At 36.1% G+C, this 144,179-nt stretch overlaps 5 protein-coding genes across 10 annotated transcripts; 3 read left to right on the top strand and 2 right to left on the bottom strand.

The window, feature by feature from the left end:
- Positions 1-1,317: 1,317 nt before the first annotated feature.
- Positions 1,318-1,928, bottom strand: LOC141391165 (uncharacterized). Its single transcript, XM_073964072.1, has 2 exons — positions 1,561-1,928; positions 1,318-1,495 (listed from the first exon to the last, which is right to left on the bottom strand). The coding sequence occupies exons 1-2, from the start codon at positions 1,766-1,768 to the stop codon at positions 1,431-1,433; spliced, it is 273 nt and encodes a 90-aa protein (XP_073820173.1). The 5' UTR covers positions 1,769-1,928; the 3' UTR covers positions 1,318-1,430.
- A 39,734-nt stretch (positions 1,929-41,662) lies between these two features.
- Positions 41,663-42,477, bottom strand: LOC141389310 (uncharacterized). The gene is made up of 3 exons (XM_073960659.1): positions 42,248-42,477; positions 41,969-42,189; positions 41,663-41,909 (listed from the first exon to the last, which is right to left on the bottom strand). The coding sequence occupies exons 2-3, from the start codon at positions 42,174-42,176 to the stop codon at positions 41,779-41,781; spliced, it is 339 nt and encodes a 112-aa protein (XP_073816760.1). The 5' UTR covers positions 42,177-42,189; positions 42,248-42,477; the 3' UTR covers positions 41,663-41,778.
- Positions 42,478-48,575: 6,098 nt separating this feature from the next.
- Positions 48,576-103,662, top strand: Sur-8 (leucine-rich repeat protein shoc-2). Of its 5 annotated transcripts, none has more exons than XM_073960651.1 (4): positions 48,576-49,051; positions 80,446-81,107; positions 81,170-83,318; positions 102,986-103,662. In XM_073960651.1, the coding sequence occupies exons 2-3, from the start codon at positions 80,651-80,653 to the stop codon at positions 82,612-82,614; spliced, it is 1,902 nt and encodes a 633-aa protein (XP_073816752.1). In that variant the 5' UTR covers positions 48,576-49,051; positions 80,446-80,650; the 3' UTR covers positions 82,615-83,318; positions 102,986-103,662. The 5 variants fall into 5 exon arrangements, with proteins under 5 accessions (XP_073816752.1, XP_073816751.1, XP_073816750.1 ...); XM_073960650.1 differs by lacking the exon at positions 48,576-49,051 and adding an exon at positions 64,604-68,996; XM_073960649.1 differs by lacking the exon at positions 48,576-49,051 and adding an exon at positions 64,604-68,867.
- Positions 86,056-90,415, top strand: LOC141389307 (uncharacterized). The gene has a single exon (XM_073960654.1). It carries the CDS (start codon positions 88,875-88,877, stop codon positions 90,399-90,401), a length of 1,527 nt encoding a protein of 508 aa, XP_073816755.1. The 5' UTR covers positions 86,056-88,874; the 3' UTR covers positions 90,402-90,415.
- Positions 103,663-131,946: 28,284 nt separating the features above from the next.
- CREG (Cellular Repressor of E1A-stimulated Genes) lies at positions 131,947-139,101 on the top strand. 2 transcript variants are annotated; one of them, XM_073960657.1, is made up of 5 exons: positions 131,947-132,133; positions 137,454-137,527; positions 138,141-138,672; positions 138,734-138,815; positions 138,877-139,101. In XM_073960657.1, exons 3-5 carry the CDS (start codon positions 138,184-138,186, stop codon positions 138,984-138,986), a joined length of 681 nt encoding a protein of 226 aa, XP_073816758.1. In that variant the 5' UTR covers positions 131,947-132,133; positions 137,454-137,527; positions 138,141-138,183; the 3' UTR covers positions 138,987-139,101. The 2 variants fall into 2 exon arrangements, with proteins under 2 accessions (XP_073816758.1, XP_073816759.1); XM_073960658.1 differs by lacking the exon at positions 137,454-137,527.
- The last annotated feature ends 5,078 nt before the right edge of the window (positions 139,102-144,179 follow it).

A 144,179-nucleotide genomic window follows, 5' to 3' on the forward strand; every position in this document is an offset into this window, starting at 1 on the left:
ATTTTTAAATCTTTCTTATTCATACTAATTTCCATCACTTGTTCCATATTTACAGTTTTGAGGGGGTACGAATAAGAACTTTGCATACTGTAAATATGTAGAATATGTTATTTGGATTTTCGAGCCTCGTTTAAGGACATTTTGTTTTGCTTATTACGTTTCTAAGAATTAAAATGTCAATATTTTTAACCCTAAATGCTTCGGGACACAGAAACAAGTCTTTTCGCAATATTCATTCATACACAGAAAACAAACACAAAGAAATTTGATAGTTTTACGCACGTGAATGTCAAGAAACACTTCAGTGGCGAACGGTGAAGTGTGTAATGTGTATCGAATACACGGTGAATCCCAGAACTTGCCCGATTATCTTGATAAAATTGGAATGTTGTCCACAGTCCCATTTTTTCAGCGCTGCTCTTAAAATTATCCTTTAGAATGTTGAAATATCACGTCTTATCCATAATTCCTTCGATAAAGACAAGATTCCCTTACCCGGAAGCAAAAAAAAATAAAATTTAATTAATATTATCAAGTTAGTAAAAACTGAAATATGTCTATAAAGTAAAAATTCGCACTATATTTTGTTTTGGGGTATTATTCAGAATGAATAGTGTCTATTTTATAACTTGAAACCACAATTTATTTGAATGTTCAAATTGTGCCAATAGATGACGCAAACAGCATTACATCAGTACTTTTGCATGTAAAGTTTATCAATAAAGAGTCCTCATTAAGGTCAGTAGTCACACGAGCAAAATTTACGGTAAAGAGAATTGAGTTTTTTGGAGAGAGCGGAGAGGAAAGAGCCCCTCTGTAATCGTTCGTCTCCGCTCTCACCAAAAAACTTAATTTTCTTTACCACAATCTTGCGCATGTGAATACTGACTTTGATGAGGACTCTTTATTGATAAATTTTACATGCAAAAGTATTGGTGTAATGCTGTTTGCGCCATCTATTGCCACAATTTAAACATATAAATAAATTGTGGTTGTGTCCACGCTTTTAAAATAAAATAATCATAGATGGCTACGAATTTACTTAGCTCAGTAGTCATACACTACGTTCACACGAAGATATCAATAATGAGATTCTGTAAATAGCTAACAACAGAATTGCTTATAATCGTCGGTATGTGAACATTTAAAAATGCCCATAACTTTTATTATTACCATATATTTCAGTACATAGGGACTAAAAAACTTCTTGGTAGGCTTATCGGTAACATTTATTTTTTTAGTTAGTAATTTTGCGTTTTAAGTTTTAATATTTTTTCGGTATGAAAAAATAGTAACATGTGTTAAAGTAGTAAAAAACAATATAAATAAAAAAAAAAAAACATTTTATTCCAAAGTAATGTTTATTTTCATTTCAACTCTATTGACTCTTCAAAGTCTAAACAACATTTTCATTTTCGAAATATACGTCATCAATTTCTTCCAATATTTCTACAATTCTGGGTTGTTCGGCAAGCTCCCGGTGTATATGTCCAGTCTGAAAACAAAATTTATTTCAAATATATATTTTGATTTCTAGAAAAAAAAGAAAACTGTACTCACTCTGGGAAGTTTTACATTTATGCACTTCATAGATGCACAGATTGGCAAATGTACATTGGGATACAAGGCCACCGCGAAAACTGCCAAGTCTACCACATACTGGTCTATATATACGAGGGCAGGGCCTCTCACAGCGCCGAGCTTCAGCATTAGCTAAGCCAATTAATAGGCCCAGCAATGTTACAACAACAAATGCTACAATTTTCATTATTTTAGTTGTTATGTTTTGATTAAGTTTTTAATTTTGACTGATTTCTTTATGAGAGTTGTGAAATATTTATACAATTTTAAACAAAAGATTGTCAGATCAATAAATGTGGTAGTGATTTTAATAAAACACTTGAGTAAATATTTTCTGTGTTTTCGAAAATTTTCCACAATGACCTAATTCCACCTTATGTCTCTCTCTCTCCTTGTGTACATACATATACAAAGACATACGGCAAAAATTGTGGTTCAGAATCGTTTTTTCCTGGTCAAAACTCTGTAAGTTTCGAATGGTTAGAGATATTTCCATAATTCGACAGATAACATTTTCAGCTTTCCGACACATTAAAAGCCACAAAATTCGGTCTAGCGGTTGCAGAGGAATTCAAGGTCAAAGTTAAAAAGTTGAGTTTTTTCATATGTTGCATCAAAATATGAGTGTTTTTCATATGTTCTTACTACAGTATAGTCTCGATAATCCGGACACTCGTTAATCCGGACAACGCGGTAATCCGGACACTAGAATTTTTTACATTGTAGACTCTGTAATCCGGACATCACAAATTTTTCTTACCTCGATAATCCGAACACCATTATTTGTTCCTATCTTGAACATTAGATTCTTATTTATTTCATTGACGTTTTCGTTCTTAGCAATAACAATTGGTGTATAAATAAGAAGATTTAAGTTTTTGTAAGTTTCGGTCCAAAACTCGACTTTCTAGATAGCCATTGTTAACTCAGTTATACAGTCAATATGTGATTAACTATCTGAATCTGACAAATGATTTTCCCATCGTCCAACCATTGATAATGTATATTATAAGCAAAAATATTTTTCAAAACTAGTGTTGGGTAGCCCTGTTCTCTGAATATTTGATGCTGCGTGTTCCTTTCTTGTAAAGGGATTGGTTCACTAGCCCTCAGATCAGTGAGAAAGTCTCTTGAGGGCATGTAATGTATCCCAATGGTATTTCACCTAGAAATATTTAAATCATTTAAAGCGTTGGGATTAACAGCTTAGTTTTTATTGGGATTTACAGCTAAACGAGGAAACCAGTAGAGACATAACATTGGAATTTCAATAAATTAAAAATGGACCCTTTTATTTTCTTTCTTAGACATTCAAAATCACCGGTAACTAAGTATTATTATATTGCATTCTCGTAATTATACAACCGATATATTTAAATTCCATTTTGTCTTATTCGTAAGCTATAACATTTGGGATGAAGTCATTAGTCGATGTTAATAGAAATGTCTAAATATTCAGCATAATGAGATGAGTGCAATTAAATTCTGAAGTTCTATCGCGAGTCATAAGAGGCTCATGCCCCATGTATAAGGGAAACCAATATACGTGCATGGGCTACGATGTTTATGTCGTTTAAAAAAATATGAATAAATATATACCAGTAGTAGAGAAGTTTTAGATGACAAAAATACTCAGCAAATGTCACCTAAATTACGCTGGAGGAATATACGAAATAAATTTGGTAGCCAGAACAGCTGCACCGGTCTTAAAGTGGTCGCAACTCGTTATATTTACTTATTATGAATTAGTTTTCTTTATATGTCAGGCTATTATCTAGTAAAAGTCCGTTATTAATGATTTAAACGTATAAAATTATATGCTTTTATTATTACTCGGTAATCCGGACAATTCGATAATCCGGGCACCGCCGAAACATGTGGTGTCCGGATTATCGAGATTATACTGTATTTAAAAAATGTCCAACACCAATAAACAAACCACAAAAATACAAAAAAATAAAAAAAATCAAAATATTCTTTCAAGAAATTTAAATTAGCAATAGATGTTTCTTTCTCCAAAAATTTGCAAAAATTACGTATTTTCCAAAATTGGGAAACATTTTTCGTCTTTAGGAACACGCCACGCCCACGCCTTCTAATATTCTGATCTAATTTTTTGCTTTCCTTAGTTTCAATAGCTTTGTTCCCATACTTTTTTAGTGGCAAATGTTGCAAAAGAGAGAACTCTCAAAAATTTCTATTATGTGCAACTTTTTCCATAATGTACGGGAACGGAAAAGTGGTAAAAATGTGAAAAAATGTCAAAATCAATAATGTCGTCACTTTGTGTCGAAATGGCACTAGGGGAACCTAGCTAAACGTGACTCCAACAAAAATTAAACATTTTTGGATTCCTCCAATAAATGATAAAACAACTCCTTCTGTATATCAATTTATTATGCTTTTTATCACAATTTTACATTTAACTTTTTATTTCCTTTCCGATTGTTTTTGTTTTAATATTTTTCTTTCCGACTTCTTGTTTGTTTTACAATTTAACTTTTTATTTTGTCCTTTCCGATTGTTTTTTTTTTCTTTTCCGACTTCTTGTTTGTTTTCCTTTTGTGTGTATTCATCATTGAATCTTTTTCCTACGTAGTTATCCCTGGCAATTAAATGTCAAATTTACAATTTGCTAGATTTGCAAGTTTCTACACAGCCAAATTTGTGTAGTAGAAAATTGCAGAAGAGAGCTCAATTCAGCGCCATATTTGTTCAAAGAGAAGTGCAAGTTTTGCTACTTTTTTGTGTACAGGAACGCATTTTTAGCACAAATGTTTACTATCGAATCCCATTTATAAATTAACAATTTGTCAAATCAAAAAATGGGGTTTTGGCCAGGAAAATCGATTTATGAACCACTGTGCGGCGGCCAAATATAAGGACACGATAAATATAAAAAGCAGTTGCACCCTAACATAGATCTACTTTCGCAACCACTGCACAAATACAAGGTGAGGTTGTCCTTAGGCACCATTGGATTTTTTTTTTTTTTTTTTTTTTTTGAAAGTTTGACAGTTTTTAGCCTTGACCTACTCGGGGCAGTTTGTCGTACGACTATTTTATGTGGTGTTTACAGTGACTTGGAAAAATCACTTTGCAAAAAAATGGAATTTTCACAACTTTCGACGTGGATAATCAGAGCAAGAGTGTATCGATCAAATTAAATCTTTGTATGTCGATAAAGGAGGTCGCCCAAAATCGGTCGTTGTGCCTGAAAAAATATGCCTTGCATGAACGGATAATGCGAGATCGCCATGTTAAATATCGTGAGACAGAGGAATCCTTGGACATTTCTTCCACCAAATAACATTTGATTTTGCATAAACACCTGACCGGAAAAAAGGCTTCTGTGAATTGGTTCAAGGACATTGCTCATAAAATCGATGCTTCAAATGACGTTTATAAGATCGTCACAGACGAATCTAGGATCTATGCTTAGGAGCCTTAAACCACAGCAGGAATCGGCCGTTTTGGGTCTTCGAAAGCGTGCCAAATCAAACGAAAGTTGTTCATGTAGAAGCACTTCGAAGCAAACGGTTGCCTGCTTCTTCAGAAAAACTGACCGTGTGGCGACTATTCGGCTTGAGAAATATAAGACGGTAAATTCTGAGTGGTACACTACAATTTGTTTGCCTGAAGTCTCCTAAGAAATTCGAAAAACGATAAAGAGAATATAAATCATTCTGCATCATGACAGTGTGGGCTCTCACACATCGATTCAAACCAGCGCCTGTTTGACCGGACAAAACGTGGAATTGATGGGTCATCCGCCATACAGTCTTGATTGGGGATCCAATGACTTCATTTGATTCCAGCACATCAAGAAAAAAGGCGTTCAATAAAAGCATTAAAAACCATGTTTTGGAGGTGTCTCATTCGGAGTGGAAAAAGTGCTTCGCCAATAAGTTTGAGCACACGAAAAAGTTTATAAATCATGCTAGAGACTTATTAATGTCATGTTCACACGAGCGTTTCAATTACGTTGTTCGCCTGTCGAACGACGTACACGAATTAACCCGTTTCCACGACACCATTCGTAATTAACAGAAACATAAACAAAATTTCCTTCATTTTTGTTTCCTTGTTTTCAAGAAAATTTGAACCGAAAACACATAAAATATACATTAAATGAATAGGAAAAGCAATAGACTTTCCTTCAGATGTGTTTTCTATATTTAACTACACATATGTCATAAATTTTTTCCATAAATTCTGAATAATTTTGTATTTTCAATATATCTTTATATATAAAACTCAATTGTAGTTTGTTGGTAATTGAATCAGTTGAAAACGGCTCGAGCGATTTGGATAATTTTTTGTGGAAATGTTAGTCATAGTCCAGTTTAGGTTTTTATGCAAAGAAAAATTGACCACGCCCACTTTTCCGCCCACTTTTATAAATATTTTATATCTACGAAACTACTCAACAGATTTTCCTGAAATTTTCAGGGAACGTAGAGTGAAATAGGCTACACATTTGGTTGAATTTCGGATGGGGCGGGGTACCTCCCCTATGCCCTATTTGTGTAAAAATGCAATATTTGCAAGAATTACAAATGTATCGCTTTGAAAATTAATTTCCGAGTCAACGGCGATTGTGTCTCCGACCTTACGTGCTTATTTGGGACATTAAGACTGGACAACGTCCACTTTTTTAAATATGTTATATCTACGAAACTACTGAATCGATTTTCCTGAAACTTTCAGCGAATGTACAGGGATGGTCCCCGATAAAAATAGGCTACATATTTTTGGACTTTCGGATCGGGCGGGTACTTCCCCAATGCCCTATTTTTGTAAAAATGCAATATTTGCAACAAATACGAATGTATCGGTTTCGGAATTTATTTGCGAGTCAATGGCGATTGTGTCTCCAACCTTACGTACTTATTTTGGGACTCAAGATCCGAACTCGCTCCCTTTCTTATTAGGTTATATCTACGAAACTACTGAAGGGGTTTTCAAGGAAATCGCGATTTGTCTAAACTTTTAAATCTTTAAAAATAAAAATAAAATGTCGTTCGTTGATCATGGCATCAACGGCTGGACCGATTTCGATATTTTTTATGCAAAGAAAATGTAGGCTCACTTTTTTCAATTTTCAATTTTTATCATTTCTACAAAAACTACTGAACCGATTTTCCTAAAATTGCCAGGGAATGTACAAGGATGGCCCCGCTTAAAATAGGCTACAAATTCAGTTGAATTTCGGAAAGGGGCGGGGTACTTCCCCTATACCCTACTTTTTTTAAAATGATATATGTACAATAATTACGAATGTATCTATTTCGGAAGACCTTACCCACTTTTTTAGGATCCAATGACTTAACCACACCCAATTTTTAAAATATGTTACATCTACAAAACAACTGAACCGATTTTCCTGAAAATGTCAGGGAATGTACGGGCATATTTTCTTGAATTTTGAAGGGGGCATATTTGAAAAAAACGCCTTACCTTTATAAATAAAAATCAAATGCTGTCATAACCCAACTTAGGAAAAGTTTACCACGCCCCTCGAAAACAGGTTACATATTTTATAGAATTCCAGAGGGTGCGGGATACCTCCCTTATGTAATACTTTTAAAAAACGTTATATTTGCAAAAATTATGCATGTATCGGATTAAAAATTTACGTACTTCTTTAGGGCTTATAGGCCCGACCACGCCTGTTTTTATAAATATGTCATAACTGCAATACTACTAAAGGGTTTTCCACAAAATTTGCGACAAAATCTCAATGTTTGCCGTTGTTATGTATATATTATGAATTTCGGAAGTGGTGGGGTACCTTCCCCATGCCTTTCTGTTAAACGCTATATATAAGCCAAATGTATGATTATATCGGTTTCAGCATACATTTTGGTAGGCAATGAAGTTGTGTGCACCCTAGGTACATATTTGGAGCCAAGATACCGGACCAGGCCTACTTTTTTAATATGTTATATCTTGAAAACTGATGACCACGCCCACTCTTTTCAAAACATTATTTTTCCAAAACTAATGAACCTTATATTCAGAAAATGTTCAGGAATGTCCCGTGGTCCAAAATGCTATATATTTGTAGACGAATTTAGGGGCCTATTATTTTATAATCGCTATATTTGCTAAACTTATGAGTGCATCGGCTTACAAATTAGTTTTCGAGACAACGGCGGTTGCGCCCCCGATCAAGAAAAACTATATATTTACAAATTTACTTGAGGTTCAACGGTCCATCAGCCATGAAAAACTAAAACATATAAGTCTCCATAAGCGGGAGAATTCGATTTAACCACTTTTAACCCTTTAAAATTAGATCGCTTTAGGATAATGACAGGGACATGGACGATAATAAATCCTAAAAAGCATAAATTAGGGAAAATATCCGACAAAGTCCGTAAGAGAATAGAAAAGTTACAGACAAAAAATCCTTCTCGGTTTGACAATAGACCGCAGAAGTGAGGTAGAAAATACCTATTTTTGAATTTTTAAGCATAAAGTCGATAAAAAGTTGTCATTAAAACTCATTACGACGGGCCAGCAACGCGGACCGGGGTCTGCTAGTTTTTATATGTTTCTATTTTCAAAATTAAAGAGAGAGAGAGACATGCCAAAATAATGTTTGTGTATACAGACTTTCAGTTATTTGTTTCCTTTTTGTTTCTGATTTTTTACGCGATTTTGAACTAATGGACAAGAAATGTGTGTGGAATTAAGAAGGAAACACAACCATTTTCCTTCTGCATTTATATAAAATGTTTAGTTCATTAATTTTCAATCATCTTTTTCCTTTTTTCTAAAAATTTTTGTGTTTTCAACAAATTTTTCAGTTTTTAATTTATGCCTTGTTCAGACTGACGGTGTTTCGCTCTCTATTCGTTGTTCGACCCCAAATTACGATGTAATTACTTCATTTCCCATACAAAATATTGAGAACGAACAACGATTTGTGTACATTGTTCAATTTAAAATACTCTCAGAACGACGATAAAATATGTCTCATCTCTAACAAATGAGAGAATTTATCGAAATAAATTAATTATGACAGGAAAAATACAAAATTTAAAAATTTATTAAAAACCCAAACATTTTTAGAAAAACTGCAAAATATGAATGAAAAGTAAACGGTTTAACGACTAGTATACACTCAAATTATAGCAAAATTTATCTTCTCTTTCATTGCATTTACATTTCTTGTCCATCGTTTCAAATTCGCGTACAAATTTAGAAACAAAAATCAAATGCCTGCCGGTAAGTCTGTATACCAAAAAGTTATCTTGGCAGGCGTCTCTCTCGTTAATTTTTAAAATAGAAAAATTTGAAAATATACTGAAAACACCAAAATTGTGAGAAAAAAATAGAAAACATGAATGAAACTAATATAATTTAATATTAAATAGATATCTGAAAGGACAAATATTTTTTCAGTTCATATCAATTAACTTTACTCGTCTTTTGGCTGAAACTTTCTTTAAAATCAGTAAACAAAAACTATGAAAATATGAATCATGTTGCTATGAATGATGTACCATGTCGTATGAACGGGTTAATTCGTGTACGTAATTATGAGAACGAACGACGTTATTCAAATGCTGGTATGAACATGGCATTAGACATGTCATAATTATTTTTTTTCGATAAATTCTCTCATTTGTTAGGGATGGGACATATCTATTCGTCGTTCAGAGAGTATTTCTAATCGAACAACGTAGAAAAATCGTCGTGTGGGCAAATAAGTAATTTATTCGTAGTTATGGGTCGAACAACGAATACAGAACGAACGACGTACCGTGGAAACGGGCTATAAGAAAACGTTTTCATTGTTAGGTCAGATAGTTAACATTCTGCCCTCGTACAGCGCGCATTGTGCAATGGAATCTGCAAATTCTTCGTGAAGCTTCAAGTGTTACACAACTCGGCATTTTATAAAATCGACGACTTAAACGGCAGTTGCATTAAAGCTTTTTTCCGGGTTACCTTTCTTTATGAGTATTTATTTGACGTTTGCACTATGGAATTGACATTTGAAACCCTTTGTGTTTGTTAAATCCGGTTAAGTGCAAATGGGGTATTAGGGATAAGCGAAATGATGTGGAGGAAAAGTGACGAACTTCCTGCAGAAAATTATGGCGGAATAGTAATAGGCTGTGAAAGTGAAGTTGGATTTAATAAATCCGCTCGGGTTTAAATGTCAATTACATTGCGTATATGTCAAAATTAATCCTTCTAAATAAGGTTAACCCGACAAAAAATCTAATGCAAAAGGTTTTTAACAACGATTGGTGGTGCAGAAACAGACGTAATCAATGACTAAACAAAGCGAGAGCAACATTTGGAAAACTGTCCAAAAGATATCCAGGAAAACTAAGCTTAAAATATCGACATAAAATTCAGTAATCTATTTTTAGACATCATGTGCACACTGGGATTATGACTTTATCGACATTTTTTGTCAAAAATTAGTATACGAATAAATAAACTTAAGCCTACTAATAACTAAAATAACGTTTATTCCATTCAAATATTGAAAAAAGTGATGCTCCCACAATTTTGAAAAAAATTTAATATTCTGTTATAGTCTTTTATTTACCTTGCTTTGGGGCCTGTTTAGTTCAAATCAAGTAACTCATTTTCCACACTGTTGCAGTTGACCAATCGAACTAAAACTTTGCACTATTTTCAGATTCGGATGACAATACATAAATATAAAACCAAAACCAAAATGGGTCCATTTTTTCTTATAACCCCCATATGGCGGTAACACCCGATTTCAGGTATTTTGAGGATTATGTCTTAATTTATAGGCCGAATTGGCTGTAACTTGGCGATTAGAGCTCCCAATAGTACAGAAACTTCCCCACCGAAAATTGTGCACATAAGTCCAGGTTTTGGTAAAGCTCTGTATAAAGCATAGTGCACACGGTCCAACAAAACTGACAGTCAACGTACTTTTACGGCAATTTTCTGGCAAATAAAAACCTTTTGTTGGCTAAAAATTATTGAAATACAACATTTAAGGTATAATTTAGTGATTAGGAAAGTAATTATTCAGCTAGACTTTGATATTAACGAAATAGACCTCGATGACTGTCAGTTTTGTTGGACCGTGTGTACTATGCTTAACGGTATCGCACGATTTGAAGCATTTTAAAGTTTTTGGGCTAAATTGGCTGTGATTTGTTTATGAGGTTCTCAGTGGTAAAAAAATTTGATGTTGCCTGGCTGGGGAATCGTTTTAACAAAAGGTGGCAAAGCGACCCATGCTGCAATCTATAGGTCTGCCTGGTTACTTTAAAATTTGTAACAATTTGTATCAATTGTTGCTGGAAGTCGTCTGTTAACACAAAAAACCAGCAAAAGAGAGTGATTCGAGAGAGACATTTTGACAGTTCTTTCACTGAGGGTTTGCAAATTCTTGCTGGACAAATTTCTTCTAGCAAACATTTGCAACTCTTCTTCTTCCTGAAAACAATCAATCATCTGTTTTTAATTTTTTGTTGATTTATGTTTGTGAAAACAAGTAAGAAAGTATCAGTCAGCTGAGCCGACAGATTTATAGCCTCAGCCTGTGCAAATTGAAACATTTTTTTCACAAAAAAACTTATGTATTTAGGGGGTTTCAAAATTTTGGTCGTATGAACCGAAAAAAATGTTATTTATTTATTTATTTATTTATTTATTTATTTATTTATTTATTTATTTATTTATTTATTTATTTATTTATTTATTTATTTATTTATTTATTTATTTATTTATTTATTTATTTATTTATTTATTTATTTATTTATTTATTTATTTATTTATTTATTTATTTATTTATTTATTTATTTATTTATTTATTTATTAGTAAATTAACTTATAACTAAAAAAATTACAAGCTAATTATAAGGAAAAAGGCTATGACAGCGAGGGTCTTAAGCCAAATGAAATATTAATGGAAGCTAAGAAATTCAGATTAATTTAAACCAGATGAAACATTAAGGGAAGTTAAGAAAATCAGATTAAATTAATTAGTTTTGTTAGTTTAAGATATTTGATCATATCTGACATATATTTATCTTGAAGGAAACTCAGTGTAGATGTTGGTATAATATCTCCAAAAACAGACTTTCTGATAGCATCAAAATAAGGACAAGTGTCTAAAATATGTTCAGCCGAAACGTTATCACAATTACAAAATGTACATGTTGGAGGAATCGTTTTATCTATATAATTGCCGTGAGTTAATCTGGTATGACCTAGTCTAATTCGTATTAACTTAGTAACATCACGTTTCTCCATGTTCCTAATAATATCATTGTTCAAGTAGTCGTTTATAGTAGTCTTATTATTATTAATTTTCCTATACCACGATGTGGTCATTGATAATTTGTTTAATAAATTGGTTTCAAGTTCAGTTTTAAAAAATTGTTTTATGTCTCTAAAATTATAGTTATTAACTACCTGTAGTGGAGCATTTATGGCATCCTTAGCCGATTGATCTGCGAATTCGTTTCCCTTAATACCACAATGTGCAGGTATCCACATCAACATTATTAAAGGCGAATAATTTAAAAGATTTGTTCTGATGTACTTCGGGTAGTAGTCATTGTTATTTATATTCTTTATTGCTTTTATGGATGACAAAGAATCTGTGCAAATTATATATTTTCGTTTCTTGTTTTTAGCATAATTGACTGCATTAAATATTGCAAGTATTTCTGCTGTAAATACTGTTGAATATTGTTCTGGTAACAACGCCTTGTGAATGATATTATTTTCTGTGGTAATACTGAAAGCAGCTAATTCATCTTTCTTTGATCCGTCGGTATAAATAAATCTATAGTTATTATATTTATTTTTAAGCTCTTGAAATAGCTGAATAAAAGTATCATTGGGAGTTGAAACTTTTTCCTTCAAGCTGAGATTGTCTATTATGCATTCATTTAAGTCTCTAATATATTGTTTGGGTGTTGGTAAATCTTTTACTCTCAAAGGTAGGTTATTGTTCCTACAATAATTTATAATTCTATGATTTGTAGATATTATTCTATTCTTCCTTTTTCCTTTAATATTCTTCTTTATTAGAGTAGAATTTGGATTTTCTCCACAAAAGAGTACATTTTTGTATAAACGCCTTGTAGCATTATCTCTTATTTCTTCTATTGTAGGCGATTTGGTTTCAAAAAACATATTGTTAATAGGAGTAGTACGAAATGCGTTCAATGCAATTCGTATTGCACTATTATATAAAGTTTTAATTTTATTTATGTTTTGTTTTGAAGAGTAACCATAGAGGAATATTCCATATTCTATTTTGCTTGTTAATATTGATCTTATTACAGGCATAATAGTATTTATATTTGTTTTAAATTTTGTGCAACTAAGACATTTTATGATGTCAAGTCGCTTTGGTAATGAATCTAATAGATAGTCTATATGACGAAAAAAAATGTTGATTAGGGTTAAAGTTCAAAAATTTTGAGGAAAAGGTACTTAAAGGAATGGACCGACATAGACCATGGGGGTGCCATAGGGAGTTTTTACACCCTACGGGCTGTTTTCTCAAGAAGTATGGACTTGCCCCTGAAACAACTTTTAAAATCGTGATTGAGGCAGCGAATGTAAGTTGCATCAACAAAAATCAAAGTGATTCAATAGCAGGACTTAAAGTGAACTTATCAAAAATCTTGTGTGGGAGGTACGGGATGGAGTGGACAAATATAGTCCATATTCGAACCTGATCTACATCTTATGAGAATGTGCAAAGTATGGACCAAATCGGTTACTCCCTTCAAGAGTTAACGTACGCACAAATTTTCCGAACATTTTCGAACTTTTGTGGGGGAGGTACCGGAAGGAGTGGACCGATATAATCCATCTTTCAACATGAACTAAGTTTGGACAAAATATTACGAAAGCCAAATTTTGGACCGAATCGGCAGATCCGTTCGAGAGTTATCTTGCGCTCCAACCACTACACACGGTGTCATAGGGTTTTTTTGTAACTTTCTGGCTATTTTCTCAGGAAGTATGTACTTGCCCCTAATGAAACTTACAGCGTAGTATAGAGGACACGAATACAACTTGCGCACAGTGGAAAAAAGTACCGATTTAGCACGCCAAAAGTACAAATCTATGTTTTATTGCATGTTTGCCCATAAATTCGATATGAACAACTATAAATTGACAATTTTACTTCATTTATTAATATATTTGGTAAATTTGTATTTTTACCGTAGAATGGTACCTATCGATTTTCGATATTTTAAAGATTTATACCGCATTATCCAACCGAAACGGCTAGGATTTGGTATTTAGTCTCCGTGGGGGTTATGCATACACTCCTATAAACATTTTCGGTATAGGTCCACGTTTTCATATAGGCCCCATAGACCGGTACCACCGATTTCGGTAATTTTTGAGGTTTTAGCCACATTATCCAACCGAAATAGCTGAAAGTTGACATTTAGTCTTCATTGGTGGTATAAAATATTCCGACGGAGAATTTTCGGCACAGGTACACGCATTGATATGGCCCCCATAGAAAGTTACCGCCCTAATTTCAGCGTCTTTACATAAAAAATACTATTAATAAAAATAGTAATAAAATAAAATGTTGCAGTTTGTTGCAGCTAAAATTTTACAAATTGGTTAAGAACTATGTGTACTAAAAATAAAATAAAAAATCTACGCGCCATCCCTCGACACTCCTTAGTAATAGCTTGAACAAAGGGCACAATTTGGAAAAAAAACGGATGTCACATGTTTTAACTGTAAAATCCGAGTTACAATAAATAACATCTTATATTCAACATTTTTTAAATCACCTGCTTCACGAAATGTTAAATTCAGTAAAGCTTTAAAATTACTTTGTAGGAAGAGTGCAAGCGACGATCATAAATTTACTACAAAACTATATTATGAAAGCTAGTTCAAAAAATGTCAACCAAAAATGGACCGTTATTCCGCGTAGACTGATGCAAAATAAATTATTTTAAATGCCGTTGCATTCTGTGGACATCTTAGATTAATACTGCAATAATAGTATTTAAATTTGCGTATGTGATTTTTTTGACTTTTGGCGCGCTAGATCGGTATTTTTTTCCACTGTGTTGCGTAAACAAAAATCGAAGCGATTCGAGACAAGGTCCTAAACTGAACTTTTCCGAAATTTTGTGTGGGAGGTACCCGAGGGAGTGGACCGATTGAGTCCATATTGTAACCTCATCTAAGTTTGGTAGAAATTACACGATGTGCAAAGTATGGACCAAATCGGTTATTCCCTGCAAGAGTTATAGTGCGCACAAGTTTTGCGACAATTTTTGAACATTTGTGGGGGAGGTACCTGAAGGAGTGGACCTATATGGCCCATCTTCGAACTTAAATCGAATATGGACAAAATATTCCGATACCCAAAATTTGAACGGAATCGATTGATCCGTTCGAGAGTTATCGTGCGCACCAGCCAGCCAGACCGACCGACAGACAGACAGACGGACGGACATTGCTAGATCTACTCAAAATTGTCTGAAACGGATATCGTACAAACATACTTGGGGTCTAAAACCATTATTTCGATGAGGCACATTTTTGGTCGTATCAAAGTGTAAATACCCTCTTTAGCCTAAAGGCTGAGGGTATAATGAACAAGTAAGAAAGTATCAGTCGGCTTTGCCGACAGAGATATACCCTCAGCCTGAATATATTGAAACTTTTTTTACCCAAAAAACGTATGTATTTAGGGGGTTTTAAAAATTTTGGGCGTTTGAACCGACAAAAATGTTGATTATGATTAAAGATCAAACGTTTTGCGGAGGAGATACAAAAAGGAATGGATCGACATTGACCATTATGGAAGTGGATCTCCAGCCACTACATATAGTGCCATAGGGGGTTTTTACACCCTTCGGGCTGTTTGCTCAAGAAGTATGGACTTGCCCCTGAAACAACTTTTACCATCGCAATTGAGGCAGCGAATGCAAGTTGCTTCAACAAAAATCAAAGTGATTCGAAAGCAGGTCTTAAAGTGAACATGTTTGAACCTGATCTATATCTGGTAGATATATTAGGATGTGTAAAGTATGGTCCAATTCGGCCACTCTCTTCAAGAGTTATCGTACGCACAATTTTTCCGAACATTTTTGAACTTTTGTGGGGGAGGTACCTGAAGGAGTGGACCGATATGGCTTATCTTCGAACTTAAACTATGTTTGGACAAAATATTACTAAGGCCAAACTTTGGACCGATTCGGCAGACCTGTTCGAGAGTTTTTTGCCCTCCAACCTCCTCACACGGTGTCATAGGGGTTTTTTGCAACTTTCAGGCTATTTTCTCAGGAAGTATGGACTTGCCCCTGATGAAACTTATACCGTCGTATGGAGGGCAGTGAATACAAGTAGCTAAAGCAAAAATCAAAGCGATTCGAGAGATGGTCCTAAACTGAACTTTTCCAAATTTTTGTGTGGGAGGTACCCGACGGAGTGGACCGATTGAGTCCATATTAAAACCTGATCTAAGTCTGGTACACGCTCCACGATGGGCAAAGTATGGACCAAATCGGTTACTCCCTTCAAGAGTTATCGTGCCCACAAATTTTCCAAACTTTTGTGGGGGAGGTACCGAAAGGAGTGGACCGATATAGCTCATCTTCGAACTTAAACTAAGTTTGGGCACAATATTACGAAAGCCAAAATTTGAACCGAATCGGTTCATGCGTTCGAGAGTTATCGTGCGCTCCAGCCAGCCAGACAGACGGACGGACATTGCTCAATCGACTCCAAATTGTCTGAAACACATTTCGTCCAAACATACTTGGGGTCTAAAACCATTATTTCGATGAGGCACATTTTGCCCGTATGAAAGTGTATATACCCTCGTTAGCATAAATGCTGAGGGTATAAAAACAATTTTATTGTGGGTTACTTAGGTACATGGTACAATAAGAAAGGTAGATGCATCGGCGAATTGCTACAACAAAGCAACTTTTTTGTAATGTAAACTGTCAAAATTATGCTAGAAAATTTTAAAAAGTAAACAGACACCTTCCCAGCAAAAACCAGCAAGCAATCAGCTGACTTGCCAAAACAGAACAATTTGTCCGCCAATAAAGAAACCAAAGGAAGCAAACATGTTGTATTTTATTAAAAATAAAAAGAAAATGAACTGAAAATGATTTTTCCACTTTGCAAATTTGTTCTTTAAACACAATACAATTAGGCTTTGCTAATTCCATGGTACAATTACTTAGGTAGAAACATCCGCGAATTGCTACAACAAAGCAACTTTTTTGTAATGTAAACTGTCAAAATTTTCGCCAAATGGTCTCTTGTTGTCTCTTTGGTACAATAAGAAAGGTAGATGCATCGGCGAATTGCTACAACAAAGCAACTTTTTTGTAATGTAAACTGTCAAAATTATGCTAGAAAATTTTAAAAAGTAAACAGACACCTTCCCAGCAAAAACCAGCAAGCAATCAGCTGACTTGCCAAAACAGAACAATTTGTCCGCCAATAAAGAAACCAAAGGAAGCAAACATGTTGTATTTTATTAAAAATAAAAAGAAAATGAACTGAAAATGATTTTTCCACTTTGCAAATTTGTTCTTTAAACACAATACAATTAGGCTTTGCTAATTCCATGGTACAATTACTTAGGTAGAAACATCCGCGAATTGCTACAACAAAGCAACTTTTTTGTAATGTAAACTGTCAAAATTTTCGCCAAATGGTCTCTTGTTGTCTCTTTTTTCGCTTGTGTTTGTCTTAAAGTGTAGACATGCTATCTCTTACTTACCGAATCATATGGTTTTTTGTTTTGATTTTTCATGGCGAATTCATAGTTTTTTGACGTTTTAGATTCGATCAGCTGGGCTGAGCCATCTACCTTTCTAATTGTACCATGCTTAGGTAGATGCCTCAGCCCAGCTGATCGAATCTAAAACGTCAAAAAACTAGGAATTCGCTATGAAAAATCAAAACAAAAAACCATATGATTCGGTAAGTAAGAGATAGCATGTGTTCACTTCACTGTATAAACACAAGCGATAAAAAGAGACAACAAGAAACCATTTGGCGAAAATTTTGACAGTTTACATTACAAAAAAAGTTGCTTTGTTGTAGCAATTCGCCGATGTTTCTACCTAAGTAATTGTACCATGGAATTAGCAAAGCCTAATTGTATTGTGTTTTAAAGAACAAATTTGCAAAGTGGAAAAATCATTTTTCAGTTCATTTTCTTTTTTATTTTTAATAAAATACAACATGTTTGCTTCATACAATTTTACTTTTTACAATTTTCTAGCAAAAGAGAATAAAAACCCCTTACTCTCTGAGAAAGTTCTTGCTGGAAAATTCTTGCTGGGAAAGTAACCAGACAGACTTTATATTAATAAAAGAGTAAAGTGATTGACTGACTGACATACTGACTGATTCAACGCCCAGACGAAACGGCTGAAGCTAGAATCCTGAAATTTTGGGTGTGGATCACTCTTGGTCCGAAGGTGTCAGATAAAGCTGGGTTTTTGGAAATTCGAACTGGAAGGGTACGAAAAGTACTAAAAGGTACTAAATATGGTACCATTTGTACTTAGCGAATCGGTAGAGCTAGAACTTTGAAATTTGGAATGAAGGTCACTGACGGAGCGTAGGAAATATGTGCTAAAGGGTTTTTAGAAATTCGAACTATAAGTGTACGAAAAGTACTAAAGTGTACTATATTTGGTACCATTTCGTATTTTGTGAACGGATAAGGTTAAAGGTTGAAATTTGGTGTGAGAATCATGGTTATAAAGTACGGTTGACATAAGGAGGTGGTTAAGAGAAGTGTACACATGTGTACGAACAGTACTAAATGGTACTAAATTTGGTACAATTATGATTAGGGCGAACGGATAGATCTGGAATCCTGAAATTTTGAACTAAGGCTACTGTTGGAGAGTAAAATGGATGTAGTTTTAAAAATTCGTACTTATGGGTACGAAAAGTACTAAATGGTACTAAATTTGGTTCAATTTGGATTTAGGTTGAACGGATAAAGCTGGAATCCTTAAATTTTGGACTATGGCTACTGTTGGAGAGTAGAACGGAAGTAGTTTTGAAAATTCGTTATTATGGGTACGAAAAGTACTAAATGGTATTAAATTTGTTACAATTACGATTTGGGCGAACGGATGGAGCTGGAATCCTGAAATTTTAATTAAGGCTGATGTTAGAGAGTAGAATGGAAGTAGTTTTTAAAATTCGTACTTATGGGTATGAAAAGTACTAAGTGGTACTAAATTTGGTACAATTACGATTTGGGCGAACGGATAAAGCTGGAATCCTGAAATTTCAATTAAGGCTGCCGTTAGAGAGTAGAATGGAAGCAGTTTTGAAAATTCGTACTTATGGGTACGACAAGTACTAAATGGTTCTAAATGTTGTACAATTTGGATTTACGTTGAACGGATAGAGCTGAACTTCTGAAATTTGGAATAAAAATTGCTGTTGGGGTATAAGATTGGCTACTGTTAGTTTGTAGAATTGAACTTGTTTTGAAAATTCGTACTTAAGATTACGAAAAGTACTAAGTGGTACAATTTGGATTTAGGGTTAATGGATAGAGCTGTAGCCCTGAAATTTCGAAATTATATTGATGTTAGAGTATGGGATTGAGATAATTTGGAGTGTAAAATGGAATTAGTTTTGAAAATTCGTACTTATGGGTACAAAAAGTACCAAATTTGGATTTGGGTGAACGAACAGAGCTGGAATAATGAAATTTAGAATTAAGCTTGCTGTTGGGGTGTAAGATGGAGCTACTTTTGCAAATTCTTACTTACGGGTAAGAAAAATACTAAATTTGGTACAGTTTGGATTTGGGTGAACGAATAAAATCGCAATTGAGATTACTGTTGAAGTGTAGGATTGAGGTAGTTTTGGAAATTCGTACTTATGGATACGAAAAGCACTAAATTTGGATAATTTGGATTTGGGTTAACGGATAGACCTAGAATCCTGAAATCTGGAATTGAGATTTCTCTTGGAGTGTAGGATTGTGGTAGTTTTGGAAATTCGTACTTATGGGAACGAAAAGTACTAAATGTAGTACAATTGAAATTTGGAATTGAGATTATTGTTGAAGTGTAGGATTGAGGTAGTTTTGGAAATTCGTATTTATGGGTACGAAAAGTACTAAATGGTATTAAATTTGGTACAATTTGGATTTGAGTGAATGAATAGACCTGGAATCCTTAAATTTAGAATTGAGATTATTGTTGAAGTGTAGGATTGAGGTAGTTTTGGAAATTCGTATTTATGGGTACGAAAAGTACTAAATGGTATTAAATTTGGTACAGTGGATATTTGAGGGAACGGATAGAGCTGGAATCCTGGAATTTTGGTAAGACTACGATTGGAATGTATGATTGAGATATGGAGGTAGTTTTTGAAATTCGTACTTATAGGCAAATTTTCAGCGTTCGCTATTTCCATATTATATATTGTTTATTTGTTTTTTTATATCCTTTCCGCATACGAAGTAGCGGGCACTTTGCTAGTGTATATATAGAAATAAAATTAAATTTAAATGCAAATGTTTTATTTGAGAGATTCTACCATGAAAAAATATTTTCTAGTTTTTAATGGATTTATAAATAAAACACTGTAACTTATTATAACCTCGGCATTTATGCTAACGAGGGTATATACACTTTCATACGGGCAAAATGTGCCTCATCGAAATAATGGCTTTAGACCCCAAGTATATTTGGACGAAATTAGTTTCAGACAATTTGGAGTTGATTTGGCCATGTCCCTCTGTCTGTCTATCTGGCTGGCTGGAGCGCACGATAACTCTAGAACGGATCAACCGACTCGGTCCAAAATTTTTTCAATATTTTGTCCAAACTTAGTTTAAGTTCGAAGATGGGTTATATCGGTTCGGAAAATTTGTACTCACGACAACTCTTTAAGGGAGTAACCGATTTGGTCCATACTTTGCACATGGAGAAATTTCTACCAGACTTAGATGAGGTTCCAATATGGACTCAATCGGTCCACTCCTTCGGGTACCTCCCACACAAATTTTCGGAAAATTTCAGTTTAGGGCCTGCTCTCGAATCGCTTTGATTTTTATTGTATTCACTGCCCTTCATACGATGCTAAAAGTTTCATCAGGGGCAAGACCATACTTCCTCAGAAAATAGCCTGAAAGTTGAAAAAACCCCAATGACACCGTGTGTAGTGATTGGAGCGCAAGATAACTCTGGAACTGATGAACCGATTTGGTCCAAAATTTGGCCTTCGTAATATTTTGTCCAAGCTTAGTTTATGTTCGGTCCACTCCTTGAGGTACCTCCCCCACAAAAGTTCAAAAATGTTCGGAAAAATTGTTTGCATGATGACTCTTGAAGGAAGTGACCGATTTGGTCCATACTTTACACATCCTAATATTTCTACCAGATACAGATCAGGTTCGAATATGGACTAAATGTGTACACTCCTTCGGGTAACGCCCACACAAATTTTCGGATAAGTTCACTTTAAGACCTGCTCTCGGATCACTTTAATGTTTGTTGAAACAATTTGCATTCGCTGATTCAAATACGACGGTAGAAGTTTTTTTTAGGGGCAATCCTATACTTCTTGAGAAAACAGCTCGAAATTTGTAGAAACCCCTATGCCACCATATGTAGCGGCTGGATAGCACGAAAACTCTCGAACTGATCAACCGATTTGGTCCAAAATTCCAAACGACCGGTACTTTCCCCCAATATTAAAAAATTCACTAAAATGGTATGCACGATATCTCTTGAACGGAGCAACCATTTTGTACCAAACTTTGCATCTCCTAATATTTTGTTCAAATTTAGTTTAACTTCTATAATGGCCCATATCTGTCTTCTCCATAGGCTACTTCCCCCACAAAAGTTCAAAATGTGTTTCTAAGTGCAGTTTAGGGTATGCTCGAAGATCCTTTGGAAGTGTATACCGATGCTGTTCGTTGTGATCCTCTTTACAGCGATATTATGTTTTCCGTGGACAAGTCCATGCTTCCTTTCATACTGGTCCAAACTGAAATGACTAGTGGGCTCGATATCTATCGAAAAGATATGACTCCCAAAATAAGATCAACTTCCATAATGGACTATGTCGGTACATTTCTTTAAGTACCTCCTCCGCAACACTTTTGAACTTTAATCCTAATCCACATTTTTCTCGGTTCATACGTCCATAATTTTGATATTTAAGATTTTATGTAATCTTATGTAGAGACTCATCACGCTATGACACTGGGTTATGAGGTTGTGAAAAAGTCATAACCCTAGTACACACGTAACTATGTTAAGATGTTTGCGCCATCTAATGTTAAAATTTGAAAGCTCCCACACAAATTTCTTCTTTAATGAAACACAATAGGTGGCTACGAATTTACTTAACTTTGATGTCTTACACTACGTTCACATTTACATATCAATCGAGTTTTTGTTTGGAAAGGTATTATAGACAAAATTAAAGTTAATAAAAAAAAAAAACTTTATTCAAAATACATTTTCACTTTAATTTCGTTCCAACTGACTCTGGTGAAACCAACAGAAAAATATATATATATTTTAAATTAAAAAACAGAACTCTCTGGATTACAAGTAAAATCACATCAACTCCTCATAATATCTTTACAATTAGCTGTTTGAGTTCTGCAGACTCCAGACGCTGAAGTCCAAGCTGAAAGATAAATTTAAATATGTATGTAATCTGATTTTGTAGATATCCGTAAACTACAAGCTATACTCACGCAAACGACTTAAACATTTGTTCAATTCATATAAGCAAGGATTGCCAAATGTACATTTGGCTGCAATTTCACCACGTCTTCTAAGTGTACCACATACTGGCATATCTTCTCGTGTACATGTCCTATTACAAAGTTGGGCTTCAACATTGGTTAGGGCAATTAAGAATCCCAGTGCGATTATAACAACAAATTTCATTATACTTTAGTTGACTTTTCAATATTTACTAAACTCCCAATGAATGGTTGTAAAATATTTATATAAATTAAATACAATAGACTTAAGGAAAAAAAACACTTGTTTAAATATTTTTTGTCAGTCATTATTGATTTCGTCACAAATAATAATGAGATTTAATAAATATTTTGCAATTTCCAGAATTTTCCTCAATGCTGTTTTAAATGATTTTCCCATAAAACAAAGTAGATATTTCCTCATTTTTATCGACAAATGCAAATTAAGAAATCTCTGTTCCAGAACCTACACGAATCTACTAATTTAGATCAATCCTGCAATTCAATTGCAACGGTCTCCGCAATAAGGTCAGCGAAATTGTGGACTTTAGGTGTCGGAAAAACATCGGTCGCCACGATCCAGGAAACAAAACTCACCGCCACCCGTAGCTTGCAACGTTGGGATGGTCTGTCTGTCCAGCACAGACCTACATATCTCTCTTGAGATTGACTCACACGGAGGAACAAAAAGGCCTCTATAACATATGTCCCAAACATATTTTGAAGCAAACATATATTTGTTTGCAATCAGTCTCAAACATAACACATGTTTGGGTCCTGCAAACAAATAAATGTTTGGGTGCAAACAAATAAATGTTTGGGTGCAAACAAATTATATGTTTGGGTGCAAACAAATTATATGTTTGGGTGCAAACAAATACAAACCCAAAAGCCACAAAAAAAAAAACAAACACATGCACCAGTGGGCGCTTACTGACAGCAAGGGAGCGTAAATTTCAATATAAAACATATTCAAATGTATGCTCACTTTTTTTTGTAAGCGCCCACTGGCTATCTCTAACATACACACACATTTATAAATGGTGGTGGTTTATTGAAACGCATGGAAATAGGCAACAACAGACAGAAAACGGAATGAAATAATTTATAAAAAGTTTCACATCGATGAACGCTTCTTATTAGTTGTGAAATGAAACACATTTTCCTCAAAGTTTAAATCATCAGTGGGAAATCGGCATCTGAAATTAAATGATTATATAATGTAATAAATAGGTACATCCATATTTTAAACATACATATCGTTACCTGAAATGCCCAAAGACGTAACGCTCAACGCAACCCGATATGTACATATGTATATGAAAAATGTATTGATTACCAAAATTACCAATATTAAATGCGATTTCTAGAGTTGGGCCATCTAGTTCCTAGTTCCTGGTACTAGTTCCAAAGCGTATGAGTAACATCATTAAATATAACGTGTGATAGTAAGTATACGCAGTTTGTTCAAAGAAAAAAGGTGGGCCATTGGAACTGCGAAGTGAACGAGATAGTTCCATATAGTTCCTTTGGCACAACTCTAGCGATTTCTTCCTTGTCCAAAAAAATATTTCCATTCACCTTTTTGATTCAATTATAAAATTTCCAATTATAAAATGTATTGGCATTTAATTTACTGAAAAGCACCATTTCTTTAAGAAAAAAACAAAACACTAATTTATTCACTCACATTACCGTCTTTACTTAACGAATGTATTTAGACAACTGAAAAAAAGAACAACATAATTAATTTTTTTTTTCGAAGAGGAAGCTTGCTACGTTGGTTAACAACAAAAAAGCACAAAACACACGTGTGTGGCCAAAGCTTCTGCGTCTCCTATTACACCATACACACATCTCTTTGTTATAAAACTGCATTCCGCATCCGCGAGAGCCCTGTCGTTACTCTCTTTAACAAAAATCCTCACTCCACCAATAAAAAATATGTTCTAACATAAAAAATATGTTGGTACCCAAACAAATAAAATTGAGATATGTCACAAAATGTTGCAAACATATATTTGTTTGGACACAAATTATGTTTGGATCCAAGCATATATGTGTTTGCAACCAGTCCCAAACAAATATTTGTTTGGATCCAAACATATTTTTCTGCGTGTAGTGACCCATACATGGAATGAATGGGGGTGGCAGTAAAGTGTGGTACTGCCGAGATAGAGCTGCTTAATGTATACATACCGCCGATGAATAGCTGTGTGCGGCGTTATATGCCTGATGTTAGTTCGCTTTTAGATGGCAATAACCGTCTGGTGCTAGGGGACATCAATGCTCATCATGAGCTTTGCATTCCGTCCTAGGTAATGACCAGAGGGATACAGCGCTGGACGAGCAAATTGATAACTCCACGTTTTGCGGTGAATGAAAACGATCCTGCGAGGATTAGAGGAGATTGCCACAGCTTGCCAGATATCATCATTGTGTCACCAGGTCTGATAAATGACGTATACGACGGCAACCCGTAATTTCCCTTGGCTCGTACCAACTCTCTATCATCGTCTCCGTAAATAGACTACCCGATTTCATAACTTCGGAACGCCGTACTTTCCTAAAACATGGGAAAGCTGATTGGCAACGGTTCAGAGATTTTCCCAATCATCGCTTCAGAGAGCTGCACATCCCCTCAGATTCTCGGGTAGCTGAGAGAATTTTCTGGGACATCATCACTGCAGCAGCCGCTCGCTACATAGCTGCTGCTCGAATACCCGAAATAAGACTAAATTTCCCAGCATAGGCGACGGGACTAGCTAATGAGCGTGATGATCTTCGTAGAACGAACCCTGAAGACAAGGCAAGGGTTGAGAGATTTTACCAATCACCGCTTCAGAGAGCTGCGCATCCCCTCAGTTTCTTTGGTAGCTGAGAGAACTTTCCGGGACATCATCACTGCAGCAGCTGCTCGCTACATACCTGCTGGTCGAATACCCAAATAAGAACAAATTTCCCAGCAGAGGCGACGGGACTAGCTAATGAGCGTGATGAGCTTCGTAGTACGAACCCTGAAGACCCGAGAGTTAGAGAGCTTACTCTGGGAGTCACAGGTTTGTAGGCGAACATAAGCGGAAAAAGTGGCTAGATCACATGAAGCAATGCAACATTGGTACAGGAATAAGTAAATTATGGTCAACGCTTAAATCACTCTCGAATCCGGGAAAGAAGGATGACAGAACTACTGTTACTTTCAACGGCGTAACAGTAACAGATCCAAAGATCAGATATTGATAGGGCGAAGAGGAGTATGCTACGCCGTATAAGAAGAGCCCTTCCAGCCAAGGAGGTACCACCACACTTTTCGATGCGTCATGTTGCAGATACCATCCGAAACGCGAAATCATCCAAAGCGTTGGGCCCACAACGAATATCGATGGTAATGCTTAAGCAACTGGATGAACCCGGAGTTGAGTATTTAACAAATGTCCTTAGCCTTCCATATTGTACCAGAAGCCTGGGAAGTTGGTAGGGTGGTCCCGCTAGTGTAGGCTGGCAAGGATGCCAGCAGAGGGGAATCGTACAGGAAGATTGCGCTCTACTCGCCTATAACAAAGATCCTAGAGGCACTACTCCTCCCGACGATGATGAGCTGTTTCCAGTTGCCCAACATCAACATGGATTTCGGAAAATGCATAGTACTACAACACCATTAGACGCCATATCCACACATATGTATCAGAAGAGGACTAAACCAGAACGGGCCGTGCGACCGAACTATCGAAGGCCTTCGATATTGTCAACCATGCCAAGTTGTTCGAAGATACAGATAGGGCTATTCTCCAGCCGTTTTTGAAACATTGGGTGAACTATATGTGCGGACGTCAGTCGTTTGTGGAATTCAGAGACAAGAAGTCCAAACCCCGTAGAGTGAAACAGGGAGTTCCCCAAGAAGGGGTGATATCTCCGGAACTGTTTAATGCATGTTGTACTGATTCCGACAACTAACTATCCCAAAATATTGGGTGTAAAGATCGTTAGCATTTTTAAGTCGTCCGCAAAAGCTACAGCTATTTGCGATAAGATCAGAAGTAGGAACCAAGTCCTAAAGTTGTCGACAGCACTTGGGGTGCTGACAAAGAAACCTTGTAGACCTCTTATAACGCAATAGACCGATCTGTGGTAAGCTATGCGGCGCTAGCGTTGTATGCAAATGTTAGCGATATGCAGTGGACGAACATAAACAACTTCCAGAATGCCGCCCTGAGAACTGCAACAGAGTGCCTCCTCATGATACGTACAAACACACAGAATACAATGTATTTGTACGACACTGAATCTGTGTGAGAGGATTAAATTTGTCTATGGTAATGCCCCGTTTGCACTAAATCGGATTTAATAAACCGACTGGGTTGGCGGGTAAACCGCCTACAGAGCTCTTATGTAAACAAGCTATTAAAGCCGCTGTACATTTAATAGGTTTAAAAAACTTGCCTCTCTTAATGCCAAATACTAGTTTTAGGTGCAAGTGTAAATTAGGTTTTAACCTCTTTTATGACGATTTGTTTGACATTCACGTAATAGAATTGACACGGTATTTTTGTACAGTCGAATACAAAAAGTTGTTTTGTTTTTTTATTAGCCTAGCAAGGGTAGAATCAAAATCTCAGCTACTGTTCTGTAGCCCCACAAAATAGTTATTTTCCTTTTGATCCAATTGATTCCTTTTGATTAAGATCCAAGAATTCATAATATTTATGTTTACTTCACGTGAGAAATAATTATAAATGTATTCCGGAACTAAAAACGTTATACAATTTTCACCACCAAAACACATTTTTTCCAAAAACTTTCCCGTACTGCAAAAGTTGCAAAATGTTCACTTCTTTTAATAAAAAATGGCGTTCTTTTTACACAACCAATGTGTTGTAACAAGTTCGTTGACTTCAGATTGGCTGTCCTTTTTCGTTTTCTGCGATTTTGCCTACACTACGTTCACATGCACCTGGCTTGAGTAATCTCCATGTAGCATTTTTTTAATTAAGACAACATTAAATTTAAAGAAATGCAATTTTATTGAAAAAATATTTTCTTGTGGCTGGCTCTGTAAATTCCAAGAAATATTTTTTCTATTTCAAGTTAATAATAAACTCCCTGCATTACATGTCAAATCAAATCAACTACGTCCGCAATTATTGGTTTGAGTTCTGCAAGCTCCGGTCGCAGAAGTCCAGGCTGAAAAAAAACAATTCAATACGTAGTTAGATTGCCTATGTATCCTTCCTAGCTTACTGGGTTGGTATACTCACGTAAACGACTCAAGCATTTATTTAGTCGATATAGGCAAGGATTGGCAAATGTACATCTGGCTACAATACGATTACGTCTTGTAAGCGTACCACATACTGGATTCGATTCACGTGTACATGTTCTATTACAACGTTGGGCTTCAACATTGGTTAGGACAATTAATAATAAGCCCAGTGCAATTATAGCGGTAAATTTCATTGTATTTTAAGTTGATTTTTCAAAATTTACTGAACTCCAAACGAATGCTTGTAAAATATTTAATGAATGAAAAACAAAAGATTTGCAATTTTTCCAAGGAAATCTCGTAACGACATTTTAGGTCAGATAAGTAAAAAAAACACTTGTGTAAATATTTTTGTAATTTTGTATTGTTCTCCTCGCAAATAATAATGAGATTTAATAACTATTATGCAATTCCCAGAATTTTCCACAATGCTGTTTTAAAAAGAAGTATTCCCATAAAATATGCATTCGTATTAATATGATAGCATCTTGGGGTTATCAGGCCTAAAACAATGTAGATATTTTCTCATTATAATTCAGCCTTCGGGATAACGATGATATACGAATGTATGTTCGAATGAAAACCGGTTCCGAAAATTTGGAGTCGATTGCACATCATAATATTTCATCCAAACATAGGTCAAGTTCGGAGATGGACTATATCGATCCACTCATTTCAGTACCTTCCCACAAAAATAAACAAATTTTTAATTAAGTGCACTTTAAGCGTTATTTGAGAATCTTTTTTTTTTAATATTTACAGAAGGTGTCCTGATGACAATCATACAATTTTCTTCGTTGTGAAGTTCTTACAACCTAAGACAAGACAGACCTAGTCTGGTTACTTTCCCAGCAAGAATTGTCCAGCAAGAACTTTCTCAGAGAGTAAGGAGTTTTTATTCTCTTTTGCTAGAAAATTGTAAACAGACAACTTTCCAGCAAAAAGCAGCAAGCAATCAGCTGACTTTCCTAAACAGAACAATTTGTTGGCCAATAAAGGAACCAAAGGAAACAAAAATGTTGTATTTTATTAACAATAAAAAAGAAAATGACCCAAAAAATAGTTTTTCTCACTTTGCAACTTGTTTCTCCAAAAAAGCAATACAATTAGGCTTGATATTTCCACAATAAAATTGTTTTTAATTTTCACAAACATAAATCAACCAGGGTTTCGGAGTCGTAGTCTACGAGTCGATCAATTTTGCTGAAGTCGGAGTCGAAAGAAATAACTCAACTCCGACTCCGGGTAAAATGTTTTTCAAGTTATAGAAAGATAACATTCAACTTGAAACAAGATTTTTTTTAATTATTATTTTAAAAGAAAGATATAACAAAACATATATGCAAATGATATATTATCTATATACATATGTATATAAAAGAGCTTAGTGAGTGAGTGAGTGAGTGACTGACTGACATATCATCGCCCAGACGAAACCGCTGAATCTAGAGAGCTGAATTTTGACTGTGGGTGTGTTGTGTAGGGGTGAGATAAGGCTGGGTTTTGGAAATTCGACCTACAATGGTATGAAAAGTACTAAATATGGTACCTTTTGTATTAGGCAAACGGGAGGAGCTAGAATTCTGAAATTTGGAATGAGGGTAACTGATGGAGAGTTAGAAAGATGTACCAAAGTGTTTTTGGAAATTCGACCTATAAGTGTACGAAATATTACTAAATTTGGTACCAATTGTATATTTTGAGCGGATATAGCTCCAATCTTCATATTTGGTATGGGAATCAAGGTTGGGAAGTGGTGTTGATATAAGGAAATGATTTTGGAAGTTCGTACTTATGTGTGCAAGAAGTACTAAATGGTACTAAATTTGGTAAAATTTGCATTTGGGTGAACGGATAGAGGTGAAACCCTGAAATTTGAAATTTAGATTACCGTAGAAGTGTACGATTGAGATATAGGGGTAATTTTTGGAAATTTGGAAATACTTATGTGTACGAAAAGTACTAAATGGTACCAAATATGGTACAATTTGGATTTAGATAGACATGGAAACCTGAAATTTGGAATTAAGATTACTGATGTTGTGACGGATTGAGGTAGTTTTGGAAATTCTTACTTATGGGTACGAAAAGTAGTAAACGGTACTAAATTTGGTACAAATTGGATTTGGGTGAACGGGTAGAGCTGGAATCCTGAAATTTGAAATATAATTACTTTTGGAGTGTAGGATTGAGTTAGTCTAGGAAATTCGTACTTATGGGTACGGAAAGTACTAAATGGTACTAAATTTGATACAATTTAAATTTAGTTGAACGGATGGAGCTGGAATCCTTAAATTTTGATTTAAGATTACTATTGGGGTGTAAGATTGAGCAAGTTTTGGAAATTTGTACTTATGGGTACGATAAGTACTAAAATTGGTACAATTTGGATTTTGGGGAACGAATAGAGCTGGAATCCTGAAATTTAGAATTAAGATTACTGATGGAGTGTACGATTGAGGTAGTTTTGGAAATTCGTACTTATGGGTATGGAAAATACTAAATGGTACTAAATTTGGTACAATTTATATTTGGGTGGACGGATACAGCTGGAATCCTAAAATTTCGAGTTAAGGTTACTGTTGGAGTGTAGGATTGAGGAAGTTTTGCAGATTTGTACTTATGGGTACGATAAGTACTAAAATTGGTACAATTTGGATTTTGGGGAACGAATAGAGCTGGAATCCTGAAATTTGGAATTAAGATTACTGTTGGACTGTAGGTTTGACGTAGTCTTGGAAATTCGTACGTATGGGTACGGAAAATAATGGTATAATGGTACTAAATTTGGTACAATTAAATTTAGGTGGACGTATAGAGCTGGAATCCTGAAATTTGGAATTAGGATTACTTATGGAGTGTGGGATTGAAGAAGTTTATGAAATTCGTACTTATGGGTACGAAAAGTACTAAATGGTACTAAATTTAGTACGTTTTAAATTTGGGTGGACGGATAGAAGTGAAATTCCAAATTACTGTAAAGTATTAATGGTATTATGAATAGAGGTGGAATTCGGAAATTTGGTATTATAGCCGCTGTTGATGTGTAGAGTTTAGATATGGATGTGGTTGTGAAATTGTTAAATTCGGTATTAGTATAGCAGTTGACGTTAAGAGTGGACATAGAGTTTTGGAAATTCTTATACATACTATAAGTACTAAATTTGGTACAAGTTTGAATGATGGGGTAAATGTGGAATTTCGAATTGTGGTATGAGGGATTGTGTTGGTGTTTAGATACGGATTTTTTGATATGCCCACAAATTCTAAAATTAGGCTGAGGGCTGGATGATTTATTGAGAAATACGTAATATACTAAATGCTATTAAATTTGACCTTGGGTGTAGCAATGAAGATGGAATGGAATTAGTGCGTGAAAAGTACAAAATTGTAATAAATTTGATATTGGCCTAAGGAATAGAAGTGAAATTCTGATATATTATTGATTTGTCAGGTTCATTGTTAGAGGTGGTCGTACAATAAGTGTACTAGAAGTATTAAATAATACTAAATATTGAAGCACTGGTATTGTTTGAATAGATAAATGAAATTTGTTTTGAGGATAACTGTTGAGATTGGATCAGAATGTTTATTTAAATCCGCCTTTAAATGTATGAAAGGTTTATACATGTAATACCAATGACATTGGGTGAACAAGTAGAGCTAAAACTGTAACATTTGAGCAAAGGTCCTGGATTTTAAAAATTGTACTGCATAATGTACTATGTACTGAAATCAAAAAGTCAAACGTACCTTTTCAACAAAATTGTTTTTATCTTTGTTGTCTATTCTAAACGTTATTGTAAGTTCATTTGAAAAGGTAGATCTATGCGGCTAATGTTTTACAAGAAAGTTTTTACATCCTGAGAAAAAAGGCCTAAAATAATGTCTCAAAAATTAACTGTTATATAGGGTAAAATCTTCTGAATAATGGTTTTCTACATTTTGATATCACAAATTTCAAAATTCGGTTGGAAAATGTGTATAAAATTTTCGAAATACCCATTTATAATGTAGGCCGCAGTTGAAGTGTAGAGATCTTTTTTGAAATTCGAACAAAACGTGTACGAGCAGTACTTGAAAGAAATTAAATATCAATTCAAATAGGTCTTAGTACATCAAAATTGTCAGTATTTTCCATATTAACTATTGTTTATTTGTATTATATTCCATTTCCGCTCACAAAGTAGCAGGCATTTTGCTAGTACTAAGATAAAAGACCATTCACGGAATAATTGCTATCCTCTGAAGTGTAGTCTATTCATCCCTATTTTATTGATCCAATTGATTCTTTACATTTTTGCAAACAAAAGCAAAGTTCTATTATAATAGAATTTAAATTGGACCTTTAACCTCTTTCGTCAGAAGACTTACTGGTCTTCTCACAAAGGTCTATCGGTATTCTCATCTTCTTTTTTTGAGAAGTCATCCTTGTCTTCTATTAAAGACATTGTGATCTCTATGGGAAATCTTACTGAATACCCTGTGACACAAAATGGAAGTCAAGATCTGGGGGTTGAAACATTCCTTTTCGGAATGAAAGCCCCAATTGGGAACCCCAAAGGATCTCATAGGTGAAATTTCTGAGTTACGACATAATGAATTTTTTGATTGACCCCATCAATCATTGAGAAAATAGCTTTATATCTCTGTTTGGAGATATTGTTTCATCATTTTAAGATGACATGTTTTCAGTTAAATAGAATGAGGAACCTTTCTGTCAAATTTGCTGTTTTTCTAGCTCAGTTTCTTCAATGTCCTTTTTGTTCTTGAACTCAAAAAGTAAAACAAAATTAAAATTTCTACAAAAGTGTTCTACAGAAAATTATACTCCGCACCCCGCAAACGTTTTAAGGGCTATGATCTGCGAATCTGCACCTAGAACTTTCGCACTCTTTATAGAGAAGGTGCAGTTTACGCATTGGCAGACGTACTTGAAAAGTACAAGGCCGAAATTACTGCCATACAGGAAATACGATGGATTGGGAAAGGCGTCACAACAACACCTAAACGCACTGTATTATAGCTGCCATGACGTAAAGCATGAGTTTGGTTGCGGATTCGTAGTTAGTCGGAGATTTAAACATCTGGTATCCAGCTTCACCCCAGTGAACGAAAGACTTGCTGCAATTCGAATAAAAGCTAAATTCTTCAACATCAGCTTTATTTGCGCTCATGCTCCCACTGAAGAAAAGGACGAACAGAACAAAGATATATTTTACGAGCGCTTAGAAGAAACATATGACCGTTTCCCTGCCCATGACATTAAAATCATTCTACGCGATTTTAATGCCAAAATTGGAAAGGAGAATATCTTTGGCCCAACAGTCGGGAAATTCAGACTCCACAGTGAAACATCTGACAATGGTATGAGGCTGATAGACTTTGCAGCTGCAAAAAACATGGTAGTTAGCAGTACCAGATTTAATCATCTCGATATTCATAAGGGCACCTGGCTGTCTCCAGATCAAAGAAGAAGTAATCAAATTGATCATGTTGTGATAGATGGAAGACATTCATCGAGCGTGTTGGATGTACGATCGTTCCAAATAAAGCAAATAAAGCACGAACAGACACAACGCGGAAGTTGGACATCGATAGGCTGCAAACACAACAGATAGCCACGGCATATTCCACTCAACTAGCCCAATTGCTTAACGAGAGCACTCCTTGTCCCGATATCATAACAACACAATGGCAAAATATTGCCCACTCCATGCAAACAGCCGCAAAATCCATACTTGGATTCCAGAGACCTCCACAAAGGATTTCATAGTATGACCAGGAGTGTCGTGCTGCTACCGAAGAGAAAAATGCGGCATATAGAGCTACTTTACAATCATTAGCAACGCGTAGCGCACGAGAGAGATATCGGGAGAAAAGGAGAGAAGAGAAACGTCTTTTCCGCAAGAAAAAGAGATAAATGGAAAAGCGGGAGTGTGAAAAAATCGAGATGTACAGGAGCCAGAATGAAGTCCGAAAATTCTACCAAAGAGTGAAACATCAAACAGATGGCTTTGGTACAGGCACATCCTCCTGTAGAGACCAGCAAGGTAATCTGGTAACAGATACAGATAGCGTGCTCAGGATATGGAAGGAACATTTCTCCAATCTGCTGGTATCCAATAGTAGCGAAGACGATGATGCCACAGATCCAATCCCAGAAGATGGTATAGAATATATACCGCCCGGCCAAGATGAGGTAAAAACAGCAATCAACCGGCTGAAGAATAATAAAGCAGCAGGAGCCGATGGCTTACCAGCCGAGCTGTTTAAAACCGGAGGCGATGCGCTGATACGGTGTATGCATCAGCTAGTTAGCACCATCTGGCAGGAAGAACGCGTTCCCGACGATTGGAACCTTAGCATCCTATGTCCCGTCCACAAGAAAGGAGATAAGACTGTATGCTCCAACTATAGGGGCATAAGTCTTCTCCCTATTGCCTATAAGATAGTGTCAGGGATATTGTGCGAACGACTAAAGCCAATGGTCAACGAAATAACTGGACCATACCAATGTGGCTTTAGACCTGGCAAGTCCACCATTGACCAGATATTTACCCTGCGGCAAATCCTAGAGAAGACCCAAGAGATGCAGATCGACATATTTCACCTTTTTGTCGATTATAAAGCAGCATTCGACAGTCCCCTCCGATCAAAGGTATTCCACGCAATGTCTGAATTTGGTATCCCCGCAAAGCTCATCCGGCTTTGTAAGATGACTTTAACTGATACTAGGTCCTCAGTTAAAATTGGAAAGAACCTCTCCGAAGAATTTTGTACCAAAACAGGTTTCAGACAAGGAGACAGCCTTTCGTGTGACCTATTTAACATTTTGCTGGAAAAGGTAATACGAGATGCAAATGTCAAAAGAAATGGCACAATTTACACCAATAGCCACATGTTACTTGCCTATGCTGATGACATAGACATCATGGGACGATCAGTAAAGGAAGTAACTGATACCTTTAGGAAGGTCGATGCAGAATCTGCGAAAGTGGGTCTGGCGGTAAACGGCAAAAAGACCAAATTGATGGTGTCGACGCGCAAAGCGTCCATAGAGCTCGGACCAACTGTGGAAGTTGGTACCTACAATTTTGAAGTACATAGTTAAAGACTTCGTCTACCTCGGCACTGCCATAAACACAACAAACAACATCAGTTATGAATTGTATTGGCCAACAGATGCTACTATAGTTTAAGTAAGCTATTTAAAAACAAGTGAGAAAAGGCTATAGTCGGTACGGGCCGACTATGTGATACCCTACACCACTAACTCTGTGCATAATCTTTTCACTCGAAAACATTTCTTTTGGGGAGATACGAAAGTTTTCACCTATCTGGCTTTTATACCAAATGACTTAAGGCAAACTGAACCAAAATAAGTAATATTTAATTTTATATTTGACATCACCAACATCAATAGGCTTCTACCTCTGTGATCGTGATGATCCGATCAAAATTCCGACCTGCAGTGTGATTGCAGAAAAAGTGGAAAAAAGGGATGCATTAACGACTATTGCGATATCTCTATTATTTGACTACCTACGCCAGCCTACTTTGCATAATTTCAAAGATGGGATTTTCTACTTTCTTAGTCAGGCTTTGCTTTTAGAAGGTCCCCAACCAAAGGTGTGATATCCGTCATTATTATTAAAATCGCAAAAATGAGAAGTTGGGTTTTATTAGCGACTATTGCGATATCTTCGTTGTTAGACCACCTACGACAACCTACGTTACATTGTTGTAAAGGTGATATTTTATGCTTTCATTGCCAGGTTTTGCTTTTTGTAGACCCCTTATAGACGCTGAGATATTTGCTTTGGAATAAAATGTTGACTTTTTCTCCAAATAAAGTTTTTGCTCATTCCGACCCCTAAATATTATCCGACCATCATAAAAATCAATAGGCTTCTTCCTCTGTGAGACCCTCATTAACTCTCGAAATTTCGTGACGATCCGATCAAAATTGCGACCTGTAGCGTGATTACAAGGTTTAGATGGACAGACGGACAGACGGACGGACTGACGGACGGACACACATAGCCAGATCGACTCAGCTCGTCGAGACATTCATTTTGATATATATAAGTATGGGTCTACGACCATTATTTCGATGCGTTACAAACTTTTTGGCCAAAACCAACTTATAATACCCTCCCCACATAGTGGTGTAGGGTATGACAAAACCACATCTCGTCAAACAAAAATAACACTATACAAAACGCTGATACTACCCGTGCTAATGTATGGCTCCGAAGCATGGGTACTTGCGCAAGCAGATAAGGCAGTGCTTGGTGTGTTTGAGAGGAAAATTCTTCGAAAGATCTACGGGCCGATTTGCGTTGACGGTGAATATCGACGTCGTATGAACCACGAGCTATATCAGCTATACAAAGACATGAATATAGTTAAACGTATCGAGATCACAGCGTTGGCTAGGCCATATCATAAGAATGAGCGATGTTGAACCCGCTAAAAAGGCGTATGAATACATGCCACATGGCGGTGCACGCAGAATCGGCAGGCCTAAGCTTCAATGGAGCATAAAAGTGGATGAAGATACGAAAAGGCGCGGTATTCCAAAAAGCTAAGCGAAAAACGGAGAGGAATGGAGATCTTTTTCTTAGTTCGGTCTATGGAACAAATGTTCTGTAATGGGCCAGCTAAGTAAGTAAGTAGGCATAGGTCTATGAGGTCCTCTCATATAACGGTACCGGCCCATTTCAATTTGTCGATTTAACTTACATTTTCAGACCGAATAAGCTATAATTTGGCATTTAAGGTTTATAATGGTCCAACAAGTTTTTTTTTATTTTGGAATAGCCCGATTTCAGGTATATTCAAGTTTTTAGCTGACCGAATTAGTTAATATTAGGTATTTGAGGTTCTCAGTGGTCAAAAGACTAATAAGTTATAGTTTGGCTTTGAGGGTTAGATGTGGTCAAACAACTTTTGCACCAAAAATTTTAGACATAGGTCCACGTTTTGGAATAGCCCCCCCCCCCATACAATGATACCACTCGATTTCAGGTATTTTGACATTTTTAACTACATTTTCAAACAAAATTGGAAATAATTTGGCATTTACGGTTACTGTTGGTCAAAAGGAAGAAGGAAGCCGAAGCAGAGGCAGGAGAGAGATATATTGGTTAAAAAACATTCAAGACTGGACGGGATACAGAGATGAAACCAACTTACTAAATGCCGCTAAAAATCGAGAACTTACCTACAACTAGATAATATCTATATTTGAAATTCATTTTAAAACATGTAAACAATAATATTGTATGATCGCTTTACATCCGAATATCGGATTCGCAAATAAAGAAGAAGTTGGTCAAAAACTTATTTAGCAAGAATTGTGGACATAGGCCCGTGTTTTGGATTTTCCCCCATATAACAGTACCGTCCGATTTCAGGTGTTTTCAAGTTTTAAGCTAAATTAGATAAAAATATATATTTGGGATCCCAGTGATCGAAAAACTTCTCCGCCTAAAATTGTGGACATTGGTAAATTCGTAACAGGAATAATACTTATTACTAATTCTAATTAACTTATATGGAATAAGTTCAGAATATTTTACGGTGGAGGGTATAAAAAGTGCGTTCCGGCTGAACTTAACACTTTTTATTTGTTTTGATTAAAAAAACGTTATAACTATAAATATTATTATAAATTTTATGAAAAATATTTTTATTTCATTTCAACCCATGTCATTTCATGTTCATGTTCTTATAATGTTTCGGCAATTTTTGGTTTGAGTTTTGCAAGCTCCAGGCACTGAAGTCCAGGCTAAACGAAAAAATTTAATACGAAGTTAGATTTTGTAGGCAATCCTAGACATCTAGGTATACTCACGCAAACGACTTAAACACTTGTTCACTTGATATGTGCAACGATTGCCAAATGTACATCTGGCTATAACGCCGCCACGTCCTTTAAGCGTACCACATACTGGCCTATATTCTCGAGTGCATGCCCTATTACAACGTTCCGCTTCAACATTGCTTAGGACGATTAATAGTCCCAGTGCGATTATAACAGCAAATTTCATTATATTTGAGTTGAGTTGTTCAATATTTACTGAACTCCCAACGAATGGTTATAAAATATTTATATGCATGAAAAACAAAAGACTTACAGCCTTCTCCAAGGAAATCTTGAAACGTAATTTTCGATCAAAAAATGAAAACCACTTGTGTAAACACTTTTTGTCATTTATTATAGATTTTTCGTCAATAATAAGATTTAATAAAATTATGCAATTCTCAGAATTTTCCGCAATGCTGTTTTAAAAAGTATTCACAAAAAAAGAAACGTTCGTGTTAAAAAATATTTTTCCTCGAAGTTTTCCAAGAAAATTACCAATATTTTTGACAGATTTTTTATCTTTGGGAAAATTTGTGTATGTATGCAATATCTTGCATAATTTTGGGACAAAAGACAACCTACGAAACACAGTTTTAAAAAAATTATATATTTTTGGAGTGTTATTTTTGGACCCATAAATTTTCGAAGGGGTTAATATCTGGACTTTGGTCTGGGGTTTCAATACATTGGTGTAGTTGTATAATAAGCACATCGCACATAAATAAGATCATTGCCTTGAATTTCTTTGAATTTCCGTAAGAATAATTCAGGTTCATAGACAAATTGCAGCTAATTTGGATGGAAAATGTGGTTAAAACTTGAAATCCGAAGTTAGCGTTATGAGGAACCGTTACTGTGTTTAACCTATATATCTATACTTAAACTAAGATGGGAATAAATAGTGGGAACATTATTTTCATTTTGATAGAATCTAATAATTAACTGGTTATACCCTCAGCATTTATGCTAACGAGGGTATATACACTTTCATACGGGCAAAATGTGCCTCATCGAAATAATGGTTTTAGATCCCAAGTATGTTTGGACGAAATGTGTTTCAGACAATTTGGAGTTGATTTAGCCATGTCCGTCCGTCTGTCTGTCTGTCTGGCTGGCTGGTGCGCACGATAACTTTCGAACGTATAAACCGTTTCGGTCCAAAATTTGGCTTTCGTAATATTTTGTCCAAACTTAGTTTAAGTTGGAAGATGGGTTATATCGGTCCACTCCTTCCGGTACCTCCCCCACAAACGTTCGGATATGTTCGGAAAATTTGTGCGCTCGATAACTCTTGAAGGAATTTACCGATTTGGTCCATACTTTGCACATCGAGAAATTTCTACCAGACTTAGATGATGTTCCAATATGGTCAATCGGTCAAAATAATTCTCGAACGGATCTGCCGATTCGTTCCAAAATGTGGCCTTCGTAATATTTTGTGCAAACTTAGTTTAAGTTCGAAGATAAGCCATATCGGTCCACTCCTTCAGATACCTCCCCCACAAAAGTTCAAAAATTGTGCGGACTATAACTCTTGATGGGAGTGACCGATTTGGTCCATACATTACACATCCTAATATATCTACCAGATATAGATCAGGTTCGAATATGGACTATATTTGTCCACTCCTTCGGGTACTTCCCACACAAAATTTTGGCTAAATTCACTTGAAGACCTGCTCTCGAATCACTTTGATTTTTGTTGAAGCAACTTGCATTCGCTGCCTCAATTACGACAGTAAAAGTTTTTTCAGGGGCAAGTTCATAGTTCTTGAGAAAACAGCCCGAAAGTTGTAAAAAACCCCTATGGCACCATATAAGTGGCTGGAGAGCTCGAACCGAATACTGCGTTCGTCCGCACTTTGGATATTATAATATTTCTTCGAATATTAGATCAAATTCGAAGGTGGTGCTTATAGGTCCACTCCTTGTGGTACCGCCCCCACAAAAGTTCGAAAATATTCCCTAAAATGTTACGCGCGATTTCTCATAGACGTAGCAACCGATTTGGTCCAAACTTTGGATCTCTAAATATTGTCGAAACTTCCCAGCAAAATGTTCGATTCCAAAGATGACATTCAATCATGGGTGCAAGTGATCTAGCATGTCATCTTTTTAGCATCTTCATCGATGAATTTTATATGAGCGTGGACCCCAAAAGATGACGTTCTTTTCTGGATCCTAAGCATGTCATTTTCACCAATGCTTTGGCATGTCATTTCCACCAATGATTTGACATGTCATTTTCACCAATGCTTTGACACGTCATTTTCACCCATGCTTTGACATGTCATTTTAACCAATGCTTTGGCATGTCATTTTCACCAACCCCTTGGCATGAAATTTTCATGTCTTGTTTGGAAAATGGAAATGCTGTATTGAAATATGGTTTTCATGAAAAACAAAACTCTTTATGAATTCAAACGAATTCATGAAATAGCTACAATTAATTTATCAGTTTAGTTTTTCAAAAGTTTACATCCAAAATTGCAATGTAATCACCACCGCTGCAACGCAAAAGATTACTTCCTCCGTTCTCCGCAACTGATATTCTTTCATCTTACAAAAGGTTTTTTCAATTATCTTCCCATCACCAGATCAGATTTCAACATGGACTCCAAATGCACTCCTTTAAGTATTTTTATTTCGTAAATTACTTTTATTTTATAATTTTGTTATTTTATAACAACATTTTGGTAATTTATACTCTTTTGTTTAGTGACGGAAATATGTAGGGATCTACAATCCGGCTTGCTTTAGGGATCTCTAAGAACAAAATGTAACGAACGGGGAGGAGAGACTTTTTATGGAAAATACCATTTATGCTTAATTAATTTATTTTTAATTGTTTCTTTCCAAAAGTAGTTTCTTCTTTATTTTCAGATTCTTGTTCCTTTTCGTTTCGGACTTTTTTTTCAAATTCCAAGAAGCGAGATTTGATTGATTTCATTCTATGTCAGATTTAGAACAGACAAGGGAATTTTTAAAATAACAATGTGTGCAGTCCGATTCTATTTTTAGCTCGATGGTTGGGACTTCATATAATACCAATTGTTTAGAAGTTTTAGTTGTTTGATATGCAGGAAATGTAAGACAACATCACGACGACAGTTCTAACAACTTTGGTCTGTTCCAGAAACTGCAAGAATCTACTTATTTTTACTACGATAACAATTTTTCCTTTATGTTATCGGAAAAAATAGTAAAAATTAGTAGATTTTTGCAGTACTGGAACATACCAAAATGAAAATAAACAGGTGTGTAAATAAAAACACAAACATCATCTCTATTGGATCGATGGAATGGGTACAAATGCTGATGAAAAGATCGGATCTTTCACGACTTCCTTTGCATTGGTTCAAATCCTAATGAAAAGATCGGATCTTTCACGACTTCTTTTGAACCAATGCAAAAGATGACATGAAATCACGTCATCGCAAAGAACCCCTTCCGTCAAATTTTGCTGGGTTAGTTTATGTTCAAATTTGGGCCCTATCTGTCCAATCCTTGGGGTACCACATACACAAATGTTCAACATTTTTCTGTGGTTAAGGCGATTAACAGCGATATTATGTTTTTCGTAGGCTAGTGTGATAAAAAAAAAGCCCTATCTATCGTTATCCCCGCAAATTTTTGAGTTTTAATCCTATCCATACTTTTGTCCATTCATACGCCCAAAATTTTGTAAACCCCCTTAATACATAAGTTTTTTTTTTTTGGGAAAAAGTATTTCAATCCACACAGGCTGAGGGTATATCTCTGTCAGCTGATACTTTTTTAATTGTTTTTTTTTATTTATTTTTGATATATTATTCATTTTGAGGCTCGAAATATTTTCTTCGTGCTCCTATCTACCAGTTTGCTTCAGAGATTAAAACTGGTACTGTCCGATTTGCTCCAAAAAAATAAATATTTGGTCATGTTTTGATAAGGCCATAAAATCCGAATTCGATCTGTCAACACAAAACCCAACTAGAGTTTTTGTCGTTTGGTTCTGTACGTCCATATTTACATTAGGCAATTTTACTTGCGGCAATTGTCAGTTTGATGGAGAGAGAGGTAAGGTGTATGGTAACCCTTTGCCTCTCAACACCCTCTCTCATCCAGAAACTGACAATTGCCGCAAGGAAAATGGCCTAATGTAAATTGGGACTACTTTCATAAAATCCTCAGTATAATATTTCGCACACAACTGTTTGCTGGGTAACAACATTACTCACTTTATTTAACAGATATAAATTAATACAACTTGTTTACATTGTTCTTGCTAGAGACATTCATACATACTCGTATGTATGTTAGTATCATTCACTAACCACCAAATATATTTTTTAAATTATTTATGGAAAATTTACTTGGAGATTTAGGTGGTGCAGCTGGTGGTTTGAAATTAACACAATCGGGATTATCACGATCACAACGTCCTGGTCTGCTCAACCAACCTAGAATCACAAAAATAATAATAATTTCCTAATCCAAATTTATATTTCAATTAACTTACTTTCATTTGCTGAACATTCTCGTGCTTTCAACTGACACAAATTATCAAAAGTACAAATGATGAAACCTTTACGACCTCCACGATGGAAATGGGCACAAACTGGACTTATTTCAGCTGGACAATTGAGTTTGCAAGATTTCGCATCTATAGTCGAGATATAGAATGCGGCTACTCCAATTAGCAAAATGACAGTTGTTGACAAATGCATTTTTTCGAGATGACTGAAAGAAATTATCTGAAGATAGTGTTTTTATAACAACGTACATTTGTTTTACATACGTTTGTATGTATGTACATACGTATGCCCCGGTTTGCGAGGGGAATTAACAAAAATTTGTCTCACGACGAATATGAATAATACCGTATATACCAACCGTGTGTTGACCAATGCATTAGTCGTACTACATATTCGTTTTGTTTTTGTCAGTGATCAACGGTGATTTCACACATTATTTTAAAATTGTAACATGTATTATATCGGTACCAACCCACAATGGAAATTACATTTTCTAATTATGGAAGGGGTTTAGTTAACTTATAAATTGAGTTAATATGTCTCAGTGTATGAGCGCAACAATATTGATATACATAAATACTACGTTCTAACAAAATAAAAACAAGTGAGCAAATGTTATAGTCGGGACTAGGCCGATTATGTGATACCCTACATCACTACGCCTGTGCATCTACCCGGACATCTACTTGGTACTGATTGAAATGAAATTTTGTCTTTCTGAACAGTGGTGTTGTTTTTTGACATGACACTTTCTGACCATACCTGGTATAAATTAAATGATTCATAGCTAGGAAATTTTTCTTGGATGCCCGAAGATAATAATGTAAAGATAAAAGGCGATAACAGACGACACAACCCAGCAAAATTTGAAGGAAGGTTTTCCATTCGATGAGGTGATTTCATGGCATCTTTTGCATTGGTTCAAACGGAGTCGTGAGAGATCCCATCTTTTCATTAGCATTTGAAGCAATGCAACGGAAGTCGTGAAAGATCCGATCTTTTCATCAGCATTTGAACCCATTCCATCGATCCAATAGATATGGATTTTGTGTACACATTTTTCTAAATATATAAGATTAATTATTTACAATAGGCTTGATGTTGTCGGAGACTCGAAGTCACAACCAAGGTTGTTAAAACTCTCGTCGTAATGATAAAGTCATTGCAAAGGATTGGTGTAAATGACATGCCAAAGCATTGGATCCAAAAATGAATAGCATCTTTTGTGATCCACGCTCATATAAAATTCATCGATGAAGATGCTAAAAAGATGACATGCCAGATCACTTGCCCGAACATTTTGCTGGGAAATGATACATACATATAGTGACTGTCACTGAAAACTTGAAAACGAGTGGAGATTTCTTAACAATTAAAAAAAAATATGCTAAAAAGTTGCCTTAAGATGTAATGCAAAAATATTCCGTTTACAGTATCGTTATACTAAAATTTTACCGGAAAACAAAAAATGGACATTTTTATATTCAGCATTGAAAATGTTGCACCACAATAATCGATTAATAATTTCCAAATTTTTCGCTTTTTATTCCATTTTAGTAATCAGAATGGTGGAATAATTGGTTCCATATCGTTTTCAGTAGTTTTGTCATTGATTTCGATAGAAAAAATTATGTTCCTGACGTAATTTTGGCATGATTGTAATTAATGTTTTTGAAGCTATTTTCCAAAAAAAAAAGAGTATGAAAAATGTTGGCATCTGTATTAGCCTGGCTTGCCCTATATTATACACGGTGCTCTTGAAGCAACTTTAAATGGAAGGTGCTTACACCTGGGAAGTTTTTGCGGATTCTGAAACTCCAATGTTCATAGATGAGAAAAATCAAAAAACAAAAAAAAAATCGCCGGAGCGCTTTTTAAATAAATTGCGATTCAAGTTGACATTTTTAGGGGTTTTTTGGTTTCCAAGATTTTGCTTGAAAACCGCAAGTCCTATCGACATAGTACTTACTTAGCTGGCCCATTACAGAACATTTGTCCTATAGGCCGAACTAAGAAAAGATCTCCAATTCTCTCTATTTGTTGCTTCGCTTTCTGGAATACCGCGCCTTTTCATCTCATCATCCACTTGTTTGCGCCATCTATTCCTTGGCCTGCCAAATCTGCGTGCACCGCCAAGCGGTCCGTGTTTATACACCTCGCTCATTCTCATTCATCTCATTCATCATCGCTCATTCTTATGATATGGCCTAGCCAACGCAATCGCTGCATCTCGATACGTTTAAAAATATTGATGTCGTTGTACAGCAGATACAGCTCGTGGTTCATGCGACGTCGATATTCACCGTCAACGCAGATTGGTCCGTAGATCTTTCGAAGAATTTTTCTCTCAAACACACCAAGCACTGCCATGTCTGCTTGCGCAAGTACCCAGGCTTCGGAGCCATACATCAGCACGGGTAGTATCAGTGTTTTGTAGAGCGTTATTTTTGTTTGACGAGATGTGGCTTTGTTTTTAAACTGCTTACTTAAACCAAAGTAGCATCTGTTGGCCAATACAATTCTTCTTCTTATTTCACAACTGATGTCGTTTGTTGTGTTTACGGAGGTGTCGAGGTAGACGAAGTCATTTACTACCTCAATATTATAGGAACCAACTTCCACAGTCGGTCCGAGCTCAATGGACGCATTGTGCGTCGACACCATCAACTTGGTCTTCTCACCGTTTACCGCCAGACCCGCTTTAGTAGATTCTCCTTCGACCTTCATAAAGGTATCAGTTACTTCTTTTACTGATCGGCCTATGATGTTTATATCATCAGCATAAGCAAGTAACATGTGACTATTGGTGTAGATTGTGCCACTTCTTTTGACGTTTGTCTCTCGTATAACCTTTTCCAGCAGGATGTTAAAGAGATCACACGAAAGGCTGTCTCCTTGTCTGAAACCTCTTTTGGTACCTAACTCTTCGGAGAGGTTCTTTCCTATTTTAGCTGAGGACCTCGTGTCAGTTAAAGTCATTTTGCAAAGCCGGATGAGCTTTGCGGGGATACCAAATTCAGACATGGCTTGGAATACCTTTGAACGCAGCGGGCTGTCGAAGGCTGCTTTATAATCGACAAAAAGGTGGTAGGTGTCGATCTGCATCTCTTGGGTCTTCTCCAGGATTTGCCGCAGGGTAAATATCTGGTCAATGGTGGACTTGCCAGGTCTAAAGCCGCATTGGTATGGTCCAATTATCTCGTTGACCATAGGCTTTAGTCGTTCGCACAATATCCCTGACACGATCTTGTAGGCAATAGGGAGTAGACTTATGCCCCTATAGTTAGAGCATACAGTCTTATCTCCCTTCTTGTGGACGGGGCACAAGATACTTAGGTTCCAATCGTCCCCGACAATTCTCGTTCTTCCTGCCAGATGGTGCTAACCAGCTGATGAATACACCTTATCAGCGTGTCGCCTCCGGTTTTAAACAGCTCGGCTGGTAAGCCATCGGCTCCTGCAGCCTTATTATTCTTCAGCCGATTTATTGCTGTCTTTACCTCATCTTGGCTGGGCGGTATACATTCAATACTATCTTCTGGGATTGGGACTGCGGTATCTTCGTCGTCTTCGCTGCTATTGGATACCAACAGTTTTGAAAAATGTTCTTTCCATATCCTGAGTACACTATCTGTATCAGTAACCAAATTACCTTGCTGGTCTCTACAGGAGGATGTGCCTGTACCAAGGCCATCAGTTTGATGCTTGACTCTTTGGTAGAATTTTCGGACTTCATTCTGGCTCCTGTACATCTCGGTTTTTTCACACTCCCGCTTTTCCATCTCTCTCTTTTTCCTGCTCTCTCTCCTCTCTCCTTTTCTCCCTCTCTCGTGCGCTACGCGTTGCTACGGATTGTAAAGTAGCCCTTTATGCCGCATTTTTCTCTTCGGTGGCAGCACGACACTCCTGATCATACCATGGATTCCTTGGTGGAGGCCTCTGGTATCCAAGTATGGATTTTGTGGCTGTTTGCATGGAGTGGAGTGGGCAATGCAATGCCATTGCGCTGATATGTTATCGGGGTGAGGAGTGCTTTGATTAAGCAATTGGGCTAGTTGAGTGGAATATGCTGTGGCTATCTGTTGTGATTGCAGCTTACCGATGTCTAACTTTCGTGTTGTGTCTGTTCGTACTTTGTTTGCCACGTTTAAGCGGGTGCGTACCTTTGCTGCAACAAGGTAGTGGTCCGAATCAATGTTTGCGCCTCGGAACGATCGTACATCCAACACGCTCGATGAATGTCTTCCATCTATCACAACATGATCAATTTGATTTCTTGTTTTCTGATCTGGAGACAACCAGGTGCCCTTATGAATATCGATATGATTAAATCTGGTACTGCTAACTACCACGTTTTTTGCAGCTGCAAAGTCTATCAGCCTCATACCATTGTCAGATGTTTCACTGTGGAGGCTGAATTTCCCGACTGGTGGGCCAAAGATATTCTCCTTTCCAATTTTGGCATTAAAATCGCCTAGAATGATTTTAATGTCATGGGCAGGGCAACTGTCATATGTTTCTTCTAAGCGCTCGTAAAATATATCTTTGGTCTGTTCGTCCTTTTCTTCAGTGGGAGCATGAGCGCAAATAAAGCTGATGTTGAAGAATTTAGCTTTTATTCGAATTGCAGCAAGTCTTTCATTCACTGGAGTGAAGCTGGATACCAGATGTTTTAGTCTCCGACCAACTACAAATCCGCAACCAAACTCATGCTTTACGTCATGGCAGCTATAATACAGTGCGTCACCTTTAGGTGTTGTTGTGACGCCTTTCCCAATCCATCGTATTTCCTGTATGGCAGTAATATCGGCCTTGTACTTTTCAAGTACGTCTTCCAATGCAAAGACTGCACCTTCTCTATAAAGAGTGCGAACGTTCCAGATGCAGATTCGCAGATCATGGTCCTTAAAATGTTTGCGTGGTTCGTCAACTTTAGAGGGGGTTGTTTTTCTTTTCTTTCGTTTTTTCATAGTACGCCCAAACCCAAGTTTTTAACGTTCTTATGGGAGAACGCGCGGCACATGTTAGCTCACTACCTTTAACGGGTGTTAAAGGCGGTTCCCCAGGTGACACCACGGGGAGGTCAGTGTCCACTTGAGATGAAAGAGGGACCAAGATAAATCCTGGGCTTTGCAATGTTAAAGCCGGTCAGGACCGTTGCTTGGTATCTTCCATCCCCATCGACATAGGACTAAAGAAAATATTGTAGCTATGAAAATACTCTACAAGATTGACCTTTATAATAATTTCGTAGGTTTTGCCTTCGTAATATTTTGTCCAAACAAAGTTTAAGTTCGAAGATAAGCCATGTCGGTCCACTCCTTCGGAAAAATTGTGCCACGATAACTCTTGATGGGAGTGACCGATTTGGTCCATACTCTACACAACCTAATATATCTACCAGATATAGATAAGGTTCGAATATAGAATATATTTGTCCACTCCTTCGGGTACCTCCAACACAAAATTTCGGATAAGATCACATTAGGACCTGCGCTCGAATCACTTTAATTTTTGTTGAAGCAACTTGCATTCGATGTCTCAATTACGGCAGTAAAAGATTTTTCAGGGGCAAGTCCATAGTTGTTGAGAAAACAGCCCGAAAGGTGTAAAAAACCCTATGGTACGATAACTCTCGAACTGATCAACCGATTTGGTCCAAAATTTGGCCTTCGTAATATTTTGTACAAACTTAGTTTCAGTTAGAAGATCAATAATACCGGTCCACAACTTCCGGTACTTCCCCCCATATTTAAAGAATGTCACTAATATGGTATGCACGATATCTCTTAAACGGAGCAACCAATTTGAATATCCCAATATTTTGTCTGAATTGTTGTCCTTAGGGATATTATGTTTTCCGTGGATAAGTCCATACTTCCTGGAATACTGGTGCAAAAGTTATACGATGACCAACTGAAATTGTTAAAAAATCTCAGCTCGTTTTCAAGTTATCAAAGTTTACATTTTTTATGTCAGGTTGCATCATTTTCAGTGACAGTCACTGTATGCTAAAGAGATAGTTAAACACAACAAACTTTGGAAGAACCTCTTCACCAGGCCATCAACAGGAACAGCGGGACACATTATAACTGCTACGTATAACACTTCAAAGTGTAAAAAATAATGGCCTGTTTCTCTAAGACGAATCGAAATCAAATTCGTTCGAATTACTACCAAACTCCTGCTATTTTAAAAAGTTTTTTTTTTATTGAAAACAAAAATGAATCTAATATTTTTCAACAAACAAAAGTTTGGTAGTAGTTCGAACGAATATGAATTCGAATCATCTTACCTATCACATGCAATGGTTATTTTAGTGGCTTGTCTGATATATGATATATTGGCTGTTCATTGAAGAAACGTATGTATATTTTTTTGTGAAATTTCAAATTATCTACATAATATCATTCTACTTGACACCGGCTACCTGTATATTATAGAATAAAAACAAATAACACTACCAGCAGGCTATTGTACGCAGAATTATTAACATAAGCGGCATTTTCGAACAACTGATGACGTCCAGCTAGTGCTGGGATACAAATAATCCATATATTTGTTGTGTTTTCTTACAGTTCCTATTATCCTGACATTTGCCTGGGCATGCGCCCAAAAGTCTGACGACAACCAGCAAATTTGACGGGTATATGTTTTTTCCATATTCTCACAATAATAGCAGAAGAAAAAAGGAACAGATTTTTCAGATTGTCGTAGTCCACGTAATATTCACATTTTGTGTTAAGAAAAAAATATTAAAAAATAAAATAATAAACATACCTATTTTCATAAGCGTGTTTTTTAAAGATTAAAAACAAGTGAAACCTGCAAAATATTGATATTTCAAAGAAAGTGCAAAATCTCGGGGAAATAAAAAGTGTTTTTTGTAAAGAAAAAATTGGTATACCGTGCAAGTGTGTGTAGCTTTGTCTGACCCCACAGATATCCTGTATAAGCCCATAGAAAAGCAACATTGATTACAACACCAAAAAAAGAAAAAATAAATAAAGAACCAGCTCAGCAATCATTTAACTTGTTCTCAATGTGTTCCAATCAAAAGTGAAGATGTAAGTTTTCAGTTTTAATTATAATTAATTGTTATGTGTTGTTATTGCAATTTGATTTTTGCAAACTGTATAGGTAGTAATAGAAAAAAATTGTAACATAAATTATGTATAACATTTTACACCATATCAGCAATCTCCCAACTCCCTCCCCCTCACCTTCCCTAATGTATACAACATAAAGCTGTCACAAAGGTACATAGTAGTCATTCCTTTTCATGATGATGAGAGGTGGCAGGAAGAGAGCATAAAAGTCGGCTGTGGCTTAAACGTCATTTGCTTGTTTACGTTAATTTCATTGTGTGTAGGTATTTTGAAAGCATACTTATACACTCACAGATCAGTGAAAGTGAAAAAACGGAAAAGGAAAGAAGAGAAAACAAACTATTAAAACAACCAATGCTAATTTTGACATTTCATTACACACGCATTTCCGGTTTAACGTATTGTTTTGTTGACTAGGTTAACATTTTGTTTATTGTTGTTTGTCCTGTGGCAATATGAATCATTAAGGAGCAATGGAAAGAGAAAATTTAAGTGGGAGCAGAGAAATAAAGACACTCCACATGAAATCATAATGTAAAAAATACATTAATGATCTAAAGGCTATATATGCGCTAAAGGGTTTACAAATGATTTAAGAATCGTGACTTGAAAGTTATTCGCCAACTTATATACAGGGCTTGTTTGTGATTATCATACATACCGGCTCTTTGGAGAGAAGTAACTGTGGTATATATCCCTAAAGCGGGGAAGTCAAGCCATACACTTCCAAAAGACTACAGACCAATTAGTCTCTCCTCCTTTTTATTGAAAACTTTAGAAAGGCTGCTGGATCTTGGCATTAGAGCCAAGCTTTCAACCACAGACCTAAGTTCCGCCCAACATGCCTACCTAAATGGCAAATCGGTAGAAACAGCGTTAAACGAGGTAGTAGGTTATTGAGAGAAATATGGAGGGCTCGGACTATACGCTAGCTGCATTCCTTGACATAGAGGGTGCCTTTAATAACGTTAGACTCGAATCCACACACAAGTCTCTGATAAACCTAGGTGTCTCATCCATACTGGTCAATTGGATTGATGGTATGCTTAGCAGTCGAATAATCAATTCAAGTATCGGTGGAAGTTCCATCCGGGAGCATGTGACCAGAGGTACACCCCAAGGTGGTGTCATATCACCACTACTGTGGCTTCTAGTGATAAATGAAATACTCAAGGATTTTGATAGGCTGCGTATAAGGACAATCGCATATGCTGATGACGTTGTCGTCATGTTTAGCTGGAACTTTCCACAGACACTATCAGAACTTATGCAAGGAGCTCTGGTCAAGTTATCAAGATGGGCACTCAACAATGGGTGACGTAGGGAATGGAAGATACCAAGCAACGGTCCTGACCGGTTTTAACATGGCAAAGCCCAGGATTTATCTTGGTCCCTCTTTCATCTCAAGTGGACACTGACCTCCCCGTGGTGTCACCTGGGGAACTGCCTTTAACACCCGTTAAAGGTAGTGAGCTAAAATGTGCCGCGCGTTCACCCATAAGAACGTTAAAAACTTGGGTTTGGGCGTCGGGTTAATAACCCTCCCCTAGAAAAAACAGCATACTATGAAAAAACGAAAGAAAAGAAAAACAGCTCCGTCTAAAGTTGACGAACCCCGCAAACGTTTTAAGGACCATGATCTGCCAATCTGCACCTGGAATATTCGCACTCTTTATAGAGAAGGTGCAGTCTTCGCATTGGCAGACGTACTTGAAAAGTACAAGGCCGATATTACTGCCATACAGGAAATACGATGGATTGGGAAAGGCGTCACAACGACACCTAAAGGTGACGCACTGTATTATAGCTGCCATGACGTAAAGCACGAGTTTGGTTGCGGATTTGTAGTTAGTCGGAGACTAAAACATCTGGTATCCAGCTTCACTCCAGTGAATGAAAGACTTGCTGCAATTCGAATAAAAGCCCTGCCCATGACATTAAAATCATTCTAGGCGATTTTAATGCCAAAATTGGAAAGGAGAATATCTTTGGCCAAACAGTCGCGAAATTCAGCCTCCACAGTGAAACATCTGACAATGGTATGAGGCTGATAGACTTTGCAGCTGCAAAAAACATGGTAGTTAGCAGTATCAGATTTAATCATCTCGATATTCATAAGGGCACCTGGCTGTCTCCATATCAGAAAACAAGAAACAAATTGATCATGTTGTGATAGATGGAAGACATTCATCGAGCGTGTTGGATGTACGATCGTTCCGAGGCGCAAACATTGATTCGGACCACTACCTTGTTGCAGCAAAGGTACGCACCCGTTTAAACGTAGCAAACAAAGTACGAACAGACACAACACGAAAGTTAGACATCGGTAAGCTGCAATCACAACAGATAGTCACAGCATATTCCACTCAACTAACCCAATTGCTTAATCAAAGCACTCCTCATCCCGATAACATATCAGCGCAATGGCAAAGCATTGCCCACTCCATGCAAACAGCCGCAAAATCCATACTTGGATACCAGAGGCCTCCACCAAGGAATCCATGGTATGATCAGGAGTGTCGTGCTGCCACCGAAGAGAAAAATGCGGCATATAGGGCTACTTTACAATCCGTAGCAACGCGTAGCGCACGAGAGAGATACAGGGATAAAAGGAGAGAGGAGAAGCGTCTTTTCCGCAGGAAAAAGAGAGAGATGGAAAAGCGGGAGTGTGAAAAAATCGAGATGTACAGGAGCCAGAATGAAGTCCGAAAATTCTACCAAAGAGTCAAGCATCAAACTGATGGCTTTGGTACAGGCGCATACTCCAGTAGAGACCAGCAAGGTAATTTGGTAACTGATACATAGAGATGGTTTTTGCCGGGTATTTACCCGGTAAATACCCACACGGTATTTATTTGGGTATTTACTATATTGAATCGCTAATACAAAATCTTAGACCCTATTTCTGGGTTTATTTTATGAAATCGATTCAAAATGAATAGTTTTACAATACTTTAAACAAGTGGGTAAATACTTGGGTAAATACCCGAGTATTTACCCAAGTGTTGGGTAAAAACTCATTAACTGCCGAACTAGTTGACGTAGGCTGACAAAATTTGGCTCAAATCTTTCTTATGTCAAAAGAACTTCTGGTACTGAACATGGGGTCTCTGGGTCCATGTTTTGATATATCCCCCATATATCCGTACCTCCCGATTTAAGGTATTTTTTGTCTATTTGCCTCATTGTACAATCATAGTGGCTGAAATTTGGCACAGTGAGTTCTCAATATGTAGAAAATATCCTTGCAAAAATTTGTCAACATAGGTCCACGTTTTCTAATAGCCCCCATATAAGGGTACCCCGATTTCGAGTATTTACCCAAATGTTGGGTAAAAACTCATTAACTGCCGAACCATTTGACGTAGGCTGACAACATGTGGCTCAAATCTTTCTTATGTCAAAAGAACTTCTGGTACTGAACATGGGGTCTCTGGGTCCATGTTTTGATATAGCCCCCATATAGCCGTACCTCCCGATTTAAGGTATTTTTCGTCTATTAGCCACATTTTACAACCAAATTGGCTGTAATTTGGCACAGTGAGTCCTCAAGGAGTATAATATATCCTTGCACATATTTGTCAACGTAGGTCCACGTTTTCCTGTAGCCCCCATATAAGGGTACCCCGATTTCGAGTATTTACTAAAAAATTGGGTAAAAACTCATTAACTGTCGAACCACTTGACGTTGGCTGACAAAATTTGGCTCAAAACTTTCTTATATCAATAGTAATAAAGAATTGAAAATGGAGACCCTGGGTCCATGTTTTGATATAGCCCCCATATAGCCGTACCTCCCGATTTAAGGTATTTTTCATCTATTAGCCACATTTTACAACCAAATTGATTGTTATTTGGCACAGTTAGTCCTCAAAGAGTACTATATATCCTTGCATAAATTTGTCAAGGTAGGTCTACGCTTTATAATAGCCCCCATATACGGGTACCCCGATTTCGAGTATTTACCCAAACCATGGCTAAAAACTCTTTAACTGCCGAACCACTTGACGTAGGCTGACGAAATTTGGCTGAAATGTTACTTATGTAACATATGAAAATAAGGTCTCTGGGTCCACGGATTGATATAGCTCCCATATAACCGTACCTCCCGATTTCAGAAACCCTTAGTACCCTTATATGGGGGCTATTAGAAAACGTGGAACTATGTTGACAAATTTTTGCAAGGATATTTTCTACATATTAAGAACTCACTATGCCAAATTTCAGCCACTATGATTGTACAATGAGGCAAATAGACAAAAAATACCTTAAATCGGGAGGTACGGTTATATGGAGGCTATATAAAAACATGGACCCAGAGACCCCATGTTCAGTACCAGAAGTTCTTTTGACATAAGAAAGATTTGAGCCAAATTTTGTCACCCTACGTCAAATGGTTCGGCAGTTAAAGAATTTTTACCCAACATTTGGGTAAATACTCGAAATAAGGGTACCCTTATATGGGGGCTATTAGAAAACGTGGACCTATGTTGAAAAATTTTTGTAAGCATATTTTCTACATATTGAGAACTCACTATGCCAAATTTCAGCCAATATGATTGTACAATGAAGCAAATATACAAAAAATACCTTAAATCGGGAGGTACGGTTATATGGGGGCTATATCAAAACGTGGACCCAGAGACCCCATTTTCAATGCTAGATATTCTCTTGATATAAGTAAGATTTGAGCTAAATTTTGTCAGCCTACGTCAAATGGTTCGGCAGTTAATGAGTTTTTACCCAACATTTGGGTAAATACTCGAAATCGGGGTACCCTTATATGGGGGCTATAAGAAAACGTGGACCTATGTTGACAAATTTTTGCAAGGATATTTTCTACATATTAAGAACACACTGTGCCAAATTTCAGCCACTATGATTGTACAATGAGGCAAATATACAAAAAATACCTTAAATCGGGAGGTACGGTTATATGGGGGCTATATCAAAACATGGACCCAGAGACCCCATGTTCAGTACCAGAAGTTCTTTTGACATAAGAAAGATTTGAGCCAAATTTTGTCAGCCTACGTCAAATGGTTCGGCAGTTAATGAGTTTTTACCCAACATTTGGGTAAATACTCGAAATCGGGGTACCCTTATATGGGGGCTATAAGAAAACGTGGACCTATGTTGACAAATTTTTGCAAGGATATTTTCTACATATTAAGAACACACTGTGCCAAATTTCAGCCACTATGATTGTACAATGAGGCAAATATACAAAAAATACCTTAAATCGGGAGGTACGGTTATATGGGGGCTATATCAAAACATGGACCCAGAGACCCCATGTTCAGTACCAGAAGTTCTTTTGACATAAGAAAGATTTGAGCCAAATTTTGTCAGCCTACGTCAAATGGTTCGGCAGTTAATGAGTTTTTACCCAACATTTGGGTAAATACTCGAAATCGGGGTACCCTTATATGGGGGCTATAAGAAAACGTGGACCTATGTTGACAAATTTTTGCAAGGATATTTTCTACATATTAAGAACACACTGTGCCAAATTTCAGCCACTATGATTGTACAATGAGGCAAATATACAAAAAATACCTTAAATCGGGAGGTACGGTTATATGGGGGCTATATCAAAACATGGACCCAGAGACCCCATGTTCAGTACCAGAAGTTCTTTTGACATAAGAAAGATTTGAGCCAAATTTTGTCAGCCTACGTCAACTAGTTCGGCAGTTAATGAGTTTTTACCCAACACTTGGGTAAATACTCGGGTATTTACCCAAGTATTTACCCACTTGTTTAAAGTATTGTAAAACTATCCATTTTGAATCGATTTCATAACCTAAACCCAGAAATAGGGTCTAAGATGTTGTATTAGCGATTCAATATAGTAAATACCCAAATAAATACCCACAAATGGGTATTTACCCGGTATTTACCCAATTTACCCAATTTACCGGGTATTTACCCATTGGGTATTTACCCACTGTCCATCTCTACTGATACAGATAGTGTACTCAGGATATGGAAAGAACACTTTTCAAAACTGTTGGCATCCAATAGCAGCGAAGACGACGAAGATACCACAGTCCCAATCCCAGAAGATGATATTGAATGTATACCGCCCATCCAAGATGAGGGAAAGACAGCAATAAATCGGCTGAAGAATAATAAGGCAGCAGGAGCCGATGGCTTACCAGCCGAGCTGTTCAAAACCGGAGGCGACACGCTGATAAGGTGTATTCATCAGCTAGTTAGCACCATCTGGCAGGAAGAACGAGTACCCGACGATTGGAACCTGAGTATCCTGTGCCCCGTCCACAAGAAGGGAGATAAGACTGTATGCTCTAACTATAGGGGCATAAGTCTACTCCCTATTGCCTACAAGATCGTGTCAGGGATATTGTGCGAACGACTAAAGCCTATGGTCAACGAGATAATTGGACCATACCAATGCGGCTTTAAACCTGGCAATTTGACCAGATATTTACCCTGCGGCAAATCCTGGAGAAGACCCTACCACATTTTTGTCGATTATAAAGCAGCCTTCGACAGCCGCTGCGTTCAAAGGTATTCCAAGCCATGTCTGAATTTGATATCCCCGCAAAGCTCATCCGGCTTTGCAAAATGACTTTAACTGACACGAGGTCCTCAGTTAAAATAGGAAAGAACCTCTCCGAAGAGTTTGGTACCAAAAGAGGTTTCAGACAAGGAGACAGCCTTTCGTGTGATCTCTTTAACATCCTGCTGGAAAAGGTTATACGAGAGGCAAACGTCAAAAGAAGTGGCACAATCTACACCAATAGTCACATGTTACTTGCTTATGCTGATGATGTAGACATCATAGGCCGATCAGTAGAAGAAGTAACTGATACCTTTATGAAGGTCGAAGGAGAATCTGCTAAAGTGGGTCTGGCGGTAAGCGGTGAGAAGACCAAGTTGATAGTGTCGACGCGCAATGCGTCCATTGAGCTCGGACCGACTGTGGAAGTTGGTTCCTATAATATTGAGGTAGTAAAAGACTTCGTCTACCTCGGCACCTCCGTAAACACAACAAACGACATCAGTTGTGAAATAAAAATAAGAATTCTATTGGCCAACAGATGCTACTTTGGTTTAAGTAAGCAGTTTAAAAACAAAGCCACATCTCGTCAAACAAAAATAACGCTCTACAAAACACTAATTCTACCCGTGCTGATGTATGGCTCCGAAGCCTGGGTACTTGCGCAAGCAGACATGGCAGTGATTGATGTGTTTGAGAGAAAAATTCTTCGAAAGATCTACGGACCAATCTTCGTTGACGGTGAATATCGACGTCGCATGAACCACGAGCTGTATCTGCTGTACAACGACATCAATATTGTTAAACATATCGAGATGCAGCGATTGCGTTGGCTAGGCCATATCATAAGAATGAGCGATGATGACACCGCTAAAAAGGTGTATAAACACGGACCGCTTGGCGGTGCACGCAGAATTGCCAGGCCAAGGAATAGATGGCGCAAACAAGTGGATGAAAGTGGCCTATAGAACAAATGTTATGTAATGGACCAGCTAAGTAAGTAAGTAAGCACTCAACAATGGCCTCGGAGTGAACCCATCAAATACTGAGCTAGTTATATTTACAAACAAAAGGAAGGTCAGACCATTCACCCTACCAGTGCTGGACGGAGTTATTCTTGAACTCTCTTCGGAAGCCAAATACCTCGGCATTATCCTGGACCACCAACTCACGTGGAAAAGGAATGTCAAGGAGTGCACCAAGAGAGGTCTAATAGCTCTATACTCCTGCAAAAATTCCATTGGCAAGAGCTGGGGTCTGAGACCAACGGTCATCCACTGGATAAATGCGACCATTGTACGCCCAATTCTTACATATGGCTCTCTGGTATGGTGGAATGCTCTCAACAAAACGACATATTTAAACAAACTGAACAGCGTCCAAAGAGCGGCATCAGTCCTAATCACTGGTGCCATAAGGAGCACTCCACAAGCAGCCCTGAATGTGCTACTGGATCTACACCCGCTAGACCTAGTAGTAAGAATCTGGCAGCAATGAGTGCACTTCGTCTTAAGAAGCTAGGTTCATGGCGCAGTTCCGAACACGGAAGAACTGCAATTCTACGTCGGTTCGGACTATCAACGGCCTCGGGGAACGTTAGTGATTATATATCACCACAATAGTGCTTAGAGGCAACGAAGGAGCATATACCCCACAGGGATGAATGGAAAAACAGCAGCCAACCTCTAGACGGTATAGAGATCTATGCTGATGGCTCTAAGATGAAAACAGGCACAGGAGCAGGCGTATATAGCAAATCCCTTGGTCTACGACAATCATACAAGCTGAACGAATATTGTAGTGTCTTCCAAGCCGAAGTGTTTGGGATCAGAAAGGCCGCGGAACTGATAAACAACATGAGAGGGGAAATAGTTGGACCGGTGACTATCTACGTCGATTGTCAAGCGGCCCAAAAAGCACTCAAGTCCCACTATATCAAGTCCTCGGCTGTTCTAGATTGCAAATACGCTTTGGAGCCACTAAAATCAATCGTCACCTTGTGTTGGGTCCCAGGGCATTGCAACATCGAAGGAAACGAGGCAGCCGACGAACTGGCACGCTGCGGATCGGAGTCACAAACCATTGAAATCGACTACTCCATCAAGCCACCACTGTGCCACTTCAGAGAAACAATAGAGCAAAAATGTCGGGAGAAATTCTGCCAACAGTGGCAAAACACGCCAAACTGCAGCATATCAAGGACAATCTGGCCAATCCCGTCCAAGTCAAGAACCGCCTTACTGCTCTCAATGAGGAAATCAGACCTGAAACTAGTAGTGGGGATCATCACGGGTCACTGCAGAACAGGATCCATGACGAGCAAATGGGAAGAAGCCGACACGGCTGACTACTGCAGGCTGTGCAAGAATGAGGAAGAAATAGAGACGATCGAGCAGAACCGTCGGATCTACTACACATGGCAAAGGCCTGAAATGGCTCCAACGTGCTGAGAACAGGACAAGCACATCACCAACACACCTAAACCATTGGATTCTACGCACCTTCAACCACATCACTCACAATCTTCATCTATCCACACCATCACGTATCACAACCACATCTAAACACATTCAGGATGATCACAATGGACCCCAAGGTCTCCGAGTGGAGTGGCTGCCATCACAGCAGCTACGCATCTTAAAACCTAACCTATTCGCCACACCGAATTTAATTCTATGTGGCTATTCAGTGGATTTTTAACAACTTTAAGGTCTCGACACATAAGAAGCATGGCATTCTTGCTTAAGTCATATCTGATAAAAGACTAAAGACCAAGTTCGACCTAATAAAAAGATTTCATAATCACATTTGAATTAGGTCGAACTTGGTCTTTAGTCATTTACCAGATATGACTTAAGCAAGAATGCCATGCTTCTGATGTGTCGAGGCCTTTACTCATTGTTTATTTTACAACAACTTCATTTCTTTGTTTCGTAATTGTTATAAAAGCAAAATAAATTTTAACAACTTTTCAACCAATAAAAGTTACTGAATTCCTACACAGATGTGTTAAGGCTTACTAAGAATTTATTCTTTATGTTATCCGAAAAATAGAAAGAATTAGTAGATTCTTGCAGTTCTGGAACAGACCATGTTACTTCAAAGCTATGTCAAACAGAAAACTTGAAGAACGGGACAATATTAATTTATAGGTGAAATTCTTCCGAAAACTACAGTTCTGTTCCTTTACGTCCAAGAATCTTCAAGTTTTACCTCTTTTTAATCGAAAACCGTTCCTTTATCACAAAAAACCGTGCAATTGATATGAAAGCTGTTCACTACCTTTACTACTTTTGGAAATTTTACTTACATAGCTGGCCTATTACAGAACATTAATTCTATAAGCCGAACTAAGAAAAGACCTCCAGTTCTCTCTGTTTACTGCTTCGCTTTCTGGAATACCGCGCCTTTTCATCTCTTCATCCACTTGTTTGCACCATCTATTCTTTGGCCTGCCAATTCTGCGTGCACCGGCATGCGGCCCGAATTTATACGCCTTTTTAGCAGGTTCATCATTGCTCATTCTTATGATATGGCCCAGCCACGGCAATCGTTGCATCTCGATACGTTTATCGATACTGATGTCGTTTTATAGCAGATACAGCTCGTGGTTCATACGACGTCGATATTCACCGCCAACGCAGATTGGTCCATAGATCTTTCGAAGAATTTTTCTCTCAAACACGCCCAGGCTTTAGAACCATACATCAACACGGGTAGTATCAGTGTTTTGTAAAGCGTTGTTTTTGTTTGACGAGATGTGGCTTTATTCCTAAACTGCTTACTCGGACCGAAGTAGCATCTGTTGGTCAACACTATTCTTCTTCGTATTTCACAACTGATGTTGTTGGTTGTGTTTATGGCGGTACCGAGGTAGACGAAGTCCCTTACTACCTCAAAATTATAGGAACCAACGTCGACAGTTGGTCCGATTTCTATGGACGCATTGCGCGGCGAAACCATTAACTTGGTCTTCTCACCGTTTACCGCCAGACCCATATTAGCAGATTCCCTTTCGACTTTTGCAAGTCAGTTACTTTATTTACCGATCGACCCATGATGTCAATGTCATCGGCATTAGCAAGTAACATATGGTTGTTTGTATATATTGTTCCACTTCTTTTCACCTTCGCGTCTCGTATAACCTTTTCCAGCAGAATGTTGAAAAGATCACACGAGAGGCCATCACCTTGTCTGAAACCTCTTTTGGTACAAAACTCTTCGGAGAGGTTCTTTCCGATTTAAACTGAAGATATTGTGTCAGTTAGAGTCATTTTACAAAGCCGAATGAGCTTTGCGGGGATACCAAATTCAGACATGGCTTGGAATACTTTTGAAGGCGTCGAAGGCTGCTTTATAATCAACAAAAAGGTGGTAGGTCTTCTCCATCTAAGTTTAAGCCTGCCAATCCATTTACCGATCGACCTATGATGTCAATGTCATCGGCAAGTAACATATGACTGTTTGTATATATTGTGCCACTTCTTTTCACCTTCGCATCTCGTATAACCTTTTCCAGCAGAATGTTGAAAATATCACGTTGCTCACGTTCCAATCGTCAGGTACGCGTTCTTCCTGCCAGATGGTGCTAACTAGCTGATACATACACCTTATCAGCGTGTCGCCTCCGGTTTTGAACAGCTCGGCTGGCAAGCCATCGGCTCCTGCTGCCTTATTATTCTTCATCCTGTGTATTGCTGTCTTTACCTCATCCTGGCTGGGCGTATACATTCAATATCATCTTCTGGGATTGGATCTGTGGTATCTTCGCCGTCATCTCTACTATCGGATACCAACAGTTTGGAAAAATGTTCTCTCTATATCCAGAGCATACTATCTGTATCGGTTACCAAATTTCCTTGCTTGTCTCTACAGGAGGATGCGCCGCATTTTTCTCTTCGGTAGCAGCACGACATTCCTGGTCATACCGTGGATTCCTTGGTGGAGGTTTCTGGTATCCAAGTATGGATTTTGCGGCTGTTTGCATGGAGTGGGAAATATTTTGTCATTGTGGTGATTGTTATCGGGACGAGGAGTGCTTTCATTAAGCAATTGGGCTAATAGAGTGGAATATGCTGTGGCCATATGTTGTGTTTGCAGCTTACCGATGTCTAACTACCGTGTTGTATCTGTTCGTGCTTTATTTGCTACGTTTAGACGGGTACGTACCTTTGCTACAACATGGTGGCGTTCCGAATCTACATATGTTTGCTCCTCGGAACGATCGTACATCCAACACGCTCGATGAATGTCTTCTATCTATCACAACATGCTCAATTTGATTATTTGTTCTTTGATGCCCTTATGAATGTCGAGATGCTTAAATCTGGTGCTGCTAACTACCATGTTTCTTGCAGCTGCAAAGTCAGTCTCATACCATTGTCAGATGTTTCACTCTGGATACTGAATTTGCCGACTGTTGGGCCAAAGATATTCTCCTTTCCAATTTTGGCATTAGAATCGCCTAGAATGATTTTAATGTCATGGGCAGGGCAACGGTCATAAGTTTCTTATAAGCGCCCGTAAAATATATCTTTGGTCGGTTCGTCCTTGTCTTCAGTGGGAGCATGAGCGCAAATAAAGCTGATGTTGAAGAATTTTGCTTTTAATCGAATTGCAGCGAGTCTTTCATTCACTGGGGTGAAACTGGAGACAAGATGTTTTAATCTCCGACCAACTACAAACCCACAACTACAAACTCATGCTTTGTGTCATGGCAGCTATAATACAGTGTGCCACCTTTAGGTGTTGTTGTGACGCCTTTCCCAATCCATCGTATTTCCTGTATGGCAGTAATGTCGGCCTTGTGCTTTTCAAGTACATCTGCCAATGCGTAAACTGCACCTTCTCTATAAAGAGTGCAAACATTCCAGGTGTAGATTCGCAGATCATGGCCCTTAAAACGTTTGCGAGGTTCGTCAACTTTAGAGGGGTTTGTTTTTCTTTCGTTTTTCACAGTAAGCTGCTTTCTCTAGGGGAGGGTTACTACCCTGACGCCCAAACCCAAGTTTTTAACGTTCTTATGGGTGAACGCGCGGCACATGTTAGCTCACTACCTTTAACGGGTGTTAAAGGCTGCTCCCCAGGTGACACCACGGGGAGGTCTGTGTTTACTTGAGATGAATGAGGTTATTTTGCCTTAGTTCTTGAGTTATTGTTCGTCGTCAGGTGTTTCTTGGTCGACGTCGATTTAATGATCCTTGAGGATTCATTTCAAGCGCCATCCTGGTTTTTGTACGAAAATTTCTTTTAAGTTGTGACCAATCCACCTCCATTTCCATTACGTCTAATCTGCTTTTACATGCGTGCCTGGTTGTTAAGTTCCACAGTTCTATGTTACCTATGGTGTTGGACCAGAATATCCTGTATGTGGTCCTGAGGCATTTGTTTGTTTTATAACGGTACCTCCCGATTTTCGGTATTTTGAAGATTTTAGCTACAATTTTCGACCGAACTATTTGTAAGTCGACATTTGAGGTTCCCAGTGGTCACACCATATCTCCACCAAAAACTGTCAACATAGGTCCATGTTTTTGTATAGCCCCCTATATAAATTGTCAAAATAGGTCCATGTTTTGGTATAGTCCTCATATAACGAGGCCTCCCGATTTTCAGTTTTTTTTTATTTTAGCTACAATTTTGACCCAAGTATCTGCAATTCGACATTTGAGGTTCCCAGTGGTCAAAACTTCTCCACCAAAAACATAGGTCCAAACTTAGATATAGCCCCCATATAAGGTTCCCGATCGATTGAGTACATTTTTATGCTTTTTTACCTTATTTATGTACCAGTGGTCACAAAATATCTCCGCCTAAAACTGTGGACAGGAAAGAAAATAGTTATTCCGTTTTAGTTCAGAATATATTATGGTGGAGCGTATAAAAAGTTCGGCCCGGCCGAACTTAACGCTTTTTTACTTGTTTGTACTATAAAGGCCTCGTCACATAAGATGATTTCGGGCTTAATTCATTAAGTTGCATGTTCTTCCGGCTTTAAGTCAAAATGTGTGCTAAAACACGATTTTCGTTTCTTTTGACTTTTAACTTAAATCCGGAAGAACATGCAACTTAATGAATTAAGCCCGAAATCATCTTATGTGACGAGGCCTTAACAGCTAGAATTTTGTATATGGTGTTGAGCAGGGTTATTCCCCTCCAGTTGTTACAATCATTCAAGTCGCTATTTTTGGGTAACTGCACAACGATGCCTTTCTTTCACGTTGGAGGTATTTGAGAGAAATATTCTTTAAAAAGATATACAGACCAATCTGCTATACAACGACATCAGTATAGATAAACGTATCGAGATGCAATGACTGCGTTGGCTAGGCCATATCATAAGAATGAGCAATGATGAACCTGCTAAAAAGGCGTATAATACGGGTCACATGGCGGTACACGCAGACCTGGCAGGCCAATGCTTCGATGGAGCAACCAAGTAGAAAAAGAGATCGGAAAACGTGGTATTACAATAAGCGAAGCAACAAGCAAAGAGAAAGTGAGATCTTTTTTGGTTCGGCTTATGGAACAAATGTTCTGTAATGGGCCAGCTAAGTAACTATGAACACCAACACGATAGAATTTTTGCATCACAATGCTTGAATATTTTTCTGGTCAATTTTTGTAGCAGTGTCATTTATCGACATTTTCCGAAAAATGTGCACCCTCTCAAGCCCAAAACTGCCTGCAGGAGCGTTCCAAAGCTTTTGCGATGTACTAGAGAGTTCTTAATTATTGTCTTGGCTACAATTTTCGTGTCAGCGTTGAATCGAAAATGGTTTGGCTGTTATATGCCAATATATATAAAAAATGAATAAAAAACTTCACGTCAAAATCGGGAGGCTCAATTTTCACCATAGACCAGAGACTTCTTTGCAAAGACCGTATAGTGAGGGCGCCCACTGAGATGTTTTTGCACTTGATTCTCACTCTCTCTCTCACTTACAGTGTAAGTGAATAAAAACAAACAATAAACATCATGTGGTTGTTGTTTTCTTCACGCTGCGACGCTGCCTTAGACATATGATCTATTGGACTTTTTTTGCTCAGTACAATCACAGGAATCAGAAACGCGAAGGGCCCCTTATGATGTTCAAATCGTCCCACCCTAATGTATACGCAATGGAATCTACATTTGAAATCCAGTGGATTTATTAAATCTTGTTATGTGTAAACGTATTATTGCATTTTGAATTGATATTACACAAAAACTAATTGAGCTGGAACAGTCCTAATGTGTATTTAAAAGCGTAACGGACTTTAATGTAAATGATGCGAGATGTAAATTTTGTTGGATTTATTATTTATCCATATCAAGTTTTATGAATAATCTATATTAGATATAAACTTAAAAACGATGCCCGTATTGGCCATGTTATAATATGCAAGAGGCTACTATTTTTTACTACGATAACATTTTTTCCTTTATGTTATCGGAAAAAATAGTTAAAATTAGTAGATTCTTGCAGTCCTGGAACAGACCAATATTAAATTGTCAAAACCCTCTACCCGGGAGATGTGGACTTTAGCGAAACGAAATATCGTTGTGATCACGATAGCCAGGACTATCCATGATAATCGTTTAAATATTATCCGAGGTGTTCCTAAACAACTTAATAGTACGGTTACATATATCCGGATTTGACACTGGGTTTTAAATGTCAATTTCATTGCGAATACGTCATATAAATCCTCATAAAGAAGGTTAACGCGACAAAAAGCTATAATCTATATATATAAAAGAGCAGTGAGGTGAGGTATTCACTGACTGACTGACTGATTCATCATCGCCCAGACGAAACCGCTGAAGCTAGAAAGTTGAAATTTTGGGTGTAGGTTGCTGTTGGTGTGTAGGGGTGAAATAAGGCTGGGTTTTTGGAAATTCGACCCAGAAGTGTACGAAAAGTACTAAAAGGTACTAAATATGGTAACCTTTGTATTAGGCAAACGGTAAGAGTTAGAATTCTGAAATTTGGAACGAGTGTAACTGATGGAGATCTAGAAAGATGTACCAAAGGGTTTTTGGAAATTCGACCTCTAAGTGTACGAAAAGTACTAAAACTTACAAAATTTAGTACCAATTGTATATTTTGAACGGATATAGCTAGAATCATGGAATTTGGTATGGAAATCAAGGTTGGGAAGTGGAGTTGATGTAATTAAATGGTTTTGGAAAATCGTACTAATGTGTACGAAAAGTACTAAATGATACTAAATTTAGTACAAATTATATTTGGGTGAACGGATAGAGCTGGAATCCTGAAATTTGGAATTAAGATTACTGTTGAAGTGTAGGAGTTAGACATGAGGGTGATTTTGGAAATCCGTACTTATGTGTACGAAAATTACTAAATGGTACTAAATTTAGTACAATTTGGATTTGCCTGAACGGATAGAGCTGGAATCCTGAAATTTGGAATTAAGATTACTTTTAAAGTGTAGGATTGAGAAATGAGGTTGGTTTTGGAAAATCGTACTTTTGTGTACGACAATTACTAAATGGTACTAAATTTAGTACAATTGGATTTTGGGTGAACGGATAGAGCTGGAATCCTGAAATTTGGAATTAAGATTATTGTTGAAGTGTAGGATTGAGACATGAGGGTGATTTTGGAAATTCGTACTTATGTGTACGAAAAGTACTAAATTTAGTACATTTTGGATTTGGGTGAACGGATAGAGCTGCAAAACCTGATATTTATAATAAAGATTACTGTTGGAGTGTAAGATTGAGATATGAGGTTGGTTTTGGAAATTCGTACTTATGTGTACGAAAAATACTAAATGGTACTAAATTTGGTACACTAGGGATTTTGTTGAACGGATACATCTGGAGTCCTGAAATTTGGATTTCAGATTACTGTTGGAGTGTAGGATTGGGGAAGTTTTAGAAATTCGTACTTAAAGGGTTTTTGGAAATTCGAACTACAAGGGTACGAAAAGTACTAAATGGTACTAAATTTAGTACAATTTGGATTTGTGTGAACGGATAGAGCTGAAATCCTGAAATTTTAAATTAGGGTCAATTGTGGAGAGTAACAAAGAAAGGTTTTTGGAAATTCGAACTATAAGTGCACGAATTGTACTAAATGGTACAAAATTTAGTACAATTTGGATTTGGGTGAACGGATAGAGCTGGAATACAAACATTTGGAATAAGGGTCACTGATGAAGAGTAACAATGAAAGGTTTTTGGAAATTCGAACTATAAGGGTACGAAAAGTACTAAATGGTACTAAATTTAGTAAAATTTTGATTTGGGTGAACGGATTGAGCTGGAATACAGACATTTGGAATGAGGGCCACTGATGAAGAGTAACAATGAAAGGTCTTTGGAAATTCGAACTATAAGTGCACGAAAAGTTCTAAATGGTACTAAATTTAGTACAATTTAAATTTGGGTGAACGGATTGAGCTGGAATCCTGAAATTTTTAATGAGGGTCACTGATGGAGAGTAACAAAGAAAGGTTTTTAGAAATTCGAACTATAAGCGCAAGAAAAGTACTAAATGGTACTAAATTTAGTACAATTTGGATGTGGGTGAACGGATAGAGCTGGAATTCTGAAATTTGGAATGAGGATCACTGATGAAGAGTAAAAATGAAAGTTTTTGGAATTCGAACTATAATTTTACGAAAAATAATAAATGGTACTAAATTTAGTACAATTTGGGTTTGGATGAACGAATAGAGCTGGAATCCTGAAATTTGGAATTAAGGTCACTGATGGAGAGTAAAAAGAAAGGTTTTTGGAAATTCGAATTAAAAGTATACGAAAAGTACTAAATATAGTACAATTTGGATATGGGTTAACGAATAGGGCCGGAATCCTGAAATTTGGAATGGGGGTCACTGTATCATCAATCAAAGTACCAAAGGTCGAAAAGTCCTAAATGGTAGTGAGTTTAGTATGATTTGGATTTGGATTTGGATTTGAAGAGCTGGAATCCCGAAATTTGGAATTAAGATTACTGTTGGAATATAGGATTGAGATATGGAGGTAGCTTTAGAAAATCGTACTAATGTGCACGAAGCACAATTTGTATTTGCGTAAACAGATTACTGCTGGAGTGCAGGATTGAGGGAGTTTTGGAAATTCGTACTTATAGAAAAGTGCTAAATGGAACTACATTGGCTATAAATAGGGTTAAGGTGAACGGATTGAGCTGAGATATGAAAGTACATTTTGGAAATTCGTGTACGAAAAGTGCTAAATGCTACAAAATTTGGTACCTTTTGGTATTTGCTATATTGTATAGAATTTTGCACAATTTGTGATTTTGTAAAGGGTAGAACTGGAATTTTGAAATTCGGTATTAGATTAGCAATTGGTGGTTAGAGTGGAGGTAGGGAGGAGGTTTTGAAAATTCGTACTTATTTATACATAAAATACTAAATAGTACTATAATGGGTTTCAGGGGAACGGATAAAGCTGGAAAAGTGAATTGGGGTTAGGATATAAGTTGAATATAAGGAAGTAATTTTTGAAACGTTTACCTATGTGTACGAAAAGTTGGGTAACATGTTAGCACCAAAACCATTTTGGCATTGTGTAAACAGTTAAGGTACTAAATTTGGTGTTGGCTGTAGGAACAAAGCTGGGATTATATAATTTGGAAATATGCTATTTGTACAAAAAATACGAAATGGAAAAATATTTGTTATGAAGATCACTCTAAAATTAGAGACAAAGTTCTGAGTTTGAAAAATTGTACTGAATATTGTTCCATTGATTTGAGGTTAACGCCAAGGCGTTTCTAAATAGTGTACTGAAATTAGGTAATCAAACGTGAAGTATCTTTTCAAAAATGTTTTTGTTCTGACCGCTTTGGTATGTTAATTTGAAAACGTGGTGAAATGCCAACAAAAAAATTTCCGTACAACTTTTTTGTAAAAAAGTTGTTCTAACCTTTCATGCCACAAATTCCGAATTTCAGTTGGAAAATGTGTCGAAGATCTTCAAAATACTCTAAATCTTCAAAATATCTCTTCTAATAGACGTGGATTGAAGTGGACATTTTTTAAATTAAACTTTTATATCCTCTGAGTATTCAAGGTCCAAATTTAAAGAAAATTGGACAATATAGATTTGTTCTTCTTTTAAAATACACTAAGTCGAGAGGTACCGATATATGGGGATATACGAAAACGTGGATTTTCATGACCATTTTGAATGCAGAAAGTTTAGCGGACCTATTCGGGTTCTGGGCGAAACCGCTAAAGCTAGAACCTTGCATTGTAAATGTGCGGGATTGTTGTTGTGAAGGGGTGAAATAAAGTTTAGTGTTTGGAAATTCGTACTGGAAGGGAATGCTGTGTTAGTGAAGGGTTAAAACCAGGAGTCAAATCTGAAATTTGCAATATGATACGTAGTAGGAAATTCGAAATAGGGATGCGATACGGCAGACTTTTTTTTGTAAATTCTGACTACAATCGAAAAAATATTGGTAAAAAAATATTAAATATTGTTTATATATATTTTTTTCCATTCCGCATACGAAGTAGCGGGCATTTGCTAGTATAGAATAAAACATTTCAAAAAAGTCAAAAACCCAATAACGTGAAGTATGGGCTTACTACAGAAAGCTGTATATCGTTGTGCTCGGGATAACAAGGATCTACTTGTTGTTATTAATTAATTCATTTTCGAAGTTCTTAAAAACTGTTCGAAAAGATATACATACCTACTTGAAAAACTGTATGTGCTTCAAACCAAAAATAATCATTGTCGCCCGCCGCTTTAACGCCATTGTGCTTAACATTAAATATTACCCACTGAACACATCTCTGACAACTAAAACATATGATTGGTCTCAGCAAAAACACAGAGAGAGAAATACTTGAGAACATTTCACAGTCCTCCTATTCCTCCATTCGTAAAATGTTTTTTGTGTTTTGTCGTTTAATCGGTATTCAGTGTTTGGGCGAAATTGTTTCAAAGACCAAATCAATATAACAACAAAGTTGAAAGAAAAAGGAATAAAAATAGTGCAAAATGTAATGTGATATCGAAAAAATATGCAAATAGTTAAATAAAAATAATGAAAGAAAACTACTTTAAATAATTTACATTATATAAAGAAATTTCAATAAATACAAAACCAAGAAAATTCTAATTGAAATCAAAGTGTTTTTTGTGTGTCTGGTGCAAGCAACAAAAACAACAATGACGATAAATAATATCATAAAATTCTATGGATACATTCAGTTCAGTAGTGTGTGAGAAAGGAATTTTTGGCCACAAGAAATGTAAGAACCGAAATTTTTACTGCCCGGAAAGTGATGATTAATGTACAACACAACATGATAAACTTAATGCTTTTAAAATAAACATTTTTTTATTCGTCATAATTGAACACGGTGGAGGAATATCTTGGGGTAATAAGCTTTGTGTGTGCTGCCTGTCTGTCCACCCCCTAAATCACCTACCTCCCTCTCTTTAGTTCGTTGGTATCACCGCCATAACTGCCATAATTTATTGTTGTATAGAAGAATTCTTTGGTTTTTTATCTTTTGTATTGTTGTTTGTTTTTTGCAGGTTCTTTTGATTTTTTTATATAAAAATTATATGCGCTTTTCCAAAACCACCACCCCCAACACCCCTTTCTTTCACAGTCGCTTTGACCTGTACAACATTCTTTAGCATAGCCAACCAAACAAACAGCTAATGGCAAAAAAAAAACATAAAAAATCAAAACAAATATAAAAACAAAAACCATGTCGCTAATAAAGATAAGTACTGCAGTAGTGTACAATTGAGGTTCTTTGTTACTGAAAAAAAGTTTTGAAAAGAAAGTACACGCATTTTGATAGATTTCTGCAAGAAACAATGGAACTTCTTTCCTCTAGCTACCCCTATCGGATTTATTTTTTTAATTTTTATTTATTTTTTCTAATTAGGATTTAAGAGTTTCTCCTATGGACAGGAGTAAATCTTGGGCATGGGAACGAAATATCTTTTAAATTGAAAAATGTCATCTAAGTAACCGACCTTTAACATGGCCATATCTCGGGAACTATACATTTCCCAGAAGAAAATAATATATCGTTGAAATCAATACAAAAAGTACAACCTGTGGTAAAGTTTTCAAAATATTCTGCGAAAGGTAGCTAAAGCAAAGGTAAGCCGAAAAAATGCTAACGAACGCAAGTCAGAGAATGAAGCTAAATTTAAATCGATGGTTTAATTTTATTTTAAGCTCAAACTTGGGATTGAGTTATTTCTGGTTATGGGAATATATTTTGTGAGCTAAAATGTTTTTTTAGTTCTTGTTATCCTAATGATAGGTAATTATCCGGCAGGTAGCCATACTTCCCGAGATATGTGCCTTATTTATTCGGAAATATCTTCCTTTAACACAATTATGCTATTTTGGGACATTCTCGTAGCTGTATGAAACTTTTGTCATAGGTAGTTCTTGGTATCCTGACCACATTGATATATTGTGGGTAAGGGTCTTGACATTTTACTATTATAACGTGTGCAATATGGGTATCATTTTAAAGCTTATGAATATTACATTTGGCATCCGTCGATAGGAGAAACTCTTAAATCCCCAACCGAAAGAAAACATAGGTACAATTTAACTGAGAAAATCTTGTTTTCGTCATGAATATAGTATAGATATAGTAATCAGCTACTTCGACACAGTAATCTTGAATTTCCATAGTTGCTCTGAGTAGTGGATGCCTTATGTTTTGATATCATAATCATGATCAAATTGTCTTTTAGTGCCGGACCCACTAGACACTTTCTGAAATTTTTGGAAAGCGGTTTTCATAGCTCGCAACATTTACAATTTAATCTGGTTCAATCTTGAGGTTACGGAATGTTACTGCTCTACAGATCCATACTTCTGAGGTTAGTTTTTACTGGGCAGTGCAAAGAATACTGCGGACCTGTATCGCATGGAAATGCTTTACACGTTTACGTCAATCTTTGCCCACTATGAATGTTGGCGGCTGTATCATCCAAAATGTAGTTGAGGCAAAATTACTCCAGTTTGTGGTTAAAAAACAAAAATTTTGAAAAACGGATGGGATTTTGATGTGGCTATATAGGGCCCAAAATCGGCCAAATATGCATATTGGAGCTATATAAATATCCGATCCAATTTGCAAAATTTTTTGTACAAATCGTTTTTAGCCGCAATAATGAATTGGTAAAATTTTTTCATCGATCGGACTATAATTGTGGCTTTTAGATGTGAAAATGCTCCTTTGGTCCCATACAAATTACTATGGAAACAAAGATCGCTAGGCTGGCACGGGTTAACGTTAACCGATCGCCATAAAATTTCATATATAAAAAATTGTTTTTTGGGTCACCGTAATGTACATCTGCATCTCCACAATCTACAGTAGCAGACGTCACTCTCATTTTAAAGTTAAATTTAAAACGCTACTGTAACCCGTAATGACTTCCACAGTATTTTTATACCCTCAGCATTTATGCTAACGAGGATATATACACTTTCATACGGGCAAAATGTGCCTCATCGAAATAATGGTTTTATACCCCAAGTATGTTTGGACGAAATGTGTTTCAGACAATTTGGATTCGATTGAGCAATGTCCGTCTGTCTTTCTGGCTGGCTGGAGCGCACGATAACTCTCGACCGGATGCACCGATTTATTTCAAATTTTGGCTTTCGTAATATTTTGCCCAAACTTAGTTTAAGTTCGAAAATGGGCTATATCGGTCCACTCCTTTCGGTACCTCCCCCACAAAAGTTCGAAAATGTTCGGAAAATTTATGCGCACGATAACTCTTGAAGGGAGTAGCCGATTTGGTCCATACTTTGCACATCGTAAAGTGTGTACAAGACTTAGATAAGGCTTCAATTTGTACTCAATCGGTCCACGCCTTCGGGTACCTCCCACACAAAATTTCGGAAAAGTTCAGTTTAGGGCCATCTCTCGAATCGCTTTGATTTTGATTTTGTTTTAGCAACTTGTATTCACTGCCCCCCATACGACGGTACAAGTTTTGTTAGGGGCAAGTTGCAAAAACCCACTATGACACCGTGTGAGGTGGTTGGAGCGCATAATAACTCTCGAACGGATCTGCCGATTCGGTCCAAAATTTGGCCATAGTAATATTTTGTCCAAACATAGTTTAAGTTCGAAGATAAGTCATATCGGTCCATTCCATCAGGTACCTCCCCTACAAAAGTTCAAAAATGTTCGGAAAATTTGTTCGTACCGTAACTCTTGAAGGGAGTGGCCGAATTGGTCCATATTTTACACTTCTTAATATATCTACTAGGTACCGATCGGGTTCAAATATGGACTATCGTGCATGTTCTGGAATTCACGGTGTATCCATTTCACATCACACATGCACTTCACCTGTGAAAGCAATAGATGTTCTGTATTTCACGTGAAAAGAGCTTTCATATTTCACGAAAGAACTTTGGAAAGCTTTATTACAGCTTTCAAACTTTATCATTAACAATGAAAAATATCAGTCTGTGTTGGCGCATCAACGAATACACATGCGTGTGTGGGTATCTACGCTTTGTTCTTTTGATTGTTTACGAGACAGACGTAAACAAAGAAACGAACTTCTACAAGAGCGCGTACATGTTAAATTTGATACTTTAAGAAAAAATACATTTTTTAATCATATTTTGTTAAGAAAATTAAATATTTTTTTAAATGCTAATAGAAAACACATTAAATTTTAGTCCTGTGCAGTTTTTTGCAGAAAATTTCAATTAGTTTCTTTAAAAAATAAGGATTCACTCAGCTCTCGCCATCAAAGTTACAGTGTGAGGAATACACCCCAACTAGGTGTAAAGTGTGTTGCAGAACAGCTTTAGGTGTGTTCGATACACGTGAGGTGCAGAGGTGAGTGCCAGAACATGCCTGTATATTTGCCTACTCCTTCTGGTACCTCTCACACAAAATTTCGGATAAGTTCACTTTAAGACCTGGTCTCGAATCGCTTTGATTTTTGTTAAAGCAACTTGCATTCGCTGCCTCAATTACGATAATCAATATTTTTGTCGGTTAAAATCCCCTAAATACATAGGTTTTTTGGAAAAAAATTTTTGAATATACACAGGCTGAGGGTATATCTCTGTCTGCAAAGCCGACTAATACTTTTATACTTGTTCATCCCTAGCTTATCGAGTGAGAGAAGATAGTGGGACATGCCAAACTGTGATACTCGTCTCTAAGAGTCTAAAAATCGTCCTCATTCAAAGCTGATCGAGCGTTACTTTTTATAGCTCCGCTGATCAGAATCGGAACAGCTCTTGACACTATTGTTTGAATACTAGTGCCTTATTCCCAAGTGCGTGTGGCCGGACAAGTCCACCATCACGGGTACGTACAGCCTGTGTTTTACTTGTGGTCTGAGTTTCCAACCTTTCTTTGTTCGTACTTCGAGGCATTAAGCTTTGAGAGAAAGTTCTAACGCGCTTGTTGTTGTTGTAGCATTGTTTATTATTATGTTTGTATGTTCGTTCTTCTGTTCAATCTGGCTCTGGGTCTATCTCCAGTTCCAGGAAGATGGCTGATTCGATGTGATGTAGCCACAGATCCACTGTAGTTAGATGAGTAGGTTTGGCGGGGCAGTTGAAAAGGTGATTTGTGTTTCCGCCCAATAAGAATTTAGGCGACTGCAATATCCCGAGCGTAGTTGAGCCAAAACTACTCTGGTTTGTCGTGGCAGCTGACGCTCCTCAGGTGCGATAGATGGGGGATGTACTCCGAGAACTTTGTTCACACTATATTTATGGCCTTAGCAACTGCATCCGAGTGAATACTATTTAAACCTGCTTGGTATGCCTGTTGATCTAGTGGTTCTCTCCTATATTGTTGGACCTCCCTCTCCAGAGCATAAATATTCTTCCTAATATGCCTGAATGTGTCGGGCCTAGCCAGCAGATGGTGATTGGGATGGCTCTCACGGTAACACCCAAGCATCTACTGCAACGAAAGCATCTCATTGTGTTGCTTTACTGGAAGAATCTTTGCCTCCTCATATAGATAGTCCACAGAAGACTTGAGGAGGCACCCTGTTTCTGTTCTCAGGGCGGCATTCTGACAGGTTTGACTCTTTTTCCAATTCGTATCACATAATCTCGGGGACCAAACTGTAGCCGCATAGCTTACCACAGACCGACCTATCGCGTTACATGTGGTCAACAAGGTTTCTTTATCTGCACCCCAAGTACTGCCGGCTAGGGACTTGAGGACCTTGTTCCTGCTTTTCAGTTTGTCGCAGAAGTGGCTGTGGCGTGAGCGCATGGCTTGAATGTAGTGTCGAATGTGACCCCTAACATTTTGGGGCAGTTTGTGGTCGGAATTCTGCTACCGTCGACCATGACATTCAACTCTTGTCCAAACTGCGCTGTCCGTTGGCTGTAGATTTTGTGGAGGAAAAAGGTGGTAAGATCGGTTAAATAAGTGTTTAGTCTCTCACAGATGTCATTAGGGAAGGTACCTGACGCCAGGATCGTGCAATCATCCGCATACGTTACGATCTCGATGCCGTCTGGAGTGGGCGGAATACAGGAGAGGTAGAGGTTAAACAGTTCCGGAGATATGACCCCACCTTGGGGAACTCCCTGTTGCACTCTACTTTGGACTTCTTGTTCCTGAATTCCACGTACGACTGGCGTCCACACATATAATTGACTATACAACGTTTCAATCTTGGCCAGAGGGTTGTCTGCTCAATGTCCTCAAACAGCGTGGAGTGCCTGACTGTATCGAAAGCTTTTTATAAGTCAAGCGCCGCCATCACTGTTCTATAACACGGCGGTCTCTGGTTGAGTCCTTGACAAATATATGTGGTAATGGCGCGCAGCGCTGTTGTCGTGCTGTGCTGCTGCTGATACTGGAGAGGACAAAGGCCTCAAGGGTCTTTGCTACGGGCGACAAAAGCGAAATCGGCCTGTACGATTCACTTTTGCTGGCATACTTGCCGGGCTTCCGTAGTGGGACCACCCTGCCCATTTTCCAGACTTCGGGAACAATGAGGGTGGCTTGCAAAAAGTTGAGAACTAGTGAGATTCCCGGCTCATCTTTGTAGAAATTTGCGCTTCGTTGAAAATAGCGCCAGTTCCGTCTCTGCCTGGTTCACTCCAATACCACCGGAGCACATTACACCACGACAAGGTTGATTAAAATTTATCACTTATCCGTACTATAACATTATCAGCATATGTCGCCGCCATTGTCACAGTAGGGTAAGAGAACCAATTGTGTCCTAATTTCAAGCTCAAATAATCTTTCCACTGTCTTCAATGGAAAGGAAGAAAGAGTACAGTCTTTAGTTAATGTGTGACTCAGTGGGTCGCCTTTACCTCTTTCCGAGAAACGTAGATAGGCCTAAATCTTCGTCATGATTTTAAAACTCCGGCTCTGTTGCGATCTGAAGCATAGCTGGCAGAAATCTATTAATCGCCTATTGAAGTCTTCGGATACTGGTTTTTATACCCTACGCCACTATGTGGGGAGGGTATTATAAGTTGGTTTTTGCCAAAATGTTTGTAACGCATCGAAATAATGGTCGTAGCCTATACTTACCCATACTTAGCCTTACGACATTCCACATCGTAGCAGGTGATGGCTTTTGCGGTTCACGTTTTGTGTTTGTACTTCCCCAATGTCGAGATGTGTATTTATTCGAAAAGTTAGTGATTAAACATTTTCGACGATTACTTTTAGACCTCCATTATATAGCACTTTTGTTTCCTCAAACATATACTGTTAGACAACTAATGTATTGCAAAAAACAAAATTGTAACAAATTGCAATAGCAAGGGTTTGCACGAAAAAACCTATAGTTTTTATTTTTACATAATTTGTTGCCATAAATGAACAATAAATATGCAATTTGTTATAATATTTTTGCAATAGATTAGTTGTCTAACTGTATATGATAATTTTGGAAAATATTTGCTTTCTGACCATATATTCAATTCGCTTTAGATACATTATTCTAAAATACCGCAATATTGAAATCGTATTCATTTTTTGTTTTTTTTTTTTCTTTGTCGTAAGACCACCCAAGTTTTGTTACATCCTTTCAAAGCAAAGTAAAAAACCAACAATGAAACTTAATCCTTCTCACAACACATTGGTGGTGGTGACACCAATTTCGATGCAACTTTTTTTAAGCTTCACATCTCATGAGAAAGGGGTTAGTTTTAATGAAATGGGATATCTCAAAAACAAAAACAACAACAAAATAAGATGACAGACTAGAGGAAATTATGTTCCATGTTCTCAGTCATCGATTTAGTTGTCAAAAGATATCAGCCAACATAAGATGTGTTTACGAACATTCGCTTACATTGAGAATTTATTAATTTTTCTAAAACTTTAAGGTAAGTGAAATATTATTGAACAAATATCAACAGATTCCTGTGGCTGCAAGTGGCCATAACTTGGCATGCCACTGCACACTGCAGTCCCATAAAGTGCATATATAGCACAACGGCAATACCATCATTTGACTACTAAATAGCCTGCAAATGATGAAGTCTTCGGGTTGCCTTTTTGTTTTGTGTTCTCTATGCATGTTTCCTTAATGTGGAATAATGACTGTTGTGCGTCAGAGCCTGAACAATTGTCGTCATAGTAGTCAACAATCACATCGTATATTGTCTCCTTTTTTGTGATTTGGTAAACAATTGAAGAACACATCGAAGCCATGGACTCTATTACCCTATTGTCAGACAGTCAAACGACATTAATAATAATAAACGGATGACAGGAGAGAAGAACAACGTTGACAACAACAACAACGTATTCAATAGTTAATGCATGTACACGGTCATCATCATCTTTGTATAATATAAACAGAAGTCATCAGTAAACTCAATTGCTCCTCCATACAATTGGTGTGTGTGATTGCTGGTGTTGGTGGGCGACATGCATTTGTTGTGCAATTATTATTCTATGTCCTTTTTTGCATATTATGTCTCATCATTACTCAGTAGTGCATATTGTCCTTTGCAACAAAGCATGTGGTTGGCACGTAATAGAACTTTAAATTACACCTTGATTTTTTTATAAAGTGTACACGGATTGTACCCATCATTCATTAGTGATTGTCAGTGTGTATGTGTGTAATTTGTTAGAAAAATACAAAAACAAAGTAGTCAGGAGCAAGCATGAAAATCTGATACTACCAACCCATCAACATGAGAAATTATCATCGATTGTTTATTAATGACGTTTAAAAAGTAATCACTTTTGTCACAAAGTGCCTGCAGTGACGCATTTCAGTTGTGTACAGGCAATAGTTTCCCACAGGTGTGGTGAAGGGGGAAAAAAATAAAAAATTATAATATCTTGTGAATTATTATTGTAAGTAAGGTATAGAAACGATTCAAGCAAGGATCCAACAAATAAGTATTATGCAGGCCGAACTTATTTTTGAAGTCTGAAGCATATAGTATTGAGAAATTACTTAATCGCTGTGGGGAGGATATTATAAAAAGTGGTTTACAAAAATTCCTAATACATCGTAGACCTACCTTGTACATACCAAAATTAATGTATCAAGGATCTGAGTCAATCAGCTATCCTTGTAATCACACAGCAAGTCGCAATTTTTATCAGATCGTCACGATTTGTTTGTGAAAATGGGGAATTGAAGGAGGACATGAACGTGAATTTTTTTAATACTTAACACACACAAACCTGAATTTTATTATGTATTCATAGGTTGGCCCTAAAGTGATTTTTTAATGATTTCCATGTGTACTCGAACAAGGACCTTTTAAAATAATTTTGGATGTATCCAAACGTGGACTTTTCAAACGTTTTTAGGTGGACCATAAATTAGATTTTTTATGATTTCAAAGGTGGCTCAAAACGTGTTTTTTGATGATTTTAAGGTGCAACCAAACGCGTGGATTTTTAGGTGGACCCAAAAGTGGATTTTTTTAAGATTTTTAGAATAGCCCCAACGTGGATTTTTTAAGATTTTTAGAATATCCCCAACGTGGATTTTTTTAAGATTTTAAGAACTGCCCAAACTTGGATTTTTTTCAAAAATTTTTAGATGGAAAAAACTTGGATTTTTTAAAAAAAATAAGTGATTTTTGACCCATTAATTTATTAATAGAATTTTAGGTTGACCATAAATTGTTTATTTATGTATTAATGCTAATACAATAACCTAGCCCATAGGGCCATAATACGCTTAAAAACCACTATACATTAGATTACATACATACATATGTTCCCACAACATCCCTGAAGGGACAAGGGAGACTTCTCTCATATCAATGAGTGCACGCCGATTCATATTGGCTCAATGATATGGGGCCTACTTTTTATTGCCGAGTCCGAACGGCGTGTCTTACGACACCACTTGTAGAGAAGTTTTTCATGGCTGAAATACTCAGGAAATGTCGCCAGCATTACTGAGGGGGAATTTTGCCACCGTTGAAAATTTGATGTTGCTTGGCCTGGGATTCGAACCGCAGACCTTCTGAGTGCAAGGCGGACGTGCTTACCATTGCACCACGGTGGCCCCCATTACATTAGATTAGATTTTTTAATATTTTAGACCCATTCCTGGATTTTTTAAGAATTTTAGGTGGACCATAAATTCGATTTTTTAACATTTTTTACTCATTCATGGATTTTTTAACAATTTTTTAAAGTAAATTAGATTTTTTAAAGTGGCTCTAACGCGGATTTTTTTAAAGATTTTTTAACGGTTGATTTTTTAAGATTTTAGATGGATCGAAACGTGGATTTTTTAAGATTTTTAGGTGGACCCAACAATGATTTTTTTAAGATTTTTAGGCGGAGCCGAACCAATGCGGATTTTTTAAATTTTAAGGTGGAACCAACGTGGATTTTTTAAAGATTTTCATGTGGACTCAAACGTGAATTTTTTAGGGAGGAAACGTGGATTTTTTTAAAGTTATTTAAGTGAACGCTAACGTGGATTTTTTAATGATTTTAGCGTGGACTCAAATGTGGATTTTTTAAAGATTTTTAGGTGGACCCAATCTTGGATTTTTTTTAAAGATCTTTGGGTGGACCCAAACTTGGATTTTTAAACGATTTTAAGGTGGACCCAAATGTGGATTTTTAAACGATGTGCCTCATCGAAATAATGGTTTTAGACCCCAAGTATGTTTGGACGAAATGTGTTTCAGACAATTTGGAGTCGATTGAGCAATGTCCGTCCGTCTGTCTGGCTGGCTGGATCGCACGATAACTCTCGAACGGATCAACCGATTCGGTCTAAAATTTGGCTTTCGTAATATTTTGTCCAAACTTAGTTTAAGTTCGAAGATGAGTTATATCGGTCAACTCCTTCCGGTACCTCCCCCACAAAAGTTCGAAAATGTTCGGAAAATTTGTACGTACGATAACTCCTGAAGGAAGCAACCGATTTGGTCCATAATTTGCAACTCGTGAAATGTCTACCAGACTTAGACGAGGTTCCAATATGAACTCAATCGGTCCACTCCTTCGGGTACCTCCCACACAAAATTTCGGAAACGTTCAGTTTAGGACCTGCTCTCGAATCGCTTTGATTTTTCTTTTAGCAACTTGTATTCACTGCCCCCATTACGACGGTACAAGTCTCATCAGGGGCAAGTCCATACTTCCTGAGAAAATAGCATGAAAGTTGCACAAAACCCCTATGACACCGTGTGAGGTCGTTGGAGCGCAAGATAACTCGAACGGATCTGCCGATTGGGTCCAAAAGTTGGCCTTAATAATATTTTGTCCAAACATAGTTTAAGTTCGAAGAAAAGCCATATCGGTCCACTCCTTCAGGTACCTCCCCCACAGAATTTCAAAAATGTTCGGAAAAATTGTTCGTACGGTAACTTTTGAAGGGAGTGGCCGAATTGGTCCATACTTTACACATCCCAATATATCTACCAGATATAGATCAGGTTCACATATGGACTATATTTGTCCACTCCATCCGGTACCTCGTACACAAAATTTCGTATAAGTTCACTTTAAGACGTGCTATCGAATCACTTTGATTTTTGTTGAAGCAACTTGCATTCGCTGTCTCAATTGCGATGGTAAAAGTTTTTTCAGGGGCAATTACACACTTCTTGAGCAAACAGCCCGAAGGGTGTAAAAACCCCCTATGACACCATATGTAGTGGCTGTCGATCGATTCCTTTAAATATTTCCTCCGCAAAACTTTTGCTCTTTAATCCTAATCAACATTTTTGTCGTTTCATACGCCCAACATTTTCAAAACTCTCTAAATACATACGTTTTTTGGAAAAAAATTGCTTCAATATACACATGCTGAGGGTATATCTCTGTCGGCCAAGCCGACTGATACTTTTTTACTTGTTTAAACGACTTTTAAGTAGACCCAAACTTTGATTTTTTAAACGGCTTTTAGGTAGACCCAAATTTGGGTTTTTAAACAATTTTTAGGTGGCCTCAAACGTGTTTTTAGCTGGACCCAAACGTGGATTTTTTAAAGATTCTTTTGTGAACCCACCATAGAGGTTTTTAAAAAATTTTAAGTGAACCCAAACGTGGATTTTTTGAATATTTTTAGGTTAACCCAAAAGTGGATTTTTTAAATATTTTTAGGTGGACCCAAACGTGGATTTTTTAAAGATTTTTATGTGAACCAACTTTGTTTTTTTAAGATTTTTAGGGGGATCCAAAAGTGGATTTTTGCAATTTTTATTGGGACTTAAAGACGGACTTTTAAGACATTTAGGTGGACTTTTAAAATTTTTAGATAGATCTAAATGTGAATTTTGTTCACACTATAAATTATGATTATCTCAATCATAACCCCTTCCAAACCCAACTCCAATTGCTCTAATATATTGCTTTCTTCTTTCAGAATCATACAAAAACCTGCTAAACTGATCGCACAAAGCCTAGCAAACAATACGACAACAACACCACCCAACAACCCCCAACCATATTTTGCAGAAATTCCATTTAGATTTTTTCGTTGTTCTTTTCTTCTTCTTGAATTGTGAAATTAAACATATTTCGTTTTGGGCGGCAAATTGTCTTTACCAAACGTAAAACTGGGAAAAATTATGAACTTGTGTTCATCGGTGGGTGCAACAGCATCATCGACATCGTTAGCATCGGACGATTTACAACAAGAAACAACAACTGCCTGCGGAGGCGGCGGTGGTGGTGGCGGTAGTAGTGGTACAACAGGAAATTCCTGCAGCGGTGCTGGTGGAGGTGGCGGTGCAGTAACTTTAACAACAAATTGTTTTGGCAACTTAAGTGCACCCACATTACTTGGATCATCATCGTCATCAGCGGCGGCATCAACATCAACACACCATCATCATCAGCAGCAGCATCATCACCATCAGGGAAGCAGTAGTTCAAACAACAACGAAATGCCACCAGAGACCAGACCTAAAATGGTGACTGTCAAGCACCCAGAATCCAATAAACCCAAGCCAACAATGAAAAAGCCCAAACCCATACAGGCCGATCAGGATGTATTAAAAGCCTTACAGAGGTGCCGTGATGAAGGTAAGGTACAATGAAATACCTCTCATTGCCATACGTAATAATATTCGCGTCTTTCATTTCAGGTATCAAACGCTTGGATTTAAGTAAATCTTCAATAACTGTTATACCGCCCAGTGTCAAAGATTGTGTCCACTTAACGGAATTGTATTTGTACAGTAACAAAATTGGTCAATTGCCCCAAGAAATTGGACATTTGGTGAATTTGAAAACATTGGCTTTAAATGAAAACTCCTTGACGTCGCTGCCGGACACCTTGCAGCACTGTAAACAACTGAAAGTATTGGATTTGAGACACAATAAACTAGCCGAAATACCAGCCGTGATATATAAGCTACGCTCCCTAACCACATTGTATTTGCGATTCAATCGCATCACCACAGTGGCCAATGATTTGCGCAATCTGACCAATTTAACAATGTTAAGTTTAAGAGAGAATAAAATCCGCGTACTGGGCGATTGTATAGGAGCTTTGGTCAATCTGACCACCTTAGATGTTAGTCACAATCATTTGGAACATTTGCCAGAGGATATTGGAAACTGTGTTAATTTGAGTGCTTTGGATTTGCAACATAATGAGCTGTTAGATATACCTGAAAGTATTGGCAATTTGAAAAACCTCGTGCGACTGGGTTTGCGTTATAATCGCCTTAGTTGTATACCCAACTCGCTGAAGAATTGCAAGTGTATGGATGAGTTTAATGTAGAGGGTAACAGTATTACACAACTGCCTGATGGTCTGCTAGCTTCGCTGAGTGCATTGACCACAATCACATTATCACGTAACGCTTTCAGTAGTTATCCCACAGGTGGCCCGGCGCAATTTACCAATGTCTATAGTATTAATTTGGAACACAATCGCATTGACAAGATACCCTATGGTATATTCTCACGAGCCAAGGGTCTCACCAAACTGAATATGAAAGAGAATGTCCTTACCGCCCTGCCGCTGGATGTTGGCACCTGGGTAAATATGGTGGAACTTAACTTGGCCACAAATGCTTTACAAAAGCTACCCGATGACATTATGAACTTACAAAATCTCGAAATTCTAATACTATCCAATAATATGCTCAAAAAGATACCCAACACTATTGGGCAATTGCGTAAACTGCGCATACTCGACTTGGAGGAGAATCGCATTGAGGTGCTGCCCAATGAAATTGGTCTACTGCATGAACTTCAAAAACTCATATTGCAAACTAATCAAATATCCATGCTACCCCGTAGCATTGGTCATTTGACAAATTTGACACATTTGTCGGTAAGTGAAAACAATTTACAATTCTTACCGGAAGAAATTGGTTCCTTGGAGAATTTGGAAAATCTCTATATCAATCAAAATCCCTGCTTGGAGAAATTACCCTATGAACTGGCGCTGTGTACAAATTTGAAATATCTCAACATTGATAAATGCCCACTGAGTACCATACCGCCCGAGATACAGGCCGGTGGTCCCTCCTTGGTATTACAATGGCTAAAAATGCATTCGCCATATAGGCAAATGTGAGTGGATGGTGTTGTACGTACATATTACGTAGGTAATCCATATTACTATCATCATCAACAACAACAACAACAGCAGCAGCTGCAACAACATCACCACCACGAGGAAGAAAACTAACACAGAACGAAATTGAAATGTGTAATAACCTGAAAGGCTTATTTTTTTAAATTAGACTACAATACAACGCAAATGAATGAATGGAAAAGTAAAGAACAAAATAATAAATCATATCGTAGGAAAACTATATACAATTAATTTAAATTAAACACACTCAATCAACAGGAGGAAAAACACAGCAAACAAAGAAGCTGCTGTGCTGACGACAACAGCCTACTTCATTCATTCTTCTTTTCCTTTCGTCAAGAAAACAAAACAAAAAAACTAACTATCGCAGAAAACGAAATTTTTAAATTACAAAGGTTAAACCCATTTATAAACGAACCACAAATTCATGCTTTACTGAAAACAGCAATTGAAATTTGTCTATTATTCTACACAGCGAACCGAAAGAAACAGCTTTTCTTCATATTGCAAATCCATAACTCAACAACATCAACTACGCATCTTCTTCAACCACGGAAAACTACAAACTATAATGCTTCCAAAACTACTATTGAAGATGATAGCTTAATAATTGTTATTGTAGGCGACACATTATGTTTGACAGCCAGTTTTTTTATCAAGTCATCAAAGTCGTTATTTTAAAGGTAAGTTTATATGATTTTACATATTTTTTACACACATAACTAGATTTTCCGCGGGAGGTTGTCTTTTTGCGGCAGGAGTTGTATAAGTCTTGCATAACTTTGATCGCACGCTAGGATGCTAAAACGTTACAAAAGATGGATTTCAGGAATTTCACTCCACTCAATAACGTGACGGAAGTCTGTTTCCTTAATCTCAGTTTTACCATTATTAAATATTAAAACAACGAAAATGGGATTAAGCCTGACTACTTTGAAAATCAAAATAGAAGTCGTCATCCCAAATAAAAATCGCAAGCCCTCCTAATCATCAAAATATCTGAAAATTAATTCGTATTGAAAAATACTTTAACGGATTTTGTAAGACAAGGCAATATGGCTTATATGGACATATTAGGGTATAAATCTGTTATCTGACCACCTACATAATTTACATTAACGGAAATGTGAAGAGTTCTTCTTCCAAATATGACTTACGTGGACGTTACGTGCCTTCCAAGAAAGTGGTTGAGGGGAAAGAGAGGAGAATGCTTCGCTTATGGTTTCTTAAGAGAATTTTCGCAGCAGTACAAAGCTGTAACCAGCGCTTTAGCTTGCTATTTGCACTGGAGATATTTTTGGCCACTTCCTCCTTACAAGTGGATCCACGTTTATTGAAATTCCTACTTTAGTGGACTATAACTATTAGGGAATAGCATGGAACAAAGTTTCGTTTTCGCAGAATTATGCCTGAGAGTGTCCTCCTTCAACCCATATACATATACTTTTGTAAATGCCCCGTGTGTTTTCCATACCGTTTCCCATATTAATTATAGCCTTTTTACACAAATGGACATTTTTTTTAATGTATAAGTTTTTATATGAATTATATATCGTCACCATAAATGCCCGAAGACGTAACCCACAAAACCAAAACTTTACAGGAGAAGCAAAAAACGTTATAAAATTAAAAACTGTTTTATGGAATATTAATTTTATGAAGGGGAGTATATGGGATATTATCAATCATATACGAAGGGGAATTAGTAGTGAAACCAAAACCGCTGAAGTGCTTAGTTTTGAGATCCTCCATTACAACAAAATCTGCAATATTATCCCATTTTCCGAAATGTCATTTCTTGAATAGCATCGTTGTTTTTGAACGTAGAAGCTTGAGCATGTATTTTAGCTTTATGTATCAGATTACGTCAAAAAAAACTACGTCTTCGGGCATTTATGGTGACGATATACTTTATGAAAACCCACGGAGTATTTTTATAATTTTTGAACAAATGTTAAATTGTTTGAAAAAATCTAAAAATGTTTTTTTAGTTATGTGTATTTTTATGGTTTGTTTAATAAAGGGTATCCCAACAAGAACGCAATTTTTAAATTTTAAACAAAACACAGATATTTAAAAAAATCGTGAAACTTTATTATATCGTAAACTAGACAGAATGAGGTTATGTATGTAACAAGATATCGTGCAGATGGCCGCCGCGGCTTTGCTGGCGCACACTCGATCTGTTAATGAAATTTTCAGTGACCGTTTTGCATAAATGCTGCGGTATTTCATTAATGCAGCGTCCAATTTCCTCTTTTAAGGCTTGAGTCGTCGTCGGCTTATTTACGCAAACCATCGACTTAAAAAAAGACCCCAAAGAAAAAAAATCTAAAGTCTTGTTGAAACTACATGCTCTCCACATTCATTTCTTCAATTCTAGGCAAAAAAAAACTGGTTATCATTTCACGATACCGAACACCATTGACTGTTTGCGCTTGACCTGCCTCATTTTCATAAAGGTCCAATGATTCCTCCAGCCAAAAACCACACCACACAGTGACACGTTAAGGATGCATTTGCTTCTCGTGAATCACTCGAGGATTTTTCTCACCCCAATTCTGCCTATTGAAGAAGTCTTCAAGATGGAAATGGGCCTCGTCACTGAAGATGATCTTCATATTGTCTCTCCAATGCCAATGAGAATGCGTTGTTCATTCGGGTAGCGCTCCATTTTAACTAACCTCGTTCTTCTACTAGCAAACAATAAGAATTGTTCAAATGTCAAACAATGAATGGCGCCAAATTTAAAAATTGCGTTCTAGTTGGGACGCCCCACCCTTTATGAAAAACGATGGTACAATTTTTTTGGTAGGCAAGTCCATACTTCATGAAACATTTCCCCAAAAACTCAAAAAAAACCTATAGACGTCAGAAGTATTGTGTTTACTTATTTTCTTAAGGTCCGAGGCTGAGGGTATATCTCTGTCGGTACAGCTGTCTGATACTTTCTACTTGTTTACTTTTAAATTTTCAATTTTTAATTAAAGCTTCCCAAATGATGTTGATTGTTATAATTCTTTAAAAAATAAAGTACTTCTATATATATATATCATTATATATTTATCATAAAAAATAGAAAAAAAAATGCACAGTGGGCTTTAATGGAATTTTCGCTGATGCATTTTCTAAATCGAAAAATTACGCAGTTTTTAAGATGTTTGAGATAAATTCATAAATATAAAATCAAAACAAATATTTATAATTGCAACTTTTAATTTTTTTAATAAAATAATAAATTATGGACAAAGGTATAAAGGAAAAATTGCATTGACAAATTTTAAAAAATTCAGAAAAAATAGTAATCGTCCGAATCCCATTACCACATAGGACTTAAAATTTTTGTAATTGAACGTAGTTTAACATAAAATTTTTGTGAAAAAATCGAAGGGTGCAATAATGTTTAAAAATGGATTTGTCCTGTGCGTTTTAATATAGTAGCGCCATCTATTGCACATTAGCCGAAAAAAAATCAGCTGTCTATTTCTAGGCTGTTGACAATTCGGAATTTTTGTTTATTCTTTTCCTGTCATGAGTGTCAGCAAAGATGAAGAAAACAAAGCGAAACACGAGACAACTTTCTTTCGAGGAATCTTGCCAAAAATCGGTCTTTTTGGAAAAAACCCTTTCAAGCAGGCAGAGGTGGGCTCGAAAAGGAAGTCGTCAAAACCAACCCGTATTCATCAAAACCATACAAACCGACAACAATTAAAACGAATGTCTGATAGACATTTCCTTTAAGAATAAAAAAAACACAATCCTTTAACTTTTCAATTAGTTTTTATTGAAAAAAAAGTACGAAGAAAAAGTGCTGAAAAGAAAAGATTTAAATTGGATTAAAATTATTATATCTGAATTAAGAAAGACTTAACCTATAGTGCTACCTGAAATAAAAGGCACTTATGAACTAATAAAAGAAATCACAAAATAAAGAAAAAACTTTATTTGAAGAAACCATTGAATTAACATGAAATAAAAAAAACTCATAGACATTGGAACATTAAAACTATAAATATAAAGAAAAGTTTCATTTGACATAAAATAAACCGTTTCGCCAAAGTTCGCCGTCACTGTTTGGTTCACCTCTCCTGCTTCATCGTTGGACCGTCATCATCCACACACCTGCAATCCGCGGTGTCCAGGTATCCTGCTGCCATCTTGGTATACGTACCTTAACTTTCTACTTCTAAACAGACGTACACACAATATCTATAAATAAAAGAAGAGAAAAACTTTATAAATTGTAGAGAGGGTAGACATTTGAGAATTATTTCCGTTATTATAGCCATATTGCGGCAGAAAAGTTCCCGTCCATTTAGTATGAGCTCAGACTAGTCCGACAGGAGCCTATTTTCCCTCAGGTTGCAGTGTCCTGATTGCAAAAAAATGTCGTCCTTCTGGGCTTAAAGGTTGCCCCCAAAAGTAAAGAGATATTACTTTTATTATAGATTTCCATACTTACCACACATAACCTATACTTACCTTTACTTGAACACGTACTTACCTTTTACTTAAACTTGCACTGAACGTATACTTTACATCCAACGGGCAGTCCAGCAGCATCGGATAATTCAACAGCAAGGACATCACGAAGAAAGGATATCCATAAAATGCAATATAGTCACCAAAAATTAATTTATTAGTTTTGAATACGAACTATGTAAACCGAATATGAAGCAGATTTTACCGCACTCTGTTTGGTGCCAAATAAATTTGAAATGTTTATAACGTTTAAGTGAAAACATACAATGTTGTTCTTCACATAAGTGGTTGAGAAGGGGGTAAGGAAAAGGGGACATAAATAAAGAGGTAGGTATGGGGCGTCTTAATATTTCCAAGATGCCACGGTGGAACTTTGATTCCAGTGGGTGGGAGCACCTCGGCACGTCACCAGTCGAGGAGGTAGGTTATTTCCTACGGTAGTGGGGATTGTGGTGTGTTGCATAGCTGTCTTTATATATTTCATTTATTTTCTTTCCTGTCCTTTTTGGGCTTCAATTTTTTTCCAACCTGTTTTAAGACTGGCATGATTTCTAATTTTTGGTTACTGTGCGATAGTGGTAAGATGTCAAAAATAAACAACCCCCCCCCATCCGGCGAGCCTCTAGCCGAGCTTACGCCAGCATGCCAGCATTGACAACGAACCACACCAAAACAGATTAAGTTCTTCATTTTGACAAAACACAGTACAAAATGGCGCCCAGAACGTGGGGCCCAAAAGGGGAGTATATATTGTAGATTAGGCAGTACAAGGTAGGCCGGAGGTCCCGTTAGAGTTTACCTTAGTAGTCCTCAGCGGTTGCCACGGTGACAGCTAGTATTGCCGAATAGAAGGAATTCTTCTGAAATGCTGACCATGTCCCAATATCAGCCTTTGTTAGGTTTTAATTGAGAGTCAGAGGATGGCGTGGATGTAAGAGTTCCTGTGGTACACATTAGGTTATAGTTTCAGTTTGTAACTATGCGGTCTACTGGATTATGCCTTGGGGGTCCATGTCCCGATGGAGTTTTTATAGGTCTATTCGGGAGGCAGTGTTCCTCCAGGAATGGGAAGGTAGATGTGTAGAGTTTTCTATCTTAAGTCAAGTTTAAGTTTGGAGACTTAGAATACTTTAGTCGTCTAATAGATCTAATCGCATCCGGCATTAGATTGGCTTAGGATTTCATCTTACAATAGAATAATGAAATATGCCAAGAGTAACTGTTAAATTCTAACACTGGAGTGGGTTTGATCCCCTTGGGTGGTCTAGAACTGACCAAGGGTTGGCGGACATACTCGAGTTTCAGGGTCTTGATAGTTACTCCAATATTAACAAATGAAAGCATCACCACAATCACCAATAGGAATGACCGTATGACAGTGTTGTTGGAGCTCCTTTATGGGAGATACACTTCTGACACTAACTATTCTCTTTATTTTGTCCTCTTTATTTTCCGATACCCCTTAACCGTTTTATCTTCATATAAGTTTTAGTACATCAGTATAATAATACTTGTGTTGCAGTTGAACAGTATTTCATTACAGCGAGGATATAGTACGTGTGTATAGACGTGTATGTGTCATAAGTATTCACTTAGGGTTATTGCGTGTTTTTCCCTTCTATTCATTTTATTTTGTATATCGTGACAAAGCGCTTCAATAGGACGGATAGAAGGTAGTAATTCCTGAATTTTAGGCAGACCTTGAGAAGGAACTTTTTGTAGGTAGGTTTTTAAAATTTCACATTTCTTCCAGTATTATGTTGACGAGGCAAGCTAGTAAGCAACAGGCCAATATGGAAAATCAAGCCTCAGGAAGCACGGTATCCGCAGCAATTAATGCACCTGTTACAACTGGTACATCTGGGTTCCTTACAAACCTGCCGGTTACGACCACCGCATCCTCAGTAGCTCTATCTGTAGACAGCGATGTTTCATTAAGCCCTAACAATTTGCAGAATACAATTATGTCGCCCGATTTCGCCAGCCTGACGGCTCAAAATATAAGAGAGGAGAGTCGTCGTGAGAACCTTAATTTACGGGAAGATCCTAACCCTGTTGATAGTTTACAGCAGATGATAGCGTCCGTGAGTTTGGCACAAGAACAGCTCAGGAAAAGTATCGAAGTGGTACGTCAGTTGAGTCAAGCGCAGCAGCGCAATGAACTTGAGCCGATCCAGAATCAGACGATGGCGTCGGGTTCTCAGCAACCTCCGACAAGTTTAGGAAACGCTGGGAACCAGGGGCGTCCGAAGCCACCACCGCTAATTCCATACCCACAATTACAACAAGGCACCTTCAGTGCTCCGGAACAACCATCAACGTCAGCAGGCGTAAGAGGGGCAGCAGCACAACCACCCGTCAGCGATAATGCCCCAAGAAGCAATTCGCATACAAACGTAAAGAATCGGCCCACCAGATACGAACACCCACCTACCCCAACTTATTCCAATTATTCCCATTCGGCTCCAAGATTCAATCTGAAGAAGTGGGGTGTAAAGTTTGACGGCAGTGAGAGGACTGTGGATGCCGAAGATTTTATGTTCCGAGTCGAGTCCATGCGCTACGACTACGACTTTCCATACGAAGAGTTGATAAAAGACTTTCCCCAGCTGTTGGAAGGGATAGCGTTGGACTGGTACTGGCAGCAACGTCGTATAGCCCCATTCCAATCATGGGAAGACTTAAAAGCGGCATTCCTCAGCCAGTTCAGACGCTTTGACAACGAATTCCAAATACAAAAACGAATAATGGATCGTAGACAACTACCCCAAGAAACGTTTGAAGATTTCTTCAACGCTGTCGTAAAGCTACGAAATCAGCAAAGATATCCCTATTCGGAGCGAGATCTTGTCGAAATCATGAAGGGGAATTTGAAATCATCTTTGGCCGCCTTAATCTTTCCCATAAAGCTAGAGGGACTGAACCATTTCCGCCAAGAAGTGAGGAAAGCAGAAGCCATGATAGCCAGCCAGCGCCAAGCCCACCAACAAAGAACATACCAACAGCTGAAGGTTCATGAGATAGACTTTGGACAGGAAGAAGTCAAGGAGGGGTTTGAGTTGGATGCCATTGGTGCAAGGTCTAAATATACCTGCTGGAATTGCAAAAAGGCTGGTCACAGCTACGTGGAGTGCTCGGTCCCAATAGGCCGAGTTTTTTGCTTTAAGTGCGGTCGAGAAGGGGTGGTAACCCCGAAGTGCCCACGATGTCAGGGAAACTCGCCCAGGAACGTGTCCAGAGCTGCGGAGACACGTTCAACGCAGACGGAAACACCGCAGCAATAACTTCTAAAATAGCACAGAAAGTTCCTCTAAATTCCTCAGAACCTGATCAAATCAAACTCATCAGAAACTCAAACCGCGAAGAAAGGCCTGATCCTAGGGAAGTAAAGTTGAGGGAGATCATACCCTTACATTTGAGGCAGAAAAAGTATGAAGAGGCTAGAGCACGAATCTTCGGTTGTGTTTCTCCAAAGATCAAAAGAGCAAGGGAAAGATACAAACGGAGGAAACAGCTACGTCGAGAGATTGCTTCGGCTAGTTTGTATGAAGGAGAAGACTCAAGGTTTTATACCAAGATCAGCGTTAATGGGGTTTATATCGAGGGGCTTTTGGATAGTGGCGCTACCGTAACCTGCCTAGGTAAGGACTGTGTAGAGTTTTTAAAAAAGGTGGGTCTTAAACAGCAACCCTTTTTCTCGTTCATAAAAACAGCAGATGGGAGTCCCCACAGGATCATTGGGAAGGTATGCGTTGACATCCACTTTAATAAACAAACTCATCCCATAGTATTTTATCTAGTTCCCACTTTGAATCGATCTCTTTTTCTAGGAGTGGATTTCATGAGGGCGTTTGGTATGTTTCGGTCGGTTGAGAGCCTCTCCACCAACAATATCAATCTTTGTGACGAAGCGGAGGAAAAGACTGATGATGACAAAACGGTTCACGATTTATCTGATCCACAACGGCAACGTTTGGAAATGATAATTGCCCAATTCCCTTGCTTCACTAAAAGAGGCTTGGGACGAACCAGGTCTGAGGTACATACTATAGACACCGCCAATGCAGTCCCGGTGAAAAGCAAGCATTATCCCGTATCACCGGCTGTGCAAAAGCTGATGTACGCGGAGCTGGATAGGATGCTGGCCATGGGAGTTATTGAGCCTAGCGACAGCCCCTGGTCTCACCCGGTTACTCTCGTCCGCAAGGGTGAGAAGAATCGGCTGTGCCTGGACGCGCGAAAGCTCAATGCTCTCACGGTCAAAGATGCCTATCCACTCCCGCACATCGAAGGTTTGCTCAGTCGGTTGGGTGATACTTACTATATCTCCAGTGTCGATCTGAAAGACGCATTCTGGCAGATACCATTGGAGCCATCTAGTAGAGAAAAAACCGCGTTCACTGTCCCGGGGAGACCGCTTTACCATTTCACGGTAATGCCATTTGGGTTGTGTAACGCAGCCCAAAGGCTTTGCCGTTTAATGGATAAGGTGATCCCCTCGGAGATTCGTGATCGCGTTTTCGTCTATCTGGATGACCTCTTGATAGTATCGCCAGACTTCGACACTCATATGGGACTGTTGGAGCGAGTTGCTAAGTTGTTAGAAGAGGCAGGGTTGACCATCAACGTTGCCAAATCTAAATTCTGCTTCAAACAACTCCGTTACTTAGGTTATATTGTGGGAGGAGGGGAACTTAAACCAGACCCAAGTAAGGTAGAAACTATTACACGTTTCTGCTATCCCAAGACGGCTAAACAGGTACGTAGTTTTACCGGTGCCACCGGCTGGTACCGTAGGTTTATACCTAACTACGCCACCATTGCCGCGCCGATCTTCGAGACCCTAAAGAAAGGGAAAGTTTTCCACTTTTCCGAAGAAGCCAAGTTAGCTTTTGATAAGCTAAAAGAAGCCTTGGTCACCAGCCCTATCCTCACACACCCCAACTTCAACAAACATTTCTTCGTTCAATGTGATGCATCCGACCTTGGAATCGGAGCAGTCCTGTTCCAAAAGGATGACGAAGGCGGAGAGCATCCCATTGCATATTTTTCGCAAAAGCTAACTTCAGCACAGAAAAATTATTCAGTGACGGAAAGGGAGTGTCTGGCCGTGGTAAAGGCCATCAAAAAATTCCGGCCTTATATTGAACTAATGCCATTCACGGTCATTACGGACCACAGCAGCTTGAAGTGGCTCATGGGACACAAAGACCTAAGCGGGAGGTTAGCCCGTTGGAGCTTACATCTCCAATCATTTTCCTTCGACATAGAACACAGGCAGGGAAGCAAAAACATAGTACCCGATACCCTCTCCAGGTATAACATGGAGGCAATAGTTTCTGATTTGAAAGAATTAATAGATCTAGAGTCACCAGCTTTTCAGTCTACTAACTATAATGATCTAATCGAAACAGTTTCAAATAACCAAGGCCATCTGCCTGATATAAGAGTAATCGACGGCTACGTCTATAAGAGAACGAAGCACTACGACGGTATACCGATAAATGAAGACTTGGCCTGGAAACTGTGGGTTCCACAGGAATTAACAAATGAAGTCATAGAAAAGAGTCATTGTCCACCACACACCGCTCACGGAGGGTTCCACAAAACATTAAAGCGAGTAAGAGAATATTTCTACTGGCCTAATATGACTGTCCAAATTAGGTCCTTTGTCCAACAGTGTGAAGTTTGCAAGACTACGAAACCTGCCAATATGGTGCTGAAACCACCTATGGGCCAGGGTCCAGATGTAGATAGGCCGTTCCAACGTATTTACGTTGACTTTCTGGGACCCTACCCACGCTCAAAAGCAGGTAATACTTATATCTTTATTGTCCTGGATCATTTGAGCAAATTTGTCCTGTTAAAACCTTTGGCCAAGGCCAGTTCCAAAAACATAATCAAATTCTTAATTACAGAGGTTTTTCATAAATTTGGCACCCCCGAAACGTTAGTATCGGATAACGGCCAACAATTTGTGAGTAAAGAATTCCAAGATTTACTAAAAAGCTTCGGTGTGACACATTTTAGGACAGCAACGCACTCTCCGCAGGCCAACGCCTCGGAGAGAGTGAACCAGTCCATTCTATCCGCCATTCGGGCTTATCTCAGCGAGAGCCATCAAGACTGGGATAAATATTTGTCCGAAATCGAGTGCTCTCTCCGCTCCTCTGTTCATTCTTCCATCGGAGTCACACCCTACTTTGCCCTCTTTGGGACAAATATGGTTAATCATGGGAGTGTATATGGATTAGTACGCAAACTGAAAGCCGCCGGCGACCCCGAAATCGAAATTGTTCCGACGTCAGTTAAACTGGAATTAATAAGGGAAAAGATCCGCGATAATCTGCGTAAGGCACATTTGACAAACGAACGAAAGTATAATGTTCGAGTAAGGAATATACGGTTCATACCAGGCCAAGAGATCTATCGCCGGTCTTTCCAGCAAAGCGATTTTAAGAATCAGTTTAACGCTAAGCTTGGACCCAAATTTCAAAAATGCCGCATAGTCAGACCAATAGGTAACTGCCTATACGAAGTGGAAGATTTAAAAGGTAAACCCTTGGGAGTTTATCATATGAAAGACCTGAAGCAATGAAGGATTCTTATACATAGGGCAATAAGTCACTTTCGATTCACATATCCTCATTAGGAAGCACATAGAGGAATTCTTGTTTCGCTTACGTGTCAGATTAAACAATTCCTATACCATTATTTTATTATTCCTCATCAGTAACATATACAAATCACCTATACAAATCACTTAGGTAGTAAAGAAGTTCTCCAGAATGAAAGAAACGCTTATAATTTGGTGTCATTTAGCCCAGAACCCGTGAAATATACAAGTGTAGTTTATTCTCACTTTTATAAGCATTCGCACTTTTTGTTATTATTCGTAAATATATACATGAGATATAAAAATTCGCTTGTAAGCCAACAGCTATTTTTGTCCTTTTACGGCCAACAAGAAATTAAAGACGTCAGAGCAGTGGGGTACAAAAAAATCTTATTATAAGGCACCGCCCTAACTTTTATTATAATGCATCCCACACTTATTTCATGGCTGAGCATACACATATAATGAGTAATGTATCTTTTAAAGCAATGTAATTTCTCAGGAATTTGAAGATAATAAATATAAAACTGTTTAGACTTACCAGAAAGTATGATAAAGCAAAGGCTGGATATAATGAATACACAAGCTGTATAATAATCCACCGAGGAGATGATTGTACATGATGTAGATCGTATTCCAAGAATCGCCTTCGTTTAGTGCAAGGTAAAATTTCATCCTCTACGCCGAAGAAAGAGGCGAATATTTCACTGCAAATTGAAGTAATAAAAAAAAAAAAAACAAAAAAAATTACTATCTAGTAGTAGAAGGTTGGAGTTTATAAATGGTCAAATATTTAATGCTTCAGGTTCATTAATGAACAATCCCGTCCAATCTATAAAAAGTTTTATTTTGACACAAGATAATTCAAACAGTAAATATCCCTCAATATGTCGAGAATCACAATATCTTCCCAAGAAAGGAATATTTTCTGATGACTCTTTCGTTCCTTTTATGGTTTTCACATAAAATAAATAGTAATATAAACACATCTCTCACTTTTCGCCATTCCCCCATTTTTCCCCCCCTCCATCAACACTTTCTAGGAACAGCATTGCACAGAGCCACCCTAATTTATATGCTGATTACATTCCGTATCATGTTGGACTATACAGTTTACCAATCATTACTTCTCAATTTCGCTTTTTATTTAGTAAACTTTTGGAACAATGTCACGCACACACACATTTGTCAATACACAAGTCACTAAAAGATCCTTGTCATAAAGATTTTCTGGGCAACAAATGTCAAGACAATTTGTCAGCATGCCAACAGTATAGCGTAAAAGTTTCACATTTTTTCTACTAGGCAGGTAATTTCTCCTTCCAGTTCAGCAGCAACACGATTTTCTCATGAAATTATATGCTTACCTATTAGGGTTGATGAGTATTGCTATCTGACAGCAGTAATGGGCGAACTTTTTTTTCTCAAAGCAGGTTATCTAGCTTGGCGGAACAATATCTGCAGTCCATGTGTTGAATTTTGAATCAGCTTATAATTATGGCTGTAACCCATCCTTTGACTGACAGCATATTCTGTAAAGAATGAATGAACAATGTTAGTAACAGTCTTACTTTATTTTCTTTGATTAATATCTTACCTCGTTCCTTCCAATTTACTGGCTTATATGGACAATTACACTTTTCTATGAGACACAATTATAAGCGAAAAGTATTCCCATTGGATTTGTATCCAGTCGCTAAATTTAATCAACCTACAAGAATAACAAATAAAATATACAATTATTCTTCGGCCGTTTGTAACATTTTAGAAACAGCATTATACCTTACCTTTTACCACCATTCAATAAAGCTTGTTATTAGCACCTCTATCCGTTTGTTTACATTTCGTGCATTTGCTCTTTCACTTCATTATCATCTTTCTTCATTCTATTACTCCACATCTAAAAAGAAACACCAACAAAAATTATAAATAAAAGACAGGCACAATTTTTTTGCATTAATTGTCAATTTCTTCTCCTTCGCTGGATATACACACAATGTTATTATGCACAAGAAAAATAAGTTAAAAGGAGATAGGAAAATGCCCTTGAAATCCCTTCATTGACGAACCGAGATAATTTGTTGTTGTCTTTTCGCTTGAACATTTCTTGAATGATCATTGTGTGTATGTACCTCCATTCAACACGCAAAAAAAAACACACATGTTCACCGACACCAAATCGTACTCCGTTAAGCAACAACAATTGTTAATATCTCCCTACACTTTTATGCCAACAACCAGCGAAGTTTTCTTGCAAAAAAGAAAAAAACGCACACATTTACTCATTTCCTAATATAATTCTTCTCATTCACCTAATATCATTTAATAATATTTTTTAATTCGACGTTTATTTATTTTATCACAAATAACCCGCAGGAAAAAACAATAACTTTATCCCATTTTCAGTATGGTGTCAAATAAAATTACTCACCAAATTCTTCCTCAGTTAAATTTTCAGGCTCAGCGCCCCAAAAACTTCAGTAGGAAATGAATTCTTAACTTTTTAGTAGGGATGTTAAAAATTGATTTGATACCAGTTGAAAAGAAATCGGTAGTAGTTGAATACCCAGTTAAGAACCGGGTGATTCAAGATTCATAGTAGCTTGTCAGGGACACCCTGTCCGAGAGTGTAGGCACAGTGTTCTGAATCTATGTTTTTTAATTATGTAATACGCACTTTTTTCCCTCCCATCCTTTGAAAAGGATTTCCAAAGGATGGTTGGGTTTGTCCTGTGCGTTTTAATATAGTAGCGCCATCTATTGCACATTAGCCGAAAAAAAATCAGCTGTCTATTTCTAGGCTGTTGACAATTCGGAATTTTTGTTTATTCTTTTCCTGTCATGAGTGTCAGCAAAGATGAAGAAAACAAAGCGAAACACGAGACAACTTTCTTTCGAGGAATCTTGCCAAAAATCGGTCTTTTTGGAAAAAACCCTTTCAAGCAGGCAGAGGTGGGCTCGAAAAGGAAGTCGTCAAAACCAACCCGTATTCATCAAAACCATACAAACCGACAACAATTAAAACGAATGTCTGATAGACATTTCCTTTAAGAATAAAAAAAACACAATCCTTTAACTTTTCAATTAGTTTTTATTGAAAAAAAAGTACGAAGAAAAAGTGCTGAAAAGAAAAGATTTAAATTGGATTAAAATTATTATATCTGAATTAAGAAAGACTTAACCTATAGTGCTACCTGAAATAAAAGGCACTTATGAACTAATAAAAGAAATCACAAAATAAAGAAAAAACTTTATTTGAAGAAACCATTGAATTAACATGAAATAAAAAAAACTCATAGACATTGGAACATTAAAACTATAAATATAAAGAAAAGTTTCATTTGACATAAAATAAACCGTTTCGCCAAAGTTCGCCGTCACTGTTTGGTTCACCTCTCCTGCTTCATCGTTGGACCGTCATCATCCACACACCTGCAATCCGCGGTGTCCAGGTATCCTGCTGCCATCTTGGTATACGTACCTTAACTTTCTACTTCTAAACAGACGTACACACAATATCTATAAATAAAAGAAGAGAAAAACTTTATAAATTGTAGAGAGGGTAGACATTTGAGAATTATTTCCGTTATTATAGCCATATTGCGGCAGAAAAGTTCCCGTCCATTTAGTATGAGCTCAGACTAGTCCGACAGGAGCCTATTTTCCCTCAGGTTGCAGTGTCCTGATTGCAAAAAAATGTCGTCCTTCTGGGCTTAAAGGTTGCCCCCAAAAGTAAAGAGATATTACTTTTATTATAGATTTCCATACTTACCACACATAACCTATACTTACCTTTACTTGAACACGTACTTACCTTTTACTTAAACTTGCACTGAACGTATACTTTACATCCAACGGGCAGTCCAGCAGCATCGGATAATTCAACAGCAAGGACATCACGAAGAAAGGATATCCATAAAATGCAATATAGTCACCAAAAATTAATTTATTAGTTTTGAATACGAACTATGTAAACCGAATATGAAGCAGATTTTACCGCACTCTGTTTGGTGCCAAATAAATTTGAAATGTTTATAACGTTTAAGTGAAAACATACAATGTTGTTCTTCACATAAGTGGTTGAGAAGGGGGTAAGGAAAAGGGGACATAAATAAAGAGGTAGGTATGGGGCGTCTTAATATTTCCAAGATGCCACGGTGGAACTTTGATTCCAGTGGGTGGGAGCACCTCGGCACGTCACCAGTCGAGGAGGTAGGTTATTTCCTACGGTAGTGGGGATTGTGGTGTGTTGCATAGCTGTCTTTATATATTTCATTTATTTTCTTTCCTGTCCTTTTTGGGCTTCAATTTTTTTCCAACCTGTTTTAAGACTGGCATGATTTCTAATTTTTGGTTACTGTGCGATAGTGGTAAGATGTCAAAAATAAACAACCCCCCCCCATCCGGCGAGCCTCTAGCCGAGCTTACGCCAGCATGCCAGCATTGACAACGAACCACACCAAAACAGATTAAGTTCTTCATTTTGACAAAACACAGTACAGATTTTAAATATTAAATCCCGAAAATTGCATTGAAGCCCACTGTGCATTTTTCTTTTAAATATTTCTTTCCATAGCTGATAAAAAAACAAACAAATTAAAAAAAAGATGGTCTCATTTGGACCAATATTAAAGAAGTTATGAGTATTTATTTGAACATAGTTCTTTAAAAATGCGATAATTTCAATAGGCGATATCTCTGTACCGTTGGTCAAAAAATAATTTTAAAATATACTAAAATGTTCTGGAATTCCCCATATATATATATCTATATATATAAAATAGAAAAATGTTTGTATGTTTGTTTGTTTGTTTGTTTGTTTGAAATTTATACACTCAAAAACTGCTGAACCGATCTTGCTGAAATTTTCAGGGTATATTACTACATCGCCTGAAAGTAACATAGGCTATAAAAAGTTTCGAAATTCCGCTCTGATCCGGAGATATAGCATCAGAATCGGAGGTACCTCCAACAAATTTAAACTTTGTATGCAAATATCTATAGAACGGTTAAAGATACAGACTCCAAATTTGAAATGTGTGATGGATTTTAGCCTAAAAATAAATGTGCCAAAATATATCGAAATCGGTCCAGATTTGGATATAGCTCCCATATATATCTACGTCCGATTTCAAGTATTTGATGTACCAAACACGCTATATATGTGCCATTTCCATGAAATTTGGAATGCGTGACGAAACGTGGCTTATAAAAAAATGTGCCAAAGTATATCGAAATCGGTTTAGATTTGGATATAGATCCCATATATAATTTCGTCCGATTTCAAGTATTTGATATACAAAATACGCTACATATGACCGATTTCAATGAAATTTGGAATGTGTGACTAAATTTTTTGCAGAAATGAGCATGCCAAATTATCTTGAAATCGGTTCAGATTTGGATATAGCTCCTATATATATTTTCGGCCGATTTCATGTATTTGATGCACCCAACCCCCTATGTATGTCCAATTTCAATGAAATTAGGTATGTGTGACTAAATTTGTTGTAGAAATGAGTATGCCGAATTATATTGAATTCGGTTCAGATTTGGATATAGCTCCTATATATATTATCGGCCGATTTCATGTATTTGATGCACCCAACCCACTACATATGTCCAATTTCAATGAAATTTGGAATGTGTGACTAAATTTTTTGCATATATGAACATGCCAAATTATCTTGAAATCGGTTCAGATTTGGATATAGCTCCTATATATATTTTCGGCCGATTTCATGTATTTGATGCACCCAACCCACTATATATGTCCAATTTCATTGAAATTTGGAATGTGTGACTAAATTTGTTGTAGAAATGAGTATGCCGAATTATATTGAAATCGGTTCAGATTTGGATATAGCTCCTATATATATTTTCGGCCGATTTCATGTATTTGATCCACCCAACCCACTATATATGTCCAATTTCAATGAAATTTGGAATGTGTGACTAAATTCGTTGTAGAAATGAGTATGCCGAATTATCTTGAAATCGGTTCAGATTTGGATATAGCTCCTATATAAATTTTCGGCCGATTTCATGTATTTGATCCACCCAACCCACTATATATGTCCAATTTCAATGAAATTTGGAATGTGTGACTAAATTAGTTGTAGAAATGAGTATTCTGAATTATATTGAAATCGGTTCAGATTTGGATATAGCTCCTATATATATTTTCGGCCGATTTTATGTATTTGATGCACCCAACCCACTATGTATGTCCAATTTCAATGAAATTTGGAATGTGTGACTAAATTTTTTGCAGAAATGAGCATGCCAAATTATCTTGAAATCGGTTCAGATTTGAATATAGCTCCTATATATATTTTCGGCCGATTTCATGTATTTGATCCACCCAACCCACTATATATGTCCAATTTCAATGAAATTTGGAATGTGTGACTAAATTTGTTGTAGAAATTAGTATGCCGAATTATATTGAAATCGGTTCAGATTTGGATATAGCTCCTATATATATATTCGGCCGATTTCATGTATTTGATGCCCCAAACACGCTATGTATGTCCAATGTGTAACTAAATTTGTTGTAGAAATAAGTATTGAAATCGGTGTTGATTTGGCTATAGCTCCCACATTTATTTCAATGAAATTTGTGCGGTATCTACGAGTATATATATAACGGAGGAAAATGTTTGTACGTTTGTTTGTTTGAAGTTTATGGACTCAAAAACCGCTGAACCGATCTTCCTGAAACTTTCAGAGTATATTACCACATGGCCTGAAAGTGTCACAGGCTATATAAATCTTAAAAATTCCGCCCCGATCTGGAGATATAGCCTCAGGATCGGAAGTACCTCCAAAAACTGTAGACTTTGTATGCTGATATCTAACGAACGATTATCGATACAGTCTTCAAATTTGGTATGTGTGACGGAATTTGGTCTAAAAATAAATTTGCCAAAGTAATTTGAAATCGGCTCAGATTTGGATATATATTTTCGGCCGATTTAATGCATTTGATGCATAAAACACGTTTTGTATGCCCAATTCCAATGAAATTTGGAATGTGTGACGGAATTTATTGCAGAAATAAATGTTCCAAACTATTTTGAAATCGGTTCAGATTGAGATATAGCTCCCATATATATTTTCGGCCGATTTCATGTATTTTCTACACCAAACACGCCATGTATGTTCAATTTTGACGAATTTTGGAATCTTTGACGGAATTGATCCTAGAAATTAGTTTGCCAAATTATATTGAAATCGGATCAGATTTGGATATACCTCCAATATATATTTTTGGCCGATTTCATGTATTTTATGCAATAAACACCTTATGTTTGTCCAATTTCAATGAAATTTGAAATATGTGGCGGAAATTGATCTGCAAAAAAAATTGTCAAATTATATTGAAATCGGTTCAGATTTACATATAGCTCCCATATATATTTTCGGCCGATTTCATGTATTTGATGCACCAAACACGCTATGTAGGCCCAATTTCAATGAAATTTGGAATATGTGGCGGGAATTGGTATGCAAAACAAATTGGTAAATTATATTGAAAGAATTTCAGTCAATAGAATTTCAGGAAATGCACGAACGTACAAATCCATTGATACTGTGGCAACTGAAGACGACGCGGTTAACTATCCAGTTGAATTCCTAAGTTCGTTGGATCTTCAGGCTTTCCACCACATAATTTAGTGCTAAACGTTGGTGTTCCTATTATTTTATTAAGAAACATCGACCCACCTCGCCTTTGCAATGGTACAAGGTTAACAGTAAAAAAAACTACATAACTATTTAATTGAGGCAATGATTATTACTGGAAGTATATAGGTTCAGATGTACTTCTACCTCGAATCCCTCTAATAGCAACAGAAACGCCCTTCAATTTTAAAAGATTGCAGTTTCCTGTACGTTTGGCATTTGCAATGACTATAAATAAATCCCAAGGACAGATTCTTTGTGTATGCGGCCAAAATTTAGCATGTTCTTGCTTTTCTCATGGTCAGCTCTACATTGCATGTTCACGTGTTGGTAGACCGGCCGATTTGTTTGTTTACGCTCCTGAAGGAAAAACAAAAACATTGTATATCCTAAAGCATTACAATAAATACTTTACTTTAAATTTTTGAATTTTATTTCTTTCTGATTTCAAAAAATCCGTAAAATTTCCAATGCATATCAATCGAAAGGGGTAGCGAAGCGCACCGGGTTCAGCTAGTATATATATATATATATATATATTTTTTTTTTTTTTTTTTGAAAAAGGGATTTAGGATTTTTTTTAAGTTTTTGCAACATTTCTCAGTCAAATTAAGTGTATTTTGGTACCTAAGGTTCGCTGTGTATATTTACATTTAATCTTAATCCCCTTACCAAAAATTATCGACATAGGCCAAGCTCCGGTACCCCCCGTACCGGTAGGCCATAATTTTGCAGTTATGTTTCCGACATAGAGTCATGTCAGAAGTTATAAGTGCAAGAATTGCCAGACCGTGGAAATATATGTATATAAGAAAACAGTTTGTGTCGGTCTACTACATACAGTCTCGAGTCATGTACCTTGCTATATTTGTACCCCTTAACGATTTTAAGTTTATTATCAAAAGTGCAAATAAAAGTTAGCTTAGAAGCAGTTTAGACTATCTATCAATGTCATATGACACGAAATAAAAACATTCCATATCTACCCACGCAGGCAATGTGGAGAAACAATTTTATCACATTTTTGCTGGTATGGACGCGCAAAGTAAATGGCGTAAGGAAAATCCCCAATATTGCACATATTAGCGACTATATAATGATGGAAAATTGCATGTCATATGACATTTACATATAGTGTAAACTACCCCATGCTTTAAAAGTTAGGATTTAAAGCAGGGGTGCTCAGAATAGTTCGTATATTAGTAGTGGTAAGACACTCTCCCCATTAGTAAGCAATGGCAAATGAGAAATAAAGAGAGAATACGTGTGGTTTGTTTTTACGCTACCGTAAGGAAGTGATCACCAATGATTTAAAGTATGAATCATGACATAATTACCACGTAGTGGTTTCACACCAGCTGTTCGAATATGAAGTTTCAAAGCCCTTTATAAAAAATTATTTTTGTTGTAATTTCCCCAACAACATAAAGAACATAACATATTAAAAATTTTACGATATCACTACCTTGGCAATTGTGCCATGGTATGAATTAAATCTACAATTTATCATATCCAATTTTAAATTCAATTTTTTAATTAAAATTTGGTAACACTTTTTTCCCACAGTCTAATGATTTTGACGGAACGTCATCGTGCTGGTACTGCTGCTGTCAAATAAACTGAAAACAAATGGCCAAGAAATCAACAACAACCCAACAGATGTGTAATTGATTTTTTGCTTTTGCCTAAAGCAACAACAATAAAAAACAAAAAAAAATATTTTGATTTAAATCTAGTCATATGTCAAATGAAAACGAGATTATTTTGTGTTAAAAAATACAACTAAAAATATATTTTTAGACATTATATTATTTATCTTTAATATTTTCATGAAAAAGAGAAAAACAAAAAACATTTAAAGCTTTAATAATCATAACATTGATACTTCTTATTTAAGTTTTCAACTTTATATACTATTACTTTTTTATAGTTTTATTTAAAAATATTTTGGTTTATAAAAAAATCGCGCCAAGGAATTGTTAAAACAAAAAATTATTACATTTAATATACATACAACAACATATATATTTGTAAGATCAACAAAAGAAAATTAAAGTAATAATTTAATGTAGTCATTCAAAATAAAATCAAGAACTTGTTAGTTATATTTGTATGAAAAAATTAATATATATACACACAAAAACATACGAACAGAAACACAATCAGATTCATAAGAATTTATTAAAAAAATTGTTTTAATGAATTTGCCAATTAAAAGAACTGCAGAAAATATAACAAAAAAATTATATGTTAAAATATTATCATTTTTATTGTTTGCATACAAAAATACACAGAAACAAAACAAACACACACACCACCAAACACATAAAAATAACAATAATGTAGGTGTTTATATGTTATATGTGTTTATAAAAAACAAATGAAGAAAATCATAAACAAATGTTTCAAAAACCAATTAAAAATTAAGAAAAAAAGATACAAAAACCAGCAACCAAAATTATGGAAATTTATGTTTTGTATACACAAACATCATAATTTTTCGTTATTAAAAATTGTCTACATAAGATCAATCTTCGGAACATAAACAAATACAAATGCAAAACTACATAATGTATTATTTGTTTCTAATATGCTTCCGGGCGCTCAAATATTAAAATGATATATTTCACAAATGTGTATTTGAAAATTATAAAAGTGGCTGGAAATTTCCTGTAAAAAAGCAGAAGACTTTATTATCAGACTATTTTCTAATAACACCAAAAATACTCTGACCAACTTTTAATTTTGGGAATTTATTGCTCTGCTCCAGAACCTGTATGTGGCTACAAACTACGATAACATTTTTTCCTTAATGTTATCGAAAAAATCAGTAAAAATTAGTAGATTCTTGCAGTACTGGAACAGACCATATGTTAGTAGGCAAAGTTGTTTGCACATATCATTCAGAAAATTTTGAAATTAGGTAAATATATTTTTATACTTTTAGGTGAACATTCAAATGTTTTAACGCCATCTACAAATTTGTTCAGTCTTCATCTACGTTTTTCGACGTATGACTTCTGGAGCATATCCATCCATTCTCACAACATGACCTAGTGAACATACAAAAACATCCGTCTTCTGTGGATTTTCTCTCTAAATAATTCGCTTGTTTAACGCACAACTTTAGAGCTGGAATATCTTCTACCGTTCGCACAAAATTGGGCCAGCCAGCCTCGTCGCTCATTTCCGACAATGCCGAAATGACCCTTTCTAGGCAGATCCGTAGCATCAGTGTTTTAATTTTAACCCACTTAGAAAATTTAAAATTTTTTTATTGAATTCAGTTTTATTTTCATTTTTTAATAAATAACTTTTTTTCTTAAAACTTATAGTTTTTCCGGAATCGGGTGTCCGTTAAAACGGACAGTGGCAAAATCCACTACCGTAAATTTGTATGGGAAATTGGTGTTTTTTACAAATATGTATAAAGTAAACTTCATTTTTAGTCGTACGCACAAAGCCAGATGTTTTATATTTTTAAAGATATTCTCTATCTTCTTCATTTTATAACATATTTTCCATCGTGCGCTCTAAAGAAGGGCATAATAATAAAGGCATAGATTCTTTCAGTACGACAACATAATGAGATGCTATCGTTGCAGTACTTGCTCGGGTGTTACCGTGAGAGCCATCCCAATCACCATCTGCTGGCCACCGATACACCCAGGCATATCAAGAAGGATATTCATGCTCTAGAGGTCCAACGATATAGGAGAGAACCTCTAGATCAACAGACATCAGGCAGGTTTGAACAGCATTCACACGGACACAGTTGATAAGACCATAAGCAATTATTGTGTGAATGCAGTCATCGGAGTACATCCCCCATCTATCGCAGCTGAAGAGCGTCAGCTGCCACGACAAACCAGAGTAGTTTTGGCTCAATTACGCTCGGGATATTGCAGTCGCCTAAATTCCTATTGGGCGGCAATCGATCGCACGGTGCAAGACATCTGCCCAGTATGCGGAATGGGCCCGCACGTTACTAAGCACCTACTCAACTGCCCCGCCAAGCCTACTCATCTGACTCCAGTGGATCTGTGGTTACATCCCATCGAAGTAGCCACCTTCCTGGAACTGGAGATAGACGCTGAGACATAATAATAAAAACTGTTACAACAACAACAAAAGTGGTGTGCTATATCACAAACTTTTCAAAACGCACATCTCATGCAATATGCAGACGACTAAACGGTATTGTCTATCGATAGAGACGTCCAAGAAATATAGACAAACTTAAAACATTTATTTACCTCCCCACCACCCTCAGAGACTTCTTTGAAAACCGCAACTTGCAACTGTCGGCCTCAGGCCACAGCTACCATCCTAACATCGTGGACGAAAGGGTCAGTCCGACATAATTGTCGAGATGTTAACTCGGAACGTCGTGAAAAGGAATTCAAAATTCGAAAAGCATTAGCTCACTTGCGGGAAATAGCGACACACTGTGGAGAAACCTTCATACTGTTTAAAACACTGTGCTACGAATAGTCGCTGGGTGTCAGTCCAAAGCCTCCGTGATAAAGTGTGGCAAACTAGGCCACCCTAACCACTCAATTTGCATTAGAGCTTTATCTTAAAGAACTGTTCCTTACGGGAAAAACTTCATAATTGAACCCAAAATGTGTCATTCAGAAGGCATTGAAGCAAGTGCACACAAGTGTGGTACGGTGACAATGCCTCCCCTCCATAATCGACGAACTAGGGAGACCAGATCGTTACTATCCCAGCTTCGATTCGGTATCTACGGGTACCTAAATAGCTACATCCTGAAACCTGATATATCAGGCATATGTCCTAAAAGTGATCAATCGCCGCACTTCATCCGACCAGACCACCATCAGCTGACCCACCTCCATCACCTTGTTTAAGGGCTTAGAAGGAGGGGCGGCGGAGGGGTTTAGGGAGGCAACTGTTTTTTTGGTTTTGGCTATTGACCGTTTTGGCTTCTTCACAGTCTGTGTGGGCTGCGATTTAGCCAGGTCAACTGCAGGTGGAACAGGAGGTCATTCTGTCGTCACTTCCATGTGGGTTACGACAGGATTCCCTCCCTCATACGACGAGGGAATTTCATTTCCATTGCTTCTTTGCTTGCGCTTTTTGAAGTTGAAGGTTTTTGTGACTCATCCATGTTGTCCATGGTTGCATCACACTCTCCGACAACTTCATCCACCGCAGTTTGCCTAAGAAGCAATGGTAATATTTCTCCACCTGAACAGTTTGAAGGTGCGACCTTGTCAGGCAGAAGTGGCTACTCAGCTTGACCGGTGGAGGGAATGGTGGTTTCCATTATTTCTTCCTCATTGGTTAATGTTGAATCGTTCACATCGTCGACCTGTTCTCTATCCAAAATTGCTAGTGGCAGAAAATTTTCCTCAATTTTAGACAAAAGGACCCTACTTTGTCTGATTAGACTATCGTTTATGATGTCTAAACTCGGGCTATCGACCTCGCCCCTAGTTGGGGCACCACGCGAAGTGGAAGGAGAAATTGAGAGCGAATTGTCCGTGTCCATGTTCCTAATCGTCAACGAGAGGGAGGTATGTATTTACGCTTGTGGAAGTGAAGACTGAGGGTGTCAAGGCATCCACACCAACATCAGTCGGATTTTTTGTTTTTTTTTTTTTTGAGGGTTTTTGTTTTTTTTTTTTAATTCGAGTATCCTTATGTTATTGAGTTAGAGGGAAGGTCAGGTGGTCAACCGTGGCATAGCCTCCTTACCACGGCAAGGGCTTGACAGAAAAACAAGTTCGTTACTCGTTGATTCGCCCAGGTATCAACGAGGCTCCGTTCAAATACAGTTTATAGGTAGCCCACTGCAAACCTTGAGAAACACCGATAGGCACAAGTATTACGCATAACACGCCGGTGTTGGGGGATCTCTAATGGGTAGGAGGGAGATTGCTACCTGGGTAACCTTTGGTCAGTCGGGCAATCATTAAGAATTCCTTCGGTGAAATTCATTTAAAAAATCGATATTTGAAAACGATGAAAATAGCTAAAAACACCTAATTACGGAATATTCTCGAAGAATCGAAAAAAATTCTCCCTTTTTGGACATAAATTTGGAAACAAAAAATTGTGAAATTGGGGAAAGGCAACAAATTCCACACTGAATTTTTATTCATGATTACCCTGATAATGGATTACAAGGACTTCGTTGCTTAGGTTATGTTATGAGTATGAGTAATTATGCCACCTCTTATGAGGGTTTACAGCAGGGGGAAGAAAGTGGAGGATATCTCAAAAATTTTAATCGAAAAGATTTCTACATTTTGAAATCTATTCTTAGCTTGACTTATGGAACAAAAGGTCTGTGTCGTAATTTCAGGTTAACGTTACATCCTCGGTTTTTCCTACTGGGAAAGAATTTACACTCAACGAGTCGAAAAAAAACAAAAGTGCACATTTTAAGCTAAAACCAGAATAAACGTTTGCATGGATTTTGTTTCAAGTTTTGCATTGACGCCCAAAAATTTCAATTATTTTGAATTTATGCTGTTTACAAATATTGTTCTCAATGTAAAGTATATATGTACTGTACACACACAATAATTACATTGAAAAGAAAATAACAACTAGTTATAAGTATTGAACATTAACAGCCTGTTTTTGTAAAAACAAATGTTTTTGAAATGAATGGTTCGTACTCAAAGTTATCGTTTTAAATTTGGTTTTTATAAAAAATTGAAAAGCATTCGTCCGATTCCGAAAAGCTATTTGTATCAGTATTTAGAATATTTTTGAATTGTTTATTTAGAATATTTTTGAATTGTTCGCACTGAAAATTGTGTTCTATGTGGCAATCCCAAAAAATATTCAATATACAGACAAATTTTCAAAAACTGTCAAAAAACGTTGTGTAAAAATGCTGATACTTTCAATTTCAATTTATTTTATAAATGAAGACGTTGCCCATAGGGTCAAAAGCGGGTCATAGGGCCCTGTATAGCGCGTTTTTGCATGTATGATTATCTCAAAATATATGTAAATCATTTCCCCATCATATGCATGAGTTTCGGGCGAAATTCGGCAACGAACGACAAATTTCGTCTCAAAACGTTGGGGGTTCTTTACATAGTTGTTTTTTGTTTTTTCAGACGTTTTCGTTTGTTTACTTTTTGTTATGAAAACCAAAAATGAGAGGAAAATATGTGGAAAATCAAAAGTTTCGTTTGTGTGCCAGACACAACATTTGATACATTTTCGTTTGTCAAATAGCGAAAGGATCGGATTTTACAAAGACAGGCTGTAAAACTATTTCTATGTATATCTGATCTAATGAAACGAATTATTTTTTAACTTTTTATTTTATTTTATTTTTTTTTTTTGAAAGTTTTTAGTTTTTTTTTTTGTATTCTTTTCTATGACAAGGAAACTGTAATATTTTTTGATATATTTAACATTTAAGCTACAACAATAACACAACAAAATATCTATCAAATAAATGTTTAGGAAACAAACTATGAAATCAACGAATGCTGCTTTAATTACAAAAATATTGTATTATTTATAATTTGTCTATAAATATGAATTTATTTTTTACATTTTCATTAACGAAAACTTCCAAACAAAAGTACACAATCGTTTTTTGGTACAAAACAAAGAACACAAATGAAACAATAATGAAAATTAATTGAATAAACTACAAACAACCACAAACACACACACAATACAAAGTACTGTAAACCACCCATTTTTTAGAATCGTAACAGAAAACAAATCATCATAAAGTTTAAAATAAACAAATATCATATATATATTAAAAGAAAATATATAAAAAAAACAAGCAAACAACTTCTTAGTATCTCTATATATAAAGAATGCCATATATTGAAAAATATAAAAAGAAAAACAAAAATAAAAATTTAAGTAATTAAATCGAAATTAAGGATGACAAAAACACGCACACTTTGTAATAAAGAAGTAAAAAAATTAAATAAAAATAAACTTGTATACATATATAATATATACATACATATATAAATATATATATTTTTGTAAGTTAAAAATATTGTTTATCAGAAAATGTGTTTTGTATTATATTTAGTAAGGGATACATACATATGTACATCTATATTTGTTAAAACAGCATATATTTACATTAAACACAACATGGAAATTAAATTAACACTCTGTGTATAACAAAATGTTCCTTTTATGAGAGACAAAAAAACATTACAAACATTTTTAAATATTTCAAACATTTTGTTTTAACACTTGGGCTGAATCGAATTTTAATTTTCTATCAACAAATATTTTTTATTTAGTATTGCTTTCATCTGTCAAATTTTTACATAACGATATTTCCCTCACTATATAATTTAAAGAATATACCGTTAAATTCATGTTTTTCTTTGTTAATACTACAATTGAAAGTCCATATTTACATTGGGCAATTTTCCTTGCGGCAATTGTCAGTTTGTCGGTGAGAGAGGGTATTGAGGAAAATTGCCTAATATAAATATGGAAAAACACAAACAAATCTAATGTCACACAATTTTAACAAACACTTTTTTATAGTTTCAAATAACAAAATGTGTTCCATCTTTCAGATCACATTAACTTCTTTCTATTCAGCCTTGGTGCTATTTCTCTATCTCTTCCCACAGCTGTTATAAACTGTTATAGAAAAAATTAAGAAACTCAAGTCAAATACTATATACAAATGATGAATGTATATACAATTTATTTAAAATATTATTAATCCCTGGTTTATGTTTTTTAGAAAATATTCCAATAAAAATTATTTTCTAAATAAGGAAAATCTCTTTACCATCTAAAGAAAAGGAAGAACTATCCACAAACATAAAAATAAATGTATTAAAATACTATATAAAAAACATGAGACAAATTACAAATACTAATAAAAATGTAATAAAAGAATATAATATATACATGGAAAACTTGCAAAAAATGATAAAAATAAAAACAATAATACAAAACCAAAAACACAACATCCTTAATATAAATGTTAACAAAATAACCCCCCCAAATAAAAACAAACAATTTGGGAAAATAAAATGTAACTAAAATGCGATAAAAGAAAAACAAAACCGATGGAAATCAATAAAAAAAGAAAACACAAATGAAATTCAGAAAATAATAAAAAATAAATGTCTATAACTAAATGGAAATTAAACGATATTTTGTTTAAATTTAAAATTTACATTGGGGGTTATAATGAACGGCAATTCCCCGTGAATTTTTTCACTTTCTCGCTTAAGTTGCAACGGCGGAAAAACAGAACTCACGGGGAAATTTCATTCATGATAACCCCCATTAAATAAAATATTTTAAAAATGGTAAGTCATAAGAATGAAATGATAAGTCATCAATAAAAATTCCGAGCGGAATTTCTTCCCTTTCCCCAATTTCACAATTTTTTATTTTCATATTTATGTCTACAAAGGGAATAGGTTAGTCGATTCGGTGAGAATATTCCATATTTAAGTGATTCAAGTAGTTTACTGATTTTAAAAGAATTTCACTGTTGTTAAACATATTTTCCAGGCGGAAAATTCCGAGGGAAATATTCCTAATTGACCTGTTTATATTTATAATCCTATGGCTAGGCTAACGAGGTGATGATTTTTTTAGAAATTATTTCCTGATATGAAAAGCTTCTCGGAATCAGGAGAATGCTTTTCAATTTTTATAAAAACCAAATATAAAACAAATTCGTTTTGTTACGAATCATTCGTTTAAAAAAAAAAAAACATTTTTTTGCAAACACAGGCTGTAAGACCTTAAAAATTCCTAAAATCGGGAGGTACCATTCTATGGAGGCTATATGAATGAGAGGACTAAATGCCAAATGCCAGCTACTTTGATGCGATAATGCAGTTAAAGCCTTAAAAAATCCCAAAAATGGTAGAGAAACGATCTATGGTCGCTATATTAAGACCAACTCGGAAAAATTTCTGGAGAAAAGGTTTGTAGCTCAAGCGATCACTAAATACAAAATATCAGCTTTTTCTAAGAGATTTTGAGGCAAAAAATTTAAAAATACCAAAAATCGAGAGGGTACAATTGTATAGGGACTATGTATATCAAAACATGGATCTATGTCCACAATTTTTGGTGGAGAAACTTTTAACCACTGAAAACCATAAATGCCAAACTACAGTCAATTTAAGCCGAAAATGTATATAAAAACTTGAAGATATCAGAAATCGGGTAGTACCGTTATAATGGGGGCTATACCGAAACGTGGGACATGTCTACAATTATAGTGTACGTGTCAAACGTCGATGTGTCATGTTATAGGTCAACGTTGTGGTGGTATAGCGCCCATAACTAAAACGTGGTACTGTATAGCCCATTTTCAATACCAAAAGTTATACGGCCCTTGGATAGGTTTTATCAAATCAGAGCGTCATCGTGGGAATGAGAGGAAGCCAAAACTGTTGCTTTAGATCCCAAAAATAAAATAAATTCGTGAAATTATGGGCAAATTTTGGAAAACGTTATGTATGCCCTAATTATCAAATTCAATAACATGTACCATTGACGGACATTTGATACCAAAAATGGATCAAAGTAACCGATTTCTAAAATACATAACAATATATTCACATATTAGGTGTGTCTTTTTATTTATTTATTTATTTCAATTCTCTTATGCCCAGTCTTTCGACCTTAAGGCTGTACACTACAATATAATGCCATTATAATTTAAAATTAAGTAATTTAAGGGAGGGATAACAATACTACTCCAAAACTCAATTACTATGTATAAAAATATATGTAGTAATTATAATTAATCTATATTGAATAACATTTTGATTGATTGAATTATTATACTCCAGGAAATGAAAGGGATGTTAACCCTTTCGGTGCTTCTTTTTTATTTTTGATCTGAAAAAAATATATTTTTCCAATTTTATATATACTTAAGCCCTCTATATGAATAATCAAAACTAATTTTTTAACATTTTGTTTGGAAAAGTGGTTTTTGGAGACTATGCCATATGGCATAGAATGTATTTAAAGGAAAAAAAAAACAAAACTAAAATATTCAAGTTTTTAATTAAATGTCATCTTTTAGAAGACCAGGAGGCCTTATAGAAGAGGAAGAGGTCTTCTTATAGAAGAGCAGGACGTCTTCTCATAAAAGAGCAGAAGGTCCTCTCATAGAAGGGCAGGATGTCTTCTCCTGGAAGAGCAAAAGGTCGTCTCATAGAAGGACAGGATGTTTTCACATAGAAGAGCAGGACGTTTGCATATAGAAGAGCAGGACGTTTGCATATAGAAGGGCAGGAGGTCTTCTTATAGTAGAGCAAGAGGTCTTCTTGTAGAAGAGCAGGAGGTCCTCTCCTTGAAGAGCAGGAGGTCCTCTTCTTGAAGAGCAGGTCGTCTTTTCATAGAAGAGCAGGACGTTTGCATATAGAAGGGCAGGACGTCTTCTGATAGAAGAGCAGGACGTCTTTTCATATAAGAGCAGGACGTTTGCATATAGAAGGGTAGGAGGTCTTCTTATAGAAGAGAAGGAGGACTTCTTATACAAGAGCAGGAAGTCTGCTCATAGAAGAGCAGGGCGTCTTCTCGTAGAAGAGAAGGACGTTTGCATATAGAAGGGCAGGAGGTATTCTTATAGAGGAGAAGGAGGTCTTCTTATATAAGAGCAGGAGATCTGCTCATAGAAGAACAGAACGTCTTCTCATAGAAGATCAGGAGACATTCTTATAAAAAACCAGATGGTCTTCTCATAGAAGAGCAGGGGCCCTTCTTATAGAAAAGTATAAGATCTTCTCATTGAAGACCAGGTTTTTCATAGAATATCTGGAGGTCTACTATTAGAAGATTTGGGGGTCTTCACATAGAAGGTCTTCTTATAGAATATCTGGAGGTCTTCTTTTAGAACATTTAAAGCCTCTTGTAGAAGACCTAGGGTCTTCTTATAGAAAACCTAGGGCCTTCTTATAGAAAAGCTAGGGTCTTCCTATAGAAAACCTAGGGTCTTCTTATGGAAGATTTGAGGCCATCTTATAGAAAAACTGGAGGACTTCTTATAGAAGACCTGAATGTCTTCATATAGCAGATTTGAAGGACTTCTTATAGAACACCTGAATGTCATCCTATAGAAGGGCTGGAGGTCAGCTTGTAGAATACGTGGGGGCCATCTTATATAATATCTGGAGGAGTTATTTTAGAAAATCTGCAAGAATCGTTATACATCATCTGGAGGTTTTCCTATGGTGGATCTGGAGGTTTCCTTATAGAAGACCTGGAAGTCTTCGTATAGAAGACCTGGAGGTCTACTTATACAAGATCTGGAGGTCTTCTTATAGAAGACCTGGAGGTCTATTTATACAAGATCTGGAGGTCTTCTTATAGAAGATCTAGGGGTTTTACAATAGAAGATCTGGGAGTCAAACAAAGTGAAACATTTCCGTTGGGAAAAATCTATGCCATATGGCATAGTATGAAATATAAAAAATCTGGCAGCTCCATTGAACTATATTTCGGATCTTTTTTTCGTTTTAATTATTAAGGCAATGATTATCTACTAAATTAAATACAAAAAGTTAACAAAAAAAATATTTTTGTTAATAAAATATATAAAATTAGAAGATGGTATTTTCATGCAAATTTTATATCGAACGAGGAGCGCTTGCTCTTTGAGACATAACAATGTATAGGGCCCACCAATCAAAAATTTTTGTCGAATTATTTTTAAATAACACTTCAGGGAAAAATACAAAATTATTAAAAAAAGAGTGCCCATAAGTATTTTGCCTTAAAACGGGCTTCAAAAACTGGTTATGCCATATGGCATAGAATCACCGAAAGGGTTAAACTACTCCATAACAAAAATACAGAGCTTTAGTATAAAATAAATATAAATAAATAATAAAATTACATTTTTTTTTTTTTTTTGAAATATTTTGATTTTAGTGAAATTTCAAAAATGAAGCATTTAATGCAAGCAATCGAAGAATTTGAACTACTCCAATAACAACTGCGTTCACACATGAATATGAACTAAACCACCAAATCGTTCATAAATCACGAAGTACGGGTACACCCACATTCAAATGTATACGCAGCATATAAATTTTACATTGTCTCATAAAGAAAAATGTTGAGTATTTAGTGGACCATAAAAAAAATTTAAAAAAAAATGATTTAAAACACAAGATTGCAAATAAAGATATTGAATATAAAACATTTTAATTGATCGAATTATTATGCTCCAGGAAATGAAGGGGATTTTAAACTACTACATATATATATATATATATATATATATATATATATATATATATATATATATATTACTCAGGCGATTGAAGATGTTGCAAGAGTTTGTTACGATACGTACGTTGAGCTAAATTGAAAGCTCGCAAAGGAAGCGGCAAGGGATTATATGTTCGAATCACCCTTACATGAAAAGAATGCTCCAAGATCGGTGTTAGCCTCGGAAAGATTAGCTGGGGATTTCTTAACGAATTAGAAAATTTGAAAAATTGGGATAGGGAACGTGGATACTGCAGTCTAACAATCTTGTAGAAATGAATCATATTTCGTACACACACAAAATTACGAAAACTGCAGCCAAGAAAATTATTTACGTATTCTGTCACAGGTTGCCGGATGCCAATACCGTATATGTATCTAATCACCCTATTGAAAGCAAGCCTAACCTTTTTCATAACAGAACCACAAGCACCTGAATAAACTTCTAAGCAATACATTATTATTGGCATTATAAAAGCATGTACTAGTTTTTTCTTAATGAGCTGTGGAAAATTGAGCTCCAAATTATAAAGCTTTCTAAGAGTGAAATTGATCTTAGAAACAACTGAATTAACATGCATTTTAAAATTAAGGTGTCTATCCAAAATCAAACCCAAACATCTTATGTGATCAACAAATTCAATAGAAGTGGAATCAAAGATAATAGATGCATTATCACCAAAACCAAATTGTATCGCTTTAGTCTTAGAGGCATTTAGATTAAGTTTATTAGAACAAATCCAATTGTATAAAATTGACATTGAAGAGTCAATAGAAGCTTGCAAAACATCAAGAAAGCCCATTTCACGTTTAAAAAGAAGTTGTATGTCATCAGCAAATACAAACGGTATACAGTTTGATGTGGAAAGTAATGGGAAAAGATCATTAATGTACATTATAAAAAGTAGTGGACCAAGTACCGTTCCTTGAGGAACACCACTCAAAACGGGGAGCATTTGGGAAGCACGACCATTACAAGCGACATACTGACACCTATTAGTAAGATATGATAGGATAAGATTGCAAGCAGTTACAGAAAAATCGAAATGCGAATGTAAGTTATTTACAAGTATAGTATGATCTATCCTGTTGAAGGCTTTTTCCATGTCAAGAGAAAGAAGAACACAACATCCTCGACTACTCACTACGCTCCTGATGTTATCAGTAAGCCCTAAAAGCAAAGAAGTCGTACTACGATTCCGTCTAAATCCTTGCTGTGAATCATGAAGAAGACGCAAGGAGGTAATATGCTCAAGAATCTGAGATTTAACAATGTTTTCAAACATTTTCGATAGAATGGGCATTATTGAAATGGGTCTATAAGAGTCAGTGGAATCACTCTTGCGAATAGGAATAATTTTTCCAATTTTCCATAACGTCGGAAACGTAGAAGTCATTATCATTGTATTTACCAAAAGCATTACATGCCTTTCAACATGAGGCCAAACAATGTGTAAAAATTTTAATGTCAATCCATCCGAACCTACAGCCTTAGATTTTATTAAGGAAAAAGCAAGCCTAATTTCACTAATTTCTGCAGGACGAAATTCAAAACCTCCATCCAAATTAAAATTACCAAGAAATCTTGAACACTGGGGTTTTGAAAAGAACGAAAGGAACTGTTGAGTTCATCTACGTCAACATCAATTATGTCTTTTTCGTTACCAACACCATATTTTTTCAATACACCCCACAATTCTGCATTAGTTTTACCATCGAACAATGCCTGGTGGACTTGAGCTTTAATTCTTCTTATTACCTTCTTTGATTTGTTGCGGTTCCTACAATAAATTTTCCAATTTTCAACAGTAGGATTTGTTTTATAAATTTTCCAGGCAAGATTCCTAAGGGATATGGCTTGTTTTATTTCTGGAGTATTAAACCAATCGTCTTTTCGGCGATGATCAATTTTACGCTTTCGAACTGGGAATGCGGCATTAATGTTGGCTAAATTTGTGTACAAGGTATGCAACTGTAAATCTGTATTGGTAGTTGTATACAAATCTGTGAAATCACACGTCGCTAAAACTTCCTGAAGATCAATAGGAGATAAAGCATTGTAATCAATATATTCATAGAACAGTGATTTGTGTACTTTTGATATATTCAGAGAAATAAAAATAAAAGAGTGGTGAGAAATGCCAGGACACTGAAACTGACTAGAAAGACTGAGCGTTTCAATGGAAGAAAGTAAAAAATAATCACGTAATTTACGTGATAATTTGTAATAATTATTACGAAATGTTACTAAATGCTGTCTTTTTACACAAAAGTTCAGTAAAAGAGTGCGAAGTGAGAGAACAATTTTGACAGTTGCTTACTGAGAAATTGCTAAAAGTTGCTGAAAGAATTTTTCCCAGCAACATTTAGCAAGTTCGAACAGCTGTTTTTAATCATCTGCTAATGGTCAGCTGCTCAATGTTTTTCTGATTTTTGTGGAAAAATACCATAAATATTACGATTCAGCTGTATTTATTGACCATTCTATTAATATATTACTTATTTTTTATTTACATATTTTGCTTAAAATTGAAGAACTTTTTAATAGCATTAGAGTTGTTTTTCTTTCACACATTGGCGCCAATGTTTTTGTTTTGGTAATCAACTGTTACGTTGCTAAAGTTTACTAAATGCTGTCTTTTTACTTTTTTCTCTATTTTCGTATCAAAGAGTAAAATCTCTCTTACTCTCTGAAAAGAAGTTACTGAATAATTATTACTGAAAAAGTAAAAAGACACAACTATTGTGTATGAAAATTATCTTTAAGTAATCTTTAATTATATCGTTCTTAATTATGTGGCCAGTTCGATTTATAACTATTTTAATAAATCGTGGTTTCTTTCGTATATACGAGGGGGAAATAAAACATGTTTTGGCTTTATTTAAAAGTGCTTACCGTGTAGTTTATTTACAAATTTTATTCCATATAAATATTTTAATATTTGGAACCATGGTAGAACCAACCAGGTAAACTAAATACTACAACAAATACAACTCAACAACAACCACATAGAAATTTGTTTTTGTTTGTAAAATTTATGGGTACTTTACACGATATGTATTTTACATATGGGTTGTCACTTTGCGTATACATTTTGTATATAAAAAGTGACAACCCATATTTAAAATACATATCGTGTAAAGTACCCATTAGTGTCAACGTACATGTAAACAAAATAAGGAAATGTCTATAAATTGTTGAAATTTAAAAAAACTAATAAATTATCACATTTGATTGAATATTTTGAAAAACATGAATAAAAACTCGTTAGATTTTCAATTTGAATGTTTCCATATCATTCCACTAAATGTAGAATGTAGTTCTTGCAAAAATGTTTGGGGTCGCTGGTAATTCATTGAAAAAAGAAAGGCTGTCGCAAACGTTTGCTTTTGAAAACAAAAAAAAAACACATGGTTATTGGGGCTTTATTATTTTCAAGTTTAACAAAATACAACACATGTTAACAAATATTGTACCGCCTCTATAAGCGGTGTTTTAGTGTGCGGCATGTCGTTCGGACCTAGAGGAGGTTACATGTCAATAATATGAAGGAGTCTTTATGGGAAATAGTTTTTTTTCTGATGAATAAATTTGTTGTTCATAAATATATATCCCTAATATACATCGAACATAGAAATAAATATATAAAATGTCGTATGGAATTTGACACTAAAGGTAGGGTCACATTAGGCAAATATTTGCCGAAAAATGACAAATATTTGTTTGCTCCAATCTGACCAGCAAATATTTTTCAAGGGCAAACAAGAAAACAGCTGATTTTGGGGAAACAAAACCATTTGCCAGCAAATAAAAAAATTTCTAGTTTGCCCATAATGTGAACACTCTTGAGCAAATATTTTTCACTCTTTTGTGCAAATATTTATTTGGTCTTACAAAAGTTTTGTAAGAGCAAACAAGGGCAAATATCTGCTGAAACACATTGTTGTCACCTATTAAAAAAGGATATTATGAATATAAAAAAGTTAACATTACTTGTAAATATCGACACCTCCAAATAATAGTATGCTAAGTCTAAAAAGTGAGTTTTGCAGGAGAAGCTCTCAAAGTTTGGAAATTTTTTTGAACTTAAGTACTATGCTAAGTCAATATTTGTTTATAACTTCTGTTCGGATTGACCGATCATTACCAAAATTAGACAGAATTTAAGTTAAAGGACGTTCGACACCTCCAAATAATAGTTTGCTAATTGTGAAAAGCGAGTTTTGCAGGACAAGCTTTAAAAGTTTGGAAATTTCTTTGACCTTCAGTACTATGCTAAGGAAATATTTGTTTATAACTTCTGTTCGGATTGTCCGATCATTACCAAAATTTGACAGAATTTAAGTTAAAGGACGTTAAATATAAAAATGTAAAGAACTTGAAAACATGCTAAGTCGACTTAGCATACTATTGTTTGGAGGCGTCGATATATAATACAAAGCGAATATTTAATGAATAAACAAATAAACAATTGAAAGGTGAGGGATTTATATATGTATGTAGGTGTGTGTGTATTCTCTGATACTGAATGATGCCCAAAATCAATTTTTCCGAATTCTCTGGACCAAATTTGATATCATTTTAGGTGCAGATTTGTTATGTATAGGAATAGGCGAGCTGTTTTATATAACGGAAAATAGAAGAGGCAAAACGCGAAATTTATTGTGAAGTCTATCGTTGATGGATGTCTTGGAAGTAGAATACCGCTATAGAAAATATTTCTAAATTTAGTCAGTGGGACTGGTAAAATGCCATGAACATTGATTTCAATGCTTGCATTACAATTAAATAATTATTTTGGTTATTATTGTACTACTTCGTGGATTTATTTTTTAGTGTCTATTGTCTTCAAGAAGTCGACCAATTTTTACAAAAAAACTACATCTTTATCACGGTGCGCCTAAACCAAATTTAAATGGTAGGTGCTTACACCTGGGAAGTTTCGTGGATTCTGAAACGCGTTGCCGTTTAAAGTTCATATTTTTTGGGGTTTTTAGGTGTTTTATTTTGCTTGGAAACAGCAAGTCCTATTGAAATGGGACTAAAGAAGGCGTTGAATGGAAATTCTCTTCAAGGATTTTGCTTGAAGTCTTATAGAAATTGGACTAGAGATAATCTTATAGCTGTGAATATTCTCTACAACTTCTGTAATTTTTTCCTAGATTGTAATATTTCTTGAGATATATAACCTTAAATTGTGACATTGCAGTCACATGCAGTTATAAGCAGTCGATGGAGTCAGTGCATTGTCCCAATTTGAACTTCTATATCTCAAACATTATAAACAATAGGAAAAAGTCATAATGGTCAATCGTGTATAGAATTTTCAATGCTACATTTTCACTTACGGTTTCCAAGCCAAATCTTGAACGCCTATAAAGACCCGAAAAATGTGAACTTTGACCGCGACATATTTTAATATCGCTTAGGCGATTTTTTGTTTTTTGATTTTTCATTGAACACTGTAGTTTCAAAATCCGAAAAAACTTTCCATGTGTAAGCACTTTCGATTCCAAATTGATTCAGGCGCACCGTGTTATCTGTCAATTTTAATAAATTAACACAAAAATCCATTTTTGTTTTTGAAAACATTACATTGCAAACTAAAAATTAAAAGCTGTTAATAAAAATAATTTTCCAAAGCACAATGTCAATGTGCCATCATATACATATGTATGTATGTACAGTTAGTCAACTAAATTATTGCAAAACCAAAATTATTACAAAATTTTAAATAAAACAGCATTTTATTGGTATAAATAATTATCATTATTAATATTTTTGTTAACAATACAATTCTTACACATGTTTATTAATATAAAAAAAATAAAAAGTAGCTAAATTTCACTAAACATTTTCTTAAAATTAACAAAAACGAGTACAACTCATTATTTGCACTGTCAACTAAAGAATTGCAAAATTCACAACTTTTCAGTTTTTCACGGTATTTTTCGAAAAGTTGGTTTTAATATTTCCTATGCCCACATTTGGCATCAAAAACAGCTTGTAAACGTATCTGAATGTAATAAATAAGTTTCGGTATGTCATATTCTAATGGTATTTTTTAGCCATTCTTCTTTATTGCATTTTATTTAGTACCCCAGGTTAGTGGGCGACCTATTCCCGACTTTTTTCTTTAGGTGTACCCATGAATTATCGATGTTGGGTTAATATTTAGGCTTTGGACTCGGGTGTCAATGACTTTGGTGCAGTTGTATAACAACCAAGTCCTACATAAATACGATTTATGAGGAAGGGTCGTTGTTTTGGTAGTATTCATATTGCAATTTTTTGCATTTTCAGGGTCAACAGGTCCAAATTTCTTGACGTTTTTGGTTAAATAATATTTAAAACACGAAAATAAACGTACTCTGTCATTGTTTCCTTCAAAATCTGGATGTCACCAACGTCACTGCTTGGTATACAACCCAATACCATAATTGACAGTTTTCCGAACTTTGCGGTATGTATTAAATTCTTGTTTTCCATGGCTATAAAGGGGTTTCGCAGTACTTTTTGAGGCCCATCGTGATAGTACAACATAATTTAAGTCTTATCAGAAAATTTAACGTCATCCCAATACTTAAGATGGCATGAAAAGTTGTCTGTAACAAGTCTGAATAGTTTCTATATGTTGTGCTGGGAGGGCAATAGTTTTTACCTAGTCACTCATGATGAAGGCTTGTTATTATGTAGCACTTTTCTGAGTTTTCCATGTGAAACACTTACTCCGAATTTCATTTTGATTAGAAAAAGCAATTATCTGGTGCTGCTTTGGGGTCTTTCGTCAATTTCTTTAATCAGTCTCCTGCCAATTCGTGGATTTACTACTTTTGGCCTACAATGTGACGTCTTTAGTTTGAACCTGCCTTCTCTCTCGGTGCGGTATATGATGTTGCATATAGTTATCAGCTTATGAGAGGTGATTTTAGCGATTTCTCTTGCGGATTTACCATTATTATAATTGGAATAGACCAAATGTAGCATATTTTTCGAAATCCGTTTACCTGAGTTTCACTTTTTCTGAATATACCGCCTATGTTACACACAGAACAATTAATTTATGATCAAAAATGATGGGTTTACATGTCCACATACCATAAAATCATAAAAATCCTTAATTGAAAAAAATCGCTGCGAAAATCCCACGAATTTATTGCACATTCATTAATTTTGCAATTATTTAGTTGACACCACAAAAACCATGTACCTGTACTTTTAGCCCGTTGTTTTTTGTAATTTACGACCGATTTCTGCATTTTTTGGCTGGATGTTGTCATTAACAGGTAAATGAACAGATATGTACAAAAAACCCAACATTATTGAAAGAATTTCTTGTAGTAATTCTTAATTAAAAATCAAAATGTTTAACAATTCATCGTTTGCAATAATATAGTTGACTAACTGTATGTACATACATTCGCAACAATACGCAAATAAACTCATTCCGACAAGGCACCCATTGCCAAACAGATTTTATTCTCATTCTCCACAACAAACAATAAACGAAACGCCATATTTTTTATTTCTCACTTTCTATTTTTCTAGTCCAAATAAATTTATGTTTTTCGACAGTTTGCTCAAACAGTTTTTGGGTGAAAATACTTTTTCAAATGTGAACACATGGCAAATATGTTTGCCCGTTGCGTTATTTGTCACTGTTTGAGCAAACAAAATAGGCCAAATATTTGCCTCTAATGTGAACGCAAACAAAAATTTGCATGAAATTCACATTTGTTTGGGCAAATATGATGAAACAAATTTAGAGCAAATATTTGCCTAATGTGACATTACCTTAACATTACAGTCCAGTTCAGTCAGCTGGGTATTGCTGCTACCTTTTCTTGTTCTACCATGATTTGGAACGTAGTAATGCAAATACTATTCAATACGATGTCGTTCTTACCCAGCTAGCATTTGGAAGACTGTTTGTTCAAAAATCACATTAAGGAGTCTTTTTAGAGCCCTTTCGGTGATCAAAAATTGATTAAGTCGCTTGTATGATCAGAAAGCGACTCGAAAGTGACTCCCTGTAATGATTAAAAAGAGTTCAGTTTAAAATACAACAACAAATGTGTAGCAATCACAAATAACAAAGACGTACAGCAATAAAGACCCGAACAAATGCATTTTCCAAAAACATATGCTAATAGTGCCACATTTTGGTTACAGATGGCTAAACAACTTACTGGAATTGATAACAGCAATGTCAATCGTTTTTGATTCCCATTTCTCGCGGCAGAAAACATTAACGTCGTGTTTTGTGGCTGAAATTTATTTCTTCACTATTTTTAATTTTTTTGTTAATAAAAAAACAAAAGTCAACGCCGTCAAATTTCAGTTTTAATGTTTTTCTTGTCAATATTCCAATGAGTAACAGTTTTCGTTTAACAGAATGTTGCTATGGTATCGTAGCAACAGAGGTTAACTCCCTCTACAGTTAATTTTTCACAATTGACTTTTCCTATCTTATAATATTGACATCTTTGCAAATAAATCATTGAGGTGTTTAAAATGTGACAATTTTTTTTTTAGTTATTTATTGTCACATTTTGTTCACCTGGAAGATTGAAAAATGCTTAATCAAAAAAGGATCATGCAGGTGTTTGAAAAGTGATTATAATTATGTATCTTCTGATCATATTTTGAACAGTTAGGTGATTAAAAAGCAATTATTTTGTTTTATTTTTGTTTGTTTGTAAATAATTCTCATATACACTTTCTACTAAACTTTGATATAAATGTAACATATAATATTAAGTTTATAGACAAACACAACACATGTTCAGTTTTTGCCAAGTGAAATGAAGAAGCAGTACACTCACCACGCAACATAAAGGATAATTAAAAGACATAACAAAGAAGAAAAGACAACACAACAAAGGAAAGAACAAAAAAAGAAGAATAAAAAGAAAATTCTTTTAATGTTTTCGTCTAATAAAAAGACTCATAAATGACTCCCTAAAGACTCATAAACGATAATAAACATGACTCAAAAAAGACTCGAAAAAGAGTCCCAAATTATTCAACAAATCACCAATAACTGATTGAAATGCGACTCGAAAAAGACTTTATATACTATCAGAAAATGGGCAAAAATGACTCGAAACTAATGCAGAGGAAGACTCATTTGTGATTTGCTTAGACGAGTCGCCCGAGGTTATGTTTTCCTACCGAAAAATGAGTCATTTATGATCAGAAAATGAGCTCATATTCCAGCATTTTAATCGTGCAGTCGGATCAAAAAAGACTCGAATTTGACTAAAATTTTCAAAAAATGCTGGCTGGGTAATTATATGGTCGTCACTGTATGTGTACCTTATTGTAAATAAATATACCCAGATAGAATTTAGAAGACTGTTTTTTCAAAAATCACATTGAGGAGTCTTTTTAGAGTCCTTTTGGTGATCAAAAATTGATTAAGTCGCTTGTGTGATCAGAAAGGGACTCGAAAGTGACTCCCTGTAATGATTAAAAAGAGTTCAATTTAAAATACAACAACAAATTTGTAGCAATCACAAATAAATCATTGAGGTGTTTAAAATGTGACAATTTTTTGTTATTTATTGTCACATTTTGATCATATGGAAGATTGAAAAATGCTTAATCAAAAAAGGGTCATACAGGTGTTTGAAAAGTGATTATAATTATGTATATTCGGATCATATTTTGAACAGTTAGGTGATTAAAAACTGATTGTTGTTTTATTTTTGTTTGGTTGTAAATAATTCTCATATACACTTTCTACAAAACTTTGATATAAATGTAACGTATAATATTAAGAGTATAGACAAACACAACACATGTTCAGGTTTTGCCAAGTGAAATGAAGAAGCAGTATACTCACCGCGCAACATGAAGAATAATTAAAAGACATAACAAAGCAGAAAAGACAACATAAGAAAGGAAAGAAACAAAAAAGGATAAAGAGAAATTTCTTTTAATTTATTTTGTCTAATAAATGACTCCCTAAAGACTCATAAACGATTATAAACATGACTCAAAAAAGACTCGAAAAATTTTCAAAAAATGCTGGCTGGGTACATACATATGTATGTGTATGGTAACATGGGGCGCCTTCGCCACGTTTTTTTCAAAATGTTCTCATATCGACATCATTAAAGTTTTTCCAAATATTATTTTTGGTAAGAATATTAGCATGTCTTGACTATAAGTTTTGATATATAAATGATTATAATTTTGTTTTTAAAATATTATTTTTGAGCATTTACAAAATGTCTAAAAAGTGGCGAAGCCTCCCCACCCATGGGGTAGCTTCGCCATCGATATAGGACATATATCAACGGACTCTAAAACTGGCATTTACCATACTTCCTCCCCAAATATCAACATTATACATAAAGGGAACATGTTTTCTATTTAATAATCAAAAATGATTCTAAAATTTACAAAAAGAAAGATATTCTAGCCGTTAATTGAAGTAGGTACCTTGAATTTAGGCATAAAAATTAAATGTTTGCCAAATTAGATAGTTTTAGCACAATATTTGATTTCAATTTCACATTATAGCGTGGTATATCAATAGCATAAACAATTTAAGTTAAACCTGACATATTTCTCACATTAACCCACAACACCCCTATCATGGCGTAGCCGCCCCACCCCCTATATAGTTCATAATATGAATATATTGACATTTATAATTACTTTTATCATGCAAATTATTTGGATTTATATTCTTCAGTAGTTGTCTATTAACGGTATAAAATATAATTTTGATATCACAAAAGGTATACAAGATATCACAAAATATACCTACCATAAATATTTTTCGCAATACCCCAAAAACATGAAACCGCGTGCATCAGCAATCATATATTTGATAGAAATGCCAATTTTTGGGAGATGAAAGATCTTCGTTAAACTTACAATTTTTCCTTTAACGGCATTTCTGTAGCAGTTATAATTATCAAGAAAATCGGTGCTGGCGAAGGCGCCCCAGTGGCGAAGCCGCCCCATGTTACCATATATGTCGGTTACATTTAGAATTTAAACGAAGTAAAAACTTAATCTTCAGACTGAAAATAATGTATGTACCTACATAATGGTTTTGTAGAAGAAACGTCTGTTTACAAGTTTGTAAGTTTGCAGCCTTCTTCCGAATCGCAATATATTTCCAACACGATTTCAAAAGTACATATTAATAACGCACAAATATAAATAAATAAATTTTGTTTTTCATGTCATACTCTTGACATGGGGGTTGGATTTGAAAGGTTAATTTACAGAAAATACGAGAGATGGGATTCCGAAATTACAAATGATGTTACCTTTATTGTTCTACCATGGCGTAATATAATAGGTCATTTTGATATGACATCATTAGCCTGATTTAGCCCATTATCAGGTTTTATTTGCTAAATCCGTGCAAAATCTACCAGATTTGTAATACAAAAATAAATCCTCGTATTGAGTGGATTTTTTTTTTAAATCCGGCATAATCCTCGTACACAACTCTGTTTTTTGCAATATGGTGCTAGAAAATACAAAAAGTTGCAAGCTGGGCACAAGAAACAAGGTAGATGCATCGGTGAATTGCTACAGCAAAAATAATTTCAATATCAACATTTGTAAACAAGCCGAAAAAATTAAATTTGCTTTGATATACAAAGTTGATTTTAATCTACCACGACTAATATTTACGATATCTAAACGATAAAATAATTCTTTATTTGCTCATTAGTCGAAGGTCACACTAACGCTGTTTCAACTTGGCGATTGAGGTAGTGAAACCGCTGTACATGGTTTTCTGTGTTTGCGATGTTGCCTCTTCCTATTTTTCGTTTCAAGAAACTCGCTAGTGTGACCAAAGTCTTAGCATTAGTAGCTAATGTGCTAACATTTTCAATATTAAACAATAAATTTGTAATTTGCCTGAAGTTTTTTGAGACAAATTCAATTTAAAAAAATTTCTTTTGACGTTTCAAATTCGATCAGATGGGCTAATGCATCTACCTTGGTAATTGTGCTATGAAAAAGATCATTTTAATCCTCCAAAGGTATATCTAAATGCAATGAGATTTGTACTGGATTTATTAAATTCAGTTGAGGATTTACGGCTAGTCTAAATGAGCTATAAGGAACCTACGACAGTTCTGAATGCTTTATATATACATTTTGATTCAAATGTGTTCTTTTGTAGAGGATATTCAAAATGTTTTAATGCTTTTCCTGAGAAATTTTTAAGAATGGCCCCAATATTCAATATTTTCTATGACATTTTATTTTCAATAATAACAATGTTGTTTTTGTAAATTTTTTAGTTGTTGTAATTCATGCATCTACCTTTTATAAATATGCGTAACAGAAATCTACGTTACAATTCAAATTAACGGACATATTCAACTAAATTAACTTAAAATAAAAATGCACACGGTTGCAAAGTCTGCCTAATGCATCAGTTTTCTGCCTATTGCTTATTTTGTGTGTATTCTGCGCATTAATTCTGTATCACAGCGATATGGAATAGGATGATTAAGACATTAACAAAGCAACTGATGTTATGGAATTCAAGCACTTATATCTAATGAATTTTACAAATATCGCATGCTAGCTATATAATTAAAAGTCGTACAAAATATATATTGCATGCAATAAAAAATTACATGAAATAACAATTATACCATTGGAAAGAAGCACTAATAAAACCGCATTTGCATTAGAGCATTTTGCCGGATTAAACTTCTTTATAACGACTTATTTGACTTTTTCGCTAGGGAATTGACATTTGAAACCCAGTGGGTTTGTTAAATTGGGTTAAGTGCAAACGGGTTAGAGTTTTGTTAGTATATGTACCATGTTTTAGGTTTTTGTTTTGCTATGCATATTTTATTCGTTTCAAACAAAGAAAACAAAAAGAAAGAACGCAGCGCATAAACAGTGAGCAACAGTCATACATCAACAAATGTTTTCTATTCGATTCTCTGTTTCTTTTTCTTCTCTTGCCTCTTGACTACAAATATCGCAGATGATCTCTTATGGTATGAGCTGCATTTGGAGCTCGACGAAAGTCTACTTTAAGTTTTGTTCTGACAGAAATGAATGCCGACACATATGTTGAGTTGTTAAAGAACAACTTAATAGATTTTGCTGGAGAACTATACGGATATAATTGAACTTTCCAGCAGGATAATGGCCCGAATCACCCTGTTCGAAATAAAAAGGAGTTTTTAAAGCATAGATGAACAAGATGAGGACTCGCCTTTACTTTTTCGTACGCTTCCCCATACAAATGCTCTCTTCGTGTTCTTCATTGTTTAAAAGGCACGAAATGTACCGTTATTGGAGTGGCCACCTGTAACTCATGGCCACAGAAGAAGACCTTCGGGGCATACTATCCACCAAGTTTTCGCGAAGTCAAAGCAGTGAACGACGCTGAAAGAATTGAAATGAAATTGGGAGTATATCACCACTAACACCTTAAGAAACCTGATCGGGTCTATGACACGAACTCTACAACAAGTCATAATCCACAAGGCCAATACAATATCTTGTTAACCCTTCGTTGGACACCGATATTGTTTGTCACATTCGTAACACATGAGTCTGGCCAGACCCATGTAATAAATATAAATTTTTTAGTAAACTTAATTAATATTTTCGTATAAAAAGTTGTAGAATATGTTTTAAGGATCCTAATCCTACATATATAATCGTTATTTGTCAAAAAACCTACCGAAAAACACTAAATTTAATTAATTTTATCAAGTTAGTAAAAACGGACATATGCCTATGGAGTAAAAATTCGTACTTTTCTTGTCTCTATGCTATTTTTATATAATTTTAATGTACTATATTTTATTTTGGGGTATTACTCTGAATGAATAGAGTGTATTTTATGACTTTACAGCTTATTGCAGTGCAATATCGACAATATCAATAGGTAAATGAGGGCATATGTCCAAAGGATTTTCTTCTAATTCATATGGAGAATCCTATATTTGAACCATTCCACTCCACAAAAAGAGCATAAAGGCTTTGTTATGGGTTTTATTTGTCCAGTTATGTGTAAAATTGTCTAAAATAAATATGTAACCCTATTTCCAAGGGATTTTTTAGGTTGTGGTACGTACACTGATTTCAAACCCATCTCCTACTTTTGCGACCTTTTTACGTGCAATTTTGAAGACATGGTAGGGTGAAATGCGACAAATTTCAAAAAATGGTACTCATTCTGTCAAATAATGTAGAAAAAGTTCAAATTTTAGGAAAAATTTTGGAAAATTTTCAATAAAAAATAGGTGGGGTCTAGCCAGACTCATGTGTTTCGAATGTGATATGTATGTCAAAAAATCCTTGTAGCTCCTTTTCTGGTGATCCTTTTGACTTCATGTTTCTTTCGTTGGAAAGGTAAGAAAATTTCATGAAGCTACCTGAAATCTCAGGTCCATAGCTTTATTTTAACCCAGTTTAAAATGCAAAATAAAATGAAAAAGGCCTGGCTAGACTCAGGTGTCCAACGGAGGGTTAATTGTACTACAATTTTGTTCATTATTATGAATTTTTTAAAAATTTTCGTTACTGCACATATAAATATTTCCTATGAAAAATTGTTTATAAATTATTTTTCTTTAATATGAAATTAATAAGAACGCAATATTCTTTTATATTTTAAAAGCAATCGCAAGCACGAACTACAATGTAAAAAGAATATTGGAAATACATATATTTTGTTTTCGACAATAAATATCACAATAGGTGTGTACGATAACTTTCCTAGCAATAATTACTCAGTCAGTTCCAGCAACCTCTCTCAGTGAATTTTACTCTCTCAAGCATGAACAATTGCAGAAAGTTATCGAACAGCATTTTGCAAAAACTTGCAAGAAAGTCAGCTGTTTCCAAAAATGTACGAAATTTGTTTTTGTTTCTTTTGATATTTTAAACCAAGCGGAACAAAAACATACATTTTAAAATTGCAGTTTTCTTATTTAATGCTTTAATCCTATTTACAACGCTTTAGAATCTAAACAAGTAAGAAAAGCGTTAAGTTCGGACGGGCCGAACTTTTTATACCCTCCACCAAGAACTGTATTGAAGTGAATAGGAACAATTAGTTTTATTTCGTTTATAAAAGTACTAAACTCTTCCTTTTATTGCAGGAGTAGTGCATATATCTCAACTGATAATACTCCCTTCAAAACAGTTAATATGGGGTGATATTTTTGTTCTTTCCAAAACTTGGACCAATATTTACAATTTTCCGAATTCGTTCTATGGGGGCTAAATGAATGCGTACAGCTGGCAAACCATCGATATTTCCAACATTAGATATTTTCGATATAATGTTTAAAAATATCGATTGCTATCGATATTATCGTTAAGTTGTCATCGCCATTAATTTGGAGATGAAAACGGCGGAAATGTCAATGATTTTCTTGAAATTATGCAAAAGTAGTTCACAGAAATGTAAAGGAGAATAAACAACTGCTTTTATTTTATAAAAAAATTTAAAAAAATACATTTTATTTTACCGAAAAATGTGTATGTGTGACTACGGACCTACTTTCTTACACACACATAACCGAAAAGCAGCGAAATTTCTATTTATTTCAATGGATTTCAGGTTAGGGGTTTTTATTCCGACAATATCGATAGGCAAACTATCTATCGATATTGAATTTGAGAGTTTTAACAACGTTGGTTGTGGTTTCGAGTCTCCGACAACCTCAAGCCCGTTGTAAATAATTTATCTTATATATTTAGAAAAAATATGTATCAATAAAAACACAAAATTCATCTCTATTGGATCGATGGAATGGGTTCAAATGCTGATGCAAATATCGGATCTTTCACGAGTTCCTATGCATGGGTTCAAATGCTGATGCAAATATCGCATCTTTCATGACTTCCTTTGCATTGGTTCAAATGCTAATGAAAATATCGGATCTTTCACGACTTCGTTTGAACCAATGCAAAAGATGCCATGAAATCACGTCATCGCATGGCACCCCTTCCTTCAAATTTAGCTGGGTGCTATAATAAGGCTAAAACCTTCAAAATACCGAAAATCGGGAGTTATCGTCCTATGGGGGCTATACCAAAACGTGGAACATTTTATGTAGATATGTTTCTTATCCTCTTGAAACGCAAAATGCAAAGCTACAACCGATTCTGTGGCCATAGAACGAACGTGGACCTATATAAACTAACTTTGGTAGGAATGTTTATTGGCCTCTGGAGACACAAAATTCAAAGTTACAACCAATTCGGTGGTAAAATGGGACAAATATCTTAAACATTCCTTAAAACGACGACGCGTCATTTTGTATGGGGGCTATACGAAAACGTGGACCTACATAGCCCGCTTTCAATACCAAAAGTCCTACATACATATAATAGATTTTAAAAAAATTTCATCCACCTACTTGAATCCGTTCGGACGCTAGAGTGATTTCCACAGACGGACAGACGGACGGACATGGCTATATCGATGTAGAATTGCACGCTGATCAAGAATATATATAGTCTGTGGGGTCTACAATGATTATTTCGAGTAGTTACAAACGGAATGACAAACTTAATATACCTACCCCCCCATCCTATGGTGGAGGGTATAAAAAAATGTGCAATTGTGAAATTTTCTTGGTCAAAAATGTTAACACTTCGAGTTGTTTACATTGAACAGGTGATTAAAAGTCAGCTGATCAGACTTGCAAATTTTTGCGGGACAAATGTTCCCATAAAAAATTTACAAGTTCTCAGTCACAAAACTCTCCAAATATTTCTCCAAACTCGCTCTCTTTTGCTGGATAATTTTGTTATCGAACAGCATTCAGTAAAAATTTGTACGAATTTGTAAAAATTTTTGGGTTATCATACAGACCTAATATTAGTTTCAACATATAATTATTTTACATAGGTATTATTATATGCATAGATGTACTTAATTCGCTTATAATAATTGTCATTTACACTTTTACCCATACACAGATGTATCAAAAGTTAAATCGTATTTTGTATTTCGTATTCTATCCTGAAAAGTTGTATTTTTTAAGATACGAGGTTGAAAAAGTAAGCCATCCATATCTAATGAATTTTACACATATCTCATGCTATATAAAAAGTCGTACAAATATATTGCATGCTATAAAATATTACATGAAATAAAAATTGTACCTTTGGAAAAAAGTACTACATAGCATTTTGTACAGTTTTGTTCGTATACCATGTTTTAAGTTTTTGTTTTGCTATGCATTTTTTCATTTTTGTTTAATCGTTTCAGACAAAGAAAACTAAAAGAAAGAACGCAACAACAGTGAGCAACAGTCAGACATCAACAAACGCTTTCAATACGATTCCCTGTTTTTTTTTTCTTCTCTCGCCTTTTGACTACAAATATTGCAAAATTCTAGCAGTCACAATACGGAAACCAAAGTGAACGGTTAGGAAGTGCCGCTAAAGAGTGAGGATCGCTTAAATTTCTACAGAAGTATTAATAATTTTTTGTAAGTAAACACATATGATTAAATGTAATATAGTTCAATGTTTTCCAAATGAATCAAACCCCTGAACGATTATGTTCTTTGTCTTGTGGTTATATGGTTGTGGCCTTTTGTCCATTGTTGGTTATTTTTATTTTTGCGTATTTTGCAAACTTCATATGTATGTGCATGCGTTATAATGAAGTTCATACACTAACAGCTGAGTGTAAAAATAAAGAAAACAAAAACAACACAACGTCGATTTTCATTATCATGTTTGATAAGCAGTAGACAAGTACAAAGACAAATGGTGTACCATCCAACCCGTTACTGTCAGTGATCGGTATGAAAGAAATTTTGTGAAAAGTCCCAGCAAAATGTTCGATGCCAAAGATGCTATTCAAGAATGGATGCAAGTGAAATGGAATGTCATTTTTTTAGCATCTTCACTCATTCTTTTTACAAGAGCGTGACCCCCAAAAGATGCAATTCATTTTCAGATCCTAAGCATGTCATCTTTACTAACTCGATGGAATGGCATCTTCAACAATTCTTTGGCATGGCATCTATACCAATCGTTTGGCATGCCATCTTAACCAATTCCCAAGAATAGCATTTTCACTAATGTTTGGCATGTCATTTTCACCAACCCTTTGGCATGTAATTTTCACGTCTTGTTCGGAAAATGGAAAATGCTGTATTGAAAAATGATTTTCATTTTTTTATTATTAATTCAGAGGAATTAATGAAATAACTATAATTTATTTATCATAATAAAGTTTACATCTATAATTGCAGTTTGTTCTCGTTGTTGTAACAGTAGTTAATATGTTTGTATTCTCATTTTCTGCTTAATCTGACTCTGGGTCTATCAGTCGTAAGAATGTGGCTATTTCGCTATTTATATTTTTTGTAACCACAAAGCTACAAACTTAAGTTTCTTAGCAGGATTGGTAGGGCAATTGAAAAGGAGCAGTGTGTCGTGGGGGCCTGTGCTGTATGCTGGGCAGATGTTTTCCACGGTGTCATCAGTACTTGCCCTATAGGAATTTTGACGGCTGCACCATCCCGAGCGTATTGACCCAAAACTACAAAACTACTCTGGTTTGTCCTGACAGCTGGCGCTTCTCAACTGCGATAGATGGTAGATGTTCTCCAAGGACCGCATTCACACGATAACTGTTTACTGCATCTGCGACTGCATTCGTGTGAATGCTACTTAAACCTGGTTGAAAGGCTTGTTGATCTAGAGGTTCTCTCTTGTAACGTTAGACTTCTCTTTCTAGATTATGAGCACGGCTTGCTCTGAGTGAGTCCTCTGCTAATATGGAGATGACCTTCAGCGCAGTTGTTGTGCTGCTTACGGATCCTATGCTATTGATCGGCAACTGGATGGAAAAACTATAGCCACAAGGGTCCTTGGTACGGGCGACAAAAGCGAAATCGGTTTGTAAGATTCACCTTTGCTGGCATCCTTTTCGGGCTTCAGTAGCTGGCCTATTTTCCAGACTTCTGGAACGATGTGTTTGGCAAGCGACAGGTTGTAAATTTAATTGAGAATCTTGACTTCCGGCCGTCCCAGCTGTTGCAGTCTAAACACCGCCGCTGCACGCAACAGAGTTTACTTCCTCCGCAACAGGTTTTGATTCATCTTACAAGAGGATTTTACTTCCCATCAGTGCAGTGCAGATTTCGACATTGACTCCAACTGTAGATTACTATTTCGTGAATTTTATTTTACAACGTTTTGGAAATGTTTGTTGTTTTGTAGGGATCTACAAATCGACTTGTTGAGCGGGGTTCTCTAGTGCAGGCAAGGCAAATTTTATAATTGGTCTGTTCCTTTACTTTTAAAAATGGTAATTGTTGCAAAAATGGTAAAAGTGGTGAACTGCTCTCATATAAATTGTATGCTTTTAAAAGTAAGGAAACATTTTGCGGGTAAAAACTGGTAACCTCAGGCACGTAAAGGAACACGACTAATACCAAAGAGCGCAGTCCGACTCTACTTTTAGCTCAATGATTGGGACTTCCTAGCATAATAAATCTTACATTGCTTTAAACGTACATATTTAGATAAATAAAAGAATATATACATCTGTAAAAATAAAAACACAAAATTCATCTCTATTGGATCGATGGAATGGGTTCAAATGCTAAGGAAAAGATCGGATCTTTCACGACTTCCTTCGAATGGGTTCAAATGCTGATGAAAAGATCGGATCTTTCACGACTTCATTTGAACCAATGCAAAAGATCCAGTGAAATCATGGCATCTCATGGAACCACTTCCATAAAATTTTGCTGGGGTTATAAACAAGAACGTGTGTGTTCATCAAAAATGTCAATTGCAGAACCCAGTAGAAATAGAGTTTGTTGCCAAACAGCAAAAATGTCAAAGTAATCTGTAAAGTGAGTAGTTCTGTTATTTTGTATTGAAATCTTGTAGCAGTCTGTGGCTCCTTGGCCAAGTAGAAGTCGTTGCGAATCATAAACCCTATTTTATGCTTTTTACTACGACATGTGTAGCTCATACATTTCGCAGCAAAATAGTTTACGCAAATTGTTCCATAGATTAACAAAGTACCTACCCTATTTCAGGTACTGATCAGATGTTACTTGATATAATATTGAAAACCACGGTAACTCTCGAAAGGAGTGATCGATTTCGTTCAAACTTCCAGACATAAATCAGGTTCGAATATAATCTATATCGGTTCCCTTCTTCGGGTACTGCAACATTTTCGATTGAGTGCAGTTTGAAGGCATTTTGAAAATTTTCTCAAAGTTAGTATTTATGACTCTGATTACAACATATATTTTCTGTATGCAAGTCCATGCTTCCGGACATAGTGACCACAAAGCTCTAACTTTTACGGTGACCACTACGACCTTCGCACATCGTAATATTTCACTCAAACTTAAATAAAACTCGATGGTCGACTATACGGGGTATATACACCCGTACAAAAATTCAACATTTTCGCTTAAGAGCTGTTCGATAATAGTTTTGAAATTTGAAATGTTTACCTATGTTACACGTTACGGTTTTGCATACAACGATACAATGTTTTTATACCCTCAGCATTTATGCTAACGAGGGTACCCAGCAAAATGTTCGATGCCAAAGATGTCATTCAATCATGGGTGAAAGTGATCTGGAATGTCATCTTTTTAGCATCTTCATCGCGTGGACCCCAAAAGATGCTATTCATTTTTGGATCCAAAGCATGTCATTTACACCAATGCTTTGACATGTCACTTTCACCAATGCTTTGGCATGTCATTTCCACCAATGCTTTGGCATGGCATTTTCACCAACCCTTTGCAATGACTTTATCATTACGACGAGAGTTTTAACAACGTTGGTTGTGATTTCGAGTCTCCGACAACATCAAGCCTATTGTAACTAATTAATCTTATCTATTTAGAAAAATGCGTATAATTAAAAACACAAAATTCTTCTCTATTGGATCGATGGAATGGGTTCAAATGCTGATGAAAAGATCGGATCTTTCACGACTTCCTTTGCATGGGTGCAAATGCTGATGAAAAGATCGGATCTTTCACTACTTCCTTTGCATTGGTTCAAATGCTAATGAAAAAATCGGATCTTTCACGACTTCGTTTGAACCAATGCACAAGATGCCATGAAATCACTTCATCGCATGGAACCCATTCCTTCAAATTTTGCTGGGTATACACACTTTCATACGGGCAAAATGTGCCTCATCGAAATAATGGTTTTAAACCCCAAGTTTGGACGAAATGTGTTTCAGACAATTTGGAGTCGATTGAGCAATGTCCGTCCGTCTGTCTGGTTGGAGTGCACGATAACTCTCGAACGGATCAACCGAATCGATCCAAAATTTGGCTTTCGTAATATTTTGTCCAAACTTAGTTTAAGTTCGAAGATGGGTTACATCGGTCCACTCCTTCCGGTACCTCCCCCACAAAAGATCCAAAATGTTCGGAAAACTCTTCAAGGGAGTAACCGATTTGGTCCATACTTTGCAAATCGTGAAAGGTATACCAGACTTAGGTGAGGTTCCAATATGGACTCAATCGGCCCACTCCTTCAGGTACCTCCCACACAAAATTTGGGATAAGTTCAGATTAGGAGCTGCTCGCGAATCGCTTTGATTTTTGTTTAAGCTACTTGTATTCACTGCCCCCATACGACGGTACAAGTTTCATCAGGGGCAAGTCCACACTTCCTGAGAAAATAGCCTGAAAGTTGCAAAACCCCCTTTGGCAACGTGTGAGGTGGTTGGAGCGCAAGATAACTCTCGAACGGATCTGCCGATTAGGTTCAAAATTTGGCCTTAGTAATATTTTGTCCAAACATAGTTTAAGTTCGAAGATAAGCCATATCGGTCCACTGCTTCAGGTACCTCCCCTACAAAAGTTCAAAAATGTTCGGAAAAATTGTTCGTACGGTAAGGGAGTGGCCGAATTGGTCCATACTTTACACATCCTCATATATCTACCAGATATAGATCAGGTTTAAATATGGACTATATTTGTCCACTCCATCCGGTACCTCCCACACAAAATTTCGGATAAGTTCACTTTAATATTTGCAATCGAATCACTTTGATTTTTGTTGAAGCAACTTGCATTCGCTGCCTCAATTACGATTGTAAAATTTTTTTTCAGGGGCAAGTCCATACTTCTTGAGCAAACACACCGAAGGGTGTAAAACCCCCTATATGTAGTGGCTGGAGATCCACTTCCATAATGGTCAATGTCGATCCATTACTTTAAGTATCTCCACCGCTAAACTTTTGATCTTTAATCCTAATCAACATTTTTGTCGGTCCATACATCCAAAAATTTTAAAACCCCCTAAATGCATAAGTATACGCAATATACACAGGCTGAGGGTATATCTCTGTCGGCAAAGCTGACTGATACTGTTTTACTTGTTCGAAGGCAAGTCAATGCTTTCTGACATTATGACACAAATGTTGAAACGATAACTATGTATGGTTGGAGCGATAACTATCGAAAGGAATGGCTCCTAAAATTAGATCCAATTACAAGAAGATATGGTCCATCTTCCATTTCATTCGTTAAGAACCCCCTCCGCAACATGTTCAACACATTCGCACTTAATCCAGTTTAAGGCCACTAATTGATCGTGGTGAAATATTAAATGTTAGTTAGTCACTGCGACATTTCCACAACAACATAATTTTGTTTTGCCATGGAAAGCCCAAACCTTTGAGATAAGGCCGTAAATGTCTCAAAATTAATGTCCACTCACTCCTTCATGCATGTCTCGTACTAAAAGTTTTATTTATTTATTTACATACATATTTTCGTTCGTGTATTATTTCAGTTATCAGTTTCTGGTTCCTCTGTATCCAGGTTCAAGAATTCTGCAGTCTGCGCCCACAAAGAATCAGGAGAAAGGTGAGTAGGTCCCAAACCACATGCAGGGCATACGAATTGAGTTGACTGCATCGTCCGGATCTTAACTGGGCTAAAACCACTAATGTTTGCCTTGGCAGCTGTATATTTAGTAATTGTGGTTTTGGTTACAATGCTATCATCTTATTTACCATCCTCCTCCAGATTATAGCCGGAGTGTTCCAAAACTCCAACCAAGTGGTATTTTTGCAATATCAGAAGAATTGATCTTATTTTATTTGTTTTAGACTGTGTTGGTAGGGTCTGTTGTTTAGCCATCTGTTATTAACATATTTTGGTTCACCTGTTATTGTAGTTGTTGATAACCCGTTCAAAAATTCTTTTGATAATTTGGTGTGGTTGTGTAAAACACTTGATACCCTATCTGTCTTTATCATACATATTAAATAGGCCACAATAAGGTGGACTAATTGTAAGTCTATACATTTCTTCCATAGGGAATAACTAATCACATAGCCACAATTGTTAAATAATGCATATTTAATTATCTCATGTAATTACCTTATCTGTTTTTATTTGTTTAAATTACATTAAATTATTCATATACATATATAGATAATAATGAATAATTTATTTTCAATGCTTTTGTTAACAGCTAAAAAAAAACAACCTTCCGGGAAGTTCCTACACACACTACAATGAAGAACAAATTCCTTGCCCTCCTACTGGTAACAGTATATTTTAATTATTCTCTTGGATATTCAGCATACGAGGATGCTCGTATTATTGCTGAATATAAAAAGAGTTTAAAATTAAACAATGACAAGGCGGGAGAAGATCCTAAGGAATTGGATCATGTTGCAATAGCTCGCAAATTAGTTCATCAAACAAATTGGGCTTCGGTTGGCACAATATCAACGAATCCAACAACAAAGGGATATCCTATGGTCAATATTATTGCAATTAATGACAATGATGTTGATCAAAAGTCAACGGGACGTATACAATTTCTTTTGACTGATTTGGATTTTACCGGTCAAGATTGGCAAGTTACTAATAAAACAACATTCCTCTTCAGCGATGAACAAGGACTTCATTGTTCGAGACCTAGCGGATGGAATCCCCCACCAGTAGATCCTATGGAACCGACCTGTGCCCGTGCTATGATAAGTGGCCAGATTAAAAGGGTAAAACAAATACAAGAATTGTCAATTAAACAAGACTTAATTTTCATTTCTTTCATTTTAGATGGACAAAAATAGCCGAGAATACCCAACGGCATTAGTGTCATTCACTGATCGTCATCCAGCTGCTAAAGAGTGGTTGAAAAGTATACAACTTTTGGCGCATTCAAAGTCGTAGATTAATGTATTTTTTTTTTCTTTTTTCAGAACATGATTTCTACTTGTGTGAATTGGAAATTGAAAATATTTTCGTATTGGATTACTATGGTGGTCCTCATACTGTCAAACCCGAAGATTATTACAATGTTATATTGTAAGGATTACAAATATATTTGTATGGAAAAAAGTATGCATTTTACAACTACAATTCATAGTTAATTTTGTAAAGAACATGTGATCATAATAATAATTTTAACTATTTCGAAAAATAAAGAGCAAATATAAGTTTTATTTATAAGTGTCCTTGGGCAATTTAGGGGTCGGTTATGCATTGCCACTAAACTTGAGTTGCGTTGTCAATTGTCAGCACAACTGAGATGAAATGTATTATTATTGATGTCAACCCAACTGAGTTGTCGATAAACGTGTTTTTTCAAACTTGTGAACTCTATATTATGCTAAAGGCACAATTCGCCAAAAAAAAACTATTTTAAAATAAGTTCAGTGGAATTATTTTTTGATGATGAAGAAAATGTACAGGACATGACATCTATTAGAAGAAATTTGAGGGACAAGTCGAATCCATTGGAATTGCCATGTTGGAAAGATCTGTATAATCATTAAATTACACTGTGCAACATTTTTGAGCCAATCGCGTGCAAGCAACTTCTGTCCAGAATTTTATGAAAGTAGAGGACCAATGGGCAAATACCATATTTGGGTTTTGTTTTCTTAGATCGGGTTCGGTTTTTACAAAAAATCGGGGCTGTATCTCTGAAACCATTACGAATCTTGTTTTGACATCTGCAGCAAACTTGTAGATAAGAGCAAGAAGAAAATATTTGGAGGAATAGTGAACTCGAAAAACGGCATTTATTGCCTCAAATTTTATAATATATGAAAAAATTCTATAATTTGTGTATATTTCACAGCGTATCTCCCAAAATGTTAAATTCTTCTTAATGTTATCTTTTGGGAAAATATTCTCCGGAATGTAATACACAAATCTTAAGAATATTATATTGTTTTAAAATGCCTCTATCGCCTTGTTTATAGCAAATTTGTCAACAACAATTTGGTAAATATTTCAATAACTCATTGAAATCTCCAACATGAGAATAAACAGCCAGTGTGAACATTGTTTGAAATAAGTTTTGTAAAAGGTATGTTACGAAATACCCCTTAAACAACGTGAAATAACCATTTTAGAGTTTCTGAATGTTCTGAAGAATTGATGGTCACATTATTTGGAAAATTTTTAGTATGGTTACTTGTTTCAACTCCCAACAGTTTAGTTGATACTGACCAGAATTTCAGAAATTGTTTAAACTTTATATATTTTAACGAGTTTGATGCGCTAGATGCAGCTTTTCCTAGTTCATCTGTTCGACACATAAGTTCTACTACTTTAGGGCTACAATATTGCTAAAGACTGCAAAGCAAAATTCTTATTAGTTTCGGAGATAAACGTCCGACCACTGCACGATGGGGCCAATAGCAGGTTTTCGAGGCAAAAAGTCAATTTTTGAAGTGAACAATTTGAAAAAAATAATAACGGATTTCGATTGCCAACACTCTGAATCACTAAAAATAAAAAAATAAATCAATCTGGTAACATCACATTGCGACATACTGATCTGGCAATGGTGACATATTTTCTTATGCATAATTTTCCGACATTCATTATAAATAAGTAGTGAAAGCATTTTAGGCGCCAAAAAGAACATTTCAACATTTTTATATTTTTTAAACATGGAAAGCTCTTCAATGGGTATGTAAAATAAGATAGTGTTAACAAATAATAAAAATGTTATGTGTGGTAAATGTATTTTTGAGTTAAGATGTTATGTCTTTTTTGGAGTATTTTTCTTTGTTATCCATGTGTTCTCTGGAGTATTACTTTTGAGATCTAGGTAGATCTAGGATATTATATATATGTGGTGAAAGGTATTAATGTGTACTATCATTTTGTGAAAAAATTAGCTGCGCCTTTTCATAAAAATCTGATTTCAGATGTCGTAATAAAATTAAAAAATATGGACATTTTTATGTTTTGGTTGGAGAATAATCGGAAACCCATTAATGTTATCAATTGGATTTCGGAAAAAACTAATAGACGTATATAATAATATATAATTTCAAAGATATCGAAGACAAACTTGGCTTTTGTGGCGGAATCTTAGCCGATTTTTACTAAATTTGGCACCTTTTTTTATTAACTTATAACAGACCACAGGCAAAACCATGAAATTTGAACATTTGTATATAAGGGAGCTATTTCTATATCTAAACCGATTTCAATATAAATTAACAAACTTATTTGTAGTCCGAATTCCGTAACATTTTCCAAATTTTATTGTAATTTGATGGAATTTGCATGCTTGGTCAATCATTTGCCTGAAATCGGGCGAACATATATATGTGAGCTATATCCAAAACCGATTTCAATATGATTTGTCAAAAATGTTTCTAGACCAAAATCCGTCACACATTTCAAATTTCATCAAGATTGGACATACATAGCGGGATTGGTGCCCAAATACCTAAAATCGGGCGAAAATATATATGGGAGCAATATCAAAATCTGAACCGATTTCAATATAACTTGGCAAACTTATTTGTAGTCCTAATTCCGTGGTATTTTCCAAATCACATAAAAATTGGGCAGAATTTGCTTGTTTGGTCCATCAATTGCTTGAAATCGGGCGAACATATATACGGGAGCTATATGTATATATGAACCGATATGAACCAAATTTGGCATATTAGTTTCTAAGCTCATTATAAACATCTGTACAAAATTTGGAAGGTCTAGCTTGCCCCAGTGATTTGTTGCCTCGAAAACCTGTCATTGGCCCCATCGTGCACTGGAAAAAAGGCTCATTTTAGGTAGGTTTAGATGAGTCCATAAAATCTAAACCCGATCTAAGAACACAAAATCCAATTAAGGTTTTTGTAGTCTCCATATGTACTTTCAGGAAATGCCCATTAGAAGTTGTTTGCATTTCCAGTGTTGCACAGTGCTATTTTAGGTTTAAGGCGTATTTTCGATTAAAAAGGATACCGTAGTTTACATTGTGGAAACGTTAAAGGATGACTTCAAAGTATGTTACGGATCAACAGCAATACCCCCACTTTTAAAAGTGTGCGCTGCGTTGAGATTTTTTGCGGGGGGAAGTTTCCAAAAGTCCCATGACAATGATTACAACAATTGCATTGCTCAATCTATATTTTCGAACGTATTGAAAGAAGTTGTCCACTTGATAGAGGACAAATTGGATCGTTTCGAAATTGTCGGAGGAGGAAAAAGGACAAAACAAAAATCATTTTTATTCAAAAACGAAATTCCCTGGTGTTTTCGGCTGTATAGATGGAACCCATGTGCACATTGGATTTGACCTCAATTTATCAATTAATATTTAAAAACTATTGTTTTATTGTTATTTTCACCTTATTTCAACTTCAGTTGAAGGTTGCCATACATAAAGTAATTTTGACAACCCAGCAAACCAAATGTCTGATGTCCGACACGCCTGAACAATTTCGGAAGCAAAGTCGTTCAGATTTCGTTCCGATTTCTAAACGGTTTTTCGGAGTGGAAATTGTTCAGATTTTGTACCGATTTCGTTCCGATTTCAGAATTAATGTCGGAAAGAAATTTCCTTTCCGAATTTCCCAAGGATTTTCTTCAGATTTCGTTACGAAATCGGACCGAAATCGATCCGATGTAGATCCGACATTTCGTTCCGAAATTATGTCAACCACTTCATACGACTTTCGTTAAGATATCGTTGCGATTTCGGATCAGATATCGGACGTATCGTCCGAATTTTATTCCGATTTCGTTACGATGTCGGTACGATTGGTTTGCTGGGAACTGACAACTCCACTCGTCGATAATTGCTATCGATAATCGACCCCTTGCCCTGGGTGCCACCGTGGTGCAATGGTATGCACACCCGCCTTGCACGCTGAAGGTAGTGGATTCGTTTCCCCGGCCAGTCAATATCAAAATTTTCAACGGTGGCAACCCAGCAAACCAAATGTCGGATGTCCGACATATCGAAACAATTTCGGAAGCAAAATCGTTTAGATTTCGTATTGATTTCTATACGATTTTTCGTAGGGGAATTTGTTCAGATTTCGTTCCGATTTCGGAGAAAATGTCGGAAGTACATTTCCCTTCGAATTTGCTAATGTTTTTCTTCCGATTTCGTTACGAATTCGGATCGATATGTCGGAAACAATTTTCCCTTCGCACAACAACCACCTTTTGTATATATCTAACAAGTAACATTTTAGTTTGTTGTCGAAAAACAAAATGGTTGGTTATAAAATTCGCATATACATTTTTTAAATATTTTAAATATAAATGCAACATATAATAATTCAAGCTAGTGCTGATAGACTCAACATATTCGTACACAAAGTTTACATTGTTCTACTATAACTACAAAATGATAACAACAGTGAAAATCATTAGATATCTTTGAAATTATGATCTTCCAATAAAAAAATTATCAATAAAAAAGAGGCATCAGAGAACAATTTTTTCCTTCGATAATCATACGAAATTATTCCAAAATTGTTCAGAAACCTTTACGAAAGTTCGGAAGGTACCTCAGATTTTCATACGACATTATTCCGAAATCGTTCAGAAATCTGTACGAAAATTCGGAGGAAGAAATTCGAATTCCGAATTTCCCAAGGATTTTCTTCCGATTTCGTTGCGAATTCTGACCGAAATCGATCCGATATCGCTCCGACATTTCGTTCCGAAATTATGTCAACCACTTCATACAACTTTCGTTAAGATATCGTTACGATTTCGGATCAGATATAGGACGTAACGTCCGAAATTTGTTCCGATTTCGTTACGATATCGGTACGATTGGTTTGCTGGGAAAATACTCCTCAGTAATGTTGGCGACATTTCCTGAGTATTTCAGCCATGTAAAACTTCTCTATAAAATGGTGTCGCAAGACACGCCGTTCGGACTCGGCGATAAACAGTAGGTCCCATATCAATGAGAGAAGTCTCCCTTGTCCCGTATGGGATGTTTGTGGAACAATTATATATATATATATATATATATATATATATATATATATATATATATAGGTAGAATTTCTTATGCAGGCATTGTAATTTGTATATATAGATTGGCTCATTTTGGGAAGACAGTTCCGTTCCGTGCTGTATCCGTTGCTGAGATCCTTCCATGGAGCTGAACTGGATGCAGACGTTAGTCTAAAAGCACAACGACGGTATTCTGATGGGAAGTTTGAGGATTCCAAACTTTGGATTAGAGAGCAGATAAATTTAATACTCATTTTTGGCATTGAACGTA

Source organism: Musca autumnalis, unplaced genomic scaffold (assembly GCF_047663935.1).
Source record: "Musca autumnalis isolate F117 unplaced genomic scaffold, ASM4766393v1 scaffold_1, whole genome shotgun sequence".
Classification (NCBI taxonomy): domain Eukaryota; kingdom Metazoa; phylum Arthropoda; class Insecta; order Diptera; family Muscidae; genus Musca; species Musca autumnalis.

Excerpts from the sequence above, each read along its gene's own strand:
- LOC141391165 (XM_073964072.1), bottom strand. The coding sequence starts at position 1,768 with ATGAAAATTGTAGCATTTGTTGTTGTAACATTGCTGGGCCTATTAATT. Across the intron at positions 1,496-1,560 it reads TAAATGTAAAACTTCCCAGA|ACTGGACATATACACCGGGA; the intron begins GTGAGTACAGTT and ends TTTTGTTTTCAG.
- LOC141389310 (XM_073960659.1), bottom strand. The coding sequence starts at position 42,176 with ATGCATTTGTCAACAACTGTCATTTTGCTAATTGGAGTAGCCGCATTC. Across the intron at positions 41,910-41,968 it reads AGAATGTTCAGCAAATGAAA|GTTGGTTGAGCAGACCAGGA; the intron begins GTAAGTTAATTG and ends TTGTGATTCTAG.
- Sur-8 (XM_073960651.1), top strand. The coding sequence starts at position 80,651 with ATGAACTTGTGTTCATCGGTGGGTGCAACAGCATCATCGACATCGTTA. Across the intron at positions 81,108-81,169 it reads ACAGAGGTGCCGTGATGAAG|GTATCAAACGCTTGGATTTA; the intron begins GTAAGGTACAAT and ends CTTTCATTTCAG.
- LOC141389307 (XM_073960654.1), top strand. The coding sequence starts at position 88,875 with ATGTTGACGAGGCAAGCTAGTAAGCAACAGGCCAATATGGAAAATCAA.
- CREG (XM_073960657.1), top strand. The coding sequence starts at position 138,184 with ATGAAGAACAAATTCCTTGCCCTCCTACTGGTAACAGTATATTTTAAT. Across the intron at positions 138,673-138,733 it reads TAAGTGGCCAGATTAAAAGG|ATGGACAAAAATAGCCGAGA; the intron begins GTAAAACAAATA and ends CTTTCATTTTAG. Across the intron at positions 138,816-138,876 it reads TGCTAAAGAGTGGTTGAAAA|AACATGATTTCTACTTGTGT; the intron begins GTATACAACTTT and ends TTCTTTTTTCAG.